The 137,488-nt window shown below is 52.6% G+C and overlaps 4 protein-coding genes across 4 annotated transcripts; 2 read left to right on the top strand and 2 right to left on the bottom strand.

Moving 5' to 3' along the window:
• The first annotated feature begins 16,374 nt into the window (after window positions 1-16,374).
• LOC119107402 (neuronal cell adhesion molecule-like) lies at window positions 16,375-19,854 on the top strand. Its single transcript, XM_037230835.1, has 7 exons — window positions 16,375-16,587; window positions 17,397-17,511; window positions 17,969-18,160; window positions 18,625-18,715; window positions 18,848-18,995; window positions 19,576-19,607; window positions 19,761-19,854. The coding sequence occupies exons 1-7, from the start codon at window positions 16,375-16,377 to the stop codon at window positions 19,852-19,854; spliced, it is 885 nt and encodes a 294-aa protein (XP_037086730.1).
• LOC119107401 (tyrosine-protein phosphatase 99A) lies at window positions 19,773-39,080 on the top strand. Its single transcript, XM_037230834.1, has 12 exons — window positions 19,773-19,850; window positions 20,135-20,304; window positions 20,982-21,077; window positions 22,578-22,789; window positions 23,713-23,838; window positions 24,107-24,273; window positions 34,706-34,995; window positions 35,217-35,408; window positions 35,650-35,777; window positions 36,645-36,772; window positions 37,202-37,337; window positions 38,877-39,080. The coding sequence occupies exons 3-12, from the start codon at window positions 21,020-21,022 to the stop codon at window positions 39,078-39,080; spliced, it is 1,641 nt and encodes a 546-aa protein (XP_037086729.1). The 5' UTR covers window positions 19,773-19,850; window positions 20,135-20,304; window positions 20,982-21,019.
• Window positions 39,081-45,811: 6,731 nt separating this feature from the next.
• On the bottom strand, window positions 45,812-55,395 carry LOC119107342 (tyrosine-protein phosphatase 99A-like). The gene is made up of 10 exons (XM_037230768.1): window positions 55,127-55,395; window positions 54,551-54,819; window positions 50,466-50,746; window positions 49,948-50,159; window positions 49,103-49,228; window positions 48,181-48,350; window positions 47,222-47,510; window positions 46,597-46,895; window positions 46,161-46,286; window positions 45,812-45,968 (listed from the first exon to the last, which is right to left on the bottom strand). Exons 1-10 carry the CDS (start codon window positions 55,199-55,201, stop codon window positions 45,884-45,886), a joined length of 1,932 nt encoding a protein of 643 aa, XP_037086663.1. The 5' UTR covers window positions 55,202-55,395; the 3' UTR covers window positions 45,812-45,883.
• Window positions 55,396-56,921: 1,526 nt separating this feature from the next.
• LOC119107400 (receptor-type tyrosine-protein phosphatase F) lies at window positions 56,922-93,355 on the bottom strand. Its single transcript, XM_037230833.1, has 7 exons — window positions 93,102-93,355; window positions 65,459-65,794; window positions 59,339-59,462; window positions 58,718-58,902; window positions 58,020-58,213; window positions 57,468-57,582; window positions 56,922-57,124 (listed from the first exon to the last, which is right to left on the bottom strand). The coding sequence occupies exons 1-7, from the start codon at window positions 93,160-93,162 to the stop codon at window positions 56,922-56,924; spliced, it is 1,218 nt and encodes a 405-aa protein (XP_037086728.1). The 5' UTR covers window positions 93,163-93,355.
• Window positions 93,356-137,488: the final 44,133 nt, after the last annotated feature.

Genomic DNA, 137,488 nt, shown 5'->3' with positions numbered 1-137,488 from the left:
TGGACATGTCAAGCTGTCGTTTTTTTCAAATGCCTGTTCAAAGATGATGCATTGCTGAAACGAGAATTTTGAAAACAAGATGTAAGAAAAAGTTTGAGTTTCAGAATATGTTCGTCCATATTACTGCTTACTCAAGGTAGGTTACTCATGTTACTCTTATATCTTTTGCGGAACCCTTTAACAAAACATTAACCGCTTACAACTACTTTTACAAGATGAGTCATCATGATTTGTCTCGAATGGTTATTGATTCCTCATGGTCAATTTGCTGACATGAGTATTAGCAAACAGATAAACTATGAAACTATATATTTACTATGATAAAAATACGCAGGTAAAAGCAAGGATCAAGAAGGTGACTAATGACAACCGGGGCACTAAACTAAACTTATGCGACTACAGGACTGGACTGAAAATTTAAGAAACTATCGTGACAAAAGCGACGAAATGGATTTGTCAATGCAAAAGCCATGCTATCAAAACTCACAATGAGAGTTGCCGTGGCTTCTGCCACACCTGTCACGCCCATCTCCCCACCAATGGCTGAGATACTGTGTGCCTGCATCCGTATCTGTGCTACCAAATCCCTTTAAGACTTTGGGGAGAAAGCTTGCTGGTTACGCAAATAAGGAGCCCCCGGTGAGAGCTGCTGTGATACCGGCTGTGTATATAAAGCCCGTGGTTTTAGTGTTATCTCACACGCTCTTCAGTGGTATGCGGTGGTACGCCTTCAAATTTGGCCAGTTTAGAGCTGTATGAAAAGCAAGCACGTTTTTGCTATTCTTTACTTAGATATTTTGTTAATTGTTTTCGTTGTTCTGCTTTACAGAATATGCTGTTATAAATTTTGTACACACAACCGATCATGGCTTTATTGCATCGTATTAAGCCGTCATTCGCTACCACCCAGATGAGTTTAGCAGGTACCTGCTATCCAGCAAGCACAGCCTGGCTCATCCCGGCGACAGGGACGGCGGTTTGTCAGCGGACCCTGACAACTCGCCCCCACTACAGACAGGACAAACCGACACGTCCCGGCGACGGTGACGGCGGTTTATCAGCGGACCCTGACAACTCGCCCCCACTAAAGACAGGACAAACAGACACGTCCCGGCGACGGTGACGGCGGTTTGTCAGCGGACCCTGACAACTCGCCCCCACTACAGACAGGGCAAACCGACACGTCCCGGGACGGTGACGGCGATTTGTCAGCGGACCCTGACAACTCGCCCCCACTACAGACAGGACAAACCGACACGTCCCGGCGACGGTGACGGCGGTTTGTCAGCGGACCCTGACAACTCGCCCCCACTACAGACAGGACAAACCGACACGTCCCGGCGACGGTGACGGCGGTTTGTCAGCGGACCCTGACAACTCGCCCTCACTACAGACAGGACAAACAGCGCCAGGCTCTAACCGGTCAATACCAGACGCATCAGGATCAAGGATTAGCCGAACGGTTGTCTGGCCGGGATGAATTCCTGTGAGTGGCCGAGGGGACGTGCCTCACTTACGACTGAGTCAATGCAATAACTTAGCAATTTCTCTTAAAAATATGGTAACTTCAGGCAACGCAACAGCACCATACTATATAGACTGGAAACGGTCTAGTCAGTAGAGCCAATAAAGCTCCGCTGATGCCTGGATCAATAACGGCTTCCATGCATTCAATGGAGGCCAATCGCGGCAAGCAACGACAATTACGACAAAGCTCTGGCGTTTCCATCTCAGGCACTGTACCAGTACCACCGATCCTGACGCAGTACCAGCTGCTAGTGCCGTGATACGGAAAACTTCATTTGTTTTCTTAACCTGGCGTTGGCTTACTGCATGTATCGAACTCCTCATGCTGTGTTTTAAGGACAAGTCTGAAGGCTTGGATCATAGTGTTTAATTCACATGTTGGTGAAAATATCAACTAACTAGGTATCTGAGAAGGTGGAGGCAATAAGGCAACAGATGAACGGCTTTCCAAAAGCGAAATTTTATCTGCGGCAATCTGGCTGACCACAGAAGGAAGACATGGATTTAGCAGCTGCTACCACCCGTGACACGCTCAGCAAAGGAAGGCGCAGGGCCTTGCTGGCTGCAGCTACCCGTGGCTGGTGTCGCAGCAGCGGCAGCGGACTGTCTCCCAGTTGGTGGGGACATATATATATATATATATATATATTATAAATGTATATATATATATGAATATAATATATAAATGTATATAATATATTATAAATGTATATATATATATATATATATTATATATATATAAAATGTCCGCCCCGCGCAGTGTCGGGTCAGAACTAACGGCTTGTCTCATCGCTTCATCCCGGGTGAGATTTGATCCTGCAGGAGTCGCTAGTGAGTCAGAGGCCTGACGAGCCAGGTGAAGGCATCGTTGATAGTCTCCTGGAATAAGCTTCAGCAAATACTACCCTGAATCTGCAACGGCAGGTACCAACCAATGGACCCGCCAGGCCCCTGCTTTCTGTCAAGTAATGGTGTCCAGCAGCGTCTCGTTAGAAAGCTCGAAAATATGCAGTTTCAGTACTTCAAGTGGTTCCTTGTTCAAGCAGAACACTTACTGATTTGGTAACACTGTAAACACACAGAACACTTACTGACACTGGACTTACACAGTGGGAGCTACCTATGTTGGGAGGAATTCGAGCTTGCCAGAAAACCTGATAGTCACTGAATGAGTCCACAACATTTCAAAAAGTGCAGGACCATCGATTTCACTAAGTCAAATTGGGTCTGACCACCGCAACCTTTATGGACTAGATACTTCTGCATGACGGCTCTCACATTGTACGAATTGCGAACTAGCAATTCATATAAATAGCCTTCAACCCTCTTACATCAAAGCAGTTTCTTGGAGGCTTTATGGGTTTTTGCTATCGTTGAGTAAATTGAAATGATCTCTTAAGAAAACAATTAGCCTGCATACTTCAGGCTTAAGTCAACGTAAAACGGAGCGCGCACCTACAGCAACAAGCGCAGCTCGCACACACACACCGCATACCACGCACACACACACACACACACACACACACACACACCACACACCACACACACACACACCAAGCGGACCAGAAGGTGCTCTGGGATATACAGTTTGTTCACGGCATGAGTGCCTATGCATCTTAAGTGCACATGTAATTACATGTTGATTACCCGCTACCACTCAGTCACAAAAACTGAAAGGATAATTTGTGGAGACCTGTTTTTTCACTGCAGCACACTTAAAATCACATTGTAACAGATCGCTTTGTCCTCTACCCTCAGGCTGCTGCAGCCAAAGCAACACAGTTCTCTCAAGGTCTCAAGCGAGTGTGACGCTACCCTGCGACGGCATGACCGACCTTGACCCGGCCCAGGTCACCGACGTGACCTGGCTCTGCTACGGCTGCACGGAGCGCACCATCGTGTCAGTAGATGCGGCGATCGAGACGAAGCTGCTGGAGTACGCAAACGGTGCGACCGTCGTCTTCCACAACCACGACCGCGTCCGCCTGCTGCCCGACACGCTCTCGCTCCGGTATGACGCGGTCGAGGTCACCGACAGCGGCGAGTACCTGTGCCGCGTCAACGGGCGCGGCACCGACGACCGACACATCAAGCTCGTCGTCCAGGGCAAGTTACTGGGCCGGCTGTGGATCGGTTCCGCTGGGCGTGCTCCGTGCGCTACAGAGATCATGATCGTTTCCGCGGCAACATCTAGCGTCCATCAATGTTCCACACCTATCAATATCATCGAAGTAACACCGCGGCGAAACAGGAGCTCGGATTGCTTGCACATTTGATGGGATTTGTACGCAATGCAGAGGCTGTGTTTGCATCCGCTGCGTTTACCACTGCCTTCATACAATCAATGATCAGTGGGCGTACATTTTGCGGTGTCTCAGGGTCACGAAGGCATCTGAAGCATATATATATATATATATATATATATATATATATATATATATATATATATATATATATATTTTAGATGGCTATGTCCATCAAATTTAAGATTTGCTGTATACATGGCCTGCAAACGTATGGTTTTGAAAGCTCACGGTTTCTATTAACACACTGGCCAAATATGGTACTGACCATCTGACTGCATGAGGTTCATTCAATCCAAACGTATGCCTGGATTTCAGTATGTAATCACATTACCTATATTTCGGATGGTGGTCCCAACTTTTGGATAAGGCTGAATGTAACATTTCGTCCTGTTATACGATCTCTTGTACCTCAGAATTGGCTTGCAACTGTTGATAAAATCTCATCTAAGACAGATATAAAAAAATTGTGTAATGATCACGTGCGTCCCTGGGCAGAGATGATCTCATGGTACTCTCTAGGGATCACTCTGGATCAAGGTACATGGATTTATTTGGAAGTTTTGACACGCAAAGCGTGCTGATTTTGTGGGATCAAAACGATAAAACACAATGTCATGTTTGCAACGGCTTTTCATATCGATCTTTACCACAATGAATGAGAAATATAATTTGAAGTGAGATGTAGCAGATCCAAATATTTTTCACTGGAATGGACCAAGCAGCCGATTAACTGCACCCATGAAACGCTTGCTCAATAAGAAAGCCCTTATTTAAGGTTGACAATACTTAAGCTCGCAATAGACTATTTCGCGCAACACGTGACGCCGCCAAACGCAACGTCGACGTCGTTTGACGACGTGACCTCGTCAAAGCTCTGGTGACGGCGTTGGTGCTCACGCAGGTCAGATACTTTCTCACGGCTTATGGCAATGACACACAGAAAACATCGTTAATGGAATCCAAAGGATCCTGAACTTTGAAGTCAGTGATTTTTGCCGACGTAGATTTGACCATGTGTCTGACCTGCGTGAGACACTTCGATGGATGTGGCCTCGACACGTGACATGGCTTCCAATGGTCGCCCTGGCTCACAAGGTGATCCTACATGGCGAGGCTGTGGCGTCGACACGTGACATGGCTTCCAATGGTCGCCCTGGCTCATAAGGTGATCCTACATGGCGAGGCTGTGGCCTCGACACGTGACATGGCTTCCAATGGTCGCCCTGGCTCATAAGGTGATCCTACATGGCGAGGCTGTGGCGTCGACACGTGACATGGCTTCCAATGGTCGCCCTGGCTCACAAGGTGATTCTGCATGGCGAGGCTGATGTGCTGAGGGCTATGTTTGTGTTAAATCGCGACACGCGTGTGCGACCCGACCGGTAGGACAGACTCCTACACCTCCTTAGGCCCAGAATCGAGGCCGGTAGGAGACGTTTTGGGCACCATACGCCAGCATTGTATAACGCGCTGCCAGCCGACATCACACAACTAACACTGTATAATGGGCTGCCAGCCGACATCACACAACCAACACAGCAGCGTTTCGCGCGCGCGGTTAGAGCGCACCCCTTTTAACGCGAATGTTACAGGTAGGTGGTGAATGGGTGCCTGTGTGTTATTCTTGTCTGTACCTGCATGTTCTCATCGCCTGTAATTTTGACACTGGGATGTTACAGCCACGTTCCATTGTGGATGGCCCTATGGAAGTAATACAATACAATAATGGCATTGTTAGTCGGTGACGAAGGCACGGGACCTTGCTTTATCGTTAAACAGGCAAAGTCACTAAAGACTTCACCTGTTAGTGGAGCCCTGCTCTGTTGGCGGCAAACTAAAATAAGCTTAACAGCAACAATATAATACCGCCGTCAGATGTCCCGTCGGCGCCCGGACGACCCCTGATCACCAACTTTACGTCCCGCTCGGTGTTCCTGTCCTGGACTCCCGGCATCAGGCAAAACAACAGCCCCATTCGATACTACATTATTTATACCAGGTAAGACACTTCCGCTGTAAGCAGCATGCACGTTTTATGCATGTAACGCACAACATATTGTAGTGAACAAAGCCATGATGTCGCCTGGGTAATCGTTAACAGTGGTTTCAGTTTTCAGGGTTTCGTCAAGCCAAAACGTACGCTGTTCTTTGCGCTTCAGGCCATCTACGTTTTGTAACATTTTTCCTCTCCTCCAGACACATTTTCAAATGCACGCAAACCTATACTCGCCTCATCATTGCATATCACTGTCTTCCGGAAGATAGCATGTCATAGCAAACATCGTTCCAAAATATAATGTGGAAACAACGTACGCATTGTAATCAGTCCAAACTTTAATAGATGAAATGGCTAATGTCTGAGATTCAGCTGGTTTTCGGACCGGTTCCAATGTAGAGGGCGTCTCCATGTCAAATCATCGGAAAACGCTTGCTATCAAATATCTCCTAAACGACAGTGGCAAGCATTGCTGAGGCGAATGCAGCTTTGCACGCATTTTAAAATGTGTTTGGAAGAAAGGAAAAAAGCTTACAACCCTTCGATGGCCTAAGGCCGAAAGCACATTGTGATTCTTGGCTTGTTCTTGATGTTTGAGAAATGTAACCAATGGCATTAAGTTGGCCATATAGGTATGATTCCAAGTGTTGCTCTTTAAAGGGAGTGTTCCACGTTTGCATGGGATTTTGGACTGGAATAGTCATCTTGAAGATCATTCGCCGCATTTCACACCCCTGCCTTCCTAAGACCTAAACCCCTCTAGTTTCTAAGCTATACGCTCACGACGATGTGCATAATTTTTGGGGAGGCTATTTTAAGGTCATCTAGGCATTCATGACGCCATAATATCGTCATTAAAATCACGCCATTCAATTAACATGCGCCGATAAGGTTAAAATGAACATAATTGTCGCGTCGTTGATATCTGACGTTCGTGAGCACGATTCCCTGATATAGCGGCCGTCAGTAAGCTCTCAGTCAATTTTATGCAAGCTACGATAACGTAATCATACAATGACGTATTGATAAGCATATTTACTAAGCAGAGAAAGTATGTTACGCAGAACGGTCTTTTCCATTTAACACGCGCCCGGGTGGCCTGCTGGATAACCTTCGCTCGGGTGTGGGGGGGGGGGGGGTCATTTTGGCCCCGCTGAGATCTCGGGAAATAACAAATCTAGAGATACGAAATTCACAGGGTGTGTTGACCTGTACGTGAATTCACTTAGGTCAGGGCTTGAGTTTCCTAGGTCATGACCTTCGGGTCAAATAAGTTCAAATGAGGTCAAATTTCAGGTTAGTCTCCATAGTGCCCCTAGAGCCTAGATCACTGTTTCTAAGCAAACGGTCACATGCTCATGCAAGGTCAGTGACCTTGTTCAGTTTTGTTGTATATATATATATATATATATATATATATATATATATATATATATATATATATATATATCTCTCTCTCTCTCTCTCTCTCTCTCTCTCTCTCTCTCTCTCTTATGATATACAGCTATGTTGATATACAATAATAATAACAATAGTGAGATTATCATTATATTATAATATTATAACATCATTATATTACACTATTGTATAATATGAAGTGATCAGTAAATTCGAAATGAGGTCTAGCAACTATCCCATACAGCGAGCCCTAGAGCAATAAAGCAGGTTGGTTTTGACCTTGGTCTTACCTTCATACCTGACCTTAGGTCAACGTAATTTGCTCATTCAATGTTTGTGTTGGCTAAGAAAGCATCTCAGAGATGTGTGGCTTCGTCTAACACCCCGTTATTGCATCAGAATGAACAATTCCCCAGAAATTGACTGCTGAAACCATGGATCGACTTTGACCTGCCATAGGTTAGTGACCTTACAAGGTACATCTACATTTTGGATGGCAAACGATCTGCTATTCAATTGTCTACAGGTATGGAAATTTGACGCCGCTACGCCGCGCCGTCCGGAAACCATTCTGGAAAAGTCTTCGGGGGTCAATTTGGCCCACCACCCGAGCGCGGGCTAAAAGTACACCAATAGTTAAAAGTGAGTTTATTTCACCATACCTGATGCTTGTTTCAATATCTTGAAATGTGGAGCATTCCATTTAAGCTAGCAATCTTGAAAATGCCGCACAGCTGTTCAGCCACATCAGTATAGTTTCAGACCAATGCCATCTGATGAAAAGCTATAACGCATCAAACCATCAAACACTGAAATAATTTCAGTCTTTTTAGCACGATAATCACGCACACGTGATGATCCTGTTTGTTGAGGAAACTTCCAGAGGATGGTCTCTACGTTGTTTGTTGAAATGAGCTATGCTACGTGTTTCACCTCAGGCGAGGTCATGCATTTCCGAATATTTGACCAACGCATGCGAACCCATCCGCCCAGCTCGCGCGTGGCTAACTGAGCGGATCCCTACCTGCCGCAGCGAGGGTCGGGAAGGGTTTTCGTAAATCCTACCCCACCCGTTCCGGTGAGGATAATCAGATGTTTTGAAATGCCGCGCAGCTAGATTCGGCGAGGGTCGGGTCTGAAGTATTCGCCAAATAAGACCGACATCGACTAGGCCGGTCACCAAACAGTTCAAATGAAACGGAAATAAATCTAAATGAGATGGGTGTGAAAAGAGGCAATCAACTTAACGGGTAAGATAGATACCAATGCCAGTGTAGGTACGCTTCCATTCGCCACGTCATAGGCAGTGTGTCATGGTTGACCGTATGCCAGTATTAGTGTGTGGTCTAAAGTAGTTGAAGGGTAAAGGAAAAAGGTAACATAAAAGTTTTCCGGCCGGCTCTGACGTCGAACGCCCCATCAGCACGCATGACGTCACGCATTTCAGCTGACAATTGTGCTGACAACAGATTGAACAAAGCCCCTATTTCGTCAGTCGACCAGGTTTTTTACGTTATTTAACGTATCTTAAGACTCTAAAACGTACATGAGATGCATTCGTAAATATTATAACTGTATATGTTCTAGTGTGACACTAAGGGTGTCATATCTACATCTCATATCATATGTGCCAAACTCGAGCAAAACAATGCAAGACAGCATTGATCTAGGGATGCCCGTTTTGTCCAGAGAAAGTGTTCTGCAGCTTCCACACATCCTGGTAATTCAGTGTTTTTAGGTTTTCCACCTCCCTAGATTGTTGGGTGGTGGGTGATCAAGGTAGATGGCGGATTCTACAGAGCGAATTATTTTTGAAGACCTTTCGTTGCCTGTGTCAAGGTATTCATCAACCATACCGAAAACCTAAATATCTGTCTTTCAATACCCACAAGTCACTGATGATATCTCGGGGGCTTGCTTGATCCAGGCAAGTGTCATACAGCAGAGTGTGAATTGCGCAACTCTGAAGTTGTGAAGTGCAACTTCCGGTGGCTTCTCTGTTTTTTTTCGGATCACGTGCGAGTCGCATGGACCGTTGGCAGGACTGGCGAGCACGGCGAGTGGGGTGACCAGCCCATCACCACGCCAGACGACCAGACGACGTTCGTGGTGACCGACCTGCAGCCGTTCACCGCCTACAGCTTCAGGGTGACGGCAGTCAACAGCATCGGCGCCTCGCCGAATGGCACCGCCTCCTACCCCATCATCACGCTGAGGGAAGGTAAGGCCGGCCACGACACCAAGACCTCGGGGGGGGGGGGGGGGAGGAGCCGCCTCCCGCCATGCCGGCATCGCGCCATGACAGACTGTTGTTAGCATGCTGAAACCCATATGAACAGAATCGTCTTCTCCTGCCCCAGAGCGTCATAGTGCAGGGTAGAGGGTAATGACGACGGAGTGCTTGAAGATGTCTGCAGTGCTAAGGAGGAGAAGCGATTGTCGCATCTTGGCCGGATCGAGAAAGCCAGGTATGTCAGTCGGGTCGAAAATGATCCATTTTTTGACACATGATTGCAAGTTGTGGGTCACTGCTTGGAACAGGCTTCACGGATCTGTATCTGAAAAATGGTCTCAAAATGGCTGGTGTGCGAGTGCCTACAGTTTCCTTCTTTAGGACCAAGCTGAAGTATTTGACAAGCCACGGATCGAAACCAGGTCAGAAAAAGTTTATCATGAAGTCGAGGTTAATGGACGGACGAGGAGATTAGCGCACAACACAGGACCGACAGGGTGATTGGCATAGAGCGTTGGGCGGACGGGGAGATTGGTGCAGAACACACGACCGACAGGGTGATTGGCGTAGAGCACTGAACGGACGAGGAGCTTGACACAAAATGGACAGAGACGCTGACACAAAGAGCGGTCCTAGATGGACGGAGAAGCCCGGACCTGTACCTCAGGCGGTTCCGCGTCTGGGGAAAGACCTGGTCACAGCAGCAACACCGGAGCCGTGGGAACCACCTGCGAACGAGTGACCACCCGCGCTGACTTCCCCGTCTACCACTGTACTGCCAACATCCCAATGGGGCGTCCGCTCTTAGCGCGCGCAGCATGGTCCGAGCCACGATCTCCCGACTAAAAGACTTGGGCACGGCTCCATGGGCCTTTGCTAGCAGTAGGGCACACTGTCGAAACATAGGATTGCCAAGCATGTGAATTATGTTTTCGGGAGCTGCGCCTGATCCTGCTCCTGCCGCAATAGCAGAAATTCAGCCTATTGGCCACCGACCGGAAGATGAGCTAAACCTTCTCGCATGAGGTACGCGCATTAGATGTGAGCAGGTCTTACGACACTCACCCGATCCGTTGTAGCTAGATTATGCATCTACTCGTGTCGGTTCTATTGGACACTGTGATGCAGTAGTTGTCAACTGTGTCGACTTCTATACACCATTCTGTCCTTTAGAAAATCCTTGCATGCACTTAATCTTCGTCCGCATCTTGAGCTGAGAGCCACGTCATGTGCAAACAAAGATTACGTAATCTACAGATACGCCGCACACTAGTTTTTTGCGATGTGCCCGTTGGCAAACAATGCCGGAGAAGCTTTGGACAACGGGTGACAACGTATATTCTTTTGTTTGGGCCCTGCCCCCCCCCCCTACGTTGAGTTGGGTCCAAAGGTTGGTTTAATACCTCAACCTCAGAGCTATGTCCCTTACTAATGGGTAACTTAAGACATTGGGTAAATTACGTTAGAATTAGATTTTAAGTGCGTCAGATATAAGCCAAGACGCCTCTGTCTTGGAACTAAGCATGATATTGACGCCACTGGTTCTTTGTTATAAGATCTCATAAAACAATAAAATTGGGTGGCAAATTTGGATTTTGGCATGGCATCGATAGTTCAGATTATGGCTCCAGTTCAGTTACAAACTGAAAAACCGTACAGAAAAACAAAACAAAAAATCCTGGGGCAATTTTTTCTGATTCCGTGGAAAACATAGCTGATAGCACTTTTCACCCACAATCCTACTATTGTAATGCATGTTCAACAGATCCATTTTGCCTCGGTCCGTAATCCAAACGCCTAAAAAACCTTTGCCTTGTCATGGGACCACATGACTATCGGCTGCTCTGTAACCAGGCTGACGTTATGAAGCCCACGGCTAAAGCTCACTGGCCCTCGTTTGGCAAGTCATATATGAACAACCGAATCTGGAAGGCGAACCTACCAATACGCGTTTCGCCACATTACAAATGTGGCCGCGACCTCCCACCATTTCAGGGAATGCATCAGTTCAGGATGGACTCAGACTTTCAGGTTGCCCGGATCGCAGGTTTGAGCTGCATCATTGCGTGCAGCAGATAATGAAGCCATGTAAGCCATGTAGATAATGAAGCCAAAAATGCACAGCAGATAATGAAGCCAATGTAATGAGTAATATAAAGCAATCAAATTAGACTTGTTTTGTGGGCTGTCCATCTATCACGTTGCTATGCTGATGAGGAAATAGCTCTCATGAAATTGAAATGGTTTACGTGCTATGGCATGCATCCATCCAACGGAGGTTTACGTGCACCTCTGGCAACTCAATGATTCAGTAATAAGCATGCGTTTGGTGGCTCCGTCAATAGCACATGCCTTTTCTGCCACACTGTTACAACAAAGTCATCCTCACCGTTGGGCTTACAACCATCCCACACAGCTGTTGGTCAATGTGAACTGTACGTCAAGAGTTGTTAAACCCAGTTGAGTATGTTTGAGCACTGTTGATCAGGATTATGTTGTTTATTACGGTTTTTAATCCATGACATAGCTGACATGAAAAATAAGGTGTGACGCTAAATTGAGACGCACTGTTTGCGTACCGCTCTCGATTCACACAAAAACCATAATGTAAACAGAGCGGTATTTTATGCTAGAGGCAGTGCGACCTAAATCAACGGACAAAAAATGAAATTGGGGTAAATTGTGTAATTTTGCCAAATGCCTTGGCTCCCAAAACCCGTGACTGGATTCGTCAATGTGGCCGGACGTTTACCGCCCTATAGAAACGTAACATATATGTTTGCATAAAGCAATGCACATGCTAACACTACAACACCCCGTATACTCGTAGGCATAAAGTCGTGTTTGCTTTCACCACCACATAACACGTAACAGCTGAGCGGATAAACGACGCTTAAAATTCTACACACCCACGGCCGGAGGACACGCAAAGGCCTGAGAAGTTAAACTGAAAAACTCCGGAGCACGGTTATGACCGAAATCCTTCATCACTGGCTCTGTCCCCGTTCCCCACAACCAAAAACACTTGCCGCCGCCCATGGCCGCCATAAAAGCGTGCCTGTGGCGCCGTTAAGCAGCCTGCCGGGGGCCGAAGTTACTTTCATATTTCGAGGGACACGTGTCTCCAGCGTTGTTGATGGATCCTCAATGATTGGTTTTGGTTAGGGGTCACCGTCCGTGTTGGAAAGTGATTGTCCAGGAGGGCGGCAAGGCGTCCTATCTGCTAGATCCAGGGCCTGCAACACAAGAAACCAATTCCAACCGGTCAGCGGACAAGCTGTTACTATCTGGAAAATCCAGCGACGCCTCTATGCCTGCCTGTAAATCCTTGGCTGCTGCCGCCGACAGTCTAAGTGCACCCGCGATGCAACCCGCCATTGCTGCGCTTACGTAGCATGCCTGAACAAAAACGCTACGCTTCGAGCCGTGTCGTTGCGTCTTGTTCTGTCCGTTCTTGTTTTGTGTAGACACCGGTCTGTTTCCATCTAGCGTCACGGGAGCTACTCGTGGTCATGGACTTTCAAGCGACCGCACTTCTTTAACTAGATAGGCTTTGTTGTTATAGTCACCCTCGCAGGCTCCCCGCCCCAGCGGCCGCCTGTCGTCCTCCCCTGTCACTCCCACAGACTCCCAGCCGTGGCCGCCGCCCGTCAACTCCTCCTATATCGCTCCTCCTGTGTCACTCCCGCAGACTCCCGGTCATTGCGGCCGCCTGTCATTCCCCGTGTCACTCCCGCACACTCCTGCCCGTGCGCATCGTCGGCTGCTGGTCCGGCCGATCGTCGGCTGCTGGTCCGGCCGACTGTCGGCTGCTGGTCCTGCCGACCGTCGGCTGCTGGTCCGGCCGATCGTCGGCTGCTGGTCCGGCCGACGTCGGCTGCTGGTCCGGCCAACGCCGGCTCTGATTGCCGGGCGCCGCCACTGCTGCATATGTAGTGTTACGGTCCGGCACCGACCATCTAGTCGCCATTCCGCTCCCGGTGCGCTGTCCAACTCATCCGCCCCCCCCCCCCTCTCTTCCCTACCAGTCGCGGCGCCGGGCTGGGTGAAGCTGGGGTCACGACCCGTTCTACCAGTCGGTCCGTCCAGAGCTTATCTAATGCGATGGCCATTGCATACGCTGTAAATGCAGCGTGCTATCAGGGCGCCACGTGTGGGAAGGAGAAGCTGGTGATATTCAATTGTGGTGGTAGTAGCATCTGTCCAATCGAAATGGTTTCGCGTTAGGCGGCTCTAGTTATCAATGACGTCGCTGCGTTCACGCTGCTTTTCTCTTAATGTTTTCTCGAGTTTGGCCAAGTTGTGTTAAGGCAATTCTCCTAACATGATTCATTGTCATATTCAAAGTTCTTTTAACTGCATACTTTCTTCAAAAAGCTTTGTGTCATTTATTTTACATGTGGCGCATAATGCATAAATTTGACAACTACAAATACATGTGTTACAAAATCCTCACAAATGGGCGCTTCAGTAATCGAGTTCAAAGGGAATAAGCTGCAATGACTTAACCCGCTCGCTTTACATCCTTTTGTTAACATGTTACAAAAAAAGCCTCAACAGCCACCTCAGACATCACATTCCCGTCTCAGATTTGCCCATTTCCTCTCATGCTGGATCTATTACGTGTTGCGATCAACCCTCCCACATGTCTTCTGTCCTTTACAAGCAGAGATAACACGATTGAGAGGCAAATCTAACCCCCTCTGATTAAGCTTTTGGAATATGCAGCCATGCGATTTCTCAATTGATTTTTAAATGTTCCCAGCATCACTGTTGACTCGTTGGATTCAATCATGCTCCTCATAATATTCTTTTCTGATAATAATATTCGTATTTCTTGCCCAAATCCTTGAACTATCGGGAAATTCGAAAATTTATGCTCCATGGTCTTCCTAGCAGTATTGCAGTGCACACAATCACTACTTTCTGCAATACCCATGTGACGCAGAACCCTGTTTGTGACATGGGTCCATGTTATTTTCTGGGGTCCTGCGACATGTCATTGTCTTATAATGTAGTGCTCTGTATCATGAACTTGATGTAGCTTCAAATATATCCCGGCAAGCATCATGCCGGCAAATATTATTGCCGTATCGTTTTCCCCACTTGTCTTTCTATATGTGTTCATGCTTCTGTAATTTGTAAGCAACAAGTATGATGCATGCGTATTTTGGCCCTTCAGACCATAGCAAAATGAACGAAATAGTTGGATGAATAGTAGGTGCTGCCAGCTTCTCCATCCCAGCACGAGCCCGGTAAACCATCATGAAGTCCCGAGAAATCCAACAATATACCGTTTATGCCATATGCGCATGTTAACTGCTTGAAACCCATCAGCGACCCACTACTACCAAACAAGTCGCTTGAAGCTCTGGTGGGCTCCCGGATCTCCCATGTCTAAAGTAATAATTTTCTTGTTTAAGTTCCATGTGTAAAGGCACCCTACCGTTTCCACACCAGTTCCATATATCTCGTGTTGCGAATTTCGTTACGGTTACCGTTACCGTTCGTTACCGTAAAAACACAGTACCCAGTCGTTGAATTGTTCTCGCTTCATTCGTGTGTGGATGTTGTTTCGGGACCGCAACATTATTCGAGTAAAAAGGTTGTCAAACTAAACTTATTGAAATAATTTAGCGTCCCCTGGTCTCAGGCTGAATTTGGCCAGCTTTGACGGTCACTAATGCACAGCACCTATGCCGGCTCCAGTATTGATGCAGTATTGCCACCAGTAGTGACCATAGGGGCCCCCGTATTGACCCTGACTACACTGACCCGGACTACCCTGGGCGCTGCTCATATGGGCGTCAATGGCATTCTTGTTGCCCATGCCCGTCACTATGTTCCGTTAATATGTCAGTGTGGCGCGCTCCCAAGCTGTAACCTGCATAGCTACAGCGGGTGAGACTCCGTTGGACCCGACAGAGAGGAAAGTGATTATCATCCGGCATTGCTCGCTGCTGATCTCTGACAGGTGTAGTACACCCCAGTAGTTTCATGTTTTCCGTGTTTTTTGGTTATGCGCTTTCCCGTCTCACGTTTGCACGCTTAACACCTTGTACCCATGCTTCAATTTCTGTCGGGTTAGCTTCGCAAGTTTTCTGTTGTCGAAAACGTTTGGTGGTATAAATCTCCTCTAATGATAACTACTTTACACCATAGACTCCTCAGTCTCTTTTATAATTATTAAAAGAATGTCTCATATGTTTTGGCCCCCATGTCACGTTCAAGACATACCGTGCCAGTCAAGCTATTTCGATGCACACCATTACCGCTTCTGCGAGCGCCTCAAACCCGTGACTGCTGTTCTCACGAACTTTAACTAACTGCTAAAGCAATAAGTTTTCATCCAACAAAAAGTTGCTGCATGCTACCAGCTATTTCTAATCAACACAAGGTTAATATCCCAACCCTTTTCTTTATCCGAAAAGACCTATTTTTTGGCATTGTTTCCGCTATATGTCACAACATTGGCGCTCTCTTCAGTCGGAGATCCCGAAGACACGAAAATGCCAGGCCAGCACGGCTCACAATTTGCATGCTCGGCGTAAACAACGCATTCAACATAATCACGTCCTCAGGCTGCGCACCACTTTGTTTTGTTTGCATAGCTGCTGTGCAGCTGATGAGATCCGAGCTCCCACCAGCTGCCGGCGGCGATCACGCTCTGCGGTCTGGCCAGAGGCGATGCACTCAAGGCTGTCATCGGGATTTGGAATAGCCTGACTGCACAACGGTAGATCGCGGCTTCTAAGCCAACGACGTCTGATGTCACTCAAAGTGTACAACGGGCCCTTTTATATCAATGTGCAGCATGTGACGATTAGGATTTCATCATTAATTAGCCTAACCTCCGCCTGTTCTAAAACATTTAGCCGTCGCGCACAAGCCGCGACAAACATCACTTGACGTATATGTGTCGGCTCCGCTCACTGGCAGCGCCATCCGGTAAGCCAGCGATCCTGGCTGCGCACAACACAAGCTCCACCTCGGTGCGCGTCCGCTGGAGGCCATTGTCGAGCCAGGAGCTGCGCGGCGAGTTCCAGTACTACCGCATCACCTACCGTGAGCGTGGCGCGGCCAAAGACAGCGCCAAAGAGCTTCGGATCAAGGACGAGAGAATCCAGGCGAGTGCAGGCCGAGGGGTGGGGTGAACAGAATAGACCTATCTTCAAGGAAGTCTCCCTGTCAGCTGCGAATAAGTGGGCGGGGCTCGGGGCGGCCTTGGACGAGCCAGCGTGGCTTATGCCGGGTCACAGACGATGCGTTCCCGCTAGCTGAAAAACCAAGTGCCTTACTTCTCGTGCGGGGAGTCAGTGAGAAAAAGAGTGACTGGCCGGGCTTTGAACAGGATACTGGAATCGGAGTCTAAGCGCGTTAACGCGAGGTTTGGGGGTTTTCAACTGCGGTGGAGGTATCTTGGTGCCACGGGAGGACAGAAGCACAGCTGAAATTTTTACATGGGTGCGGAGGTGTCACCGGAATCCGGCACCTAACTCTCCAACCGATGGTCTGGAGTGTGCAAACTTGTGTTTCGTGGTCCAAACCGAGGAAGGCCTAAACCGTTTGAATAAGATGACCATCCCTGCTACCAGGAGGGACGCGATGGGTGGAGCCATGGGCTCTGTCCCCTCTCTCGATGTGGGTGACACGCCCGTGTGAGCGACCTTCGACACGCACAAGTAGCTTTTGTCACTTGCGCCCTGAACTCACCACCAACATGCGGTCACAAAATTTATAAATAACTTCAAAAGCCACGCCTCATCAAACATAACCGTAACATCGTGTCATCATAACCATCAAACATCTACCCATGTCCAACTTGATCTTCGGCCAACGCCAGCTGACCGACAGACGTCCTCACGTTACTGCGGTATCAGCTGATTTACGCGTGCAGTGTCAAATGGTCAGATCATTTTTTTGCCGCCATTTCCAGAGTCACGCCATCTTTGGCCTGCGTCCATTCACCCAGTATCTCATCTCCGTACAAGTGGAGAACCCGGCTGGCCTGGGCCCCAGCTCTACCGTCGTTGTCACTACGGACGAAGGAGGTAATGTGAACACGCATGTAGCTCAACTCCTTTGGCACTGCTTAAATCCGATGTAGCGACCTTTCCAATAATTTAGCTTGCGATGTTGATTCACACATATTGCGCAAGGAGTAGCAGTTTGGATGCCATACATGTTACTATGATAATAAAGGTCATGCAATGCCACGACATTGCAATCAAAGTTGCCTGGATTTAACACACTGGTACAACCATCGCGACTTGGTAGCCGACAAGACAAGATCTACGAGACAGCTTGAAATAGTTGGATCTGTTTTGCTGCCAGCTCAAGCACAATCCAGGAAGACCTAGCAAGTTGAAGGTTGCTACGGTTTCGAAAAACGGTCCACATATTCTTGCTGTGAGACGTGGAATAACCTGTTCTGATTCAGTCGTTTTCAGCAATTTGGCGTCATTTGGCCTGCGGAGGACGTTGACCCGCCTCGGGACTTTGCTTCAGTTCCTGAAGCTCCGCGGCAGGTGTCCGTCCTGAACGTGACCGACACCACGGTCACCATCTCCTGGCTGCCGCCGAGCCGCCGCAACGGTCTCATCGAGGGCTACAGGATCTACATCAGCACTGGCAACTTCACTAACGCCACCTGGCTCCGGCTGCCCCTGGACAATACGCAGTACACGCTGAGGAACCTCGGTGAGAAGCTACCGGATGGCTGATGGCTTTTATTCTGACAAACGTTCTATGCTTGTCGGTTTTCACCTAAAGCAGGGAGTGGACGCAAATGGGTGACTGTCTTCACTTGTCATTTCGTTATGTGATGCTGTGCGTAAATTGTCCGCAACGGTGGTCTTTATGTCGTTGCATTTGCAAATCACACCAAACTGCATGAACATTTTACCACCGCATCCACATTACCAATCGGGATTTTTCAAAGCACTGTGTGAACAGCACGGCGACAAGCGCCGCAATGCAGTCCTGTGTGTCGCTTATTGACAGCTGAAACACTCAGCGATACTGCAAACAGCCTGCGGTATTCATATTTTGTGCGGCTTTTATGACACTCCTCTAGAAAAAACCAGGCCAGCAATCCACCAGCCGGTCTTCGTCCTGTCGCTGTAGCCAAAGTAAGAGTCCACTTCCCACCTCGCCTGTGGCAGTTCCGTTCACCAACTACTCGGTGACGGTGAAGGCGTTCACTCGGAGCATGGAGGGCCGCGAGTCGGCGGCGCTCGCGGTCACCACCGACGTGTCGGCGCCGGCGGCACCGCGGCTGACCTCGCTCGCGTGCCGACCGGACGCGGCACTGCTGCTGACCTGGCGGCCGCCGGAGCGCTCCAGCTCCAACTCTAGCTCGAGCTCTAGCTCCAACTCCGGCTCCAGCTCTAGCCCCAGCTTCAGCTCCAGCCCCAACTCCAGCTTCATCTTCAGCGGCCGCGTCCACCACTATCTGGTCAGCTACCGGGCCGAGCGGGCGGCAGCCATCACGGAGGTGCCGGTCGCCGCCGACCCGGTCGGCCGGGAGGGAAAGGTGGGTATGGAGAGAGGGAGAACACTGCAGACACTGCGCCGCGCTGTGGGTCTTGACAGAAATCAGCAGAGAATTACTTGTCTTGGTTTGGTATCCCCATGCTAGGCTAGAATAGGACGCCATGACATATTTCAATCTTGTATGTTTTCATTTATAAACTGCTTACACAGGTCATTTGCAATATACTTACACAGGTTATTTACAAAATGCTTACACAGGTCATTTACATAGTAATCACATTGTTTACATTTTGTTTCTGTCTTTTGACGGACATCATCTGTCGCATGCAGGTATGTGGCTCACTGCGATCTTTTGTCTGCCTCGGGAGAGACTCATCATCAAACAATCATCCGTCGATCGATAGCGAGCCATGCCAGGGAAAGGAGACGTCTGAGACCGCAGCGACGACCTCCAACCATCCTAAGCCGAGCTAGTTTAAAGAAAAAAGTGGCACGTTCTATAGCGTGTCTTCCAAGAAAGTCTCCTGAGTTCCATCCAGGATAATGTCCGTCTCCGGTTTCTCGTGACCGATGCCTGCGGTCTCCACTGGCCAGCCCATACTCTGACCATTCCTCCTCAGTTTCTGCTGTCGAATCTGACGGCCGGCACGCTGTACGAGGTCCGCGTGCGGGCGGCGGCCCGCTCCCTCCACCGCTCGGTGCCGCTGCTCCTGTCGCCGCCCTCGGCGCCGCTGGCCGGCCGCGCCCGGCGCCAGTGCGACCGCGCCGCTGGCGCCACCTGGAGCGTGTGGCGCCACCTGGGCAGCGCCGCGCCGCTCAACGCCGGCCTTATCGCCGGCATCGCGTGCGCCTGCTGTGCCTTCCTGCTGGCGCTGGCGGCGCTGGCCATCTGGAGGTGAGGCGGGCCTACCGGCACACAGGCGAGGGATGCTGTCCGGCACAGTTAGCCTCCGAACTGGGGCCTTCGTGGATGCAGATGTAAGGTTATACACTTTCGGACTATTTGGCAAGGGATGCGTGTGTTTTCCCGCATTTTGGAGCACATCAAACCTTGTGTGATCGTTGAATGCAGTTTAATCTGGACCTGAAAAACCCGCCCCATCAGCACGCTGACATTAACTAAGCCAGTGTGCCTACAGCGTGCCACTCCAGCCACACATGAGCCGCTATACCCGGCAGGTGTTACGTGGCGGGGTCGCGGGGCTCCACGGCCGGACCGGCGGCGGTCCGTGTGCCAGTGACGTCCCCCGCCGACTGGGAACGGCGCGGGCCGGGCGGAGGCACCGGACCAGTCCCGGCCGCCGCCTTCTCGGCACACGTGGCTAACCTGCACGCCAACTCAGATGAAGGTACAGCGGGGCAGGGGTGCAGTCAGCAGAATAGGGGTATTGCCAAACGAGACAAGGGTAGGGGTTAATGAAATAAGAGCAGTCAATTGTCGTCGCGAAAAGCAAAGCCACATTTGGATCTTTGCCAGATCAAAGAATCTGAGTCCCTCTTTTCTTCCAGAAAAACAGTGCCATTTATCGTGTCCATTCAAGACAGTATACGGATCATGAGGCGGGATTTCCAGCGATAATGCTCATATAATGCTTGTTTGGTCCGCGGTGACCCGTATTTAGGGACGGATCCTGAAGCGCAGGCTCCTTTTTCCCTAGAAGGGCATTTGCTGTGAAGAGCGCACGGGTGACACAACTGTGATCAGTTAACAGTGCAAGTATTAAGACACGTGAATGAAGCAGTAAACGGGTTGATGGCGTTAATAGACGGGACAATTTTGTAGTAAACCGGATAAGGCTAATAGCATGTGGATCAAGGATGAATGGATTCATTCAGCAGATTAACAGCATTGATCGAGATATTTGGGATGACAGTTCACTGAATGCGCTGTTGGAAACTGAACAGTTTTGTTGAAGAGGACAGTAGCGGTGAAAAAAGAAAGGTGTTAATTTTATTACAAGAGGGAAGCCTTCATTACATAGAAAATGACCACTAGTGCAATCACATTTTGCATTTGCCTCTACAGGTCTTTATAAGGAGCATGAAGAGATACTGGAACACAGCATGCAGCTGGGGTGGACTACAATTGCTGAGAAAAACAGGTGTCAAGACATCAACGCATGTAAGCATGCTTGTTCCTTTATCATGCTGTAGAGTACGCGTAATCATTCTGCAAGACTGGTGTTTAACTACACACGTACCGCCCCGTAGCAGGTTTTGTAACGGAGCTCAAGTGTTCGGTGCAGGCACCGGCTGGGGCGCGGGCGCCTGGCGGCGTAGGACGCACACCGGCGCCGACACCGGCGACACTGGCCGACACACCGGCGCCGACACCGGCGACACCGGCCGACACACCGGCGCCGACACTGGCGACACCGGCCGACACACCAGCGCCGACAGCGGTGACACCGGCCGACACACCGGCGCCGACACTGGCGACACCGGCCGACGTACCGGCGCCGACACTGGCGACACCGGCTGACACACCGGCACCGACAGCGGCGACACCGGCCGACACACCGGCGCCGACACTGGCGACACCGGCCGACACACCGGCGCCGACAGCGGCGACACCGGCCGACACACCGGCGCCGCTGCGGCGGGCGACTGTGACGGCGCACCCTCTGTCCTACCGCTCGGCAGCCGGCTCTCGCTGGTCGATCCGTACACCAGCTACGTGCATGTGTTGAGGCGGGCCGCTGGCTGCGACGACGCGTCTAGTCACGGGCTCATGCGAGCAGACGCTCCAAGGATCGGTCCCCGTGGGAGAAAAGAAGGAGTGATGACGAGGTCGTCCTCCTTCCCGCGGGCGGACCCGGCTGCAAGCCGGGGTCACCTAGCGTCAGACCCGTATCTTTCTCATCAGTCAAGGGAACCTGCCCGGACTGGACATAGCGGCTTTTACCCCCGGCAACGTCCGCATGAAAATCCATGCATGTGGGTCGCCGCGCGCCTTTAAGGAACGCTTCGCGCAAGACACCGGCTGCTTGATGGCTCCGAAAGATGACGAGGAGCAGTCTGTCGCGCCACCTCTAAGGTCATACTGAAGACCTCTGTCGACGTGGCGCCGCCCGACCGCCAGCTGACTGGTAGTCGGGTCCGGGCGAAGGGAAGAGGGGTGTCCTCTTCATCGCCAGCTCCTTCCCCCACGCCATTGGATCTCTGTGGCGTCTGCTTAAGCGGACCGGCGGCAAGGGGCGCAGTCACAGCCAGCGGTCGGCCTCAACACATGCGCATGGCCGGTGTGGATGCGCTTGCGATAGCCGGACGCCGGACAGAAGGACAGCAGGCAGACCGTCCCATCCGCTCGTCGCAGCAGCTCGCGGGGAGGGACCGCCGGGCTCTCGTGTTCTCCAACGCCAGATTTCCGCGCCTCAAACGGCGTTCACTTGGCACACCTGTGGCTCCGCACGCTATATATAAAGCTAGGATGTATTGCATACTGTGCGTTGAAGGGTTCATCGACATTTCATTTCCACTGATGCACGGAATAGAATATTCATCCATCATTCGTGTTCCATTGGTCAATCTGCGCAACAGGAACCACGCAAACTTCTTGGTTCGCCCACACCAGGGCACCTGTGCACTGCCCAGTCAACTACGCTGTTGTGCTTCTGACCAGATGCCCACAGTCTGGTGCCTCTGCGTCCGCTGCCCGGTCAGCGGCAGGGAGAGCACATCGACGCCAACTACATCGACGGCTTCCTCTTCCGCAACCAGTACATCGGCGTCCGGACACCGTTGACTGGCTCGCTGGCGGCTTTCTGGCGCCTGATCTGGGAGCAGCGGGTCCAGATCGTCATCATGATCACCAGCCAGGCGGAACGAAACAGGGTCAGTACGCGCCAAGCGAAGGTCATGGTCAGCATGTACTGACTTACGTACAGGACCAGTACGCATCAGTCCGGGAGTTGCTTCAGCATAACCTGTGACAGAGATAACCCTCGATAGATAAGACAACAGCATGACCTCCGTTGGAGCGCATGAAAGTAACGTAGCAGTTGTGAGTAGGCACATGAACAGCTGAGGTGGGTAGAACCGACTAGTTCGGTGTCTTCATGCTCTTGGCTCAATGCCAGTCCCAGTAATGTCACATGGGTATTGCAACCCTGATCGACCATGCTTGTTCGGTAGAGTCAACAGACTAGATCTACCTGACTCCGAAGTGACATGAATGAAGAGGCCGGTGGGTTAAACCCGAGCAAGCCGCAGATGCAAGCTATAGTTCTGCTCCTCAACCATGGTTTTATCACATATTGTATCCGAAGGGCGGAATTTAGAGGATCCGTAGATTTAGAGGAGTAGATTTAGAGGTGTGTCTGCGGCAGCATTAGCCGACCATGCCACAGCCTTCGTGACTCTCACTTTGATCGATATTACAGTGTGCTTGAAATGTCAAGGAGAGCTGGTTTATGTCTTAATATCACGCTATTTGGGGTGATGAGCTTTTGCGGGGGGGGGGGGGCAGAATGGACGACTTCGAGAAATTTAACTTAGAAATGAAAACAACGTAACACAAAGCCTTTTGAAATTATGTCGAAGCATGCTTGAAACGTTCTCAAGCAGTTTCAAGTGTTCTTAGGTGGTGAGCATTCTCGACTCAAAACCGGGTTCGTCTTAAGACCCCGTCACGTTGCTGGGAGAGAGAAATCGTGAAGCGCGAGGCCGTTATGTTTTTGTCAAGCCCAACTTCAATTCGCTTACCGTAGTGAGCTGATTCTTTGTAGTACGTACTTGATATGATACGCCTTTTACAGAATACGTACAATAAATATTGGCCCCTGGACGGAAAGGAAACGCACGGTCTCATAGAAGTGGAGCACCTGCAAACACGGCGGCTGGCGTCGTATACAGTACGGAAGTTTGTCATGAAGCACGCCAAGGTACGTTCCTTCAGGTGCATCGGAAACCATGACACCAACGAACTTGAACTTAACTTAACTTAACTTGACTTGAACTTATCTGAACTATGAACTATGAACTTAACACCAACGAGTAGTGTCGCCCTATGAAATTCTTGCATACAGTGTAAGTTACCTATTGACCTTCATGCTTAGCACATTGCATCGGGATGAAATGACGGAACGTTTACCGTACTCAAATAGAGCATTACATATCGCACACTTCCCAACGTGGCGGGCACTGCCGCAGCAAAAAAGCAGAGCCGTATGCGGCGGGCGGGTCATCTACGAGTACCACTACACCAGCTGGCCGGCCGAGGGTGTGCCCGACCAGCCCCTGTCCATCCTCCGCTTCGTGAGGAAGACGGCCGCCGCCAACAGCGGAGACGGGGCCGGGCCTATCCTGATTCACTGCAGGTACGCACGCGTCCGGGACCAGCAGCGGGCGGTGTCGTGCCCGGGGCTCTCAAACTTGGCTGCAGGCGCCTTGTTATCTTTCCATCCTGATCAGTACGAGCTGTGTTTAAATCTGTCTGTCTGTGAACTCATGTTTGTCGTATGCTTGTCATTGTTCATTGGTCGGCTTTTGTCCCATAAGACTATAAGGAATGAGTGCTCGTCGTGTGCTCCCAAAGGTAGTGCGTTGCATGACAGGCCTTTGCGGAGTAAAGTCAGATTGCTGGATCCATGCGGTTGCAAACACGTACGACTTTGCCCAAGGCTCCCTATCGCATGCCGCATGAATGTTTGGCTCTCTGCAACTACTCAGATTAATAAACCTCATTTCTGTAGGGAGCATGGACATGTCCTAGCGCCTGCAACGGCTTAAATAGATAATGCAATTTAGTAAACAATATATATTTAAATTAATTCAAAATAAATCCCGACACAAGTGGCGCTGCCAGGTAATGGCCAAAATAATTCCTGAGAGTTGTTAGGCACCACAACCAACTACTCATTAGTAATACCACTTACTGGATATGGGCTGAGCGTGCCTATGCATCATACATCACGGAAAATTCGTGAATACACTCCCCACTCTGATAGCTACAATGCTACCATAGTCACGTTCCGAGGCATCTATCTGACATAATACATGGGAAACCCTGTCGTCTGATCCCATGGCTCGAGAACCACCAGTGGTAGAACCCCCTAGTACCATCTGTTCTCAATCAGCATGGCGATATGAAGGTTTGTGTTACACTTTGGTCCAAATCGAACCATGACGCGTTATGCGGGGCAAGTAAACTTGCCCAATGGGGTCATCGGAGGTCGTCGAATGAAGTAAAACGGCTATCGCGTGCTAATCGAATGTGTATCGGCCAGTCGCGAGGAGACCGATTGAGTGTAAACCAGAATATAGCGGCCAGTTGAGCTTGTCAACCCAACCGGGGTGATGGTTCCAAAGAGAGCACTCATTGACGGCTTCTCGGTCATGGCCTCATCGACCTGGAACCAAGACTCGACCTTGCTCAGCGAATAAGTCATCCTGGCAACGACCGACTTCATTGCTGATAAGAACTGCAAGCTTCTGGAAAAGCAACGCGGAGAGACAAGGACCTGCAAGTCGTCGCTAGACAATAACCCAAACCCAGAGGACGCTGTGAACTACCTACTGGGGCTTCTCAGCAGCCTGGGGCTACTATGATTTCACCGCACAGCTTGGTGTTCAAACAAGACGCGCCCATCATGCTCTTACGAAAACCTGAATTCCCAACCCCTGAAATGGCGACATTTCTGACGAACAAGGCTGAGGAGGCAAACATCTTCACCCGAAGAGTCCCACTTATCCCATCTGAAATGCCCTTCGATTTCAAACGGATAGTTTCCTGCCAAGCAGAGCTACGGCATGACTTTGAATATGAGGCAAGATCAATCTCTGTAAGTGAGCGGTCTCGACTGAGCCAGGGGTTTTCGGGTGTTGGCGGTACACTTGCCAATCGCCGTCTCGCGTCGTGTACGGTCTCGGCTACTCAGCACCCGAGCCGCCCGCTCCAGGATTGCCCGAGCCGGTGGAGGAACCATACTGCTGTACATCGGAGGGACATGTGACTCCACTGATTGGTCAGCTGGTCGAGCCTCGATTCAGGAGAATGGGACGACCCCTCTCGTGGGAAGATTCTTCCCGAATATGCTGAGACTGGCGTGTAACATCTCATCGCAAATCTGTAAATTGCATCGTGCTGTTTGCATTTGGTATTTTTAAGTAAGTGCAATGTCTGGTGGGGCAGATTTTCGTACGTATTAACGGTATTGGTCCAGAAAATTATTGCGGCCTGCAATTTTTTTGGAGCTTGTCTCACTTCTAAATACCTTTTTATTACTTCGACATCGCCCGGTCACCCAGCTGGGGAATGATTAAACCAATAGAGTACCAATGAGTAAAGCACACGCCTGCTACCTGTTGGTGAGCCGCCGTCAAAAATGCGATGATTCGATAGATGAGTTTCTGCAATGCCTCAAAGGCTTGAGTGGAACTTGCGGCTAGAAACATGTAACCGCTGACCAGCATTGCACAGACTCTACTCAAGATACTTTTAAGAGTAATTCAAGTTCCCCATTGTTTGCCTTGTCAACACGAAAGCATGAACAGTCACCTCACATCCCTGGACTGCATTTGATCAGTCATAAGCCTCAAGCATAGACTAAGTCCAGAAGAGCTGTAATTCATTTGCAGCACAGCCGAGTCCCGGAATGCCGCTACCAGCAACAGCAATTCAGATCTGGGGCAAGAATGGAGGAACGTTTTCATCCTCAGGTGCCTGAACTGGCTGTATCTGTTGTTAAGTGTTTGTTGCAATGGAAACAATCGGCATCCGCTCCCAATCAATCCCGCACGTGGAGCAATGTGTGCAAAGCGAGCCAAAGCAAAGCACGTGTCACATTTTGCCACCGTGCGTCGGTTCTCGCAACATGTGACATCTGCAGCACTCATTGCACTTGCACTGGCTGTAACGTTCTCTGCTGCAGTGTGCGCTGCAGCTGCCTGTCAAGTGTACCTGTCCATATTGGTACTACCGGAAGAAAAGTGTGCTGTTGGATACAGGTGATTTTGATTTTTTTTTCTGTGAGACGCGATCTCGTGACGATGATATATGAGTTCTCAGACAAACGCAATGCCCATGATTACGGAAGATGTCAAGTGCAATTGCGGAACAATGCATATAGATCAGACAGTAGTAATAGCCTTGTTCCTCTTAAAAAAACAGGGAAATGAAGAGAAAGATGTGTTGATGTTTTGGCAACATACCTTTATCAAAAGGAATAGCAGTTGTTAATTTAAAGTTGCCTGCCAGCCCTACTCCATTTTTCAGTTGTTTTTGAACAGCGAGTCACAGTTTTTACTGGCCACCAGCACCCAGGGATTTAAAAAGCAACGGTTGCTAACCATTGCTACGATGCAGTGCACGTCAAACTAAGAATTAAAATACGCGAAAATACGTGTATGTGCATACGAATTAAGGTAAAAAGTCATCACGCATCACGCTTCATTCACAATACAAGCGATTTGCGCCACGAAAATTTTTGCTTGCTTGCGCCACGAAATTTTTAATGCGTGCAAACGATTTCATTTAAACAGACCTAAAGCATCACTGCCAGGCACCACTCATGCATGTAAACGATTTTAAGCTAGCACGCATCACACAGCAGGGTGCTTATCACATTCGCATAATCAGCCATGATGAGCCCTGGACGTTGAGCTCTGGTCGCCGACCTTTTGCATGAATATATTCACATATTTCCCTGTCTGGATGGTCCTGTATTCTGTAGTCGACTTTTAGCTCTCCAAAGGGTAAAATGTCCATACCTTCTTGGATTTCCGCCTGAGCGTGTTTTGCCCCCCCCCCCCCACCAAAAAAATCGTCACCGAAGGGGGTGCTCCTTGTTTTGGTTTTAGCTTCCTGCAGGTGTTCATTACACTTTAAACGGATAGGGCGCATAAACTCCCGACGTAGACCATGTCCCTCCTCTGTTTTCACAGTTTACGCTTAATTTCGTAAACCGTTTTTTTTTTTGCGCGCAAGCCCCTTTTTTCCGCACACTTGGGCTTCGAGATACGATATTTCATCACAGACTTCTTTAGTTGATTGTCATTATTTCAAACTATCCGAACGCGCAGCTTTGATTTTCTAATGGTATCTTTAATTTTCCAAAGGAAGTGCTCATTTATTTAGTGTTGAGGACCCGTCGTCCGACAGGACGTGTCACCTCCTCCCACTACCCATCCTCCACGCGCTCGACGTTTTGCCTCTTCCAACATTCTACCTGAAAGTTGTGGATGACATCCATTGTCCAACAATTAAGTCCATATTTGGCTTATGATCTTTCTCTCCTTTTCACTGCTTAACTCGCCCCCGTAAGAGAACTGTAAACACCAAATTCGCAGGGTGTGTCGGCCTGTACGGAAACTCACTTGGGTCAAAGTTTGGGACTCCTATGTTCCTGACTACTTTTGGGACAAATAAGGTCAAACAAGGTCAAACTCCAGGTTGGTGTCCAAAGTGTCCCGGAAGTTAGACACCTGTCCTAAGAAAAATTTCACATGCTCATTTAAGGTCAGTGACGTTGTTTGATCTTTCGAAGGTAATGGTGACCAAAATCATACAAGACTGCCTTGAGCTTTGCATTTGAGTAAGCGACAGAGAGTACGCTTTGCAGCATGTTCCTAGAAGCAACGTTTTGACCTTGATCATTTTAGGTCAGTAACCTATAATGAGCTTTACGAAGTCCATGGAAGATGAATGATGACATTCCTGTCATCAATAAGCTCTAAATGAGCACCAGACTCATACAGCAAGCCATAGAGTAATAAAACAGGCTGAAGTTGACCTTGGTATGACCATCATACCTAAACCTACGTACATGACATTTGTTTATTAAATTGTTTTGCTACTTAAGAAAACGTCTCAGAGATGTATGGCTTCGTGCAGCGCTCCGTTGTTGCATCAGGCTGAACAATTCCATAGAAAATGACTTTGTTAAATTCATGGCCTGACTGACCTGCTGCAGACCGGCGACCGTGAAAGGTAAATGTAATATTTGCATGTCAATCGATTGGCTACTTGATCGTCCACAACCATGCCAAATTTGGCGTGGCTACACCACGCCGTTCGGAAACCATTCCAAAAAACCTTTGGAGGGAGAGGGGGGTCAATTTGACTGCCCATCGAGCGCGTGTTAATGAGTTGTTTAAAACCCTATGGAACTTGTTAGACATTGTATTATCCTTAAAGGAAATTGGATGCACATATTTGCAGTGGGGCATTATACCAGGGTTGGTTGGCTTATATAGAGCTCCGTTTCTTACGTTTTGCGATTGTTCTTCCTTTCCACCGTCACTTTTACATCCAAATATGGCCGCCTTCCGTCCCATGTATGCTCCATCGCAAAGGCTAAGTTTGGATGCTGGTTGTTCATGAGCCCTAAAAAGTATTCAAAGGCACGCTGTCCGTGCGTTCATGCCCCAGCATAATCGTCGATGTGTAGCATAGCTAAGAGAGTTGGTTTTAACCAGCTGGAAGCCAAGGCTTTCGTTTCAAATTAGTCTAAAAATGCTATCGCAAGATGAGGAGAACATGGGTTCCCCATTGTTACCCAATTTCTGTCGATGGTAATCATCCCCGAAAGATAGAACATCATCCTGAATACACTGCTCTAAAAAGTGCAGATCTCTTTTTTATAGACCGACAGCATCAATTTCATGGAAATGTTCGTGCATTTTAACTTTCACGGCAGTGCTAGCCTCACTGACTGGTATACCACCATATAAATTGACGAAATATACATTAATGACAATACTGCCCTCTGGCAATCTCTGTTTCTGAATAATGGAAAGCCTTTTTTAAAAGTCTCTGGTGTCCCACAAATAAATGGGAACAAACCTCAAGAGTTAGTTGAGTATTTTCTCTAAAAGACACGAAGCTTTTCTGTAGGACTACCACACGCAGATATGTCGGGTCTAAGGGGCACTGCAGCTTTGTGATCCTTAGACAACCCATATGACACACAGACGTTCCACCGTGTCTAGGCCTTAGATCTTTGATGGTATTGAACGAAAGTTTTCCGCTAACTGTGCTCTGTGGTGTTCTTTTTCGGCCTCTACCTGAGGGACTGGGTTCCTACTCAGTTTTCACCGAAGAAAAAGCTGCTAAAGAACACGGTTAAAAATAACACTAAAAACACTCAATTTATATGGCAACGCACGAGTCAATGAGACTATCACTGGCATGAAAGCGAAGGTAGGCTGTTTCTCTCGATGATAATGCTTGAGTATGGACACACAGACAACATGCCGTTGAAGAATCTTTAGAGCCTATGAACAACCAGCATCCAAATTTGCCTTTGCTATGGAGCATGCAGGGGACGAAAAGGGGCCCATATTGGAGTACGCTAGTGACGGTACAAAGGAGGAAGAACCGCACAACATTAGTAACGAAGCTCTTAATTAAGTCCAAGAACTCTGATACAGTTCTGCGCTTTTAATTTGCGCATCTAACTGCCACTAAACGTAATATAATTCGTGGCTTCCATAGGGCTCTAAATAATTTATTGAGCAGTGAAAAGGAAAGATAGAGCATGAACCAAATACGGACTTTGCTGTGGGCAATGGATATTCTCCGTGACTTTTAAGTAAAATGTTGGAAGAGGAAATCAATATAAAACGCATGGTGGATGAGTGGTAGGAGACGAGAACATGTCCTGTTAAACGATGGGTTCTTGACAATACTTTGCACGGGTGAGCACTCGCTTTGAAAATCAAACAAATCGTTAGGCAAGCAGAACTGCGCGTACAGATGGCTTGGAAAAAGGACAATAAGCTAAAAAGTCCCTAATGAAATCTGTCTCGAAGCCCAAGTGCCCGCGGGACTACAAACTACAAACCCAGCGATCCTGTTCCGCTCTTCGCTTCCAAGTCGAACTGTCTGCGCCTCTGACAGGGAGGTCCTGTACAACAAAGCGAGACAACTGCTGGGTGGCGACATCCTCAAGCCCAGCATTTCTCCCCGGCCAACTCATTCGATGGGCACCACAAATGAACGACATGAAGGGCGTGTGGTGAGACGGATCTGAGGCCGTTAACCATTCCACTAAGACTACTCTCAGACCATCACCCACTCCACAAATACTACTCTCAGGCCATCACCCACTCCACAAAGACTACTCTCAGACCATCACCCACTCCACAAATACTACTCTCAGGCCATCACCCACTCCACAAAGACTACTCTCAGGCCATCACCCACTCCACAAAGACTACTTTCAGGCCATCAGCCACTCGACGAGGCCTGTTAGATATCACTGCTCAAAGCGCAGTATGTTAGTCGGTCATGCGGCACGACACCTGGTCGGTGTCGTTGACCTCTAATCTGCCTATTATTGGTTTCTGGTCCGGCATTAGGGCAATTCCTTCACGGCCTTCCAGGCATGCAAACAGCTACTGTATCACGTACGAAAAACGTGCAGTCGGTGTCACGAATGGACAACGCATAATGAGTCGGTTCGCCACAGGGCGCAGACAACAGGGTCTCTGATACACTTGGCTACCGGAACAAACCACCGTCTGTGGTCAGAGCACGGCAGAGCAGCACGCCAATCTCACCAAGTTCTCAGAGGCTGCCAAGAAGTCGGGCTTAACGCTCAACTCCAAGTGCTCTTTCTCGGTGGATTGGATGAGCATCCCGGGCCATGCTGTCTTCAGTGGTGACACCAAGTTTGTTGCCAGTGACACGGTTTTTTCCAGGCGTGCCGTCTTCCCGAAAACGTGGGCTGGCTACGTCTGACTCTGGGGATGTCCTCGTACTACTAGTACTTCTACTTGTAGATTCCCAACTACGTGTGAAAACTTCGTGTCACATCATTTTTCTTATCTGGAATTACTGAGCAGGCTTTCAGACCCCTTAATAGACCTGCAATGTGCTAGTGCTTCTCATCCAGGAAAGCATGTCATTTGCAGTTCGGACTGATACAACACACACAACAACGACTGCGACTCTAAATCAGGCTCGTCGTCCCGTGGCCTCCTCCAGAACGTTTAATGCGAGCGAAGAGAGGCACTCAGCAGTGGAGAAGGACGCGTATGTTATCACGGAAGCTTTACGGAAATTACACCACTGACTGTGCGTCGCTGTATTCTGATCACTAGCCAGAGATCAGCGTCATTCAGATTCAACTCAAAGAAATTGGGCGCGATCGAGAGCAGAAGCAGCTTGCGCAGGAAATTCGAACTCGCCCTTATACTTTTGAAATCAGCTGTCTACTGGGGAAGAAGAGTGTGTCAGCAGATGATACTCAGCATATTCTTTCTGTCTGTAGAACTGAGTGTGTGGTTGTCAGCTTAGAAAGCATAGGTGATCTGCACAATTATTATCCGTCACCTCGGGGAGGGGGGGGGGGGTAGAAATGGTGCATTTTGTTGGCTCTCGTAATTTTGCACTCTCAGTGATAGACTCTGCTTGCGTGCTACAGTCCATAGCTCGGTTCAGGCACTTTAAGTCAAAGCCACTCAGTCCTTTTGGCTCCTCGGACCGCTTACTTGGGTCAGCCGCAGCCGCTGGCTGTTTGCACACACCGATTAATTTTCACGCTTGCCTGCATCGCTTCCGTGTGCTGATACAGCAAACACAGTCGCCGTCGGCCTCCTTCAGTTGTTTGCTATTTGTACCGTGCTGTGCTATGCTGTGCCGTGCTGTGCTGTGCTTACACACATACATTCCAAAACGGGAGCGTTCCTGGTGCATTTGATGTGTGGCGCTCTTGAATAGTTGTAACCTCGCTTACTGTGAGGTCACGACTCACGACCACGACCCACTAGGTCATGCAACATAAACAGCAACAGTTATTGCGGGTGGCATAGCGTGTTATATAGAAGACCGTGGCCCTGGGCGTGGGCTCTGATATCCCGCAGTCTCCTACTTCAGCAGTGGGAGCGGTATTGCAGGAGGATGCACTGCACTCCATTCTTTCGTTATTATGTACAATAACGCGTGCAGTTCGTCATGGGAGTCTACTCAGTGTCACTCAGTGTCACTCAGTGTCACTCAGTGTCACTCAGGGTCAGTCACTGCTCAACTAGTGGCTGCTCAGTCCTCACATAGCTTCTCACACCAGGGTCCTTCTTTTGGGCCGTCATACCCAATGTTCAAAACATGAACCTCTTGTCGAAGAGATGGAACTCTGCGGCTAATCCCCAGTTCGCCCTTGCTCATTTTCCGGGTGGAAAAGAGACCACAGTCTCCGTCAGTGACCCTATTCCTGGCAACAAGACTCTCGGTTTTGAAATGAGCCAAGCTATCTGCGTTGCTCACGTAAACCTCGATCCCGAGCGACACCAGTCGCGGACCCAGGTGTCCCGGATGTGCAGCGGACGCGGACTCAGGCGTCCGGAACGTGCAGCGGACGCGGACCCAGGTGTCCCGGATGTGCAGCGGACGCGGACTCAGGTGTCCGGAACGTGCAGCGGACGCGGACCCAGGTGTCCGGAACGTGCGGCGGACGCGGACCCAAGTGTCCCTGACGTGCAGCGGACGCGGACCCAGGTGTCCCGGACGTGCGGCAGACGCGGACCCAGGTGTCCGGAACGTGCAGCGGACGCGGACCCAGGTGTCCCGGACGTGCGGCAGACGCGGACCCAGGTGTCCGGAACGTGCAGCGGACGCGGACCCAGGTGTCCCGGACGTGCGGCAGACGCGGACCCAGGTGTCCGGAACGTGCAGCGGACGCGGACCCAGGTGTCCCGGACGTGCGGCAGACGCGGACCCAGGTGTCCGGAACGTGCAGCGGACGCGGACCCAGGTGTCCGGAACGTGCAGCGGACGCGGACCCAGGTGTCCCGGACGTGCGGCAGACGCGGACCCAGGTGTCCGGAACGTGTAGCGGACGCGGACCCAGGTGTCCGGAACGTGCAGCGGACGCGGACCCAGGTGTCCGGAACGTGCAGCGGACGCGGACCCAGGTGTTCGGAGCGTGCAGCTTGGCGAGACACAACCCCTCATCCTGAGGCTAAGGCCTGACGGGATCAGATGTCATGAACATCCACCGATAGTCTCAGAATGATCGGCTAGACAGCCAATCCTCTGGCGTTGTCCTGCTGTCCCTCAGCGGCTTTCCAATCGGCTAAGCCTTAGCTGTAATATCTGCGAGCTGAACGTAGTTCTTTGCTAGATTTGTGCTCCAGACAAGATTCCCTGCACAACATTGTTTGTGGAATCAAGTCAGATCATGATGCTCTTGCATGTTGCAAAAATGTTTGGACTTACCCAAAGCCGTCTACTGTAAGCTGCATGAATGGCCGGCTTGCAACAGGTACGATTATGCGATGTCTAGTGGGCCTGTTCGAAGGTAATGGACGGCTTGCAAGAACACAAAAGGCGTGTAAATCGCTTCGCCCGAGGCCATGGCCAGCTGGAGCGCGGAATTAGAGATCGCACCAACACCAGAGCGTCTGGCATGCTTGCGTCCGGTAGCATAGGTGGGGCTCGGACCGACATCACAGCATCTGGTATGCTGGTGACTCGGTTGCATAGGTGGGGCGCGGACCGCCACCACAGCATCTGGTATGCTAGTATCCCGGTAGCACAGGTGGAACTTGGACCGCCACTACATCTGGTATGTTGGTATTCCGGTAGCACAGGTGGGGCCCGGACCGCCACCACAGCCTCAAGTATGCAAGTGTCCCGGTGGTAGTCCACATGGAAGTCGGACCGCACCACCGATCCTTTTTTTCGTTCGTGCTTCGACAGTCCCGGTGTGGGCTGGACCAGTGCCATAATCCCTTGTTTGTTCATGTCTCGCCAGTACAATTATGCCTCGGACCGGCAACGCAGCGCCGTGTTTGCTCATTTCTCGGCAGAGCCGGTGCGGATCGGACCGGCGTCTACGTGGTGCTGGACGCCATGATGAGCATGCTGAGGCTCCGGAGCGCAGTCAACGTGTTCGGCTTCCTGAAGCACATCGGCACGCAGCGCGGCTCCGTGGTGCCGACGGAGGAGCAGTACGTGTTCGTGCATGACGCGCTGCTGGAGGCGCTGGAAGCGGGAGAGACTGACGTGCCGGCCTCGCGGCTCGGCGAGTGCCTACACCGGCTACGCTCCTGCGACCCGGGCCACCACCCCCGGCCTCACGCTCGACCGCCAGTATCAGGTCAGTGGCCTCCGCCGCACGGGTGCTAGGTGCGTGCCGTCAGGCCGGCCGGTGCTGACCGACCCCCGTGAGTTAACAGCGTCACCCAGCCGGGGGTGCCGGCGGTGCTGCTGAGGCGCTCTGTCAGGCTTGGCTTGCTATCACCGCTGTGGTCAGCCCGATGGCCATCAGTTCTCTGTAAGTCTGAGTCTGCGCGGCCGCTCCGGTGGCACGCCGCACAGAAGTGCTTGTTCTCCGTGCCGAGCAGCTGGTGACGTCATACCGGCCGTCGGCGGACGAGATGACGTCAGCCAGGCAGAACCAGGCGAGGAATCGCAGCGGCCTGTTTCTGCCTCTGGACCGGTGGCGGGTGAACCTCTCGCTCCTGCCAGGGGTCGAGGGCAGCGACTATATCAACGCCACTCCCCTGACAGGTACGTCTGACATCGGACAGACACGGGCAGGGCAGGCGACTCGGCAACCTCAAGCGAGACCGCTTTGGAGCCCTGGATCGGTGCTGCATATTCAGAAATAAACTGTACGGTTTCATGCTGATTAGGTTCCTAATATTTCACAGCGATTGAATTATTTTTGCCTTTCCGACATGTCATATTATTTGCCGCATGTTCTGTTCCCTGCGTTTTAGACTAACGTTGTCTGACTGATGTTGCGCAGGTTACGACAGGCCTTGCGAGTTCATCATCACCCAGCATCCGCTGGCGCACACGGTAGATGACTTCTGGCGGATGGTGTGGGAGCACAGCGTGCAAACCGTGGTCGTCCTCTCTCCAATTGACGAGCAGGTACGATCGAATCTGAGAACCAACTCTTGGAGTAGGACTAATCACATGCTTCGGAGACCCTGCCTTTCGCAAAGTGGTGGACACTCATCAGAATGGGTCAAACTTTTCCCTTTGATCTTAGGGAACAGAAGTGTGACATCGCCCCTGCAGATCTGGACGCGATATTCGTCTCATTCATACTGAACAGTTGTATTTAACGGAAAACAAGAGTGGCATTGCTGTACAAATATAGCTGGTATCCTAAATATAGTGAGAAGATGTAAACCGGTAGAGGTGGAAAGGATGGTTGAATGGTGACGTCATATGAAAAGTGGGAGGAAGAGATGACGCCCGCCAGTTAGAATAGGCAGGCAGGATTGATGCTACGTGATTTCGATGGCAGCATCGTTAAGGAATCGTAGCATTTCACACGATGTCCTCCTGGTGACTTCTGTGATCTGCGAGAGCAATATCACTCACCTAACACTATCGGGCCACCTTAGGCGCCCCCCACCCCTCCACGACACCCACCCGCTCCGGATACCCTGTGGAGGGCCTCCTTCCCGCTGCAATTATCAGTATCGCTTGTAGGCACCATGGTTCTAACTCCGGTTCAAACCACACCACTCTTTTTGAACCTCAACGCTGTTCCCCTCCTCCGGCTTTGCACCAACACCTCTGGACCCCCTTCTCACCCTGTGACGCTGGTGGTGATCTCAGCTCCCCTACACCCGCCAGTACTACCCGCGGTTCTGGCCGGTGTCGGGTGACGACGCCGTCGGCGACCTCTTCCGGGTGCAGCTGGCGGAGCCCCTGTCACCGCCGCAGTCGGCGCCGGCGCTCGCGCCGCTGGAGCTGGCGCTGCGGTCGGACCGCGACGGCCGCCAGGCGGCGGTACGGCTGGTCGCGAGCCCCGAGTGGCCCGGGGGCGAGGTGGGCTCGCCCCTCCGCCTGGTGCGGGCCCTCCTGCGGCCCGCCGCCCGGCGCCAGGCCGAGCCGGTGGTGGTGGTTGACAGGTTAGTGGTGGAAGGATGTCGCAAATAAACACGTCGTCGGTTTGTGATGTCGTCGGTCTGTGAACGTCGTCGTTCTGTGAGGGTGGTTCGCGTGTGGCGGGGATTTATCCCTAGCGGTGGTGTAGGTGGTAAAGCACAGCTCATGGTTCAAAGGTATCCTGGAATTGCGAGACATATATGGTGCCTCGCGTGCATTTATGGATCTATCCACTTATCCTTGTTATCCGTTCTCTTCCCTCCATACTTGCGATGCAGTTTTCATGGTGTCGGTTTTGGAATCAACTTTTTCTGTGATTCATTCATGTACCCAATTCAGTGCCTAGTCTGGGACAGCAAGCGAGGCTCCAGGTCATGAGAGGTCAAGTTGAGATCCGCCACGCGTTCCGTGTCGATCGGCGCTGACGGAGGGTGTGCTGCGTGTGGCGTCAGGTTTGGCGGAACGGAGGCGGCCATGTTCTGCTGCCTTACCACACTGGCCAAACAGCTGGCCAGCGAGAACGCCGTGGATGTCTACATGTACGCCAAGATGTGTCACATGAGACGCCCAGGAGTCTGGCAGACACCGGTGCGTGCTCGCCACCGGCGCAGATGGTCATCGGTGCTAATCTGTGTACCCACTGTTGGCTGTATGCCTATGTATATATATATATATATATATATATATATATATATATATACATATATATATATATATATATACACATATATATATATATATACATATATATATATATATATATATATATATATATATATATATATGTGTGTGTGTGTGTGTGTGTGTGTGTGTGTGTGTGTGTGTGTGTGTGTGTGTGTGTGCGTGTGTGCGCGCGCGCGCGGGCAATGCGTGCGTGCGTGCGTGCGTGCGTGCGTGCGTGCGTGTGTGCGTGTACATATATATTCGGTGGAACGCGTTCTGTACTTCACCTTTTGTGTAAGCACATGCAGCTCAAGAATGATGGAAGCTGTCTGACCGTGTACTGAATGTTAATGCATGCTTCAGCATGAGACGTTAACGACGCATTGGTCACGAGCTCCCTGACAGACATAGCTGAACATGATTTATGACGTTAAGCGAGTGGGGCACATGGTCAGCCCTGCCAACAAGATGTGCTCCTCCGGGATTTTGCTTGCGTCACATTCAATGCTGATGTGTCTGGGTGCATATTTTGGGGAACTGGGCTTTCCAGCGTCCGCTCCCGCCTGTACAAGAACTGTGTCCCTGGGCTTCATGAATAGCCTGTGATAGGCGTGGGAGTTTTCGATAAGAAGACAAATGACCCGCATTTGGTGACAATATGGCGAGAAGGCCAGTAATGGCTGAGCAACAATGACCGCAATGTATGACAATAGCGTGTGAGTAAAAAAGTAATGATTGTGATAAATAAGGGCATAGTAATGGCCTGAATAATAAAGCATGGGATGCATGGGACATGGAACTAGCTTTGGCGTCCGGATTTGGTGAAAGAGGCCCCATTTGTCGAGATGCAGGCGAGTTACGGGTAACGCGAGACTAATTGCTTGCTTTGTTATCTTCGACTTGTCGCCAGTTTCCATTTATTTGTCATTTATTGGGCAAGATAATTCATATAGCTTGTGGTCTTTCGTGCACGCGAGCCAACACTTACCGCTATGAAATGATGATGTACCCGAGAATGATGCCACACAAATGCATTCACATGCAGGCATGCATGTGAGAAAGCATAGGTGAGAGTATTCCATGTATATACATATATATATATATATATATATATATATATATATATATATATATATATATATATATATATGTACATGCATTTACATATATAACAGTCTGCTATATATATATATATATATATATATATATATATATATATATATATATATATATATATGTATATATAAGGCCAAATACAGCATGATATTCCTTCGCAGAAAGCAGTTGCTTCCACTTAAACCTAAATCAACGCTGAAAACGTTTCCAATCCGAATTCAAACATTTTTTCCCGATCGCATGTCATCTCTCGCCGTCTGCAGTGGTCTTGTCCACCCCATCCTCTCACCGTCTCCGATGGCCTTGCCCATCCAATACCCATGACTCACGACGGACCTCGCCGTGCAGGACGATCTGGCGATGCTGTACCACGCAATGGAGTGCTTGAACAGGCCGGCACTACCGGGTCCCACCAGCGACCAGTCCGAGGCCGAGGCGCCGCCGCGTCCGTCCAGTCGCGGCACCAACACCGCTCCCCGTGGCCGGCGCTGGCCGCGAGAGCCGGCCGGCTGGGGCTGGCACGCCGGCAGAGGCTGTACTGCCACCGTCTGACCTCACGCCGCCCGCGTGGTGGATGCTATGTCAGCAGCCGGACTTGCATCAGTCCCTTGACTGTCCAACGCCACGACTAATTTCTCCAGAGGTGAGGAGATTTGACAGAAGAGCCCTCCAATGTCCAGCCTTATCTTTTTAATTGGTAAGTGTTATGGACTGCGCTCTTCTCTTCTTGAAAAACTGTGCCGTCGCTTGCGTCCGTTTTGAAGGATGCCCTCTTAGGAGCAGACGTGACTACTATAAATCATGACCGTTTCATTGCCAGTGGGCGCGAAGGATCTTGATTGTGTCCTACCATGTGGTAGCGTTTGATGGACGGTCAAACGCCAATGCCATCATTTTGTACCAGTGTAATGATCTCATTTTAGATAGAGGATGCTGAAACTCTGTCGCATATATCTTCTGTCACTGACTGGTGGACATGGCCTGACGATCAGCAGATGTTCATGACTATTCCGCATCAGTTCATGACTGATGCGGAATAGCCTGGCCAGGGTTAGATGAACGAACTCGCTTGCAATTTTGTCTGTCTTCATCCGCGCTTTCGTGTTCACTCTTCATCGATCGTGCATGCCACGCTTAATAAAGAGCATAAGGAGGCGACGTGTTTCGCTGGTGCATTTTGCTAACCACTCTTTATGAAGTTATCTATGATATTTTGCGTAAAATGGATGGGATTCGTGGTATAATCACGGTGGAGGAAAATTATAGGAGAACCGGGAAATTGAGGTCCAACTGAGGTTTTGCACGATCAGCGTATGCGCAGCGTATGTCGTCGATCAAAACGGCCAAGCGACCGAACAATTGGTGCTCAGCCAAGCGGTGTCATTAGATGGTATGTGGAGCGACGTGCAGCGAATCAACCACAAAGAATGCAAAGCTAAGTGCCACTTTTGTAATGACTACGAGCTTTTTGTTGGCACGGTAATGCTCAGCAATGGCACAAATGTCACGACATTGGCAATGCCTAGCATTGAGCTTTATTGAATTCATCATCTACTGGTTTCCCTAAAAGCCAATTTTTAAAAGACCAATACAGGAAAAGACTCTGCGTACATCTTTGTGAAATGCACGTCGTAACGTTGGCTTTACCTTAAGCTTGTAAGTAGCAACCATAAAACGAAAAAAACGTTCCGATTCTTACCTTACTTGTGGAAACTGGAAATGAGAGGACGTTCCCAGATCGACACTCGGCACCAGGACAGCCTCCCAGCTCGTGGCTTTACACCAGGACGAGTTCACTCAGTAAAGTATTCCAAAGATTAGCTCAATCCTAAAAGTGCTCACGTCATAGAGGTTAAAAGATCAGAGAATTGTGAGCCAACCTAATGCCTCCATATACCTATATACCTATATATATATATATATATATATATATATATATATATATAATGCTTCCAGACTCTCCGACTGAATGTTCACAAATGCCAGTGGTGCTTGTCCCAGCTAAGACTTGACAATGCACTTGACGTCATTTGTCCACCGTCGGGATGGCATCTAAGCAGCGTGAGTCAAAGTCATCAGCTCGCCCTCTCGTGTGTTCACGTTCACGTTGGTAGAGCAATGCGTCCGTTTCAAAATACTTCAAGCTGGCTACTTGCCCTGCGCACCACGCACGACAGAAAGGCACTAAACACCGTGTGGCCGCGTCATGTGCTGGTGACACGCATATCAAGCGCATTACTTATTATATCACGCTTATTATCAGAGGCAGAGAACACCACGCCTGAGGTGACGTAGTGTCCACGGCTCGTCGTTAAGTGACGCGTCTGCCGCTGGTCAGTGACGCCGAGGTCATCTCAAACCTGCTGGCTGCGCCAGCAGCGGGACGCTGGTCAGTGACGCCGAGGTCATCTCAAGCCTGCAAGCTCGCGCCAGCAGCGGGACGGTGGTCAGTGACGCCGAGGTCATCTCAAGCCTGCAAGCTGGCGCCAGCAGCGGGACGGTGGTCAGTGACGCCGAGGTCATCTCAAGCCTGCAAGCTGGCGCCAGCAGCGGGACGCTGGTCAGTGACGCCGAGGTCATCTCAAACCTGCTGGCTGCGCCAGCAGCGGGACGCTGGTCAGTGACGCCGAGATCAACTCAAGCCTGCAGGCTGGCGCCAGCAGCAAAACGCTGTCTCGAAGCGCCGGTCATGTCGGTTCAGACCGCGCTGCTGTTTTTGTAACTCGGTCCCAAGTTTTGTCCGCAGCACAGCCACGCTGACAGGTCCCGTCATTGATTTTCCGGCGATGTTTGTAGGTGAGCGACGAGGCCTGTTTTTCTGCGGTTGTCTTCTGAAGACGGCGGCGAAATAGCGTGGCGATCCGCCTGGGGCTGCCGCCAGGCGACCGTCTTGAGGCCAACTTGGCGAAAAATGCAGCACTCCGTTTGATCCGCATGAATTGAGCTCATCGATTGTCGATGAAACGACGAGCTTACTGGTCTTGCGAGGAGGCAGCGGCCTTGGTCCTGCTGCGTGCGGATGCGTCGCGACGGCGGGTCGGCCCTGCCTACAGCGCTGTCCCGGCGGGGTGAAATTGGATTCCTTTTTGCAGCGATGGATCTAATCCACCTTGAGTGCGGCAGTGGCAGACGCGTACCGAAAGGTTTCATTGTGTCAAGCCCGGCCTGCGCAGGGGATGGTTAAGTTGTGCATTTGGTGTGTTCTCGGACGCTCCTAACAGGATGGTCAATATTGAACGAACAAATTGAACGTTCCACACCACTGATCTCGTCGTCCTTTCGGAAACTTCCATTGTGTTTCGTTTCGCAGCGGTAAAATAACCCAACATTGCTTTGCCTTCGGTGGCCTGATGGCTAAATCGCGTTGTCTCATGGCAGTCATCTATAGACTGTTGGGTCAGACACCTAAATCACCAACGGTTGTTAACAATACACGACACCATTTTCGTCGGTAATTACACGCAACGGCGTTGTGTGTCCCGGAAAAGTGAGATAATTCCCGCACCTGGAAATCCGACTGCGCCGATTAACTCGTCATAGGCCTGCATGCGTCGTTGGATGAACACAGCGTAGGTGTCAGAATGCCAGCACTGGCCTTTTGTCCGTGCGCAGTAAATGAGCGCGTAGCAGATGCCATCGCCGGCAACGTATAGGAGATGCCATCGCCGGCAGCGTGTAGCAGATACCATTAACGGCAGCGTGTAGCAGAAACCATTAGCGGCAGCGTGTAGCAGATACCATTAGCGACAGCGTGTAGCAGATACAATTAGCGGCAGCGTGTAGCAGATACCATTAGCGGCAGCGTGGTAGCAGATACCATTAGCGGCAGCGTGTAGCAGATAGCCATCAGCGGCAGCGTGTAGCAGATATCATTAGCGGCAGCGTGTAGCAGATACCATTAGAGGCAGCGTGTAGCAGATACCATCAGCGGCAGCGGTGTAGCAGATACAATCAGCGGCAGCGTGTAACAGATACCATTAGCGGCAGCGTGTAGCAGATACCATCAGCGGCAGCGTGAGCAGATACCATTAGAGGCAGCGTGTAGCAGATACCATCAGCGGCAGCGTGTAGGCAGATGCCATCAACGGCAGCTTATAGCAATAACCATAAGCGGCAGCGTTTAGCAGAATACCATTAACGACAGCGTGTAGCAGAGACTAGCACGGCGGCACGAAATTCGACAGGAGGACCGGGCCGACACTGTGGGGACGGTGCGATACGGCCTTGTCTATGCTGGTCAGGGGCGGAGGCTGCCGACCGCACATCTGTGTAATGATTTACCTCTGTCGTTACTTGCCCCACGGCCGTCCTGAATGCAAAATAAATTTCCCTCGCGCCATTATCACACCATAGGCCGTCACCAAAGAATTGGCTTTTGGCAATTTATCGCCGCGCTCTGATAAAATTAGGAACCCTTACGACACACTCTCAACGAAGCAGAAGCCATCTGGTGCACGATAAAACTGGGCAATGGTGCTGACAAAAATTTGAGGTGAAACACATGCTGGGCGACCTCTGGACATAAAGATGTCCATGAAGTTGGCAACACCCCGCATTCGGATTCGAACACGTATTGGGGCGCCTTTTCATGAACCTGACATTTCACGGAATGTTTTATGGCATTTCAACACATACTCAGATCACTTTCAAGCACAAGCACATGTGCTGACCTATGCATTTCAAAGGACTAGTTTGAAATCCGTAGGTCGGCGCAGGTCATTACCGGCCAAACTTTTTATTGAGTTTCAGTTTCTCGAGAGGAATTGAGTTTCAATCAATTCAAGCACCAACAGATTCAATGTTTTTGTAATACCACATCTACATAGGTCATCGTGCTTGATAGTACATCAAATGACTTGACTCTCATAAATATCACCTGCTTTTTGCTGTTGAATACTAGTAGACTAACAGACAGAGCGACGATCAGTTCCGGCCCAACTTTTCTTTCTCTTCCGCTGAGCTTTTATTCTGAGCTTTGCTCTAGCTATTCACCTCAAAATCGTCACCACCTAACAGGTCAGCTCTGTTCGGGCTTAAGTTCATTTTCCTATCACCAACATGTTCACACAGAAAAAAAAAAATGCCAGATGACAAAAAATCAGCGCCCTAGCGCCCCTTGACTTGAGATCAGGAAGTGTTCTGGCCGCGTTAACATGCGCCCGGGCGGCCGATTGGATACCATTAGCTCATGTGGGGTTCAATTTGACCCCGCTGAGATCTCAGGAACTAAGAGAGGTAGAGACGCTAAATTTACAAGATATGTTGTTCTGTAAATGAGCCTATTTGGTTGAAAATTTGAGGTTCCCAAGTCATGACCTTCGGGCCAAAGAAAATGTTTAACTCCAAGTGTGTATACAAAGTGCCACAGAATGTGGAAACCTGTTCTAAGCAATAGTCACACGATCATTAAGTCAGTGACCGGTTTCGACTTTCCGGAAGCCATGGTGACCAAAATCATACACGACTGCTTTGAGTTCTGCATTCGAATAAGCGACTAAAATTACGCTACGCAATATGCTCCTAGAAACAAAAGTTTGACCTTGGCCGTTCTAGGTCAGTGACCTATTCTGACCTTAAAAAAAGTTCACGGAAGATCTATAATGTTGTTACTGATTTCAATAAATTTGAAATGAGCACCAGAAGCTGCCTCAGACAGCAAGCGCTAGAGTAATAAAACAGCATGAGATCACAGACACAGACAGATGTGGGATCATGTTGTTGATTTGCATCTTCCTTAGGCTAGTGTAGATTTATTGACGTTCGGATTCCCAGAAAGTCTTAGTTTCCCTTTATGTCATCGGATACATCATATACTGTCCTTGCGGTCCATTTTTGATCGCTAGGTCAAGTGGCTAAATGTGCTAAGAAATCTTAAAAGCTAATACTTTTACGTTTTTCTGAAAACGAATATATACCCATCAGTCTGAAACAGGTCTATCAAACTGCCCGGAAATGCAAGCTGAGGCGAAAAACGGGCTTGTTGCCCGGGAAGGAGACACCTTGCTTTCCGTGTGCTGTGTATTCATTTGTAAGTAACCTCCGTATTTCCATGGTTCATCTTTGCGCTGGCAAATACCCATGTTGCCATTCGGTTTCAAAATGAACATTCGTCAATTTCAGCTCACATATGGTTCATCGCACTAGATAATGTTGAATGGAAGAGCAACTCGGTTCGTTCCATCAACAATGGCCTATATTCCAGCAAACGGATAGTACGCATTCCTAATCAAACATCAGCTTTATTTTATCAAAAACAATAACCAAAATATCACAGGAACATACTTCCCCACTCAGTGTAAAATCTGCCACGGGCAGAGCAGAAAATAAAGCAAATTGGCTTCAGCCCGCGCGATCATACCAGTCAGTCAAGTATCAATCGACGCACATTCTTACAATGAACAACAACGGCTGAACCTACACGGACAACGAGTCCACAAAGATCCCTCATCATAAAGCAAAGCTTTCAGGTAGTCCTGTGGTCCGACGAAATCAAACTGATTCTTGAGCAGTGACAAATACATGGGCATGAGGCATTCATGTCGTAAACACGCACATAGCACTTAAAGTGTCACAAAAACCCACGAACACCCGTCGCAAATCAAGCTGGAGCGCAATCGATACACCAGAGCACGAGTTCACCAACGACATTCTGGCATCGACAGGTACGACGCTGGCCGCTCTGGACGCCAGCAAACGCTGCCTAACCGCCAAAACATGCACGGAACGCGCGCGGCTCGCGGGGTAAGCGCAGACGACAGGGGGCGGGCGTCGCGGCGACGCGCGGCGCGCCGGCGAGACACTGCGGCGAGCCGCCGCCGGCGCTCGGCCGCCGACTAGACGTGCGCCGCTCCCCGGCGTCGGCCGGGGCCCGCCAGCGGCGCGGCGGAGGGCGGCGTGGCGCGACGTCACCGGTCGCGCCGCCGGCCTCACGTGACGTACTCTCCCACGTCGACGACGACGCTCTCCATGCCGTCCGGCGGGATGCGGACGGTGGCGGTGGAGGGCGGGCCGCTGCCGCTGGCCGGCCTTCTTCAGGATGGGCTTCAGCGTCTGGCGCTGCACGTCCGTCACGTCCGGCGGCGGCGGCGGCGGGCGGCGCGTCCGCGTCGTCCGCCACCAGCGCCTCGACGGGCCCGGTACAGGAAGAGGAAGTCGTCCTGCGAGCGCCACACGCCCGGCCGCCGCGCCTGGTACAGACGCGCGTACATGTACACGTCGGCGTGCGACTCGTATTCGAGCTGCTTCATCAGCGTGGTCAGGCAGCAGAAGGTGGGCGGCCTCGGTGCCGCCGAAGCGGTCCACCACCAGGCACGGCCCGTTCTGGTACTCCAGGTGCCACTGCTGCACCACCTGGATCAAGTCGAATACGCGCACGATGGGGCTGCAATTCTCCGGCCAGCTGGAGCACTGGATGATGCGCACTGCCAGCTCGTACTCATCCTGCCGGCAGAAACACCAGCGTCATCATCCATGGAGCCGGAGTTTCAAAACGGGGCCGGCCCTCTGACGAAAATGTTTGAGACGGTGCCACCGCCCGAGCTGCCAGCCGATATGATCACACAACGCCAGAAAATCGAACCGTCAGCGACGCTAAGAGGCCATGCCATTCGGCAGCCAGCGCTTCGATCGTACCGTTTGCGACTGGAGCGTGAAGTCGCGCAGCACGTACGGCCCGCTCTGCGCTTCGGCGATAAAGCGCACCCGGAACTGGTCGGCTTCAATGTCGTCGTGCTCCATCGGCCAAAAGATGCAGTACTCCTGCAACGATGATCAGAGGCGTCACGAGGTCCCGGAGGGTTATAGTGGCGCAACACGTGGGCATCATAACAGCAAAACACTACCCTCACAACTCGCTGTCGAGACAACACAACATCATCCGGGGTCCAGTCACCTATGAATGAAAACTTTCCCTGACGCGAGAAAAACTAAGCACGGCGACAGCCAACACTCACTGCTGCCATTGTCCGTGACTACCGAGCATACCCACCAAGGTGCAACGAGCTGTCCGAACAATCTCGCACTGCGGGGACCCTCCACCATGCCACTGGCTCCATTCTGTATCACTGACCTGATCATCAACCGGACTGAGGAGGACATCGTTTGCGCGTTGTGGTCCCACACCATCTGCCAGAAGGCGGTGACGGTGGCGGCCAGCGGGTGCTGCGTCACCACAAACTCGTCCAGCTTGCTGAAGCCGGGCAGCCAGCTGGCGTTGATGTAGTCGGAGCACTCGACGCCGGAGCGTGGACTCAGCCGCACTCGACTCGCCTCGGTCGACACCAGGTCCGGACGCCGGTTCTTCGGCACGTTCAGCTGGTGGTGCGCCGACGCGATGCTCTTGTTGGTCGGCTGGTCGTAGTTGATCAGCTGAAGCCACGGTCGGGGTTTGTTGGCGGTGCGGATATTACCTTGGTCGTGATGTAAACATGAGCTGGCATTCAGAGGCGCGCCGTCGATCGGGCTGCCCATAGAAATAGTCTACACCATGTTTCGAGTTTCTCCCACGACACAGCTTCAATGCACCTACCCACAGCGTATGGCTTCAGATGCATCGCAAGGACATATTTAAGTGCACAACACGTACAATACATGAACTGCACTGCCGGTGATGCAGCGGCCAGGCGTGATTACCAATGATGACTCCTTTGAAGCTGCATCAACAAGCCGCGAACCTAGCTTCACCTCTTGCCCACCTTGAACTGCCTGTCGAGGTTGTACCAGGGGTAGATGTCCTGCTCAGTGGTCTGCAAGTTGTGCAGGTAGCGGCGCAGGAAGGTGCTGTGGATGTCCGTCTCGCCGCTCTCCACCAGCTCCAGCAGAGCGTCGTGCAGGAAGATGTACTGCTCTTCGGTCTGCACCAGGAAGTTGCGCTGCGTCCGGATGTGCTTCAGGAAGCCGAAGACGTTCAGCTCGCCCTTCGCCCGGATCATCCGCATCATAGAGTCCAGGACGATGTAGGTACCGGTCCGACCCACGCCAGCGCTGCCGCCACATGGGACCGACCGTCTTAGGGTGACTGTCCCTGGGTCATAGCTAACGTGGCGCAACGTACGCATCTGTGCGTTAAAGCAATGCATGAAATATGCGTGCGCAAAGCACAATTAAGACGTCGCCTTTACGGCAGATGAAATACTACCTTTATAAAACAGCGTACGGGACATTAACTGCCAATTAGGCCCGGGTGTTAGGGCGCGCAGGTGTACACAGTCATAACATATCTCTCTTTTATGATCCAACGCACCCAAGAGGGTGATGTAATGAACGTTTAGTCCTTTCATTAAACTCTGCTTGTAAGGAAAGAGGAAAGTAAGACAAGTAAGGCAAATAGGAAGAGGAAGAGTGGACGGGAGAGGCAGAGGAGAGAGAGAAGAGAGAGAGAGAGAGAGAGAAAGAGAGAGAGAGAGAGAGAGAGAAGAGATAGAGAGAGAGGAGAAGGAGAGAGAGTATAGAGAGTAGAGAGAGAGAGAGAGAGAGAGAGAGAGAGAGGAGGAGAGAAGAGAGAGAGAGAGAGAGAGAGAGAGAGAGAGAGAGCAGAGAGAGAGATGCACACACACACACACACACACACACACACACACACACACACACACACACACAGACATATACATAAGAAGTCCATAACAAGAGGCCGTACACCGGACCTCCCGCTGACCTGCAGTGCACCACGATCGGGCCGGCCCCCTCCGGATTGGCGGCGGCCGATTTCCTGACGAAGCTGAGGATCGGCAGCGGGCTCTGCGGGATGCCGTGGTCCGGCCAGCTCGTGTAGTGGTACTGGTAGATGACGCGCTCCGTGGCGCCGCGGCTACGCTTCTTGTCCAGCTGCACAGAACCAGACGGTCGGTGAGAGGCCGCTGCGCGAATTACACGCGGAAGGAGACCGACAACAAGAGACAACATACGAGTCATTGCTGTCAATATGATCCTGGGCCGGCAACGGTTTTTCGGCAGCGGGATATGTTTAGCTAAGCTGCAGCCTCTAAATCCGAGCAGTTTTAGCTCTATTTCTTCCGTCTTGTCGGTGGCATCGAACTGCCATACTTTATGCAAGGCAGCTGAATGTCAAATGTTTCCCAATTGCTGTAAATAACCCAGCTGGTTGACTTCCACAACGGAGACCAGCTCGATTCGGTCACGGATCCATGCATGTGCAAACGTATCAATGCGGCGAGAACATGTGTCTTCCCCTTGGCATGGCGAGAGGAGAAGCGGTCTGAATCCAAAACGACATACGACACGTACCCACGGCACACGGCGTACATTGAAACAACAGACGACCGCCGGATGATACGGGATCTCTGACCCTCTGCAAGCTGCACAGTAATTTACAGCTGTGTACCGGGAGGTATCCGACAAGCCGGATGACGGACCCCGGCTGATATGAGTGCCACTCGGGGTCAGGAGCCTGGGTCTCGAGAGCATTGGTACAGACAACCGGAATTCCATGTGCTTAACTAATACGGTCGTTTGAGACTGAATACGATGTCTGGCGTTATGCACGAGTACGCTCTGCAGTGCTGTCAGCGATTCATTTTAGTTTTCCACGACGAGCAGTTCATGTTCGGGGTACTAACCTGCAGATGCCGTATGCGGAATTTCCTGATGGTGTATGTGGCCATGACATTCTGACCCAGCGCGGTGACCTGAATGTCGCCGTAGGCTTCCTTGCCTTCTTGGGGCCAGTAGAGGTCACACTTTTTCTGCAAGGAAACAGAGATATCGTTTTTGGTAGCGGTAGACTTTTGGAGCATGCCGACTCCCGGTCCCACCCCAATATTTCACGATCAGTATTAGGGTAATGACGCACGAAAATAACAACATAAAGGTCTTTAAAACTTCTGAAACCCATTAATCGAATAAACAGTGCATCTTATCTGAAAAGAAGCACTCACGTCTTAGATAAAAATAGGACGCCCAGGTCGACGAGATGCCATTCACCACTGCTGGTTTGCGCGCACCCATGCGACACTAAAGCCCCTGCATGCGTGGTTTGACCGGCCATTCCACGGCACGCCGCGATTGGTTGATCGGCCACTGGTCTGACCTGCAAGTACAGAGGGTATACCCCCCTCCCCCCTTGATGACGACTTGCGTCACCTGACGGGTCGTGACCTGACGCCGCATGCGTGAAGGGGACCAGGCCTGGCGCGCCACCGCTGGCGACCACGTGCGGGGCGCACCTGTCTGACGAGGCGTGAGTGGTTGTCCGAATTCCAATGCGAGACGTTTTTGCATCCTGTGTACGGTGAAAGCGGTCGCCATTCGTCGTGACAATCAACAAGCACTTAAGTTTTTACCGCGCGAACTTCGAGCGGGCTATTCGGTGTCAATGAAGCTAGCCTGCCGATGTGATAGGAGCTCCGACAGCATGGGCTGGTGACGAGCTCATGCTTGGCCAGCAGCCGACAGGCAGGCTTACCCGTCCTCGCTCCATCAGGTTGGTAATCATGACGACGATGTGCACGTCTTGCTCCCAGACCATGCGCCAGAAGCAGTCGAACGTCTCCGGCAGTGGGCCCTGGGTGCCGATGTAGGCGCGCGGCTTATGGTAGCCGTCGATGAAGTTGGCGTTGACGTAGTCCGCCTTCTTCTGGGGACTCGTCGGTTGAAGAGGAACCATCGTGTGGTCGTCTGGGGCGAACGAAAGATATCGGTGATGTCATCGTAAAAAAATTATCCTTTGGTCTTGAACATTCAGTAAATTAATATGCACAGTCCGTAACTGCAAAAGGCGCCTGACTAACGTTCCCTAATAACATTTTAAGAACAGCACAATTGAATAACTAGCCTTTCGCATCCTTGCATCCTGGCAGTCATGTCCTGCGTGCACCGGGAGGACATGGCAGGACATGACATCTCCAGCGTCACAACAAAAAAAAGTGAGGCAGAAGCTCCCATCTACGGGCGTTTACCGAAAACCTCTGCGCGCTCACTCACAGGCTACAATGTTAAGGTATCTGTTCTTGTGCTTGTTTTCTGGCTGCTGGCTGAGCTCGGACGTGTGGCCGTCCAGCAGCGTCTGGGCCTGGATCGCCTCGTACTCCTTGCTGAAGCCGATGTCGCCGTCGGCGTGCAGACGCGTCACGTGCTTGGGGAAGAGGTGGACGGGGGTGGCGCCCGCTGGCCCGTCCGGAGAGTCGGACTCCCAGTCGGTGGAGAGCGTCGACATGGCCTTGTGCGGGTCATCCAGGTAGTTGTAAGACGCTTGGAAATACTTCCTGCGAGGTGGAGATGGACCCGAGCGGTAATGACGGATTCGACATAGGTCCGCTGTCTGTTGTTTGTGGTCTTTAGCTGGTGATTTGTCGTTATCAATGCGATCATCTTCAAAAGTATTCATCTGAACACCAGCGCGCTTGAGTGATGAAGTTGGCATGCGAGCGACAGTAATAGCTTTTTAAGAGTCGGATGATGATTGAATGCAGAATATGAATGCATGCCTGCAATTGATGGTCGGGATAGTTGGAGCCGACGGAGATCAAAGGTCACAGAGATGCCGTCACGTGATAAGAGCAACGATTTCACGGCCCGTCACACAAATCAGCGACGCTGCCTGGTTCGAGAATCGAGCACCAGCGATGCGCCGATACCGTTCACATCACGCGTCACGGCACCGGCGGAGCAGACACGGCCGAGACTCCGCCGACGTCACAGCACCGGCGGAGCAGACACGGCCGAGGCTCCACTGACGTCACAGCACCGGCGGAGCGGACACGGCCGAGACTCCGCCGACGTCACAGCACCGGCGGAGCAGACACGGCCGAGGCTCCACTGACGTCACAGCACCGGCGGAGCAGACTCGGCCGAGGCTCCGCCGACGTCACAGCACCGGCGGAGCAGACACGGCCGAGGCTCCACTGACGTCACAGCTCCGGCGGAGCAGACTCGGCCGAGGCTCCGCCGACGTCACAGCACCGGCGGAGCAACAGACAGGCCGGCAGACTCCGCCGACGTCACAGCACCGGCGGAGCAGACTCAGCCGAGGCTCCGCCGACGTCACAGCACCGGCGGAGCAGACTCGGCCGAGGCTCCGCCGACGTCACAGCACCGGCGGAGCAGACTCGGCCGAGGCTCCGCCGACGTCACAGCACACGGCGGAGCAGACTCGGCCGAGGCTCCACCAATGTCACAGCACCGGCGGAGCAGGCTCGGCCGAGGCTCCGCCGACGTCACAGCACCGGCGGAGCAGACACGGCCGGCGAGATTCCGCCGACGTCACAGCACCGGCGTAGCAGACACAGCCGAGGCTCCACTGACGTCATAGCACCGGCGGAGCAGACCCGGCCGATGCTCCGCCGACGTCACAGCACCGGCGGAGCAGACACGGCCGAGGCTCCACTGACGTCACAGCACCGGCGGAGCGGACACGGCCGAGGCTCCGCCGACGTCACAGCACCGGCGGAGCAGACTCGGCCGAGGCTCCGCCGACATCACAGCACCGGCGGAGCAGACTTGGCCGAGGCTCCGCCGACATCACAGCACCGGCGGAGCGGACTCGGCCCAAGCTCCGTCGACGTCACAGCACCGGCGGAGCAGACACGACCGAGGCTCCACCGACCTCACAGCACCGGCAGAGTAGACACGACCGAGGCTCCACTGACGTCACAGCACCGGCGGAGCAGACTCAGCCGAGGCTCCACAGACATCACAGCACCGGCGGAGCAGACTCGGCCGAGGCTCCACCAAAGCCACAACACTGGCGGAGCAGACTCGGCCGAGGCTCCGCTGACGTCACGGCATCCGGTGCGAGTGGCGCACTGGTCCGACAGACACCGCTCTTTCCGCACCAACAGCAAATGCAGGACCCATTACATTATTCAAATGCGGCTCATTCATGTGCAGATTTATCCGTCGAATGCCGCCACTCGGCCAGGTATTGGCGGATGCGCAGGGCCTGATTCGTTTGCCGCCAGATTTAGCATTCATGCTGGGTAAAGATTCGAACCGTCAGATAGGCGCAGGGTATCGTCCGAATGAAAATAACAGCCCCACGAAATCAGAATTTCCAGGGCGTATAGCAGAACCAATTGAGCTCAGAGCCAAAGTAGGTTGCAAGAATGCAAAGGTTTTCAAGCTCATCCTCAGTATTTACTTTCCCCGAGATTTTGCCCGAAATGGACGGAGAAGGATGTATGCTATTCATCCCACTACCAGACCACCTCATACCTTTGGAAGTTCGAAGCTAAGGGCAGATGCCTGCGGCTACGCCGTAAAGCACCAAATACTATCTCAAGATGATGTTTGGTTCCTAGTCAGTGGTTAGGCATCACACACGCACACACGCAAGCACACACACACACCACACACACCACACCACACACACACACACACCACACACACACACACACACACACCACACACACACACACACACACACACACACACACACACACACACACACACACACACACACACACACACACACACACACACACACACACACACACACACACACACACACATACACACACACACACACACACACACACACACACACACACACAACACACAACACACATATATATTATATATATATATATATATATATATATATATATATATATATATATAACCAATCAACTATTCGGACATATTCAGAACAAGACCGCTGGGTGCCCAAGACAGCGGATTTACAAGACTGGATATCATGCTTCCGCACATATAGTAAGTTCCGCATGTACATCGTGCATGGATGATGTCATGCCTGGTCAGGGCGCGAATAATCGCCGCAGTTGACGCGTCCTTAAAGCTAAATTATCTTTTGTCAGATGCCTTTTCTTTTATGAAAATAACACTACTAATATTACACATTTATATCACCAACAGCGGGGGCGCAACTTGGGCGAGGGGGGGGGGGGCAGAAAGGGAAGTTGGCCTCCCAGGGTATATTTCTCCACCCCCTCCCCCATTTTTCGGAGACCTCATTTTCTCAACCTAAAAGCATTGAAGCTACCCGTAGAGTGCGAAAGTTTAGATAAAGGAGACCCCCATAACTGAGCTAGAGAATGATAAATAGGTTCAGAAGAGCCTTTGCTACATCAAGATACCCGTTTCCTGTCAATGCTATAGATCAGAGCCCAATGTCACGTTAAGGGGCTCATTTGCTGCCTCGGGAGACCCCGTTACAAGCTACGCGGCCTCTGTTCTGGGTAAGGAGGCACCCTGTACATTCAGGAGGCCCACTCTGGAACATCAGACCCGTTTCATGCATCAAATGGTATTGGTTCCAGACTGGAATGCCTTGCTGTGAGATAGCGATGCTCGTTGGTCGGATTGGGAGACCCCTTCGTGATTCGGAAACATCCTGCTCCGTGTTAGGAGTCCCTCTAAATATTGGGAGGCCGTGCACTGGAACAGGAAATCCTGCTTTGGGCTAGCGGGGCCCTTTCCTGGATGCCAAGAAAGCCTCCATTCGTGACTTTGTAGCCGCCCACGCCTATTCACTCGGAGATGATACAAGAAACGGTTCAATAGCGGGGCAAATGTCCTTGGAAGTAAGTCTATAGAATAGCCTCCATCGAATACCACACTGCGCAGGAGGCACCCCTGTCAGGAGGCCCGATTTGATCCAGGAGGCCCCTGGAAAATCCTGCTCCAACTCAAAATCTGTAGCACCGCCCCTGAACACTAATACGTAAAATATGATTGCTGAAAATTCTCCAAAAGCACGTAAAAATCTGCCTATGCTGCTCTCTATTCTCGTTGCATCATAGCATCATAAAACAGTTATTCTCAGGCTTGCTCATCCTACACTGCCACTCCTAGCGCTGTGTTCCGCGTCCTCTGCTGTTTTTCACCTTGGTTCTTACATTGATTCACTATGCCTAGTCAAAAAATCCCGCAATGCCTTATGCCGCTCATACCAGCATAAGATAGAGGTTTGGGTGCTCATCTCCAGAATTGCCCATCCAAATTATATCGATCAGCTCCTAAACACCAGGGTGCCCGTTCCCAGATACAACAGCACCTGCTCTCCTGACCCACAGACCGCCCAGCGCAGCTGTCTCTGCAGCGCCACTGACCTCCAGACGAGTAGCGCCAGCACGGCCAGCAGCAGCGCCAGCACGGCGCACACCACGCCGGCCACCATGCCGGAGCCGAGCTCCCAGGCGGCGGGCCGCTCGCGCTGGCGGCGCAGATACTGCACGCGCTCGCAGTCCGGCTGCAGCAGCACCTTGCGCGGCTCAGAGCTGCGGCCGACGTACAGCGTACTGGCGTTGAAGCGCGACTTGGTAACACCACGTACGCGCACCTCGTACATGGTGTTGGCCGTCAGATTGGCGAGCAGGACCTGCGGGCAGCGGAAGTTTCTTTGGACTTCGGCACAAACGTGGCGAAATAAGGTGCGCAGCTGCAAAACAACTTGGCACCGCTTTGCGCCTCGAACACAGTCAACTTGGCGGCAGATATTGTCACGCCTCGCTTCATACATATCTAAACGGCAAATGTTAGTGAGATGAAGAGAATCAGGCTAAGCAGGAAAGCAATCAGGAAGTTTGTGTAGCTGAGGCATTGTTTGGTGAACGAGTTCGCTGCCGTCAGCTCCCGATAGGTGGCGCGCCTCTCTCGCGTGTCACGGCGCCGTGTCTGCCACCCACCTTCTCCTGTTCGATGCTAAACGAGGTGGGAATGGTGGCCTCCTGGAACTCGTTGTCGTACTCGCTGCGGTACATGACGTGGTAGAAGTCGATGGAGCCGTGCACCTGCTGCGGCCGGCGCCACTGCAGGAAGACTGAGGTGTCCGCCTGGCACGAGGCGTTGGTGATGACCGGCGCGCCCGGGCCGCCCACGTCCGTGCGGAACGTCAGCCGCTCCGAGCGCTCGCCCTCATGCTTCCCGGTCTTGGCGTGCAGCCACACCGTGTACCGGGTGTACGGAGCTGTGGAGGAAGATGTGGAGCCGGTGAGCGACACCGTGTGCTGGGTGTACGGAGCTGTGGAGGAAGATGTGGAGCCGGTGAGCGACACCGTGTGCTGGGTGTACGGAGCTGTGGAGGAAGATGTGGAGCCGGTGAGCGACACCGTGTGCTGGGTGTACGGAGCTGTGGAGGAAGATGTGGAGCCGGTGAGCGACACCGTGTGCTGGGTGTACGGAGCTGTGGAGGAAGATGTGGAGCCGGTGAGCGACACCGTGTGCTGGGTGTACGGAGCTGTGGAGGAAGATGTGGAGCCGGTGAGCGACACCGTGTGCTGGGTGTACGGAGCTGTGGAGGAAGATGTGGAGCCGGTGAGCGACACCGTGTGCTGGGTGTACGGAGCTGTGGAGGAAGATGTGGAGCCGGTGAGCGACACCGTGTGCTGGGTGTACGGAGCTGTGGAGGAAGATGTGGAGCCGGCGAGCCACACCGTGTGCTGGGTGTACGGAGCTGTGGAGGAAGATGTGGAGCCGGTGAGCGACACCGTGTGCTGGGTGTGCGGAGCTGTGCGGGAAGATGTGGAGCCGGCGAGCCACACCGCGTGCTCAGTGTGCAGAGCTGTGCGGGAAGATGTGGAGCCGGCGAGCCACACCGTGTGCTGGGTGTGCGGAGCTGTGGAGGAAGATGTGGAGCCGGTGAGCCACACCGTGTGCTGGGTGTGCGGAGCTGTGCGGGAAGATGTGGAGCCGGCGAGCCACATCGTGTGCTGGGTGTGCGGAGCTGTGGTATCCAATGGAGCCTTACTAATTTGAGCTTGCACGCTGCTGCAGGGTAATATGAGTGTCTATTCACTCCGCGTTTGACGTATAATAATACATTGCGACCGAAATGAATTTTCTAGTGGAACAGATCCCTCCAAGTGCATGATGACGAGGAAATGCTCCGTCTTAGCTGGTGCAACTGGGGTAAGATCTAGAGACCTATGCATTATACAAGAGGCCCATCTGGTTTTAAGGTTTCACACAATGATGGCTTTTAATTGGAGATGGAGGCAAACAATATCCAGGTTTACCATTTTGATGATTTTATCACGAAATCATGATTTAAAAAAGATAACACAAATATCGGATTTGCGCTGCTTCCCTCCTATCATACACTTACGAGTTTGAAATGCATTTGATAATCAACATCACATGCTAGCGCTAGGGTTCCAGTCTGACGAATACTCCTAGCGGCCTGAACAGAACAAGCTAACTGCAAATTCAGGCTCATGACTCATATACAGCCCATCAGCCGCGAGCGCGCCGAACTCTCCACCATAGCCGCTAAATTGGAGCAGCCACTGATCATGGGCCTGGCCTCAGAAACTGTCGCCGAGCACCAGCGGCGGATACGGCGAACCGTCACAGGCGAAACACAGGCGGACACGGCGAACCACTGACCTAGCCCCGTCACAAGCGACTGACCTAGCCCGCCACAGGCGGCTGACCTAAGCCCCGTCACAAGCGACTGACCTAGCCCCGCCACAGGCGACTTACCTAGTCCGTCAGATTGTACGTCATGTCGGGGAGCGCCTGACGGATGATCCTGTTGTCGGTGATGCTGCGGTTGGCGCGGTCGAACTCGAAGTAGAGGTAGTAGCCGACGATGACGCCGTTGGGACGGGCCGGCTGTCGCCAGGAGAGCAGCGCCCAGGTGTCGCCGACGAGGAGGTGACGCAGCTGCCCCGGCCGGCCCGGCACTGCCACGCCGCAAGGGAACGACGTCTCACACTGGGCACGCGGCGCGGGCGGCCGAACACGCGGGCTCTGCCGCCCGCTAGTCTAGGCTGCATCGGACACGGCCAGGACAACTTAGCTGGGATCCAGGCGGAGGTACGTCAGCGCCGTTATGGCGCAAATACAACGTGACTATAAATGGAATGACTACATCCGTAAACACACAAATGAACGTCACAAAAATGCCAGCGACCAATTCCAATTAGCACAACCATCCTGAACATTGACATGCACAGCTTACAAAACAAATGCCACGTTGCTGAAGCGCGATACGGTTTCAGCCTAAGTGCGCTCCTGCCTTCTTACCGCCTTCCTCCGTTGTCTCTCGGACGACCGTGTAAGGTCCGAGTCCGACCATGTTCTTCACCCGGATTCGGATCAGATACTCTGTGTACGGCGTCAGGCCTTCGATTACGTAACTCTGCGGGCGGTGGGGAGGTACGTTAGCGAGTGACAGGAAGCCAAAGGCCTCATGCTGGTGGCAAATGCCCGGCCGAGTCCGTGCCAGCGAAGTGACGTTTTGCGCAGGGTGCGTTCCAAACATGGATCCCAGAGACGTTGTGAGAACAGATGCCAACGTCGCCGGTTGAAGCAGGCGGGATCGATAAGTTATGCTTGTCATACAAATTTGAGCTCGCGTCGGCCTGAATTTCGGCGATAAACATGGACCCGGCAGCGACGAATTTCGAATCACACGTAACTTCACATCCCAGTGAACATCGGTCTCTGGGGCGTCTCGATGTCTGGTCGAGCTCGACTACGTGTTCGATGAATAGAAAGCAGCCACGTCGGCACTGGCAGCAGCGAGAGGCCGCCGCAGCACAGTGCGGACCGCCGCCAGCGGCAGCTCGCACTGACCGTCGTTTCGTTAGCGTTGCCCGACAGGTCGATCTTGCTCCATTCGGCAGTCGGCCGGTCACGTGGTCGGTACGAGATCACGTGACCGATGAACTCGCCGTTCATGGTGGAGGCATCGGGCGGCCTCCAGACCACCTCTATGGCGTCGGGCCCCGGGCTCAGGGTCTGGATGACCGTGGGCTTGCCACTGGGATCTGTCGGAATGGCGGTGGGAGCGGGTTTTGAAATAGAACACGAACCCCTGGAGGAAAGCGATGAGCTGCAGTGATCACTGGTTATCTGGGGCCTTTCATGCATCGGCTTACTTTGCTTCAAAGTAAATTGGACGGTCTGATGAGGTTAGGTTCTGGCATGTAAGGTATAGTTCATGTTATTAGAGATATGCAGAAAGCAGTGTCGAATCTCGAGCAGGTGCTGAGGCGATTTGTGCTGAGGCAATCGCGGTGTTAGCATTTTTGGGGCCTTACCTGTCGAAGAGTTGAATAGTTTGATTCTGATAAAAATCAGTTTTCTCATAAAAAGACAGGTTTATCTATTCATTGCCAAATAGCAACCGAGCGTTATGTTCCAAACGTTTCTGTGACATTTCAGTCCAGCGTTCGGATGTCTTGGACGTCGGCATTCTCAGAAGCTTCCGTCAGCATTCGCGACACTAGCTAATACGACAATCACCGGCTGCTGGTGGAGCGGTCACTCACGTTCTCGGTGCGTGACCATGGGGTATGAGGGCTCGCTGGGCTCGCTCCTGCCCACCCTGTTGACGGAGAACACTCGGAAGCTGTAGGCGGTGAACGGCAGCAGGTCGGTGACGTTGAACATGGTGGTGATGGCTGGAATCTCCAGCTCATGCGTCTGGTCCCAAGGACCCAGCGGATCAAATACCCTGAAAAAACGCACGTAACATCCGTAAAACCGGGGCTCGCGATCTAATCGTATGGTTCTGAAGCACAGACAATGGTTTGCCGAGCTGGCTTAGGCTCTAACCATCAAAGATTTCAGGTATGATGGATGTACGACGTCAACTTGCAGATTATTACGTCATCTTCAGACGTGCTTCGTAAGCAGCACGGCCATATACGCGAGATGGAATAGCCATATATTATTGTACTATGCAGAGGCCTATTGTGTATGGTAAACATGCATCACACATGCATTGTAAGCAGCACGGTAAAATAAATGCAATGAAACTGATAACAAGTTGCAACACTATGCGATCGTCTCAAGACGTGACGTACCGAATTGGGCAGCATCAGTGTCTTTGGTACACTTATCCGTCTATTTGGACACATCACCGTCTGACCTTCTCCGGCCTGACGTACCTCTTCTGCAGGACATAGCTGAGCGGCGGCGTGTCCGTCTCCGAGTAGCGGGGCGCCCAGGAGAGCTCCGCCGAGCGCGAGGTGAACCCCACCACGAGGGGCCGCTGCGGCGCCGGCGGCACGTCTGCGGCAGGGCGCCAGGATACGGTATCAGTCACCGGGGCGGGCGGCATGCAGGGAAGCGCGCGTCGACACGGCCTGGACCCGCACTGCGTGCACGGCTGGACTGGCCGCGAGAGGCGGCACGTCTGCCGGCCCGCTGCCGCGCGGAACGCACCGTCGCAGGGCCGAGGCGCCCGCCCGCCGAGCTGCTGGTAGGACATCGTGAATGGACATGTGACACAATGTCCAGCTCGGGCGGTATGATTCGGCCGCAGGTGTCCCCCGGCTCGGCCGCGAGGTCAGCCCCATCCGGCCAGCCAGCCGCCGATGCGCGACTCACGAGTCAAGGTTAACCCGACTCGGCCAGCCCGCGGCCGATGCGCGACTCAGAGTCAAGGTTAACCCGACTCGGCCAGCCCGCGACCGATGCACGACTCAGAGTCAAGGTTAACCCGACTCTGCCAGCCCACCGCCCACGCAAGGCTCAGTCAAGGTCTGCCGGCTCTGCCAGCCCGCGGCCGATGCGCGACTCAGAGTCAAGATCCTCCCGACTCAGCCTCGCAGACGCGCGGGCCCTAACCGGAGGCTTATCCGCGGACACCGCCGGCCGGTCCAGCGGCCATTAATACTGCGGACAGGCGGGCGCGTGCACCGAAGGTCCTCCGCCGCCGGTGCAATCCTCTTACCACTCGCACCGGGGGCCCCGCCGAGAGCGCGCCCTTTGGTTCGGCGCGCAGCCGTCTCCAGGCGGCCATTCGGCTTTGGTTATCAGCCGCCCCCCGCGGGCGCGAGGCATGTGAGTGTGCGTACCACCGCCAGTGATTGTGAGTTATGGTAGGCTGGTGCCACACAGGCAGCTCAGATACTGCTGTCACAGGACACGAGGCAGTGCATGTGCAAGGTGGGGGCTCATTTACATTGGTCCAACTGCACTAAAATATGGGACCATAATGCATCGAAAGTGCAAGTTTATAAATACACTGAAAGCCCGTTCAAGTCCTTTGCAAACATAATCACCATGATATTAATCACGAACGTATGACCATGAAAAAGAGAAGAGCAGTCATCACAAATGAATGCAAGGGACTAGTATCACTGTGCATGATAATGAACAGCGGACTTGGTTAGCTCGGAGCATGAATTGACATTTTAACATGTTTACCTTAGGCTCAAAAATGTTGGCGAGAGCTGCCACCAGCACAAGCATCACTTCAAGCTGGGTCGCATCTAGGCCGGGCCTACTTCAAGCTCAACTGCTGCCATAAGGACACGTTGTGTGGTGGTCAGCCAGAGAGCATATGTTTTCCAAATCCCAAACAAATACGCCCCATTGCGCTATTGCTGGGCTTTGGCGCTATTGCCACTATTGAAATTTAGCTCCTGCCCTGAAGTGTTGGTCTGTGGGAATTCACTAGTCCGTAATGAACTGAATAATGCCGTAACAACGAGAATAATGAATGCCAAAAAAAGTCTTAATAACACATCGAAAGCTCTAATTATCCATAAAGCCGCAAGTTGCCACAGGTGGACAGATCCAAATCCAATTTTGACGTGCAAATAGTATGTGTTGGTAGTGATGAGCAGGCAGTCCGATAGCAGGGCTCCGTGAAAATCCCTATTTGAGCTTGAAAATGTGAGCTAATAGGGATGATTTCGAGAGGATAGTTCTGCAATTAGAATGTGACGCCAATCTGGATGCACAAGTGTGTGGTCCAATCACGACATCAAGGATAATGCTCTCCGTTCACTTCTGAGTGGCACTCTGCACACATCTTGACGTTTCGTTTATTGTTTGTACCGAGGACGGACGTGATATCGATCCGCACTAACGAGCTTGACGATATCCCACGGTCACAAATGGGAGCATTCAACACATCCTAAGCCGCTAACCCGTGTACTCGATCGCATACCGCTGTTATGCCGCGACGATACGGGCCATGGGACGTCATGGTATGCAACTTCCGGCTGGTCGTGCAAAGGCCCCAGAAGAACTGTGGGCGAGGCTCAGTTAACATTTTACACGGTGTTTCTTTGTCGTTTCGTCAGGCTGCGCGGCTTCTTTAAGCGAGCCGCGCGTCGGTCAGCGCGGAGCCAACCTGCATGTGTGAGAGGCGACCATTATCAGGAGATACGCACTGCAGCAGTCTGAGCCTGCGGAGCGAGCCGTGATTGACAAGATCTGGCATCGCGCTGTCGTCCCTGAAGTGTTATGGACGAGGTATCTTTCGCACTCTAAGTGGCAAACTTGGCCGTCACCCTCTGGAAAGAGTGCTACCCGTCACGTGATGACAAAAGTTCCGGCGTCTGGACAGCTCCGATGACGCAAATCGAATTAATCAACGGACAACGGCGACGGAAGAAGAGTTATACTCTCCAAATATCCAGCAAAATAAGACTCGCCCAGTGTGAAACAGGGAAAATACGAGTGACACACAATGCACCAAGAAGCCGAGCTCAGTATTAGAAAAGTCACACAAATAAAAAGGTCACAAAATCAGGAGTGTGGCTTCTTATTGAGTTAAATGGCTTTATCCTCCCCCCGCCCTCTCCCCTTCAACATGGGCCTCGGGCCCTGAAAATAGACCGGGCCAAATTCACGACGAAACCATTTTGCTGGTGCATTTTGGGGCAGATTTCGCCATTTTGTCACTGTTTAGCCCCCGCGAACTCATTTTGGGAAACTACGCCCTTGATCGCATCAATCCAGCTTTAAATTGCTCGCAAACTTTCTTCGTGCCACAAGCATCATGCAACTGAATGCACTTCCCACAATTTGTAACGTTGGAAGTAAACGCACATAGCTTTTCTTACGGGGATAAAACACAGCCAGAGACATGTTTTTGATTTAGCTTAGGAAAAACGTACCACGACCTCTCGGCTGTCTAAAGGCGGGTAACTTAAGCGAAAATTACACCCATCCAACATGTGCAAAACAGTGCATTACACAGCTAGCACCGGAACCGTAAAACCACTAACTAAAGCTAAACAAAGCCAGCGGGAAGCATTTTACGTTCTTCAGCAGCGAACCAATGACAACAATTTCGTGTGCGACTTCTATCCTGTTTATGCGACGTTGTCAGTGGCCGAACGACTCGGATATATCCCAAAGGAGATTTGACGCAAGCCGAGAGCTGAACCAAATTTGGTGCGATGGCTTTACGATGTCGTAACGGAGGAGATGGCCCCGCCCGGACCTGGCCGTTTTTATGTCAGATACTCAGACTGTAGCGGGGGCTCTGGCAAAAAGTGACAGATGCGTTTGGCGCCATATGCAGCATAACAAAGCGGACCTGCAGGCGCTACATTAGGCCTATGTGCTTGGAAGAGAACACAGCTTCTGTGCACAAATCAACGCCATCATATTTTTATCCACAAAGACAAAAGTATAGATTTCGCTGGGTATGAGCAGAGACATGCTTTGTGGAGCCTGAGAACCCAACAATTTAATATTTTGGCGTTGGGCCTGTAGCCACGCGTGAAAAGGACATCGAAAAGTTCAAAGTTACTGTTGGAGCCGTCTCCAAACATTTTTGGGAAGTTGTGTCCTGAGATGATCATATTAGCGGCCCCTAACAGGAACGACAGAAGAATGCTCTTCGCTATTGCTGACGCAAAAATTCCCGAAATAGCACGATGCTGCCTTGTTATCCCACAGACGCCCGAGTCACACGTGTCGCCCCTATTAGGCGAGATTACAAGGGATTCGCAGTGATTGATCACATGCATAACCTTTCAGCGCACGCCTTTATCCCAGGGCTGGCAGCCGGGCGCTATTCCTGCTAAAAGGCTCGTATAGTCGGTGACGGAACGTCTCTCCGAAACCGACGCGAGCACACATCTTGCCGCGAAGGACCGAAAGAAGCGCGTGGCCGTGGTTCCCGCACACACACACACCTGTAAACTGGTCATGAAAGCTGTCATGAATGTGCGTCGAACATATGATCGCGGACATGCGACCAGTCTTCGTGATCTCCCAGCCATACACACGCGGGCTCACCCCTCACCCCCACCAACCAGCTCCGTGCCGGGGCGCGAGTGGAGGACGCGCCACGGCAGCCAACCCGCGCGCCTCCGCCGGCCGGCCGCCGCCAGCGACAGCCGCGCCCAGATGCCGCATTCGGCGCCGGCGTGTTTCCCGCATTCGGTGCGGTTGTACAGGTGTAGGCGCCACCTGCGCCGCCGCCGGGGCGCCCGGGCACGTGACGCCCCACGGCGCCGTGCGCCCCTGACACGGCTCGGGCGGGCGGCGCCGGAGACCGTGTATTACCGGCGCGGCGGCGGCGGCGGCGGCGGCGGCGGCGGCAGCGGCGGCGCAGGCGGGCGCCAGGAATGCACGCCACGCGGGCGGAGGAGGGGGGGGGGGGAGGGGGGTCGGCCGTCGGCTGTTCTCTTCCGGGTCCTCCGCGTCGGTGCATTCCGGCCTGTCGGGAGGCCTTTCCGCCCTGTCATCGCGCCAAGTCTCCATGCGTGTTTACATTGTCGCTGGCGGTACCTCTGTCGGTGAGCTGGATCCTGGGCAGGTCAGGCCGGGGACAGAGTAAGGTCATGTAGTTAAGTAAAGTCATGGCAGCAGCAGTAAAGTCATGTAGTTATTTGTATTTGTAGTATTGGGTGTATTTTCAGCGCTCGGCCTCCGAGGCTGGGACCTATCTGATTCGATTCGTTGCTGCAACTAGAACACAAACGCAATGCCCATAAGCTGCGGTGCACCACACCTAGGTGAGACGAGTCACCTTTTTTGGCCGCAAAATCGCCCACACTCAGTGCGGTAACGCCACAAGGGCGCACAAGTGCGCATACCACCAGATGTGAGCTCGTGGCGCAAGCGGAGGGCGCAGGCGTGCCACGACACCCGCCGCAGCGTTCCAGACGCAGGTTTTCACGGAATCGGGGCAAAACGTGACTCATCAATGCCCCCCTCCCCGCCCACCGCGCAGGCGAGCATAGAATCGACGCGATGCGAAGTGAAAATCGCCTATTTGACCTTCTCAGCTGTATAGTATAGGGGCTGTCAGGAACAAAGCCTTGGCGGCGAACATTCGGTGAGTGAAACGACAAACTCAAACTCCCTTCTGCTGAAATCAGCACCATGAGGAAGCCGTGCCATGCAGACACCACTCCGCGCGTTGCATCCGGCGATATAGGCGGTGCGCGGTTTCAGCCCATTACACTAGGGAAACTGTTTATCTGGACCCCCTCGAGCCTCAGAACTGACATCCCTGTGCAGGTCTTAAGCATCACTTTACATGCAGGCATGCCCTGCTCCGCACCGTCCGATGTAGCCGTCCGGGCTCGGCTACATGAATGTGATATTCAGGTTGCTGCCGCTCAGAGCCATCAGACTGATTTGCTGCTTAGCCTGCCTTGGAATCGCCGCCCGCGCGCCCCAGCTTCCTGCTGGGTATGCACATCAAGTTCACAAGCCGGGGTTCGCATGTATGTTAGCCAATGGCAATTCCTCTCGTGGAGATATGTCAATATTATACGTGACCGGTTACGCCACGAGATGCCTCAAGGGGCAGATAGCCGGCATTTTTATACCCGTGGAGGTGAATCACGTATTGCGCAAGATTAATACAACCTGCGCTTTTTACATATCACAATAGGTATTTATTCCCATGCACTTTAGATGTAACAATGTATACGCCAACAAACACAATTTATGGCTGGCGGCTGGTGTCAACACCCTTGGCACGTGGGACATAGTGTCATTCTGTCTAGTTGTTCCGCAATGGCAAACACCTTTTCAGCGATCATCTTAACACGTCCGCATCACCATAGAGACACTGTAACCAGTCTTCACATGATGTACATGATTCCGAAGGTGGACTACCTCTTATTACCCTTACCCTAGCTTCCTGCCACAAACAAGTGGCGATGGTAAGCCATCGCCTCAATGACTAAAACTGCTGAGGCTATTTTCCCTCATGATGTTCAGGCCGCCGACCGCTCGGACACATTTCATACCCCCCCCCCCATGCTGCCACACCTGGAGGTCACGCCGCCGCCGCCACTCACCTTCGACGACCACGGTGACGGCCTGCGTGGCAGGCGCATCGTTGACGGTGCACTCATAGACGCCGGCGTCGGCGGCGCGGACTGGGTAGATCTGCAGCTGGAACGTGGGCAGCACGAGCCGGGCGCGCTCCTCGGAGCGGCTGATGGTGCCGTCCGGGCCGTAGCGGGCCACCGTCAGCGGCTCCTGCGCGCCCCGGCCGCCGCCGCCGCCGCCGCCGCCGCCGCCACAGCCGCGACACCGCCAGGTCACCGTCGCTCGGCCGACCGCCTCCGAATGACGCGGACACGAGAGCGTCAGGTTCGAGCCCGCCAGCACTGTCTTCGTGTTGCCCCCGGCTGCAACGGAGCGAGGCACGCGTCAGCAGGGAGGGAATGGAGAGCAGGGCAGGTCAGACGGTGGAATCATGCCGGCAATACGCGGCAGTCGCGACCTCGGAGTGCAGCCGGGTCATGACGCATGCCTCGCGGCGGTCGGTAGGAGTGCCGTGCAGGAGGGCCAGATATTTTCGGGCTGACCACGCTGACAGACACTGATCGATGTGGTTCGCACGGTGGCACGACTTCCTTCCCAACTTTCCGCTTCTGGCCAGCCAGGTAAATTGCTTGATAATAAAAATATCGATATTTTCCAGTCTGGCTCGAGGATAAAATCACTGCCATTCTCCGTCCATTGTTTCGTGACTTGGAGGCTGTTGATAGTATCGTGCTATCGAAGGTCTGATAATGACCGCTGATCAAACTGGCATGCTGTGTAGCGTTTTAAGAGGCCGATGCCCAAGCAGGTGCGTACCTCATTTGCAGATAAACATTGTGATCGCAGTGAAAAACATTGTCAGGTCATTGCAACAGTGTTTTTTTTAGTAAACAGGAGGCAAAGAGATTTCGCTGTTTAAAGCGAGGCGCGGGCAAAGACGAAGCGAATCTTTGCTCCGAGCCGCTGGGTAAGTCTTGAGCTGCAGCTCCTTTAACGCATAAATGGTCAGAGCAAAACACAGTCTATGGTGCGGAACTGAAGCCGTCGCGACCGCCGAACGTCCGTGCGCTAGTCCAAAGAGGAAAACACGCATGCGAATGCGTGCTGCACACTAAATTGGAGCATGCACGACGCACTGTGCGTACTTACATATATACATATACACACTATCCAAAAATATGTTCGTAATTAACCAATCGATACAAACATTTTAAATGCATGTCTTCTAAGCCTTCCAGATCCTGACTGTTGATAGCTTCCTCCATGTTTCACAGCCTTTCCAACACATTCGAACAAAAAAGCTGGGAACAAATACCAACCGACTTGTCTCCAAAGATGAAGCTAGAAAACCGAAAAAAACTGTTCATTGCGATGTGTTTCACGGAAGAATGTCGGAACAGATTCCATTGTTGCGGCCATTTATTTTCGTTTTCCTCACAGCGTGGCATGCCCTGAAGGAAATTGCCCTTTTGGACATGCAATTTAGAGCAATGCAGCTGACCCACGGGACCATCGCATTTTAATCTTGGTTACTTTCAGGTCGGGCTGATACTGAATGAGCTCGACTGCGCGTTTCGCACGAAACGTTTGATCATATCGTGGGACTTGAGTGTTCGAAGTGGGATTGCACTCCGTTCATCGTTGTTATATCCAGCACCCGCTCTCTCTACACCCATCTATCCGTCCCTCTGTACCCAGCTGTATCGAACGTTGGTTTTCTCCGCAACATTATGGGGACATGTCAACGCCACAATTCGCCAGAACATCGCCCCGGGGTCTCCGGAGCACCACGAACGCCTCGTGGTCCGACAGTACACCAGTTTTAATAAAGTGCGGAAGTTGCACAGGCTTTCCAGGAAACAGCTTGTATCCAAGCCAGGGCGGTGTCTGCGATGAGCACTGGTTGCGTTTTCTGTTGCGGGGCACCTTCAGTCCCCGACAAAGCATTATATATTAAAATTGCTCTCTCGGCCACTTCTCACAAGCACCGCTAGCGCTAACACACAAGCGATAACGCTAGTTGTTCCTTCAGCATCGGCCAGCCATCTCGAACGCTCGTCGGCACCCGCACGCGGCCGGCTGCGTCGGTCACAGCCTGCACGCTCTGCACCCCACGGCGGTTAACTAGCTAATGGCCGCGGCCAGTTCCCTGCAGCGCCACGCCGCCCGTCGCCGCACGCTCAGGCCGCGGCCGAGGCGTGTCTCACGCACGCGTGACACCGCCGTCAGCACCGGCGGCCGCGTCAGGCCCGGCCCGGGCGGCGGCCAGCTGGCCGGCCGGACGCGTCGCGTGACGCTGCGCGCGTAAATACACGCTAGGGGTAAGTGAAATGGCTGGGGTGCTGATAGGGAGAAATTAGGCGTCCACACGACCGGCCGGGGAGGGTCCAGCGCTTAGGGCGTGCTTTGCCTAACAAGGCAGTCGTGACGGGCCTGGTTAGAGGGTGCGCTGCAGTGTGCACGCTGGGGTTTGGGTAATTGAACTCAAATTGCGAGTTATCACGAACTTAATATAGGCTCACCTTCGTTAGCAGTGAAGAAAGATGGATATCTATCACGGAAATGCATAGAATGCCTGGGCCATAGAGGGGACCAGGTGACGACACTACGGAAAAGTGCGGGGGGTGATGTACAGAAGCGTCAAACATCTTCAAACATCTTCATCTTCTCGCCTTCAGCACTATATTCGTGCGGTGATGTGAGGCCGGGGCCCAAATGACCGGAGCGGCGCACGGGAGCGGAGTTCCCCCGTTCCGCGGGTGACGCAGCATACAGCGGATGCCAACAGCGGCGCTTCGGAGCGGTGCCAGGGACGGCACGCCGACCCCTGACGCCCGCTTCACGCCGCCAGCATAGCCGGCATTCTGCGGCCGAGTGGCCAGCTCGGCTGTCAGTGGCGTGATGTCACTGGGACGCGACCCCACACCGAGGCGGAGGGGAGCGAGCGCACACCTCCTCTTTTGGACAGCGCGGGCGCGCGGGGTAACCGCGGTCACCGCCGCTCTTCCGTACCAACTAAAAGCACATTGAGCACTTATCTGTTTCAGCAGTGGGTTCTGGATGTTGCAACAGCAGCCATTGCAGAATTCGCATCGCGCCCTACGACAGCATAACCTTCAAACGGCATAAACGGACCTTCAAACGGCACAGAAAGGTTGCTGAAGTCAGGTCATAGAAGAGTTGCAGAAGGAGGCTGCGGTAATGATTTCGACCAGCTGACTCTCTGACCCGACCCCTAAATAGCCGCAGGGCGCGGCTGCCGGTAACGCCATGTGAGCCCGGCATTCTCCCGCCTCACATTCCCCTCAACCCCAGCACAATAGCCGCTCAACCTCGCTCAGACAAGAATGGCGCGGGAGAGTGATGTCCCGTCCCGCGGCATGTGAGAAGTGAAAAATGGGGCTTCGCTGATGCAGACCAGAAGCGGTTCGGTGTAGCAGGATGCCGGCTGGGGGCCGTACTTAATCCTGGGCCACTCTGCGAGAAATGCGGCGCCGCGGCCTGGCAGGCGGCCACGCCGGCCGGCCGCGTGTTGTGACAGAGCCGCCGCCTGACTCAAGCCTCAAAGACGGCCGGACGGGAGCAGAAGACTGGACGCGTCCCAAGATGTTCAGGCATTTGTAGTGCCAGCATAACGAGTGCCCGCCGGCCACGCTCCGGCGCTGCCCATCGCTGGCTTGGCCGGTGTCGGCAGCGGAGCTGAGCATCCCGATTCGGAGAAGCTGAATATTTTAACAAATATTCAGATTCCGCGCATATTGAAACACCGAAATTTGCGGGCAAATTTTCCGAACAGCAAAAAGCACAATGAAAACAAAACAGCGTAAGAACGCACAGCAATAGTTAAGGATCTAATGAACAGATCACCTTGAGACCTCTATGGTCGACGGGACTCGACCGGGACGGGACTCGACCGGGACGGGACTCGACCGGGACGGGACTCGACCGGGACGGGACTCGTCGGCCATCGACACCGGGTCCGTATGCCAGAGAATGAACTGAACCACAATGCTACAGCGAACTTTGATAAAAACCGCGATGGAAACCGTTCATACACATTTCTGTGTTAAGACCAAAGACGTGTTATGCGAACAATTTCCTGAGATTCATGAGGACGACTGCCTAGCATTGACCTGTTTATCTGCTTATATGTAATATGACAGTTCACGTTCAGGCATCTGAATTAATGAACACAATACTGAAATATACCTACCCGAGCATTCGACCACCAACACCAAACCGAATACCTAGCTGTAGTCACGAGGGGCACTGCACGGTACGTGAGCTGACACCACGCGACGCCGTGTCCTGACCCCCTCCCACAACGAAATCCTCCGCCCCCCCCCCCCCCCCCGCTGTCGTGTCCCTATCCATCGTGGGCCGCTCCCGCCCTCGCAGCTGCGCTGCGTACTACATGGGATGGCGCGGACTGCATCTCCAAAGTGCAGTGCATGACAAGAACAGCCGACTGCAAGTCCGCGCTAGAGGAAGTCCAGGCGGACGCAGACTGCACCGCCGCAGCCTGGCGGAGCCGGAGCCATGCGCCGATTGCAGCCCCGTAATGCAGCGGAAGTCCGGGCGGGCGCGGACTGCACCGCCGCGGCGTGGCGGAGCCGGGGCCGGGCGCCGACTGCATCTCCGGAATGTAGCGGAAGTCCAGGCGGGCGCAGACTGCACCGCCGCGGCCTGGCGGAGCCGGAGCCGGGCGCCGACTGCAGCCCCGGAATGTAGCGGAAGTCCAGGCGGGAGGGCCGTAAGCCCGGTCGTCAATCTGCACTGCCGTCACTACTCATTCAACCAAAACGGCATGCAAATCTGCAGCCAATCGGTCGAGTGCGGGCGTCCTAGCCGGACCGACTCCGCAACATTTACCGTTTATGAACAGCCAAGCCAAGGTTTGGCTACCAGTAGGTACGTTTGCCCCTTCCTATTTCAGTAAAACGTTCGCCAGCTCAGTCGCGTTTCCATCCCATTTCCATTGCGATTCCCTTTATCGTTATCTCACATCCACCCCTTTCCTTTCTCTTGGATGATGTAAGGCTGGCATCTGGCGTGCAAAAATAAATCACTATTGATTGGATATGGCGTGAGGACGACATATTCACCCGTTCGGCCCGTCTGGGTAATAACGAGGCGCTCGCGCAACGGCAGGCGGGGCCGTGCGGCATCCATGCAGAAAGGAGCGACCAGATGGAACAGAAGACGCAGACGAACAACAAGGGCAAGGGACGGCCGGCGCGCAGGAACACCGGTCTGCGCGGCAGTTGGTTGTCGTTCCGCTCCACAATGAAAATAGATTGGAAAAACTCCATCCTGTGGCTCGCCTCCCCATCGCGTCGGTAAGCCACAGGGCAGTTTTGTAGCGTGTACCGGCATCAATGAAATAATTCACAAATGGCTCCACAGGGAGCCGGGAGGCTCAGCAGCCAGTCATGTCCTTATCCGGGACGTCTTGCTGAGCGCTAATCCTGACGCTCTCAACCGAGGTCAGTGCCCGCTGTTACCAGCGGCCAGCGTGGCGTCGGGCCGAGACCGCGCTCCGACGCGGCACCGCCTCGTCGGAGCCGACGTACCTCGAGCGAAGCGCCGCGGCGGCGCGTCACCGTCGCCGCCGCGAGTCTTCAGCTCGTGAGTCACCCTCATCGGCGACTTGTCGGCGCAGGGGGGCGCAATTGAGCCCTGCGTACCGGCCTGAGTCACAGTGCCGTGCGCCGCCTTGCGTGCTGTGGCCTGCTGAGTCAGCAGCGGGTGCCATGTGTGAAGCACCGCCGCGCTGCCGCCTGAGTCAGACGTCGCTGGCTGCAGCCGCAGATGCTGGCCGCACGCCCGTCGACGCTGATCGGTTTATCCGGCGGCGGCAGATGTTTGCCCCGATCGGCAACAGTTCGCCGCCGGCGACGCGCCCCGCCCTTCCTGCCCGCGCGCCGCCCGGCGAGGCAGTTAGATAACGGGGCCCATCTCGTGCTGGCTTCAACTGACGCCACCGCCGAACTGACGTGTGTTTCATTCCGGGATGTTTGGAAACACAGTTTGCGAAGGTTGAGCGTGTTAGTGTCAGGCAGCCGGTTCAGTCGGCGCTGTTCTGTGCGGCTGCCAGCATTAGTCAGCCTCTCTGGAAGCACGGGTGCGGTGGGAGGACCGCCCACCCCACGCTGTAGGTACAGGCGGTCGACGCGATTCAGGCATCACAGCAGCATGATGAGGGAGGCCTTCCGGTCGCCGGGCCGGCCGGCCCCACCAGCGCCCCTCCCTGCTATCGGCCCCCGTCGGTCGCTATCGGCCCCTATCGGTCGCTATCGGCCCCCGTCGGTCGCTATCGGCCGCCGTCGGCCGGCCCGGTGACAGCTGCCGGGGTGAATGATGAACGACCGGCCGGAGTCGCTGCTGACCGCGCCGCCCGCGGCAATCAATCGGCTCGTCCGGCGCCGGGAGGCGTCCTGGTGGAGAGGCGGCCGGCACGCCGCGAGCTGCCCACAAAGGACGCGGGCCGCAAACACGGCACGGCCTGAAAGGCAGCCGCCGGGGGGCGCCGCGCAATAACTCACCGGCCAGCGGGCAGAAACACGCCGTAAACGACAATATATCAGGGGTCTTGAGATCGGCTATTTCATCAGATAAGTGGATACGGAAGTCACATTTGGGCAACTGGCATGTGTATTGGTGTCATGACCATCAGCGCGCGCAGAACCGATCAAAGTACGCGTCGCATGCTTGTTAACGTCTACGCACAGAGGGCAAACTCGACATATACAAGATTTACGGCTGTCTCGGCGGCTTTATCCCATAACTAGCACTATTTGAAGCGTGTTTTCAGCTTAAACCGCCGTAACGAGATCAGCTGCACTGGACTAGGAGCCCTACCCCGAGAGATGGCTGTGCACCGCCGCTGGAGAGCTTCGAGCTGCGAGATGAGACGTGCGTGACTGATGACCGACACAGCATCGCTCTCACTGGCACCCGCTGTCGTGCCGGAATCTCCGGCCAGATAGGCTGCAAATCCCCGCCGGCAGCGGACGGCCGGGCGGCGCCGAGCCTGGCGGCTAGCTCTGAACTATCACGTCTCGCCAGTTCACCTGGAACTGCAGGCGGCGCCGGTCTGGTGACGCCGACTTCGAAGTCACAGATGGACTGGTGACGCGATAAATACATGCTCGCGATGTGGGTAGAAGGTTACCGCTACCGCAAAATGCGGTATTGTCGTGGTCATAGCAATTACATGATAAAACAGATGGCTATCTCACCTGCTTAAATGCTACAAATGCATTGGTGTTACTGTTGATACATATCTTGCTATGCAAGCACCCGGATTCCCCAAATTACTTCTTGCCCCAACAAGGCGCGCGCCCTACCTGAAGACAACTCGGAAGGGGCTCGGTCGCGCAGCTCAACATCGTTAAAATACTCCAGCGCCCAGCGACAACCCCCACAGATCTGCAGCCACGGCACCGGGCCGCACCGCTCTAGTGCACACCACTCGGACCCGGCCCGTGTCCCCATCTTGGCGCGTGGCCGGCCACCGCGGCGACTGCATGTCGCACCAAGCGTAATGAGATTAACAAACGAGTTTCGCCAGCTTCATGAATCACCCGGCACCGGCTGCAGATCGGGGCCCGGCGCGGCGGCGCCGCCGCCGCCTGCTGTGTCGGCGGGCCGCGACCGCCGCTGCAGCAGCGGCGAGTCTCCCGCGCGCCGTTGTCACGCCAATAGTTTACGGTGTCGTGCATCACCTGGCGCGTGCTGCTCGGACGCGGGGTCGCGGCGGACGCCGTGTGCGCGCCCCCTGCGCGAGGTGCACGTGTCCTCACCGCACGGACTGCCGGGTCTCACGTGTGTGCTTGTTGCCGATGGTGCCGCCGGTGGTGCCTCTTGTGGCTGCGCCACTCGCTGAGGTGTAGACACGACAGCCGCGCTGGAATATTCGCCAATTGCGCATTTACACACAGTGGGACAATAATTGTGCGAAGGCGCTAAGTCTTCTGCCGGCTTCAATGAGTCTCCAAGCGCGGGGTTGGCACGGCCGTCAGGGTGACCACCTCACAAGCGTCGCTACCGCTGCGACCACTCAGCAACCCATACGCTGCGCCGTTCCGCCGGGTCCATCCCGCCTCGGCCGCGCGCCTGTCCCGGGGCTGCGGCCGAGCGGCGCCGTCCAGCCGCGGCTCGGGGCCGCCGCGGGCCCTTCTGGGAGGGCAGGTCGCCGGTGCCGTCTGGTCGGGCCGGCTGGCCGCGGCGCCAGCCGGCCTGCGAGCCGAACGAGAGCCGGCCAGCTCCCCCCCCCCCGGGCCCCCCCCCCCCCAATCAATACCGGTCGCGTAAAACATCGACATCGAACCATTCGTTACGGCGACGCCTTGTGACAGCGCGCTGCCACCTCCTTCATCTAGGTCTGGCCGACAGATATTGGGAGGAAATGTCCCCACCCGGCCGTAAATGTCCCACACTGATAACTATCGACACGTCGGAAAATTGGTGGACATCTAAAGGCACGCCGCGCTGTCGTCACTCGGAGATGTCTCCGCACATCATTCTGCGCCTGTGAAACACGCAGATTGTAGCCAGCGGTAAACAGCAAGGTCGCTTCTACGAAGGGAAATACGGCAGCTCCGCGGCTTGCGTGTCTGTAGAATTGGACCATTGTCGCTGCCGCGGCGCGAGAGGCCGGGAACGACGTGCAATGACAGCACGCACGAAGCTTTTCAGTTCAGTCATCGAGGGAAAGAACCGTCAATGCCGAGTCTGGAGTATCTGTATCTGACGCATCCCGCGACGCACGTCCGTCTCATCTCCGCTCGTCACATCTGTCGCTGGCTGTGACAGGATAGTTTCCGTGGGGACACACAAGAAAACTTAAGCACGCATGTCTGCTGCCAGTGTGCAGCGCCACATTCAGTAGGACGGCACGGCTCATCACACGGGACATACGGCGGTTGCATAGCACTGGTCTGTCTGAAGCCGCATATGAGCGCCCACGACTTTCGCTGATTCGTCGAGAAAACAGCAGTTAGCGCCCCTCAGCGGTAGCACAGAATTGGCCATAAATTACTACAGGCCCACTCCGCGTCCGTCGCCGGACCAGAGAAGGATCTCATTTTGTTTTTAGCACTGCCGGCGGCAGCTCCGACAGGCAATTTGTGGATGAAATGTGTTCGGATTTATCCGCACCGACTGCTTTCATAGCCGACAGCGGATGCCCCCGCCCATTGTCTTGATATGTCTCATCGACCACCGACCAACCGTACAGTCGCTTTAGCGGCCAGTCGGGGCAGACGCCGCCGCCGGCGAGAAAAACCAGCGGCCCAGACCCATCGCCTGGGGCGCATCGCCATCCACGCTCTGCCGGCCTCGGGTCTCAATCAAATCCCACACGTGCTTCACGAGATCCCCGTTTTCGGCACGTCCAACACCGCTGGGTGCTGAATGTGGGGCGCCCCGGGGTCGCTGGGCCTCACTAGCTGCGGTGCACCGCTCAACATCAACAAACAGTGCGTGCCCAGAGACAATCGGTAATTACGCCACCACTATCCGTCAGCGGTGCGCGTGCACTCGCGGTCGAGCGCCCATCACTAATGTGTTTTTTCCAGGTGCGGGGAGGCGCGAGGGTAAAAATGATGGGTCAAATGGTGCAGGCCAGACCAGGCGGCGCACGGCCACGTATCTCTCGCAGCACGTGAACGCAAGCGGCGTCTTCCGCAACATCACACGTGCACGTGATGAGTCAGCCTCTGCGGCTTACATATAACGCCCCTCTCCACCCGCAGCGGAAGAGCCTGTGTGACACGGCACGCTGGTCGCCGAACGCCCTTGGAAGACCCCCAGCGGAAGAGGCTGTGTGGTGCGGCATGTCGGTCACCGAGCGCCCGCGGAAACCCCATTCATCGACAAAGAGGCGGCCCGTCAGCGCGCAGCGCCGAGCCATGCCGGCCGGGTCGGGGCTGGCCGTGCACACACAAGGCCGGCGACGGCAAGCCGCGGCACAACACGTGCACGGCAGATGGGTCGCTCGAGGACAGGACCAGCGCCGACTTCAAAGGACGCCGCCCGGCGCATCACAAGACGGGCGGGCCGCTTCGGAGAGCTCGCCTCGGGGAGCTCGCGACATGCGCCAGCCGGAGACCGCGCGAACAGACCCTTCTTCTCTGTTCTGTCCTTGCACGTCTGCGCGACAAGCAGAGAGCTTCTCTGAAGAGTTTCTGAGGCCCTTACGCCGATCCAGCGTAAGGGGTTGTGTATCTCTTTAAAAAGAGTGAGGAGGTTTGAAGGGACGCTGACTCGGTAGTAAGATAATGCCAGGCGTGGCTGCAGTCCCGCGATGCCTTTGCAATCACTCACGATATTGTCCGGACAGGTGAACCACCGTTAAATCTGATTATTTCATTCTGTTTGGATAATGTTTGGAAAATAAGCGTGTAACTGAGTATTTTCCCTGTCATTTGTATGGTGGCAGATGGAGAAACGAAAACAAATAATAAAAATGCATCTCATGAATAACATTTGGCTGCATTCATGTTGTTTCTTTAAGCCGGGATTACAAGCCGCAGAGTAAATACGCCGCCATCTGCGTCCATTCATTGTTATTTGCTCAGCCCGCAATGGGCCTGACCGGCCGGCGTGGGCTCGATTAGTCACACACCGGTGCTGGCGACACGGGCACCAGCAGCACCGGCCTGCAACCAGCAGTACCCGGGCAGTCAGGCGGCGGCGGGGGGGCAGCACGGCCCGCAACCAGCAGTACCCGGACAGCCGGCGGCAGCGGGGCAGCATCGGCCCGTAACCAGCAGTACCCGGACAGCCGGCGGCAGCGGGGCAGCATCGGCCCGTAACCAGCAGTACCCGGCAGCCGGCGGCAGCGGGGGCAGCACCGTCCCACCACAGCCGTACCCGTCAGCCAGCGGAAGGGGGTAGCACCGGCCGGCCACCAGCAGTACCCGGGCAGCCGGCGGCAGTGGGGAAAGCGCGAATTCGCACACTGGGAGCCGGGCCTCGGCAATTTACTTCTGACAGCACCACAGAGTGGATGTGTTCCGGGAACACGGGTGCGGTGTTCCCAATTTGTAAACGTCCTGCCGAACCTCGGCCTTGTCTCGGGGTTGGTACTCAGGACGCTGACGACCACAGCCTTGACGCAGCTGCCTGTCGGTCGGTGCGACACTCCATCGGAGCACCACTTCCTAAGGCTGGTGACGAGGCGACAAGGAAGTGTACGGCGGGTGCAGGCGCACTAGCCGGACCTGCTATCGACGAGCTGCGCGGACATGCCGGGGGGACGAACATAGCGCACCTCTTCCCGGCCTCTCCACAAATGCGAGAGCTTCACGGTGCGCGTACGTAGCGGGATTGCTTATACGTAGTCCGGGATTGTGCCGCTTCAAACACAGTGCGCTCCAGGACACCGGCCGCTAACTCCTGATGACACGCTCCCTGCATGCGACCGCGGCTCCAAGCGTGCGCCGAGAGGTTTAATCCGACATCACAGAGCCGCAAGGTTCAAATGGGTTCTGAGAGGAGTTCGTCATGAATAAAACGCGACGTGCCACTAACGCTGCCTTCCACTGGTCGTGCCTTGGCAGATTACTTGACAGGCTAATCAGAAGTGGCAGCCGTGAGTCCAGGCTGGTGATCCGACGCAAGTAAAATGCATGCCTTGTGTGTCCGCAAAAACGTAAATATCTTAGCGATCTTTTCGTATAATCAGAGCACCGACGACATTGTACAATTGAAGAGTCGTCGCCGTGATGTGCCCTTTGGGTTTGGTTAAAGACATATGAAGCCGCACATCCCAATATGCAGGCACTTCATTAAGTTACCGCACTGCTCGGCAACTAGCAAACAATGCCAACGTCGTGACAGCAGGCAGTGTTATCGTCAGCGCTCGCCCAGCGGCCCACTGCGCCAACAATCTCGCAATATTGCCGCAACAGTCGCCAAAGAGCAAGCTTCACCCACCCCGCAGGGCGCTCCGTAGGTTACATCCAGTTATTTGGTCTCCAGTTTCCAATGCAAGGTCATTGCCGGCCGGACGCTACGTCGGCCGCTGATTCTGAGGGCTTATTCATGGGGAAGGTGGGATTTTACACGCTTTTTCACCGGACTGGTCCTCATGGGAGGCGGGGTCGGCGCCCAGCTGTCCACCGACGAGACTGGAGCGTTATGAACGGCACCCAGTGGACGGCACGGGGCATGTCCGAGGTTTTTGCGCGCAGAACGCCGAGGGAAAACGGCTGCACTCCAATCACCGGAAGTTCAGCGGAAAATGCGGGAGTGCCCTGAGCGAGCGGAGATGAGAGCAGAATCAGGATCCAACCATGCCAACAACAAATCCCATGCACGATGTGCTATGACATAAATGCGTTCAAAATGGGTTACTCTCATCTTAAGCTCACATGGGCTATTGCCAATGTCATATCCATTTAAAGCGTGATAAAAGCTGCGTCTCTTGACACATCCATTAAAGTGGAGTGCAACAACAATGAATTGGCAAGGAGCATCGCAATCCATCGATTTATTGGAGGGGGAGCTTCAGCTGCGCATTGAGCGTTGCGTGATCGCCAGAAAGTCGCTCGCAGATGACTCACTGATCGTTACACCTATCAAAGATGTCGGCAATACCGGACTGACCGGGGTGTGAACGTAGGCTGAATGCGCGGGGACGGTAAGAAAGGCAGGACAGGTTAGAGAGAGGGGGTCTTTCTGTTTCTTTCTGCACTACTTCCTAGTTCCTTTATTACCGTTGGACTATATGCAACCAGGACAGTCAGCGATCGCTTTGATCTTCGCCTCGCCTCAACAACCGCAGGCTAGATGCGGCTAGATCATTCCACTCACGCAACGTGCCAAATGCACAGTGGCATGCACATCTCATACATGTCATATCAGCGAGTCTGGGCCGCAGTACTGGGTAGAACAGACCACCCGCGGCGGCGGCGGCAGCGCCGATTTGACGCACTTGGGTCCTGGTCCAAGGCAGCCATCCGCCCCCGGGCCGGACGCCCCCGCCCCACCCCTGGCCCGGGCAGCGCTCCAGAGTCGTCATCAGGGCGCGCCGACCTGAAGAGACGACTCCGCGCGACCGACCTGGCCCGGTAACAGGCCCAGCGGCGGGCCTCTGGCACGAGCCACGCGCTGTCCCGGATCGGGCGGCCGTCGTCGAAAATGCGGCCTGCAGATAACGTCATCGGCAGGCGATGACGGCATGTCGCCGCCGGCTGCCGGGCGGCGCTTCCGCCAGGTGGCAGTGCGGTCGGGCCGGCCCGCCGCCGCCCGCGCGCGCTAACCCAACGCAGCGGCGGCTCTCCGCCGGACGCTATTGTGGCGAGGGCGGCTCCCCTCAGATTGGCTCGATCCCCCGAGATTGGAAGACTGTTTGCACAGCTCCCGGCGGTCAGCTGATCTCCCGGGGCAGCCGTGCGGTACTCTCGGCACGGCCAGGTCATCCCAGCGCGGCAGATACCGGCCTGCGTCCGGGCACATCTAGAGCCAAGGATTCACCGCAATTCGGGATTCAAATCCTTTCTTGGGTGAGTTCAGTTTCGGCTCCGGACTCGCGGTGCGAATGCATTTTAATGTTTGCATCGAAGTCTGAAAACGCAAGGGTTGTGTAGTTCCCACTTTTAAACCGATTGCATTGGTTTCTGGCTGATTGCTCTCAACGCTGATATGTATGCAGCTGTGATCGATGCCCTGAAATCAAAAATCGGGCAGAGTAATCGAGCTAATGTGCAATTTTACGCGGACAAGCTGCTTCGTTCGCGGAGGCCCTCCGAAGATTGAGGAGGCCCTCTTTGTCGGAAACAGGCAACTGTATTTTTGACCACCCCTCTCCACATCCTGCTAATAATCCACGGCGACAGCCCTGATGTTTGAGTCGCTGCAAAGGCTGTTTTACTTTCGTTTCCACGGTAATCCACCGAAACATGGTGGTGGATGAGTACCACCAGTAACATCAGCCATTTGGCCCGGCGAAGGCCAGTGCGGTGTAATAAAACAGGATAGGCAACTGACTCCGATGCAGCATTTAGACACATACGTGTTACATCTGGCTTAGATAAAGCAGGTTTTGAGCCTGGAACATATTTTAAGGCATTTACTTACACATCTAACTGACAGCATTCGACAATCGACTGGGGTTCTTAGGATTCGAACCCTGATTTTCATGGTTCATATCCTCGTTTTTCAAGATTCGCGGATTCATAAGCTGCGAATCTATTCGAATCTCTTCGAATGCTGTGAATTCGAACCCTCAGCCAAGTCCGAGACCTTCGGGCAGGGGCATGATTTCTTGACAGGCATTGTCCGGCGTGGTTTGGCCATGCACCAGGAAACATGAAGCTTCCTGCTACATATTTATTGGGAACCAATGAAACGGCGACATGTTTGCCGAGAGCAACTGGCTGCCATAACGTGACTGCTTACGGTATAACAACAAACAAGTAAACACATATCCTAATCAAGATTGAACACGTTTGCTGTGAAACGAAGAAAAAAGTGAATCGAAATCGATGTGATAACCTAAATGTACCGTCATCCATCAATATCGAGGATATTTAAAACCACAAATGGATACAACATTCTTAGAGCTGCATCATGGAAACACAAAGTATACGCGGTCTCCATACCGCTGTGGGGGTGAGTTAAGCAACACTGCGGTAACATTTTTAAGTTTTGACACTTCCAGGCCTTAGAGGCTGCTCAACGATGGGCTACTAGTTATATGCATGAATTTAACTCTCCGATCTACCCCGGATTTCTAATACAGGCCCCGTGCGCAGCATTTGGGCTCAGTTCGCTTCAAGCCCGGGATGATTAGCCGATTTTGCCACGTTTCTCACTACTCTTTTATCTTCTCCGCTATTGCTGAGGCACTATGGCGGGAAATTGATTATCCCTTCCAGAACAGTCGCGTAAGATGAAAGGGCCGATATTAGGGCGAGACTGCGGACCATTTATTTTCCGACACTGCACTGCTTAGTTAAATCTCGCACCCTGCAAACCCGCCAGTAAGAGCCTAAAATTACCCCGGGCGGAGCAGCTTACGACGACAACTTCCGCCAACTGCTGCCAGACGACGGAATTCCTTCACCACCATTGTTGCGCCATGATCCATGGACCTTGTTGACTACCAATTACGATAACATCTCCCATCAGCCATTGTTGGTCGCTGGCGCCTTTCTGATGTCAGCGCTGACAAAGTGGTGCCGTGTTGAGAGTCGGGTAAATGAGTCGGGGTGGCGCGCGGACTCGGCGTGGGGTCTGACCCGGACACGCCGATACGATCCGGACGGTCTGCCGGGTCGGAGTCGACTGGCGGGCACGGACGGCGCGCCCCTCCGTGGCCATCGTCCAGCGGTTACGGGCCGGGCTATCGCCGCCGTATCTCCGCGAGATGGAGCGGCGGGGAGGGGCGGGGTGCGGCGGAAGGGGTGCCGGGCAGAGCGGCGCGACCCGACCGAGCCGCGATCCGGCGCACTGACAAGGTACAGCCTCTCGGGTCGACCGACTGCTCCCCGATCGGTCCACCAGTGCGACACCAATGGACCTCCTGATATGACTTGCCCTTCCGATACGGACCATTCCCCGACAGACCCATCCGCCACACGGCTCATCTCCCCACAGGGACCATCCATCCAGTACGGACTATCCTCCCGACACGGATTACAGTGCCGACACAGACCACCCTCCCGATACGGAACATCCTCCTGGCGCGATTCACTCCCCCCCCCCCCCCCCCCCTCCTCCCCTGAGGCGAACCACCCTCTCAACACGATAACTGCCCTCCTCCTCCCCAAAACAACCCTGCCCACAAGTGACCTACTGCTCCAATGCGAACAGCCTTCTGTTGGATTCCGCTTTAGTGGAATCTGTTCGGAATGAAAATCAAGTTGAATGGGGCTGAATTCAGATATCAAAATGATGGCTGAAAATCGGAGCTGAATCCGAGTTTTACTCCGGCTCGAATTGCATGACTAAACCTGATGTGGATCTGAATCAAGTGGGTTTTGTTAATGCAACAGTCGGTAAATATACAGGTTTGCAACATGCAATAAATATACGGGTATGCAACATGCAATAAATATGCATGTTTTACCATGCACCTACCTGGAGGAATGTGAACACATTCAATTGGCAAATCGCTGTTAAGCAATGCATATCTTGGTTTATGAACGAATACGCTTTCAAAGATAACTTGAAGAGGAAGACAATCCCATGGTAATAGGACAGGCGTGCCCGTTTATTATGTCATAATATTATTGGCGTTTTGGTACCTCCAAACTTCCAAGCTACTCACTGCTGTATGGGACCATCCATGCATTACATTGGGCGTAAAAGAAGAGGGGTTTTAATGGCGCGTAACCAAATTGTGGCAGGAGGGACCGGCAGCGTAACGCTGCTCCCAGGTGGGGTTGCAACTCATACCAAAAGTATTGATTCATATCTTAAATTTTTAATGCCGGATGCCACTTGCTTCCTCTAACAACAAGCAACATGCACGTCATTGTCTCGCACCTCTACCTCAACCAGTTGCCAACTGGACATTACATTTTGGAGCGTGACGCTTAGCAAAGCGCAGCCAGAGTGGAGACGGTTTTCCCGAGGCATAAGAGTGAACCCTCTTATGCTCTTATAAGAGTGAACCCTCTTAAGCGGGCAAAATGCGTAACGTTTCTTATAAAGCGCCTCATTTCCAGCAACTGGGCACGCTTTACCAATTCCCATGTAGTGTTTGATATCATCCTGTATTAGGGTGGTAACTTAAGCTATGCAGTGCCAAGTCGGCCATGCAAAGGTCTCACAGATTGCGGATCTTTCCATGAATCAGATAATTCCCAAGCGACTGACGTCTGATTCTGTCACAAACTATATCAAACAATTCCGAGTTCGATTCAGTCGGACGACCAATGAAGCCCAATCCGAATCTGACTCCGGCCGGCACGGAATCGACTCGGCTGGAGTCAGGCACTCCGGACGTGACCTCGTGTTCTGGCGGGGCGAGACGGGGCCGGACAGACCGTCGAGCTCGTTCAGTCGCGTCCGCCGCCGGCGCCGGTCCGCTGACACTGCTCTTAGCCCGAGGCGCTTGACCCCTGGCCGCGCCGGTCGGCCGGTCCGTCTGATATGACGCCCCCAGCGTCAGTGTCCGGTCGGTGGACGCCAGCAGCGGTAATCTAGGGTTTGTCATTAGAGACGGAACGGCGCGACCGCTCAGGTAATTGTCTTGCAAAGCATGGCAATCAGGGCTCGACTTCAGCCCTGGGTTGCTTTAACGAGCTCTGGCGCAGCATATGTGCGTTTGTTAAGAGTGACGGGGCGAGGCGGCTAGACTCATTGCGACAGTGGTGCAGTGAGCGTCGTGAAAAGGTGGACAAATCTGCGGACAGAACTTATACCTGATCTGAGTTTAACTTACTGACGCTATATTTGCGTAAGCGGCGGATCGACAAGCACTAGCACACTGCCTCGAATCAGTTCGTGAAGCACGTAAAAGCACGTAAACTAGTTGTTTCGTTCACAAACTAGCTATCTCGGTTTATCGGCTAGCTCATTCTTTATACGATCTGCTGCACCGATCCCTATCTATAGCATCTGCTGTAAAACCCACATTAAATCTGGCTGAACGCCGATACGCCTGCTCTGACGTGCTGTAAAAACTACAACGAGCACAAAAACGTCCGGTTTGTTCTATAATTCCCGCGCCGGCAGACGTGTCCCTTTTCAGAGTCCGATTTATCGGTCATGAGCGTCACCCGCTGACCTCTGACCTGACCCGGGTCTTCGTGCGGCTGTGACCCCGTCTTCAGCGCTCGACTCGGAGGTACCGATCACCAGGGGTAACGAGACGAGCAGTGTGTTCGCGTCAGGTGCTGGCTTCATGCTACCAAACCTCCATCCCGTTCGCAGCAGCGTGGCAGAATGCGTCGCATCTCAGGGGCCTGCGCGCTGGTGATCGACTTCTCCGGGTTTCTGAAAGTTCGGCTAGCCAAATGCTAGACCTACAACGCCGGACGCTGTCGGCCTTCAAGGGATACCGTCCAATCTCCGACGCATGCCGCTCGGTCAACGAACACGTAGAAGTTAACGACCGAAAACGCATCTGACGCCGACCCGGCCCAGCCCGATTATGAAGGAAGCCGAGCATGGCGGCCTACTAAATCGTGTTTGGAGTTGAACGTCGGACACCTCTCCGCATACCTGGTAATCGATCCGCTCATATATCACCCGTGTCATTGGATACAACGGCACCGTTTATCATGCTAATGATGTTATGACTGATCCGAATCCGAGACGCGGTCAATGCGTCGGTTTGTTAATTCTCTGAAACAGTCATGTCTGGCGGACCCCAGTTCAGCGCGAGGCAGCTTGTGAACGTCGACAGATCGTACGTCTGATGCCTGCAAATATACCGATGCTCGCGCCGTGTTAATTAAGTGCAGAAAAAAATAGGCCGAAGGCATGCCGTGGGAACTCCCATTTCACGTTTCAGTGGAGTCTAAAAACTTTGGCCCTGCATCCGAGCTGGTATCTTTGCGTGCGGGGACGGTGCGTTCAGGTGTGGTTGTTGTCATGCAAAGGAAGTATCAACTCCCAGCGTGTATTTGCGGACAGCACGCATGGATCTCTTAACAATGCTCACATTGCTGGTCTGAAAGGTCGCAGTTCAACCAACAATCTTGATACTTAATCGGTTTTACGCTGATCAAGCGTGCAACTGCCCCAACGCAAAGAAAGCATCGCCCACCAATTGTTACCTGCATTAACGGTCCCAATGCTCACAACACGAACGTCTTCCAGACACGCAAGAGAACAACGCCACACAATATTCTCACGCAATTACCGTGCCTCTCGCAGCGCCGTCGTGGCCGGGCGCCTTGCGGATGCAGCAGCCGGGCCTGGCGGCGCCGGCCGCTCCTCTACGCGCGCACCCCGCTGGCAGTTGGCGGTCGGGCCGCTTAGCAGGCTAAACACCGGCCCTCAGCCGCGCTGTCCGTCTTCCCACGCGTGCCGTGGCCGCCGGGCCGTGCCGCGGCGGCCGGCCGGGGCCCATACTGCGCCGGCGCGCGCGTGACCGGCCGGGCCGGCGCCCCGCTTTCCCACGGCGGCCGGCGGCGGCGCCGGCCCGGCAAAAACGTACCGGGGTGACCCCGGGTCAGGGGGCGGGGCCCGCAGCGGCGCACCGTCTGCACACCCGCTAATGGCCGACTGATAGCGGCGCCCCCCGGCCGGCCGAACGGCGCGGCGCAGGCCGCCTCGGCGGACGCGGCTCCACCGCCTGCGCGGTGACGGCGAGCCAGAACCAACAGAACCGTGGCGGAACCACGTCGGCGTGTCCAGCTGGCGGCGAGTGCGCGGCGTCAACTCCGCGCCAAGCTCCGCAAGCCGCTGCCAGGATATGGCAGGCCGAGGCGGCCCCGTCGGGGCTGCTGTCCGGCCGTTACAGCCATGTCGAGTTTGTGCTCGCCATTTCCCATAGCGAGAGGCCGTCGGGACGGAGGCAGGCATCAGGTACCGCCGTAAAGGAACATCAGGCGGGCGAGGCTTGCGGGTGGCCGGCTGCAGCCTCGCAGTGTGCCTCTGGAATGCTCTCCTGGCGCAGAAGTACGATGGGGGGCGGGGGAGGCAAGGGTCGCTGTTGCCAGGGTCGTCCCCCTCGGCCGTGCAGTCGGCTGATCCCTGGGACCCGATGACCTCGCTCATACGCGCCGAAGTCGCGCTCAGGTGTCGACCAGTCGTGTCGCGCCCCCATCTGCCAGGTAGAGGTTCGGGGTCGGGGTTTTGGGCGACGATGATAGGGTCGGAGTCACGCCCGGGTACTGCAGCGGCGGGCTTTGGCCCCACCGCTCGCCGATAGGCGAAGTCAACCAGCCGCAAAACAGCCCTCCTCCCCATGAATATTGCATCTGCGACCACCTGCCGATTTACACGGGCTGATGGGCCACAGCCGTCCCGAGTTTGCCGTCGCACTTTGTCGGCGTGCGCTGTGTTGCCGTGCAGCCAGCCATCTGCCGCGACCAGCCAACGTTTTATCAGCTGGCCGTTTTTACTGGCGGCCGCGTTGCGTCCGCCGGCGCTATTAAAGCGCCGCGGGCTTTGTTTGCTCGTGGCTGTGTTAGATCTTCATTAGTGGGCGGGCCGGTCGCTCGGCGGTGCAGTCGGCTACCGGCGCGGCTGCGGCGGCGGCCGCTAGTGCGGCGCCCACAAAAACCGGCCGCACGCCGCACGCCAGCCGCAGCGGCTCGAGCCACATCGCCGCAGCGGCCCGAGTCGCCCCGCCGTAGCGGCTAAAGCCACACCGCCGCAGTGGACCGCGTCGCACCGCCGCAGCGGCCCGAGCCGCCCAGCCGCAACGGTTCGAGCCGCCCAGCCGCAACGGCCCGAGTCATCAGCCGCAGCAGCCCGAGCCGCCCGCCGCAGCGGCCCGAGTCGCCTAGCCGCCGAGTCACGGTTCCGCGCGAGCGAGCTACGCTCACGCCCCTTGGATTATTTGCAGGATGCCTGAATGTGTTCAGCACAAACAGCTTCAATTTGTTGCCCGTGTTGTTGGGTTTACATTCAGCTTCTTGAAGCACGAGCCACCGCAGGTTTTCAGGAAAAAATCGGAGGTGCCCCCCCCCCCCCCGACCAACGATGTCTTCGCGCTGAATGCTGAAAAAGGCCATCGTTACCACGGTGAAAGATCTGAGAGGCAGAGCTCATCCGCCATGGTTCTGTGACAACGGGAGCCGCGATCTCATCACCACGGCGGCACCGCCAGCCCGGGCGCATCCTAGCCGTCCCCCCCCCGGCGGTCACTCACGAGCCTCCCGCAGACAGGAGCTTTCCAGGCGACCTTCGAGCGTGACCACAAAACTCCGCCGTCGCACCCGGGCTGAAGGTCGCGGGAGCCCCTAGGGGGCCGCCTGTTTACACGGAGGTACACGGGCCAGCACGCGTCAGGTAAACGCGGCACGTGTGGGCCCGGTCGACGCGTCGAGGCAGCGGTGCGGGCCAGCTCGCACTAACCGCCTGCGGCGTGTTTGGTGTGGGGTCGCTGTTTGCGGCCGGAAAACAAACAACCAAAGCGCTACATACAAATAAACCGCCGAGCTCGGCATCTATTACACCAAGCAAACAAACAGAGCCGCGCCACCGCGCTCGGACAATATGGCAACATTGGCCACGTCGCCCCGTGTCGCGGCCAATGTTCGAACACCACCGACACGGGCCTGTCCGCCGGCGGCGCACGTGCTTGGCGGGCCGGGCTGGCCGGGTGACCCGTGGCGGCTCCGCTGGACGGCTAATCCGCTTAGGCTGGGACGGTGTCGTGCGCCGGCCGCAGCCAGGATCACGCGCGCGACAGGTGCTGAACCGCTCTCCAGCCGTTTTGTGGAAAGCTGCGCTCCGGCGTAATGGTGTCATGACCACTTTCATGCACTGTCGGGAGCTCGGGGCGTCAGGGCAAACAGTGCATTCTGGAAGCACAGTGAGCTTCCAAAATGCATTGAGCTTCATCAGATTGGTGTCATGGCATTTATAACCTCTGCACCACTGTATCACGATGCAGGGAGTATGAATGGACCTGCGCGTACCCAAAGGCACAGCATAATCATTGGGAGCGAGCGGCTGAGCAGGCCCCCTCCCCTCCAACCCGTACACCAGCACATAAATGTTCATATTTTTTTCTTGTCTCATCCTTTCTTTTCTCTTTACGCACGATGCTAAATTTCACGGTTTTTTAGTAAGAGGAGCCCACGTCCATCCCACCTCCACCCCAGACTACCGTCTGGTGCGGATGGATAGTGCTTCCATGGCTGACTAAATGCGATGCAAAGCCCTTTATTGCCAATCCAGACGCATTGTACATGTCATTGTTTCAACCACAGGAGAGGATGCAACTGCTTCGATGCCGCTGAAGCGCATTGCTTCCAAAGTCGCCGATGCGTGGTATGTCACCCAATCCAATACTTTGTTCATAATTTACTTCCTGTGTACCCAGTAACTCAGCCAGGACAGCTTCTGCCAGCCGACGACGGCGGAGACGCGCGGTGCTGGCGGCCGGCCCGTCGGCGCCGACAATACCTCGGAGACGGGAGGTTCCGCACGCTGGCGGCGCGCAGACGGCGCCGACGGAGGCGCGAGGGACGGCCAGCCACCAGCGGAGGAGGAGTCGGAGCGGGGAGATCCGTCGGTCATCAGCATTCATAAGCAGTTCTTCCTGCGGCCAGCACCAGCCCCAGCCAAATCGGGCGGCACACGACACGATGGCGAGACAGACCCAGACCCCCAGAGCCAGACCCAGCTGACCATTCGGCGGGGACGGGAGGTCAGCGTCAGATCGCAGTCCGGCTGCTCGCTTTGGGATATCACAACAAATGGGGTCCGTTGCACTGCGCACAGCACCAAGCCAAATGAACGCATTTTCAATTTTAAGAGTGTTATAGCACAAACACATATCGTCCAGCAGAACACGGGGCAACCGCAGCATTCAACATGAACAACATTGTAGCACAGTGTTCCTACGTACAGCCGATGTTACTGGACAAAGCAACGTGGAGTATATCATTTGCCAGTTGGAAGCATCCCAGCTAAAACGGTCAGAGAAGAATATCGGCGCCCTACGCTGGATGCGTCTGTTGGGCCATGCCTCGTCTGACCTATTCTTCAGTCCTGATCTATGGCTATATTCGTTACATTTTCACAACCTTGAGCGGAAAATGTGGCGGACATGGTCCTGCCTACCCCTAAATTCGCGAACATTTCCAATTCAAGCGGGCCGCATGCTGGTCTTATACGGAAATGACGCGGAGCTGCTCTACCTAGGATGCGCCACGAAGTAATCTCCCTTGTAGCAGAAATATTTTGATGACCACTTTCGCGTGATTTATGGATGGATCCCATTCATGACCTATGGCTGCAAGCTTCATGTCCAGTTTGATTATGCATGAAGCTAACAAGCTCATGCTTGACAAGGTTTCTTTTTCGTTTGAGAACCTTTTTACCCGAGCGGAGGACCTGAGCTTATGCTAAATAGGCTTGATTCCCAACTTGCGTCCGTCACATTACCGGACTTATGGACTCCGATTTTGCCTGGAAACTGCCGATGGCAACTATTCGGGTGAGGATGTTGTGACGTTAGGTTTGGTAGTAGGCGGACAGTAAGACATGCGAAAAGCGCCGTGCGTTTTCGTCCTCCCTCCATTTCGCCCCTTCTTCTCGGCGTGCGCTCGAAGTTAACTCCAGGTAGCAGGTAAACTGCAGCTGGTTTCGAAGTAAACAGGCGTCTGATCGTAGTAAATGTAATTGTTTTCATGCACACTGCTGTGCCAATCCTTCTCAGCGCGCCCAGATGACTAGGCAGAGTAACAAGTCACGATCGTCAAGTAATCTTGTCGCTCACTACACTTACCGTCATGGTATCATCCCCATCTCACAGCGTTGGGTTCCTGCCACACATCGCTGAATAGGAACCCGAGGACACTCAACCCGGAAGTACCGCCAAGAGCATCACTGTGTGCCTTGCTCATTTTTTCACTTTTTTCAGTCAAGTAATCTGTGAGTCGCTGACAAAAATGAGGTCAAACTTGTGGCGGAAACGCGCGTGTCTCAGAAAATGATTGCGTGTAAAGGTGCTAACAAACGCATCACGATTTGGACATTGTGGGAAAAAGCCTGACTTGCGCACACCCAGGCTGGTGTAAGCCCAAGCGCACAATAAGCCGCGCTCAGTTCTCCTGACCTTTTCAATGGAGGTATGCCCTCTTCAAAAACACAACGAAAACAAATCATACTGGACGAGGCAACTAAAGAATGCAAAAGACAGATAGGAATATCAACTGATGGAAAAACCTAGGCATATTATTCGACACCATAACTTGTTTTGGCATTTGAGTGAAGACAAAACCATCCAAAAATATTATTTGCTGTTTGATGAGCCGTTTCTGGGACGGCAGTATGCAAAGCCTGGCTCAGCAGCCGCCGTACGATCAGCTCGGGCCCACTGGAGAGCCCAACGTATTGACACGCCGCGCGAAGCCGTGTCGTCACAAGCTGTCAGATGGTGCCAGGCGGCAGGCACACGTCAGCCAGGCCCTTACTTTCGGGATTTAGCCCACCGGCGCGCAGCTGGCTGGGATTATGCCAGGTACAACCAGAACTCACTGCAACCAAACGAACTCCGCACGCAGTGATCCAGACAAGGCCTCAACTAAGTGCTGACCAGGTGCGCTCGTCACGCGCGCCACGCGCACGGCGCGACGCACAGTAGGAGGTTTGGCGATCACGGCGCGCTCAAACATGCCCGACAGCACGAAGTGGTGATGAGATTCCGACACGTCTCGGTAAGATGGTTCAGAATGAGGCCGTCCGCGTCGAACAGGCGCGAGGTCGCGGGACACCAATTTCAGCCTCTCCCTTTCGCTAGTGCGATGTCAAAGGCGGCTAAAGCCTTTAAGCAGCGCCATCGATTCGGCGCCTAGGAATGGCATCGTTGTATCCCAGGAATTAGCATCAGTTCTTTATTGGCTGCAAAGCTCAATCGATGACGCCGTTCGACAGTCGTTCATAGGGCCCAGCGACTGCAGGTGACAAAGCAGAAGAGAAATGTGGCCCATATGTATAGGAAGAGGCGCGGGAGCGTGGGAGGGGAAGGGGGAAAGAAATGTGGCCCATATATATGAGAAGGGGCGCGGGAACTTGGGAGGGGAAGGGGGGAGAAATGTGGCCCATATGTATGGGAAGGAATGCGGGAACTTGGGAGAGGAAGGGGGAGAAATGTGGCCCATATGTATGGGAAGGAATGCGGGAACTTGGGAGAGGAAGGGGGAAGAAATGTGGCCCATATGTATGGGAAGGAATGCGGGAACGTGGGAGGGGGAGGGGGAGAGAAATGTGGCCCATATGTATAGGAAGGGGCACCGGAACTTGAGAGAGGGAGGAGAAATTCGTGAAGCTGAGCTCCCTGCCGACTTACTGACAGCTTCACATTGGCTCTACGGACGTTGGCTACGAAGAAGTTACCAAAAGTGGCTCTCCGTCCCTCTCCAATTCTGGAAAACCTCTGGTGCCCTTCCAGATGGGTGCGTTCAAAGCATGTTGACAACATCCATAACACGTACTTGCACTGCGAGACTGCTGCCTGGAAGACAAAGTGATATCTTTTTCCAACTGGAAAGAAGTGTCGAAGTGTCGAATATCTGTCTTGCTCAAACTCCAGCTCAGCATTCGACCCTGACGTTTCCTGGTATCGACCGCCGCTTTGTGATCCAGACGGTATTACAGCGGCAGACGCGCGGCGCTGGTCAGATCTAATGCACGCTAGTCAGATGGGGCAGCCACCGATCTGGGGACCGGCCCACGGCCTCATGCGACTTCATCTGAGGCGTGCTCGTCATATAAGGCAGTCACCGATCTGGGGACCGGCCCACAGCCTCATGCGACTTCATCTGAGGCATGCTCGTCAGATGGGGCAGCCACCGATCTGGGGACCGGCCCACAGTCTCATGCGACTTCATCTGACGCATGCTCGTCAGATGGGGCAGCCACCGGTCTGGAGACCGGCGCACAGCCTCAGGCGACTTCATCCATTCCATCCATCGAAAACTTGCGGTCTTTACTTTTAAAGTTATGACTGGCATGTTTTTGGAGCATAAGCTTTGTCGTGTAATATTCATGTCGTGTATGTTTTTTTGTTGTTGTAAAAGGTGCAATGTCGCGCAGAACTGAAGACTGTTTAAGTCTTCGCTACACAAGTAATGACGAGTGTGAGTTTTGTCGTGCAGCACTCATCTCGTGCGTGAGTTTCAGCTGTAGAAGCAATGTCGCATATAAGTAAATATTGTACAAGCTTTCGCAGTGGGCGTCGTAACGTATGTAAGTTTCTGAAGCACAAGTTATGTCGCGTAGCATTCATGTTGTATATAAGCATTTGCAGTAGGCGTCATGTTGCATATGAGTAAAGTCTGCATAAATGTTTGCAGTATAAGTAATGTTGCGCATAAATGATGGCGTAGCACTCCTGTCAGAATAATTTTTGCAGCAGCACTAACGTCGTGAGACTATTGAAATCGACCGGGTGGGGGGGGGGGGGGGGCACAGTTTTACTGCAAAACGGCCGACAGAAATCTTCCGCGAACTGTTTTCCACGAGCGCAGCCATGGTCAGATCACCCCGAAGTGCGGCATGCGAAACATGACATTTCCTGCAAAATAAATTAGTTGATCTGCGTTGGAGATTTTACGTCGCGGGACGGTTATGGGCGGCATCGTAAATACACGCAGTGCCAAGCCAAACATACGTGTCCATCCGACTCAAGCCGCATGTTGCGTCGGACCTGAAGAGACAGCGTGCAACTCATATTCAATTTTGACTGAAATATGTGTGATACATATGGTGTTTAGCCGGTTTAAGCAGTGGGATCAAGCGGTGGAGCAGACGCGCACGCTGTGCACCCCTGCCAGCGTGTCGTCTCATGGCTATACGAGCTGATTTATAATGGGGTCCGTGGGTCTTTTTTGGCAACTCCATGGCGAACAGTAACGTTCGAAATGATGGTCGGGGGTTTTCTCAAACTGGGGATACCCGTGGATTCAAGTGCTCGTGAGTACATACTGTGCTTTAAGCACATAAGTAGCAATTTGTGGTAAGATGGTATCAACAGCCACGAGTTGAAACAGAGTCAACCGAGCTTTACTTTATTTTAGGGAACGTAGAGAACTTTTAGGGAAGACGACATTCACATCATGAATATCGAGACGAGTGAACCATTACTCACGACGCAAGAGCATGTGCGCGTTAAATTACGCATTAAATTTTGATGATAGCGTGGTTTATGTCAGTACAGTGAATAAATGCATATGAATCAAGACAAACTACATGCATAGCTGCCGAACCGCAATAAACTAACCGCGACAACTTGTAGCGCACAAAGCTTAATGCACACTAGCGGATGGCTGTCTCTTGATCACATCATTGACACCAGTGATCAATTATATGCCCTCAATGGACAAATCATTGAACTTTAATGTTGCAGACTTCTGACAATCCTTAATCGTGCTGCGGCACAGTGCTCAGCGTTTTGTGACGGCTCCACTACGTCAGCACACAGAAGCCCTCCAGCCTCCTGTATGTGGCGCGCCCGGTGCCTATCTTCAGTTGTTCTACGTGATAACTTAAATTCATGCATCATACATGATGTGGTCTACCACAAGTAAATCTGAGGCTCTGCTTCAAATGAATTGAGTAATTCCGATTCCGTTCCGAGTCCACCGCCTTTTCAATTTCTCTTTGCATGTTAACTGCACTAGATTTGTCCATTCCTTTGCAGATATTCGTTTTACGCCAAATTCTGGCACAAATTAGCGAACTGCTCACGGTCTTATTTCATGCACTGTGACTACCGCTATATATGTGATGCATGAAGCCAAGCGGGTAGCTGCTCCCGGTCCCGGTTTTTAAAGAAAGACCAGCCAGACGTACATGCCCGTGACTACGACATATCCTCCTCTCCTGCAATGCTAGTCCTTTCATTGCCGGAAAGCATTCACATGTAACCTAATTCACTGCTCTATCATTACCGATTTGCCATTCTACCGTTGGAACGCGTCGAGTGATAAAAAGCATCGATGTTTTTTTAGGCCAGCAAGTCAACACATGTGTCCGTAAACACGGTTCCGCACTGACAGATGACCTCTTCAGACCACTGACCTGAGCAGAGGACTCCGCAGAGGGCCGCCGCCGACAGCGCAACGGCGACGGTCTTCAGCATCGTGAATTGCGAGCGCAGAGTGCGTCGGATATAGACGCGAACAGCAAGTCTCAGCCCCGCCCGCTGCCACGCACGGCCACGCAGCTCACATCACCCGCAGCCGAGCGGCTGTTCTGGAGGTCCACGCCGGAGCCAGAGGTCCACGCGTGAGCCGCGCGCGCGAGCTGCCGCCGCGCCTCCTCCCGCACCCACCCCTGCGACCCACCGAGCCGGACTGCCGACCGCGCGCCGCCGCGCCGCCGCCCGCCACGCGCCGGGCCCCTGGCGGCCGCTCGCCGAACTACAGAGACTCTCACGCCGGCCCGCTGGCGGAGGAGGTGGTCTCTGGAGGCGGCGCGGCATCTCCGGACGCGAGCAGACCAGTCAGAGGTGCACAATGGACCCGATTAAAGCCCGCCATTACCTGCCCAGCTGATAAATGGTGGCGCGCACAATCGCATGGATTGGGCAGACCGCGCGGCGCGCATTCCTGTGATGATCAAATGTTTGCCTTTCTTCCGCCGCCCTCGACGGGCCGGAGATCAGGAAGGGGTGGGGCGCAGCAGGCTGTTTGTGTTGCGTGCCGGCTGCTGATTGTAACCGACTTTGGCCTTTGTGAGCGCATCAGCTGTGACTAATCGACACGCGTTTCGGACAAGACGTGACAATGGGGATGATTGTGCTGTTAAAAGGCTGCAATTCTGCATTTTCTTGCCGAGCATTTCACACGGCCATTTCAGTGCAAAGACCTTAGCCTAGATAAAACGAAAGAGTGCTTTGCGAAAATGACGTCACAGGATAAAGTGACACCCTGTGGAACATCCCACCGTGCATTAAGCTCAACACTGCATCGCATATACTTTACGAAGGGTTGTGCCAATTGGATCCAACTAGGTAGCAAATTGGATCCAAGTAAGTATCTGCCTAACCCAGTGCGTCCAGCTGCGCGTGTTATGCACCGAAGGTATTTCACAGGGTCTGTCGTGATGTTTCTTACACGCATCTGGCACGGTCGTTTCTCGCACATGCACTTTGCTACAACATCCCAACACAATGAGAGCGTTCCCGTATGAGACAGATATGAAAAAAGTTTCCAAGAAGTTTGGAGGCAGGATAAGCTGCAAGTCATCTTGGGAATGCAGCGGCACAGAGCTTGTCTTAAATATCTCCAAAAATGTGATCGCGGCGTTGTCTCTCTCCATTCCCGTTCCTGTTTTTGATCGTATTCGAACACAGGTGCGGAGGTCACCAAATGGTGGGTAATTTGATAGCTCGAACGCGGCGCAAAAACTATTGGATTTGGATCCGGGATATCGTCGTTTGCCTGACTCCGTCTCCCAGAAAACCCGCCGCATTGTACACAGATGTCGCGTCGTTTCGTCTCCCAATATGGCCTTGGCCATGGGCCACAGCTGGATCCAACGCACCTCCGTCTCCAGAAATGATCCGCCCACGTTTGGAGGGCTTACGGGGACTTACATGTGCTGGCCATGCGGTCGGTTAAGCCGTCCTGCAGATTACTCAACTGCACCCGCTCAAATCATTGCTTTGATCAAAACGGGGACGCGGTTTGTCTGCCGTGATGGGGATACAGATCCGGCGGAAAACAAGGTGGTCTTCACCGACGGAGACGATGTTGTTTGTCTTCAAGCCTTAAAATGTCAGCTCACACTCGATTACGAAACCACGATTGTCCATCACTGTTGTACAAAGACGTCATGCTGTCCAGCTGATCAATTGATGTACATCGAGGCTCTATCAGATTTGTGTATTTAAAGGAAAAAGACATGTGCGAAGGCCTCGTTAGGAGAGGGTATTGGATTAAAGCAAAATAATGAGCAAAAACTTGCATCAACGGTGCAGCAAATAATAGCTTAAGTCCCTAAAAACATATGCTAAACTATCGAAGGATTTAGTGGAAGTCGAATAAAACATGACCATGATAGAAACGTCCACCATTATCATACATTTTGTTAAAAAGGTAACAGCACTGCATCCCAATATGCTAAATCCTAGACGTTGCAAAATTCGTCCAAACGCTTTCTGTATTAACGCGAATACGTTGACTTTTTAGTGGGCCTTTCTGTCCAAAATCTAGTTTCAAAGCGAGGCCTGTATAACCACTTGTGACTGGATATCCTTTATATCGGTATTTAAGGTTCTACTAACTTCGCGTCAGGTAGCCTTGCTTTTTTCCTTGCCTTACGGGAGGTCAACAGATTAATTTTTCCTAATGCTTTGAGCGCAGGTTGAACACGTCGTAGGCCACAGCTCGGGTTTCTTCCACTGGCAGCAATATATGCCGTGTTATGTGCAGTCACAGAGAGCAGCCGGTGCACGCTCGATGGGTGAGAAGCATATATGAGTTCATGATCTCGTCGTGCCCGTCCACGGTCATATACGTGACCCATCCGTGTGAAGTGAGTTTATGAACTCGTGCTTGTCCACGGTCACACACATGATCCAGCCGTGTAAAGTGAGATCATGAACGCGTACTCGTCCATGGCCACACACGTGATCCGTTCGTCTGAAGAGAGTTTCTGAACTCTTGTTCGTCCACGGTCACACACGTCATTCAGCCGTGTGGAATGAACTCATGGACTCGCACTCGTCCACGCTCACACACGCGATCTAGCCGTGTGAACGACACCGTGCTACATCAAGTAAACGTTATGTGATGTTTAAGTCATGTTTGAAATCAGTAGTTGTAAGCTTAAAACGCTATGTTTTCTGGGGTTTTCAGGGTCTAATTGAGAGCAAAACACGTAGATATCTCCACCAGTTTTCGGACCATCTCGGATCAAGATTGGGACAGATAGCCGCTTCCCACTAGGATTGCCAAGCACCCCAATGCGATCCTAAAAGGCCATCTTGGAAAGTCAGCCATCGCAAAGCGCGGGTGGACTTGCCCTAAGGACATGCCACTCAATTAGGTCAACATAACCGACAGGAGCCAGAGCTTTTGGGAACAGAAACCAGTCGAGTCTCAAGCCGTTTTTCAACATAAACCTTCTCCGGACAGAGATAAAGACCTTGAGCGGGCACGGTTCAGGAGAGCAGCAAACAGCTGAACAATGAAAGCAAACTTAGGGTTGTCGCGATAAACCGGCCGTTTGCTGTTTGCGACAAAGAAGTTTATCGTGTCTCAGGTTTTTCTGAGACCCGTGTGTGTCTGTACCGAGCATAGGTAACAATCAGTGTTTCTGTTCAGTTCAGTTTATAAGTTGTGTAGAGGATGTAAGTGCGCATAATTTGGATGCAAGCGGGTTCTTTATCACTGGTGCCGGGTTGAGCAACGCAGCTACTATTTTGACTTGCATTTCAATTTTTTTGAGTCGCCATATAAATCACTGTTTATTCATCTATATAAATGCATATATATATATATATATATATATATATATATATATATATATCTCTCTCTCTCTCTCTCTCTCTCTCTCTCTCTCTTCTATATATATATATATATATATATATATATATATTCATATATTCTTTGTTTTCGCTTGTCTTACCAAGACGCCGACGCTAGAGCCTCTGTACATCCGGACAGTTTCTTACGCTCCGCACTCAGATCTGTTCGCTAGGCCATTTCTTATATCCAAATCACCCAATTTGGTACCAAGTTACATCGCTGTCGAACAATTCTAACGTGATACGGGCTTAAATGGCTACCTGATACGTACAGCTGAAACACCAGCCTCGTCTAGACACGTACATGGTACAAACATAAAGTTAAATCATTCATATGCGAGTAAGAGTGAGGCATGAATATTGCAGAGGCGGTAAAAATTTATAGCATTAATGACAAGGACACATAAGTGGTGATGCACATAAAAGGACATTTTGCCTGTAATGGGCACAATTGTGTAAATAGCATGTATGCACGAAACAGTAGAGTCATGTCACGACTGCGTGTCGACTTCTTACTCAAAAGGGGAGCACTGTTTAATGGAAAAACCTTCCCAGTCACGTGTGCGTTGGGAACAGCGTTAGGCGACATCTGACACCATACGCGGCCATAAGGCATTCGCCGTGCTTCAATTAACGGCACCGTTCCTCCACAATGATAGCGCTCGAATGAAAGGCGTCTGGGCCGATTAGTCGCGGGGCGGCCTCATCTGAAGGCGCCGGACCCCATTGTCTGGCCTCGGCGGTCCGGTCTGCCGGCGGTCTTCGGTCCGGTCCGGGACAGACCGGCACCGGCGGTGGGCCCAGCTACCCGCTTCGAGGGTTCTGTTGTGGTCTGAGCGAGGGCTCATGCTCATCTGTGTCAGCGCGCCGGTTATGAAGACAGCTCCCTGAGCATGGCTTATCCTGATCGGCTACAGTCTTCGTTCTTGGGTCTTGTAGCCGCTGAGTGCAGCTGCGTCGAGCGCCACGCCAGCCAGACGCGGGACGGTGAGTGGCCGGTGACTCTGTGAGCTGCGCGGCGGCGGTACGCAAGCCTCTCGCCCCTCCTGACAGCTCCGCTCCACGGTGCCGTCGGCTGCGGCCAGGCCTCGTCCTCGGCCGCCGGAGGCCCGGTCACATCATTGGTTCCGCATGTCAATCTGGCGCCTTCTCCTTTGTGCCGGACGCGCCGGCGGCCGGCTGCCGTCAGCCGGGCGGCAGCGCTCTGCTCTGTTCCTGATGGCATGTCCGGCCGGGGGGTCCGACCAGCCCCAGTTTTGGACGACCATTTGTCCTGACGCTGGTGGGCTCCCAGAAGTACCGTTACCCACTGTCGCATGTGATGAGTCATTGCGGTTTTTAGTATATGTTGTGGGGAGATCAAAGCTAATGATTTCGTTTCCTTCGTTTTTCCGTTATTTGTTTTACGTTCGTTTCACTTTATTATTTCCACTAGAGATGTGGGGACTGCAAATGGCAGCGCATACAATATCTCCCTGCGGTTATCCGGACTTCCTAAGGAAGGGAAATAGCTCTTTGCCTGCTACGTCTCCAGCATACAACCACAATGTACGAAAACAGCTTCATTTACTGATCGAAGAAGTATTGTCTCTTTGCGTTTCAGAAAGTGTTCCTTTATGCTGATGAAGAAGCCGCCTTAATCTACAAGAAGTCATCAGCACCACGTGAAGTAGCTCATGTTCCAATTAGGATCCGTCCCCAATCGCATCAATGCTTCTGCGAACAGGCAGGGGCGATCGGACTTATAAAGGCGTCATCGCCACCCAGACAAGTAACTCTCAATCTGCAAGTCGTGCATCAGAATGGCATAAAGCACAGGTCTGAGTCGGAGCCCACGACAATTGCAGGAGGCACGGGGGCTCCAGCGTCGGCCCCTTGGTAAGACAAATGAAGAGGGCTTCGAAGTGCTAAACAAACGCTAGGCCCAAACAACACACGAAAGCTATTACAAACGCAGCACTTTGTCTGAAACTAATACTAACACATAGTTTGAGCATGGACGCCAGGTCCTAAATTCTGATGTCTGCGAAACGACGGGTTTCATTATAAGAACAGCAATGCCAGTTGACGTAAAGCCTTCAGAGAGGCGTGGAACCAATCCCTATCGGAAAGGTTCTTTAGGCCGCCATGGATGCACGGAAAGGGCATTCCTGAAAAGGAAGCAGGTACATCAGTACAGGGTGAATACGCCGCAATAATAAAGTGTGATATACAACAAGTATAGGTCACGCTAGTGTCCTCCATAGCCTCATCGCTAGGCGCGTCGCTAGCAGACCTTCGCCTCGTTTCTCCGTGGCTGACTTGCGTTGGCGGCTACGGACACATCATTTGGCAGTAATTCCGTTTCGAGGACGACCCGACAAATGTCTCACCAAGTAAATTAATGATTCCTGCTCGGAAAGATTTCTCAGGCGACTCATTGGGTAAACATCAACATTGCTTCGAAATTCGATGATGTTGACATTTAAATGCCGAGCGTAGCATAGCAGTTGGTTGGAATAGGATCAGTGGGGTGTAGCCAAGAACCTTTCATTGTCCAGGATGGTATGTTAGACTCACTCCATGTTTCCATGATGATGCCTGGGCTGGTTTGTCCCTTAGCGCATTTCTTGGACCGTCTGAAGTCGGCCAGCGCCCAATGTTTAGTGGCCGGACGCATCGATGACGTGGGCCAGTGGGCAATATCAACATCCACCGACCCGCTGGCGTCGGCCGCCGCGGTGCTTCACAGGGGTCGCATTCATCTCGAGGTCACGAGGTCAAGGTCAATCGCGCCCGCGGCTGCCAAGAACGCGCGAGATTCGGGCGCGGTGGGCCACGGTGGTGACGCAGGAACGTCACGACGCTCGCCCCGGAGGACCTGGCACGGCGGGCCGGGGCGAGGCAGCTCGGGTGCGCCCGGCCCGGCTGACGGCTAATCCCACATCCGGCGCGCGCTCGCCGCATCAAGGCATGCGCCGTCGGCTGCCGTGTCTCACGGGCTATCGGCGCCGACCACACGCGTTTGGAGGCGCGGCCGTGGTCAGCCCTCCACTGCGTCTGCGCTGCAGTCGATGCGAATTGCGGTCTTCCGTCTGCCGGGCGGTTTCGCAGGTGCATGAGACAATGGAAGATGGGATTCAGTCTCGCAGTTGGTGACAAACTGGAGGACCGAGGTAGAGTGGACGGGAGCACACAAGCTGGTTGTTCGGGGATCGATAGTAGTCGCCCGGGGCTGCGGTCGTGGACAGTCTAGGTGCTTGTAGTTTCTGAACATTACGGCGATGGAGGTTTACTCATTCTGACTCTGATGATATGTTTTGGGCTGCTGTTTTTTCCAAAACCACAGCGAATCTTACTTTTGCTATGAAACAGTTCAGCAGTGCATGATAAGTCGGCCAGGTGAAAACACGGAAAACAGCATGCAATCTGTGAAGGAGACAGGGCAACCACATAATTATTGCGACATCAAAAGATCGTGTTTTTAACGCCCGTACATTCAGCTGAACGCGGCCAGTTTTGATTTATTTCAGACAAGACAGTAACGAGCAAGTGGTGAAAATTGAAGATAGACGACCACCGAAATGTAACAGTTGCAGCTGCTCATAACCAGAGAGTGCTCAAAGCTTGGAGGGCACCGAAACAGTGGCATTGGAGAAGTGCCAGCAATCGTGAATCTCTATTCGCTGAGCAACAACGAACCGCACACATGCGGCGTGCTCAGCATACCGAACTGCTCACATTGTTGGCACGCGTTTCATATTGAAAAACACTGAGATGCCAAATTACGGATGATAAACAAAAAGACATGCACAGATAGGGAAAGATACCCGATTGTACATTCCGTTTTCTGTCATGAAGTGAAGCCCAGTACGCAATGGTACATACCATTGTGTCTTCTGCAGCAGGTCAAGCGGTCTGATGGAAACAGACCTACCGCGGCTAACGCTGCTCTTCAAGGAATGACGGTATCCGCGGTCTGCAATAGCAAGGCACAAGGCGTTGGGCCGGCTTTGTACTGCATCCCTTATCATACGACGCGGTGGTTTCATGGATTTAAGTTAACGTGGGCCGCAGTCAAAGGCGGGCCTGACATCACCCTACCGACTAATAAGCTGAGACGGTTTTCAAATGAAGCACACTCCCACTATTTGCGGTGTCCTCTATTTAGCGATTTAATCCACACATACAACATCTAAACGACCCTCCCCAAACTGTCGTACGCGATACTGAATCCAGTGTTGGGCCTCCGCATGTCTGCGTGAACCCCATCCCGCACACAGCTACCCCCACGAAGTAGCCGCTAATGACGCTTGGGCGTTGAGCAAGCTTGTTCACTAACGTGAGCTAATGTGCTTACGAGCGTCTGTCACTATCGTAGTACAGCCCGGCAGGCGACTGCATCGAACAGCATAATTCACGCATCAACCGGCCACCACTGAGGTGCGAGAGCACCGTCGCCGCCAACGCGTCTTGTCACGTCATCTTGATGTTTACGATCCGCGGTGTTGCCAGGGTGACAACCAGGGACAAAAAGTCATGCAAATAATAAGGGAGCGAGCAAGGCACCGGCAGCCCAAAATCTCCCAAAATTTGCGTTTTTTCAATGCGCTTGGTCAAAGTAATATTAACGAACGGGAATTGTTGTGCTAAATCAGGAGTCGATCATCGATACAATTTTTTATTTGGGCGGCATGGTGCACATGCTCATCTAATTACACCTGGTAAAGGCATCCTTCGTGTACGTTTAACTTTTCCTCAACTTTTATTAAGTTTGAAATCGAGTATCAGTGGTCCAAGCCGACCTAGTGGTCACAAATCAGCAATGGCGGACAGGCGCTCACAAGGGTCTAAGCCCACAGATCTAAGCTCCTGTTAACAACAATGTTTTTGATTATTGCAGGTGCTCTCTTTGCTCAAGCTCGCAACAAGCGATCTTAAAGCTTCTCAGCCACCCAGCTCTCCCCTGGCCATTATACCAAAATTGGCATCGCCTGTAACAGCCAAGCTAAAACCTTCAAAGTCGCCCGCAGCTTGTTCTGCTGCAGACGGACTGCGGACAGTCAAGACCAGATGGACGTTCTCATTGGCGCTCAGGGTGACATGAAGTCACACAATTTGGCTTGACGTCATACTTCAAACATTAGCACGCGACAGGCGGCCGCCTGCAGAATCTGCTGCAGAAAACGGACTGAGGCGCAGTAATCTAAATGGGGCCTTGTGCTCAAACGCAAACACACACACAGACAAAATAGATAGATTGATAAAAACAAAGATGTAAGGGTGAAGAATTAGGCTTGTTAGAATATAACTCAGGTTTCTCCTAACCAAATTCATGCTCGTAATCAGCATTATAGATAACAGTATGTCCGTATTATGGGGTCATGGATCTGATATCAGCGTCGCATTGCTTGAGTTCCTGTCGATCTCCCCTTGGAATGCAAACACATATCTATTCCATGAATAATTTGCTATTAAGTAACTATTGGCTGCAAACGGTGTAGAGCTAAATCCCACGGCAACTCCTGGCATACGCCTTGCTTATCGCCCCCAAAGCATACTCTACAAACCATTGTCGATGTTAAGGCTGGCAATTTAACATTCATGCATATTTCCATTTGTCTTAAATGATCGAGGTCATGCATTTACCATACCACATAGCGTGAATCAGCATATAAGGTAGTGCCCAGCTCCGTGATATTAATTGGAGCAAACGTCATGACTGCGATATAAGCTGACCATGGCGGAGATAATTATTGAAGACGTCCGAAAGCAGCCATGGACTAGAAGAGCACTCGCTTGTCATGTGTGCAGCAGCCTGAGCTTCACAATGATTTATGGACTTGTACACCCGTGCGATTAGTCATTACATGTATCTACGCCTTCCAAACGGCTGCCGTTCAATGATAGTGGCCACCTGCATGTAGTCTCATTACCTGCTAACTATCGCCGCCAGCTGTTCGCGCCCCCAGGTCCGCCCTCCCAGAGCGTCCTCCCCGCGAGACCAAGTGTCCCGTTATCTGGCGCCGGCGCCGGAGCGTGCGATGGGAGGAGAGGAGGCCGGGCCCGCGCGCCACCCGCCGCTGTCAGCAGCGTCGGTGTCGGCGTGCTGCAGGGGCGCCAACTGTCACCGCTCGCGGCCGCCAGCGCCGCCACCAGCCGCCGAGCAGCGGCGGCGGCGCGACGCTACCGCCGCAGCCGCGCAGGGCTGCGGCGGTAGCGTTGCATCGACTACAGAGGAGCACTTGTGCAGTGTACCTGGCGTGCTTTGTCTGCGCGGGGCTCACGGCGGCGCGTCGCGTGGCGCGGCGGCTGTAGCAAGGGTGCCGGTAGTGTAGTGGTTAACGCGTCTGCGTTAACCGCTGCGCGTCTGGAAAACCAGAGGTACGGGGTTCGATTCCCCGCGTTGCCCGCCCTTTCTGCCAGGGTGAGAGGCAGGCGACGCCATATAGCCTCAGCAGCCGAGTGCGTCGTAAAGCCCCAATGACACGTACATGCGGCTGCAGCACGGCATGCTGCTCACACGGTCGCTCGGCGTCGCGACCTCCACGTGCGCAGGGGCTCCGCCGCGACTTGGGTGCGAGCGACATGTCAGTCGTCAGGCATCTGCACGGGCGACACCTGTTGACCGGACGACGGCGAGGCGCGTTCGTACCCGAACAGCGCGTCAACGGGTCGCCGAACCCGCATTCTGATTCTGGGTGCGTCAGTGAGAGGCGACATCGTGTATCGCTTTGTCGTGGTGTTGCAGCGACACAGCTGGTGTTGACGATTTTTTAGCGGAGTCAAGAACTGAGATCAGAAAATATGCGTAATTTACGCATGTCATTTCACAAGTAGTTTTGCTTTCGAAAACCATGACAACATCCGTTTACAAACGCTCCAAATTAGCAAACTTTCTTTTGGCTCGAAAACAGTCGAGGATGCCAAAATAGCTTCCAGTCATTGTCTATACCGCAACAAACGGTAAATAATGAAGACGAGAGTGAAGACATATGCAATGTGTAGAACCAGTTACCGCTAACGTTTCATCCTCTATGGACTTTTGGGCATCGGCCCGTGGCCACAACTCGCGCTGCCTTCACACCGTTGCATGAATACCGCGCAGCAGTACTGGTAGGCACCGGCCATTGGTGCACCGGAGCAGGATGATCCCCAACGCTTACAACAGGTTACAACGCCGTTACAAAACGAAATCTAGCGGGTGGCAAAGAGCAAAGTGCCGTGGTGATTAGCAGTAACTAACGCAGTTCTCTACGCCTGCGCTTAAAACACTCAGCCGAGCGCGATTACTTTAAGCAAACTTAGAACTGCAGCGCAGACATGCCGAATTTTCTGTCCTGACCTCCCAAATTTCCATCTCTTTCGTGATCTTGCAGGTCCCCAATCTGCAGGGCGGGTGACATAACCCGTCCGCTTCGCCAATAGGTGCTGCTGCACCAGTCCAGCGTTTAGCCACCATCAGCCGAGCGGATACTTTGATTGTGATATGGCCTGTTCGGAACATTAAAGTAGTGATGTCTCAAACGCTCATTACTTAGTTCCACCAAGATTTTGCAGTCACCTTATCGTGATGCAACCTAACACGCGTCGACCTACCCGTCCGTCACTGCCTTAGGTTCCGTGCATATTTGAAGAGACCATGATCACGACTTCACCTCCATTTCGTATTAATCACAAACATTTAAACTTACGTAAACGCTACTGCTATGAAAATTCAATATTTAAATTATTTCATCCCAATGTCCGCTTACTACACGAAACCGAATGAGTGCTCTTACAGCATACCTGGACAAGAGCCGCAGATCATAAAGCTCCGATAGTGTAAAATGAAGTGCTTGATATAAGAAAAAGACCTTCATTGAGGGTGAGCATAGCTCGAAATATTGAGTACCCTCAATACAATCGTCATTTAGCTCTACAATGCTGGGTTAACCAGAACCTATTGGTATGTTGGAGGCTGTTAACATAAGATCCTTGAACTCATAATGCTAGAAAGGAGTGTCACACCTTTGGGACGCGTTTTCAAAAACATGTGAAAAAACATATGCGGTCTCTGGTGAGACCGTAGGGTCTATTACGTCTAGTAATAGCACTGGGTAGTGCCACTGCGCCACTTTTGCGATATAATGAGGAGATTGATTTTGATTATTTTGACTCCAAATAACGCTTTCAGCGTTTTATCACAGCAGCCCAGTTCTTTCCGGCTTTATAGCCTAGAAGCGCAGCTCTGACACGCGACAGCAAACGACGGCAGAATCTGCTGAGTGCTACCGTCAGCTGTTACGGCAGTGGGGTGCAACATTTGAGCTTTGACCCGCCCGTTGGGTGCCCGCGGGCCTAAAACTGGCACCTCTACTGATATAAATAACGGCAGCACTAATTAAAGGTGGCGTTGTGATTGGCACAGTTGGCAGCGAAGAGCATTTACCGAGAAGTGCATTGGTTGACGTTTGAGCCAGTGCGCCACTTTAGACCATGTGATTGCGTCTGCTTCCCGAAGTCAAACTTCGCTTCCAAAAGAGCCACTGTGCTAAACGTTAATGGCGAGAAATCAAAGCTGAAATATAGCGTTTCGTTGAGCTTGCGCGAATATTGTCACATGTTTTTGAACCTTTCTCCTAAAATAAGATGTTAGAAGCTCTCGCAGCATTTACTGCCAAACACTTTGGCAAATTAGTGTATTGCAAAAATTGCAGAACACACACAATAGGAAAGGCAAGTAAATGAAAAGTATTACTCTCACAGCAATGAACAGAGAGTCCAGTGAGATTTCTGAACAGAGAGTCCAGTGAGATTTCTGAACAGAGAGTCCAGTGAGATTTCTCCCGCCGGGTCGGCTACTTCAAATGGATGGCGCAATGCTCGCGCGCTTGCTTCGCTAAGCGACAGGGCGTCTGTGGACGATTTGTGTTTGCATTAAAATCAGTTCAAATCGCGAGGGGGCTTGTGTATAGAAGTGGCAGTTTTGCGTTATTGATGGCGTGCGTGCGGTCTGCTCGGACCGCGGCCATCAGTTGATCGTGTAACCCGTGATCCTCCATTTCTGAACCACGAGCGCTAGACGTTCGGTAGCAAGTGCATGTCCTGTCCTATTACCCTGTCCTTTTCGAAATTTGGTTGACGACGCGAGAGATGAAAATGTGGGCGATCACCTTCCCAGACATATTCATCGACACCAAATCCTAGGGCGGCTCTTGGTTTGCTGCACACTTGACGTGCGGTGGCGGTCGGCGCTCTCCATGCTGTCTCTGGGCTTGCCGCTTTAGCCTGCCATCCATTTGAGCCGGACTCTTGTGTGTCTTTTAACGCGTCCCTCCCTTCTTTCTCAAGCTGGTGATACGTGTTAGAAGCTGTTGATAAACTAGGTCAGCAGCAAACGCATAGCCACCCTGGTATTAATCGCAAACGAAGGAGACTTGGCGCGTATTTATACATTGATGCTCATTACCGCACATGCCAGCAGCCATACTATCAGAATGAAGCGATGCATGTAAGACGACTTCTTTAAAGGACACGTCAACAATAACACAAAAAAAACAGCAACACAGTACTACCTTGTGATTGAAATGAAATATGTGCGATTCCATACCGTCGAAATTTTAAACGTTCGTGGGGACACTACCGACGCATCAAGTCCAGAGAGCAGAAAAGATGGCGCTCATCGATGGTTAGTTGTGAACGCGGCGCAATAAAACGTTCAAGTGTGACGCGTAAATTTGACGTAGAAACTTATATTTCTACGTGAATACGGTTGAAGAAAAGGGAGGAAATATATTTCTTGATTGAATTTACACCTACAAACTGAATTTACAAGGAATACCTCTTACGATATTTTATGATCCTTGTGCTTATCATTAAATTGTTTTCCCACGACATTGCGCATGATAAATTCACATGGTGTGTAGTGTCTAGGAATTTACTTTCCCCGCATGAGTTACTCTTAAGGAAACGAACAGAACAGTATCCCAAGTATGAACGCTGTGGGTGCGTGGGTATCATTGGCATGATTAAAAACAGCGATAGATTTAACTCCAATTTGTTTGCACCGACACGTATTTTTGAGTGCTTTAGTTCTCAGTTGGATATACACTATGTCATAGTAATTGTTGACAAATACCCCTTGTTTTCTCCCGTGAATGTTGGTGACCTGTTAGAACTGTGGTCGGCTGTTTGAAAATAAAGGAAAAATTCAAATGAAATATCGAATAGGATCGGCAGGCATTTCTGAATTTACTGTTCATATTCGTTTCAATGAAGGCATGCAGCCGAAATGTCACATTAATATCTCCATTTTCCTGGTTATTCTACGAGGAAAGGAGCTATTATTATTGTCTTATTTATATCATAATGTTCCTCGCAAATGCACCTGACAACTTACGAGAGATTTAGGACGTTGAACGGAACTGGCCAAAAACGGAGGCTGCAATCCAAGCAGAGCCAAGTCTGTAGTCATGTCATTAATCCAAAACAATTTTTGGTTCGTTTATTTTCAGATAGGAATCAACTGCCTATTGGTCGGCAAAAATCAGGAGCTGCCCCCTCGGCCTCTACAGATTATAACCATGTTCAACGCCATTATTTCCTCATTAACGCTTTATTGTGCTTGCCCTTCACCCCGTCGTTAGAAAAGAATTGTACAATGCGCTCCGTAAAGAGGCAAACTACTACAGACACTTTTCCAAATGCCGCCCCCAATTCAATAGGCTAATCCTGTGGTGGCCAATTTCAAACGCGATCTTAGTTGCAGTGCCTTCCAAACGACGCAGCGATTGTGTGGAATCTTCGAACGCTCCGTAAAACTTGACAACATGGGAATTGTTTTCTTCTGGCAAACAGGAACGTAATTCGAAGAGCGTGTGAGTATGGCCAGTTTGTGTTGACCCGCAAGCTGAGTAGCCTATGGCCACGACAGGCGACAGCAGACAGCCCAACAAATGTCAGGGGTAGTATTTGCAGACATGGTTTTATTGCAAGATGGCCTGCCATCTGTCCAGCTCAGATATCGAAAACACCTAGTCAAACTTTTTTTAGTGATACCATGGCCAGCAATGGTTCTTACCATCATGCTTGAATTGTTAGTCAGAAGATTAGCAGGACACCTTAATGGTAAAGTGATAACAGAAATTTCATTGAGGAGCCCCCCTCCTCTTCTCTCTTCTCTCTCTCTCTCTCTCTCTCTCCCCTGCTCCTTCCCCCCCCCACTCTCTCTCTCTCTCTCTCTCTCTCTCTCTCTCTCTCTCTCCTCTCTCTCTCTCTCTCTCTCTCTCTCTCTCTTCCTCTCTCTCTCTCTCTCTCTCTTCTCTCTCTCTCTCTCTCTCTCTCTCTCTCTCTCTCTCTCTCTCTCTCTTCTATCTCTCTCTCTCTCTATCTCTCTCTCTCTCTCCTCTCTTCCCTCTGAACTTAAGTGCAGCTCGAATTAGCGATTAGATCTTGCATTAAACACAACGTCCGTCGCCAGCAACACCATGACAAAGCTGCCTCGTCCAACGCGAGACTGGTTGCCAGGGTATGTATCACAGTGCCCATTTCTCTGTATATGTAAAGCCGGCATTTCTGCATAATGTATTGGCAGTGCAGCTCCAGACGGAACACTGTTATAACGACGGCCCCGTCCAATCCCTCTGCTCGCCGCGCGCCCCGCACCGTCCCGACCTCGCTGCCGCTCCCGTCACACATCGGCGCGGCTACGGGTGTAAAACGATCGCTGACCCAGGGTCGGCGGCGGCAGACCGCGGCAGGTCCGACCGCGCCAGACGCACCTCTAGCCTTATATATATATATATATATATATATATATATATATATATATATATATATTCAGATGGTTTTGGGGATGGCCAAGGCTTAAAGCTGGAAACAGGAATTGCGTGATGTCAGAACAGTGAACCCATGCAGCAGAACTACATGCAGAGCTCTATTAGTAAGGATGCATCACGACAGATTCGATTTGGGCATCACATTGCACCGATTGCATATAGTTTTGCATGCTATGCACACCGGTTTTACGAACCATGGTGCCATTAAACGGCGCCCCAGAAGCTGCATGAGTTTCCGCGGCTGCCTTGCTACTTCCACTGCCAGTGCAATGAGCGCTTCTGTCATGCTGCCTGTCTGAATAGAAAACATAACAACCTTTAAGGTACGAGACAGCTAACGCGCGTAACGAAAGGATTTTTTTCTTTGGTTTGTATCCGTTGCATACCAAGTCATGCCGTCAACATTTTAACACTGCAATGTAGACATATTTATGTCGACGACAAAACTTTGCCAGGATTACTCAGTTTTTGCAAGAATGAAACAAAAACTCAAGCAGTTAGTTACCTGCGATATTATTAACCTCCAAAAGAAAAACTGGTCTAGACCACAAAGTACATCTGTATGGATATCCTTTTTCATTTCTCCATAGGATTAGCAGCCACGGGTTTTTCGTCACGAATGCTGCTGTTCTGGGCTTTAGCATTCTTAAACGCATTGATAGCCATGCCTTTGAGCTACTATGGCGTGTGGAACACTAATAATAATTAAGGCTTGCCTCAGTGTCAGTCTCTACTGTGAACCTTCAGCTGAACCTCGCCCGCCACAAGCACAAAGCCTCTCGCGCCAGGCTACACAATGCCAAGAAGCCAATAAAGCTCCGTTATTGCCATGGCGACAGCGTCTTAAGGGAAGCGAACACTGCGCACGAGCTATCATAGCTATCTGGTTTGTGTGCCTACGGTTATGGCTTAAGCCCTTTACTTCGGTTCCTTCATATCGTGTCACAATGATAGCCATCCGGTATTGTATTGATTGCATTTCAATTTGTTACGCTAATTTTGTCCGATGTGTGTTCGGTGATGCGGCGCTTCGAACCAACACTTAAATGTCAAACAAGTGTAGCATTGAACCAACAGCACTCGACACACTTGGTTGCGATCCATAACCTGATATTACGACTTTCCTGCATCAACAGTCAGCAGCTGCAGAGATGGCTCAGATTACAAGTGATTACAGAAACGGTTCAGATTACAAGTCCTCCTCTTTGTGAAAGGTCACTCTGAAAACGAACTCTATCGAGTGCATTGCTGCATCGTTGCTGTTCGGACATTGTTTGATTCTAACATCATTTCCCAGATTGCCATCTGCTTTCGTCAATGCACTTGGCGTGAATGCATTACATGTCCAGATCGGAAAGTTTCCGGGTCTCAGTTTCTCGGTCTTTGACAGGCGAGACATGGCTGTGACTTATTTTTATGCGATTGGCTCACCCTGCCACACTCCCCCGCTCCAGCAATCACATGCCGCTGACGGCAAGATGCTGAAGGGTTTCGAGAGTCATAGTAATATTCAGAGTGAATGCTCAGTCGTTCTTGATGTTCGGATCATTGGCAAGATTGCTGCCGCAGTCCTCGCGAACAATTTACAATGTTTTAAACTTGTGTGTCCGGGTTCCAGCGATCTTAAGTGCGTCGAGGGCAGCAGAAAACGTCACTGCGGAAGCCTGACAACCGAATGGGGACGGAATTGCCGCCTCTTCCTACAAGTGCAACAAAGACGAGTCGCCTCTCGAGTAACGCCGGTCATACTCAACGGCAGCCGACGGCGGTTCTCGTCGACGGTCCTCACCTTGCGCTGCCCACCAGGCGTGCCATCACCAAATAAACGTCATCACATTTCAGACCATTCGTGAATGCGTTCACCTGCAGCAGACAGCAGTTCCGGCCAAATTTTCGCCTTGCTTCTCACCACGCCTCTAGAAAGGTCTCTCCTCTTCGAGGCGCACGCACGCGATTAGGCTATCACGGCCGCGCGCTGGGACCGCCCATCCCCGTCAGACCCTTCAGGGATGGGGGCACTCCAGACCCCTTCAGGTCACCACGTGGCCGCGCTTGTAGGGCACCTGCGGATCAGCTGCCCCACGACCGTTCGTAAGAATAGAGTGGTCATAGCTTTGCCTTCATGTCCGTCTTTCCTGATTGCAGTGCTCAGCAAATTCAGATATGTTTGCGACACAGAGACAACCGCGTGAAAATGCGTCGTATGTTATTAAAGATTGCTGTTCTACATCGATGGAGACACTTACTGGATAACGGGCGTAGAGTCGTTGGCAGTCGTGTTTGCGTTGGCGGCTTGTTCGACCTTCCGGCAAAAGCCGTAATTAAAGCTGTATCACTACCATGGACGCAGGTTCAAGAAACTGGCTGTGGAACAGAACCTTGGAGAGACGCCAGTTCCAAGCACGAGTAATCCCGATTGCGCAAAACGCCGGAAAAAAAAATGCTGCAAGCGAAACGCGTTGGCCTGTGGTCATGTGGCCGACGACAGGCTTAACCCGCACAGCCTACGTCACGTAGCGAGCGGCCTTTTGCCGAACCACAACAAAGCTGATCTTGTCGGCGGCAAACCTCTTCAAGAAGGCCACACACGCTTATAAGCACGCATGCTATAAAACTTTACACGAGACCCTCCGAGCTGCCGTTCAGCTGACAGTGACAAATGTCTGTAACCCGTCTAACTCTACGTAGCTTATGGAGGAACAGCATCAGATGTCTGTCATATTGTTTGCGCGACTTTATCAGCCTGATCATTGCCGACACCTCACCCATCATTTTCATCCTGCAATTTGAATGCGATTTTGCGTACCTACCACATACCGACTCAGCTGTAACGGACATCACGCTCCGAATCTTTCTTTAACCCGCCGCCAGCGCGTCCACACAGCATGCGCGGCACCAGCCCGCTGTCTCCCCAATGACGTCACGTAGCCGGCTAGCAGCGCATTGTGTAACCGGAAGTGGAGCTGAGTCGAACCGCGCCCTGATGGCAGCCGCCATTAGCCGGCAGCTGGACCCGGGGCCGCTGCCGGGGCCCGCTCTCGCCGATCGATCTGGGAGAGCCGGCCGTTGACCTGGGGCATGCGCGGGGTCGACCGCCAAGGGACGGCGACAAGCCTGACGTCTCATGACGTGCGCCGTCCCCTTCGGTGGCAGCCGGCACGCCCAGCACGCCAGCTGACGACGTCTGTCGCCGGGAAAATCCGAGCTGAATGCGTGACCGATGACGAACGGAGCTTTTCAGATTCGGACTCTAATAACGGGGAAGGAAACTTAGACGCGAACCGGCACTGAAGGGACACTGTTGAAATAAAATCGTCCGCAGGAAAGGCTGGAATCGTTTCAACGTGACATGCAAGGGTATCATTTGTTTCCTTTAGGTAACATGTAAAGGAAAATTTTAGTCTCGCTGTTCCCTGGAGTCAGACTGAAAAAACCAGGGTGAGGTGCATAAATGTTCGCCAAATGTGACCTTTCGCGAAATAGATTGACTAGGAATACAAGCAGAAGAACCAGCTTGTATTCGTAATAAGCTTGGGCATTTAAATCGCTTATAGTAACAAGACTGCCGCATGCAAATTTTATTTATGTGCACGTGATGAAAGCGTTAAGGTTTGCTTTTCATTTCATCTCAACATCATTCACTTGATGTTGTAGCGTTGTACGATACAACCGCATAACTACATCTCGAAATTCTAGGTTGCAATTAAATTCGTCAGTTGAGCCAGGCCATTTAAAACGCCAGATTAAACCAGCGATGACTCCAAAAAGAAACACGACATTGCAGATTACAGATAAGTTCAGTCGTAGGGAATCGCATCCCAACTTCGGAAAAATTCAGCCTAAATAAAACCGTGAGAGCCCCTGACGCTGTTAAGAGACCCACCAAGCTGACCTTGCGCGACCCCCGGAAGTCGCCCTGCCGGCTCTCACAAGAGTTGGATCGTAGCATCAGCGCTGTCAAAACGTGGGCCAAGCATGGCTTGTCACCTACGGACGTGGAAGGCTGGCAGCAGGTCTGCACGTGGCTAATTGTCAAAAATTAGATGATTTCCTTGAGAGAGATGCTTCCCGGGCGAGACCTGTTTTTACCTGGACGGTCTGGCCACCAAATAGAGCAACCAATTCTGGTCAACCGAAATTCACCTGATGAAGGAGGTCCGCTGCGCAGTGCAACAGTTTCAACATGGCGTTCCGCCAGCTTTGCTGCAATCACCGGACCAATGTGATTCAAAAATCCATCCAAAATTCCTCCGCCATCAGCCTCGTTGAGTTCCGAAACGTCACATAACAAATCCGGAACAGCCTCAGAGGCACTACTTCGATAACTTCTACAATCGTTCCAGTAGGATGTTATCGCCCTTGACAAGGCCCAGGCGATCCTGCTGTTGCTGGGACAGCCATTTTGAAGAAATATCATCTCTCGAGAGACCGTCCAGGAGGCCGGTCCACTTCCCTGACGACATTTGGTTGAATAAATATTTGTACGCATCATGATAGTAAAGCATATATTGAAATATATTAATTGAGAAGCCCTCGCCAGCTTCGTTCCATGCACTTCAACTCCCTAGAAACTGTCCAACATTTCTTTTTCAACGAGCCCGCCGGAGCATTCTTTCTAATTACGTGCCTAGAGAGTGAAGCTCTACCTAATTAGTCTGGTATTTTTGTTTGCTTGATCGTTCTTTAAGTAATTTGCCTTTCACGTTGCAGTATCGCTGCAACTTTCCGATTTATGATGGGCTATATGAGCAGTTGGCAGTCTGTAATGGTCCCCGCATTTCAGTCGCGCTTTTGTCATAGGATTACGGCTCTATGACTCTAAATAAACAGTGGGAGCATGGGAGAACTTTAGTTGTCTTGCATTTCTTCGGGTACAAAAGTCATTGGGATGAGAGGAATTTTCTCCGCAGGGAATTCCCTCAGCTGTTTTCTCGCTCCAAAAAAAGCAGGCTCAAAAACCCTGTTCGACAGGCCAAAGCCCCTTAACCTCCTCAACTCCGCGGGCTTTGGCCCAACATCGCAAGGGCCCATCCGGCCTACACTGTGCATTTGGCCCGCGCCACGATAGTGCCGATGGGCCACCATCGGCCGGTGGCCTCCTCCGCACTATACTCCAGCTCGAGCCCGCGCGCGCTGTTTGCCTTGGCGGCCGTTCAATGGCGCCACCAGCTGAGGATGGGCGCTGTTTGTTGACGGATGCCAATTGCATGATCGGGACGGGGCGCACGCGGCCTGTGCGTGCGGACGGTGTTGGCCCACTGCGCACGAGGCCCTCTGCCCCGGGTCACTGTCGGCGAGACCCACTGCATGGGGTCACTGTCGGCGAGACCCACTGCATGGGGTCACTGTCGGCGCGATCTACTACCTTGGCTCACTGTGGGCAGAGCCCTCTGCCTCAGGCCAATGTGGGTAGGGCCCCCTGCCTCGGGTCACTGTGGGCAGGGCCCACTACTCGGAGGGTGCGGGGTGTGCTTGCAGCTCCATTGCGCAAGCAAACATCTGTGGATGCCAGAAAGCACACTGGTCTTTTCGCGGGTCTGTGTGGGTATGTCCGTAAGCATATGAAGCGACAGGCTAGCAGGAGACGCAAACACACGACTTCTGCCTTATAGGAGAACGTCCCAAACTGGGCTTAGATGAGCCGACTTGTAGAGTCTTGGTAATGTTGTTAAGTGCTAAACAGAGTCGGGAAAATGTGCATATCCAATACCGGACATGAAAAGAGGAGGTGACAGAGAGCCGTCCACAAGAACCGCAACAAAGGGCGTGCCATATATATAACTTCCAATTATTCCGTCGCTTTGCTCGATGACAGTGAACAAGAACAGGTAATTGCGCTTGGAAGCCAGTTGCAGAGGGTTTATGCCATCTGTAGCCCCAACAAGGCATGCCAATGTCCAGATTCTTGTCCACCCGTTGTGTCATGCGGTTGTGAATTCATTGGGCATAACTTGCCATGCGACAGTTAGCGTTATTAATGGGCACCCGTTAACCTTGACTTATCGTCGCAAATCGATTTGATCGGTTCCATCAATCGCTTCGCGTAATTATGTCTGGTATTTATGCAGCCGGGTGCAAATCTGCATCATCATAACGAAGCCTTGGTTCTCATCCGTCATACACCCATGTAGCACCCAGGACATTTTATTGCCCCATCGTTATTCTCATCGCAAGTCGCGCTGTTCAAACAATTCAAACAGCCTGGCAGATGCCTGTGACGAACAGCAATGGCCAGCACTGTTCTGGATAGCACGTTTACGGAAGTCAGTTCAAGTACCGTACGCTAATCATTAACTGCTGTCCTCGGACAGATGCTATGAAACGCACCTCTCACGGGCCATTCGGCCGTTCCGTTCGACCAACAACGAATATTTTTACCGCTGCTTTTGTATTTGTTTTGCTGTTTTTGCCTCTTATGCTAAAGTGTTGGTTAGATCTATTTTTGTGACAATATTTATTTTGTGCGAACGTCGCTTATTTTGCTATTTTTAAGCTTGTTGTTATTGAACGCAAGTTTATCTAACGGCAACCTAGCGTTTCAGCCACCGAAACATGCTGCCTAAAGTTCAAAGATGTCATTGAGTGCCACGCCACGGGCATAGTTGTATATCTTTGCATGACAGCGGTCGTTCTTTTTGTTTGTATCTTGTGATAATTTCATAGGCAAACACAAACCTCTGGGGCACGTTCAGTGATGTAAACAAGCTCTGTAGGTGGTAGGGCTTTCGGTATTGGATGGTGAGCACTTTTTTCCTTGCCGAGTAATTTGTGGAAAGGCAGGCACGCAATGACTTTAAGACCGATGGCAAATCTGTCCCGGAGATTTCAATAGAATATGATGTCCAGGACGTCAACAAAAGTATGTCAATGCTACAAGCTTGCATTCGCTGGCTTATAGCTTGCATGCGTCAGTCTAGCAGTTCTTGCTGGGTGCAAGTAGGCGAAATTGTAACAGACAAAACCAATTGACGACGGCGGGTGCAGCTTAACGCCAGGACGCATGTCTATAACGCGGCAACTTGCACAGAATATCCTCGAGGCCCGAAATAAATGGCCGATGTCTCCAGTGAAAATGAAATGCTGTGTTTGGGATTTCATTAAATCAGATCCAGATGTCGAAATGTTAATACGGAGAGCATATAAGTGACGACAGACTAAGCTATGCATGAAACATGCCAACAGACGCAGATATTGGTGCAGCGGTCGCTCGGACAACGACGGGCCGGACAAAGACAAATACTTTTGGCCTTAGCCCAGAAAACATTAAACCAATGACATTTTACTGCCTAAGGAACTACCACGTAACCAGAACACACCATTTGGAGCACACTAGATATGGAGCCTGGTTATCCCTACCCCTAGTTGAACTACTTGTGGAGACAGGGGGAAATTAATTCATTCTGGGGTCCCGAGAACAATCCGACCTGTAATTAAGGTGAATATGAAGATGATAGGGGAGGTACCTGCACTCACATTGGCGAGACCTCTTCAGATATCTAGAGCACATCAACTCCGCCCATCCCGTGGCTCGATCTTCGAAGAAACGATCCGATGCCCCGGACGTCATCTCAACCCTCGACATTACAATTACAGCTGGAGCCAGTGGGGCATGCAGTCCGGACCTCTATTTCACACCGATTGCCCCACAAGTAATCTTTCGCTATGATTTCGCTCGCCCGGCTCAAGCGCAATCAGTGGTTCCCATTTATAAATCAACTGGGCGGCCCGGGCCTCCTTGAACTCGGCAGCCAACAGATACAATTACAAAATATTCGAGATCTCTTTCAACAACGTTGGAAACTTCAACACCTGATTCAAAGAAGGACAAGAAAATTGACACGCTGAAAAAATGAAACAAAATTAAATTGACCGGCCGAAATGCAACTATCGGCATTGATCTACCCTGCTTTGAGGATGACCTATCCCATAAAGTATCAGGGAGAGTCTGTTCATCGGGACTTACGCTGCGGGGCGCTTGAACCCACAGACAGCGCCTAAAAAAAACATCTCGGTCAAAACGCCACTCAGCCCTCCGCCGTGCCTGGCAGGCCGGTGAGAATGCACGACGCGTAGCGACGGCCTCAAAGGTGGATATGCTATTCGACGCATGTCGGGTATGAGTTAGAATGTAAGTTGCGCGAGGACGGGCATGCGAGAGAAGCGAAACGCCCGGTCAGATTACACCTGAACAAACATCTGCGAAGCACAGCCAACAAGACACAGTGCACACCTGTGGGAATCATTTCACAAAGAAGCATCCACACAAAGCCGCCATAACATGTGCGGGGATTTCCTGGTCTATTCTCACCCTCTTAACACCATGACCCCCGGCTCCCAGACGCTCGTTACAGTCGGGCTCGACTGCCTTCGGTATTTAGATATACAGATCGTTGATGTGAGAGTATATGCATATGTGTATGTGTTGCTTATGCATGAGATACATTGCATGACTCTTGTCGGGTGGAAGTGACTGGAGACTCGTAGACTTATGTATGAGTGCAGTTACTTGCCAAACCTCTGTCGTAGTAGTGATGTGTGATGATTAAGTTACACGGTGGCTGAAAACGCCGGGGTTTGATGCGTAAAGTTTGCGTTGTCCGTGATGGGATGCCACGATAGAGCATGTTATGCCATGCTTGCGATGGAGCATGATGTGGATATAGTTCGCAAGCGAGGCGATGCTGTGGACAGGAAGGTACTAAGGAAATCCGCGCCTCGTAATTTTTCCTGTGACGGTAACTGCGTGCTTGCGTGCATGTTTTAATCTGATGAACGCCGTTAGTTAAATGCATTTTGCATCTTTTGGTCATTTTGAGATTCTAACCGTCGGGCATAAGGCCAAAATCTAATCACAGATTAAAATGAGCATAGCTCGTTACTTGGTCACTCATAATTCGCTTGCCAACATCTATAGGCGATCTATGCATTAACTTACAAGAGGCCAAGGGGGCTTTTAAAAACTGTAGCAGGAAGCTGGGGTTCGCGGAACGACAAGGCTCTGGGAATATCTGGGAAATCTTTTGGTCATTTTGAGATTCTAACCGTCGGGCATAAGGCCAAAATCTAATCACAGATTAAAATGAGCATAGCTCGTTACTTGGTCACTCATAATTCGCTTGCCAACATCTATAGGCGATCTATGCATTAACTTACAAGAGGCCAAGGGGGCTTTTAAAAACTGTAGCAGGAAGCTGGGGTTCGCGGAACGACAAGGCTCTGGGAATAAAGCTCATTTCTCGTTAAAGGCTCCTCACAAAAACATCACAAAGTTACGACTGCTCCATAGTTTTCCTGGCCCAGGCCGGCATCCATCTTCGTTCCAAGTGTTTCGTTTCTCACGTCCAGAGTGGCGCCGGCGGTGGCGCGGCGCTGACGGGGCCCGCGAGGGGGCGCGGGCCGCAGACATGGGAGGTCGAGACCCGGCCGTACCGCGCAGAGGAAGCAGCACAGACTCCGCTGCTGCTGACGGGGCCCGCGAGGGGGCGCGGGTCGCAGACATGGGGAGGTCGAGACCCGGCCGTACTGCACGGCCGGTCAGGCCTGCAGCCGCAGCGCAGACTCTGCTACTGCTGAGACACATCGCAGGGGCCCGCGAGGGGGCGTGGGTCGCAGACATGGGGAGGTCGAGACCCAGCCGTACTGCACGGAGGAAGCAGCACAGACTCCGCTGCTGCTGACGGGGCCCGCGAGGGGGCGTGGGTCGCAGACATGGGGAGGTCGAGACCCAGCCGTACTGCACGGAGGAAGCAGCACAGACTCCGCTGCTGCTGAGACACATCGCAGGGGCCCGCGAGGGGGCGCGGGTCGCAGACATGGGGAGGTCGAGACCCGGCCGTGCCGCGCGGCCGGTCAGGCCAGCAGCCGCAGCGCAGACTCCGCTACTGCTGATACACATCGCAGGGGCTCGCGAGGGGCGCGGGCCACGAACATGGGGAGGTCGAGACCCGGCTGTACCGCGCGGCCGGTCAGGCCAGCAGCAGCACAGACTCCACTACTGCTGACGGGGTTTACACTCGGCTGGTGCTTGAAGCATTTCAAAGTGAGCAAGTGTGTGCGGGGGGCTTTTACAAGGAGCTTGCTACCATTTCAGCTTTCGAAGTGGGCAGCTTGCGAAATATTGCAGTTTGCAAAGCAAACGATATCCCCCTACCTCAGTGGCCTTTGTGCCGGACCCCAGCTGGTGAGGGCATTTGTAATATGAGCGCAACGAACAGATAGTAAAAGTCCAGGCGCTCGCTCTCATCGTCTCAGGTGCAGCTTAGTCACGATCCAAAAACAATAATCGGCCGCGATGTGAAGAAAAATTCTGACAGCAACTTAGGCGTAGCCGCGGGGGGAGGTGGCACAACACTAGACCCAGTTTACCCACATTTGTCTTCCAACACCATTCATGCCTCCTGACAGAAAGTTTTGAATAAGCGTGCTGGGCTTTTACCAACCCCCCCCCCCCTTGACACCCCTGAACAACAACATGCCCCCACCTTAAAGTAATGTAGAAATGCTGCTTGCGAACTTTTGTACCTTCAAGCCGAAAGGATGAAAGCTGAAGGCGACAGCTTAATACACCTACATCAGGCAAAATGCATAATGTAGGCGTATTATGTACATAAGTACATTATGTCTCTATGTAAAATATGCATATGTACAAAAATTGTGCTGCAGCCATTCACACCTTTTACGTACATTAAGCATATTTGCGTGCTCTTGTGCCGCGTTCTGCGCACATACAACACGCAAATTATGAAGCCTTTTGTGAAAACACCGGCCGAAACATGTGAGTTTAATGCAATGAATTCTAACATGAGAGATCTCCAAAAGCGAGTTGATCGTATGCCTGCTATTGTACAAAGGTTATCCGTGTTTTGTAGGCCCATTGTTGAAATAAAGAGCTTTGCATGTTCCAGTCCAGCTACCTTGATGTTTCTACACGATATCTTGAGCTGATGTGGTTGTACGTAAATGCTGGTGGACTCTCAAAAAACGAGATCGGATCCAGGAAATGTCAGGGCAACGCCGTTTTTTCCTTATGCTACATGCTATCGACAATACACAGCTAATGATAGCGTGCTCTGGTACTTCTTAAAACTCAGTGACTTGAACTTGTGTTTGTTATGTTTGTTAAGTAGTGATGGTATACTCGTTACACTTAAAATTTAGCCTTATGGTTTGGAGAAGAAATGCGTAAATATAATTTTCGTTAAAACTACATTGTTCGGACCATATCGTTCCACCCCTGGAGATGGCGGGAAAGGGTGCCTGGTGCAGGATATCTCACCACTTGTTGGTCGGTAAAAAACACCCGTAACAGGCCTTAAACATTCGAAATTGCCTCCAAGTGTCACAAAAGGATCTCCGATCTAAAAGTTCCCCGAATCTTAGGCGAGAGCCTATGCGACGATTTCACAACGCTGAACGATATCATAACGCTGCCCTTGATCCGGTTTGCCCCCCACCCCCCTGAGGGCCCAAGCCTCCGTTTCTAATCGAACTAAACCAAGGAAAAAGTGCACGTTTCGGTGTTCTCCACTCTTTTGAGAGAAGCTGTAGCACCGCTGCCCCTCCCCTTGGCTCTGCTCTGGCTCTTGAGCATGAGCATGCTTCGATTAAATGGGACTAAATGCGGCCTGGATATGTAAGACAGTTGTTGGTTCCGTCTACTGAGACCTACCTTTATATTTTGCTCCTTGCATCATCCCTGAGGCCATTTAAACTGTATGTTGGCAGATCAAAGTATACGCGTACTCTTTGAGATCAGTCCCCAGACCAATCATTGAGTTATAACAGATTTGCCAGGCAGAGGTCGAAGGTCAGAGGTCAGGCAGACGCCAGAAGAGGCCGCAGGTCCTAAACACAGGTTTAAGAGTGCTGTCTGGCTGGACGATGGACGTGGGCGTGGACGTCAAAAATGGACGTCATTTGACCACCCCTCCTCGTCTCCAAACAATTTCGGAAAATGGCCTGATGCGTTTTCCGACAAGGACCGACCAGGACACACGTCGCAGCTCGAGCGACACCCTCTGCACGAACAAGTGCGAGCAATCTCCCAACCGACGGTCGCAGTGAACCCCGGTGTTCCGTCGCCGCTGCCAGCCGACCGTCCCTATCTCCAGCCTTCTCCCGCAGCCGCCGTCGCCCGCACCCTCCGCCCCAGTCGGGCCCCTCTCCGCAGTCGGGCCGTTTTCATTCGGGCGGCGGACGGGCCTGCTTCCGGGCCGGCTAACGGACGGGCGGCCGCACGGGGCCCCGGGGACGCCGGCCGCCGTCAGCCGGGCTCCGCTCGCCGGCCGTTTGCATATCCGCGCGGTTTGCCGTGCCCGGGTCACGGCCAGGGCGCGCCGGTGCGGCACGGCTCGGCTCGCGTGGCCCCGCTCTGGGGCCGCCGTCGCTGCAGCCGCTGAGCGGGACCAACTTCAGGGGGTGATCAGCGCACCCGGAGGCTGGCTGTGCCGCCGGCGCGGATGTTCTCGGCCGGCCCCGCTCTGGCGCTGGGAGCGGGGCGACCGGCCCGGACCCGGAATTGATTGAGGCTAACTTGGAGAGCCGGAGGTCAGCCGTCTGGCGAAAGTTGATGGCGCTTCGGCGTAGCGTAAGACACTGGGTGGTTTGCACGCACCAGACGTCCTGGTCCTGGCGATTGTCATCCAGTGACATGGAGCGTTATATAATAATTATCAAATGCGTCACTTGCGATGTAAAGCAATTGCCGTCAGAATGCAGCAACAATATGCACATGGTGATCGGCCGGCCTGTTCATCACGTGTTGTTAAAGGTAGTAACACAAGTGACGCATCCTTTTCACAAATAACCGCTCAGATCGATGGGGTAAACAAGCACTACGGCTTTCTTTTTTCTGATGAATTTCCGTGCCTCGCAAAAGCGTACCACCTTTGGTACGTTTAAGCGGATTCAAAAGTTTGTTGTCTGTCTGGCACTGAGCAACATGGAAGGGCCAAACAATAAGGTACCGGTAAATGGCTGCAGCAAACACGGAGAGGTAATATTTGCCATTGGAAGGCTAATCAATCACCTGAAGAACTTCAATCAGGCTTGGCCGTCACGGTCACCACAGGAACACCAATCACAACTGGGGCTTCAATGCCGACCTCAGTCTCCGACTCTCTGGCCTCTATCGACCTCGGCGCAGCAGGCAGACAGCAGTGTCCGATCGAAGCCGGCGGCAGCGGCGGCTCCCCGCGGCCTCAGTGGGGCGTCCGCGCGCCGTCGCACCCCGGAGGCGGCAGACCTAGTCCACTCGAGGTCACCTCACCACCCCCGTCACTGGCCGGAGGCCGTACGGCTCCGAACTAAGGCGAGTGACTTCCCAACTCAGCGGTTTAGATGGGCGCTCATTTCTGTAAAGTGTCTAGACTTAACAGAGATCGCGCAAGAAGTCTAGTTTTAATAGAGGCCGCGCAAGAAGCGGTGTTGCCGACGGTAGCAATGCGACTTCCATTCAGTGCTGAAGCACCGCACAGATCCCAGGCACGCTGCAAAGGGGCACATCAGCAGGCACTCCGCATACGTGACCTTCTGAACGTTAACAATCTCTGTATGACAAGGTAACATCACAGCCCGGGGACGTTGGGTTGGTGTTATCCAAATGCGGACTATTGCATATCTGATCGCTTTCATGGTGCGGAAGTTTTAGTCTTGCTACTGATGCAAACGTGACATCCTACATTTGACCTTGTCGACCATTCCTGACCTCAACGCTTTCCAGACCTTGCTGACCTTTCGTCCACTGTCTTTCGCATGTCATGAGGACTGTCATTACTATTATTAATACGCGCTTGGATGGGCCCATTGTACACAAATACGATTTTTTCCAAATTAATTTCAAAGCTGATACGAACGAAACATCCTGTATTTGACCAAAGTTGACCCTCCCTGACCTCAACACCTCCCAGACCCTGCTGACCTTTCGTCCACTGTCCTTTGTATGTTATGAGGAGTGTTTATCACCATTATTAATGCGAGCTCGCGTAGGGTCCATCCTACATCAATATCATTTTATCCAACTTAATTTCAAAATGGTGCAACGTAGCTGAAACAAATTTTGCGCAATGGAGACAATTCAAAAGCCGATCTTTAAGTGTGGAAATGGAAAAGACATGCAGCGGGTCCGAAGTGGGGTCGTCATTACCAGCGAAGGGAGTTCTTAGAACAGATTTCAAGGTATTGCGATAACACAGTTTAAACAAAGCATTGCAGCTTTGGGTACTTTCTTTTACAAATGAGCATTTTAAATTAAAGTTACAACTAATTTTGTTGACTTTCTGTGAGCTTACAGATTATTCCCAGGTGAAAACCAACCCACTTTTTGACTTAACTTGTTTTATGGGACAGATTTAACACTCATGTCAAATCTTTGGTCGTACGCCTTGACTAAATACCTGAACAAACCTCGTGAAGGGCAGCTAGGTCTCAAACCTAACATGACCTTGTTCGATATCTTATTTTAAGGACCTGCCCCTAGGGCAGTTCTGATTTGTCACGGGATTCGAATCGACTCCCACCCGAGTGTGTCGCATCCAGCCAGTCACCCGGGCGCGCGTCCAACAAGCACACGGTAACGGTAAGCGCACGGTAACGTATTGAATTAGCAGGAAATTGGCAAGCCACTATATGCTTCAGTTACCTTAGAGTTTCGGTGGTTACAAACTTAGCAGTCAAGAATGGAACAAAATTTAAATTTCAGCGTAGCCCAGCTACGAAATGTAATCGTATGCCTGTGACATTCAGGCCTGCGACAATTGCATAATTTTGGTACCTTGACTTGCAGGGGCCATAATATTAGAAAGTTTGTGAGTGTGCTGCCTTTATAAAGCGTTGCCTTTAGTCCCCAAATTACTGTATGAATCTTTCTCAATAGGCCAAAGCCTTATCGTCCGTGTCGTGCTGTTAGCCGCGCTGCCGTGGCATGCTAATCCCCGTTACGGCGTCTCAGGTCAGTTCTCGAAGCCCTACGGCATGGTTGGTGTGAGACTTTCATGTAGCGCAACAGGAGAGATCTAGCGTTCGCACGGACTGCGCTTGCATTCATGGCCACAAAAAAGTCCACCATCATATGTTCTTCTATGTGATGGAGCGCTTCAGGCGGAATCAGTTAATCCATAACCGATTGGTTGTACGCATGGGATGGATCGGATATTTGCACAGCAACCACACGCCCAATTTCTGCAGGCGTCACCAGACAGTAGCCTAAAACTGCCAGCTGAACCAAATTGTTGGCGAGGACTGCCGCTGTGACGACGACTGCTCCTGAGGGGCCATTTTACGATGATACCCGCACTTTTATTATGTTTTTAGGAGTGGCGATGGCTTATCGTTTATGATTGACTACCCCCCCCCCCCACACCCCGTTGAAATGTTTTGCCTGTTAAAACTCGTTTAAGATAGATCCATGAAAATAAGCGGCATCTGCATGACAAGTGTACCTCCAAAATCATCAACCTTTCCTTCATGATCTGGGCCAATTTCGCTGCTGTCGTCAACAGAGTGCTAGTGATGAAATGTAGCTATACGTTTGGAAGCTAGTAGCCATGTTTTTGAGACAAGCGATATGCTAGCAAAAGTTATTGACAGTCTGCAGACGGCTTGGAAAAATGCCCCGATTAATATTTTTTACAAGAAAACGTCGAAACGTACGAGCATCTAAAAACCATACTTCGTTAATGCATCATCAATTAAAGAACCTTTATTTGCCTTTGTAGGCAACAGACTTCAACAGGTCAGCACATCGGACGGTTTGAGCTTCACGTTCAGGGGAATGAGCCAAACTAAGAAAGGCCGGAGCTACGAAGAGATGCAAAGCTACTAGGTTGCAGCTATATAGAACAGCGCAGGCAAGATTCCAGACTAGTGCTCAGCAATGCAGACAGCAAGGCATATACCCTATAATTTCCCTAATCCGCCGGGAATCTGAAAAGAAACGTTATGGAGACGCAATGCTTTTCCACGTAAGATATAAATTTCTCACCTGCTAATACTCCTCCAAGTGAATGATGATGATGATGATGATGATGAATCAGCTGATTAGTGCAGCGTTATATCTTTTACCGCGTCAGCCGTCACATGCAGGAAATGCAACTTTTGCATGCACTTTGTCAACAAACTTTAGCTTACTTTATTATTAGCTCTACCTGGAGACAAACTTCAAAATTCCAGTTGGCAGCTGGTGACTGTTTAAAGCGATGCTAAAACACCGCAGTCTACCTGGCCCTCCGGTGTAGGGGAGCTGAACTGAATGAGGACGATGTAAGTTGCGGTGTAAACGGCACTTAAAAACGTCACGGCTTAGAACGTCACTAAGCTTTTCTTGAGCGTAAGTATGACTGAGACATTTTCCTGCAGTGTTCCGGTTTTAAAATGGATTTCTCTGCTACTTTTGAATTACAGAAAGCTTCATAATTCGGACGCATGTGCGGGAGGTCTTCCTGGATCTGCGTTGGGCTCCCCGGTCCTGCCACACTGGTACCGTCTGAGCGAAGCGGTGTGGAAGTCCGCCACGTTGGATATATTTCCCGTCCATGTAATATCGGCGGCCCACTTGCATGAATGCATTTGTGTAGAACTGACTTTTCGTAGTGGTGAAAATCATCGCTATTGAAATGCAGTTGGCGACAATCAATGAATCAAAAACACTTAGCTGGACTCAAGGTCGACGAGATATGGATGGCTGCTTCATTCTGCCGCCCAACAGCCCACACAGATACGCATGATTCCTCCAGTTGTGTCTTGGACCAAATACACCAGCGTGCACCGTGGAACACCAACACACTGCACCAGCGCGCAACACAAGCAACGTGGGTCAAGGTACCCCTCCCCAACTGCGCCGGAATGTTCTCGTCGCGAATCCGCAATCCACCAATGACGGAACGGTCGTGCGTAGCGCGGGGTTCACACATGCCGCGCCTTTGGTGATCAAGGCATCTGGGCGAGAGGCGTGCATTACCAGTCATGTCATCCATCAGTGCCGAGCATTCCAGAGTCGAGCTCTGCGCCCAACAGCACGGAAGAGGTTCGTGGCGAGGAACACCGTGGCTGGTGGGAAGCTTCCATGCACCAGACAAATGACATCGAACATTGAAGCGCAACCAGCCATCGCGTGTGCACGTGTTGGAGGCGCCACGGCAGAGCCGGCCCGTCATCTGGCCGTGTCGACAGCGGACGGATCCGACGCCTCGGCGCCGCCGGACCGCGCCGACCGCCGCCGCTGCGCCGCCGCCGCCGCAGCTTTCCGCATACCTGCGTTGCACGATCGGCGCACGCCCTCGCGCGGCGGTCACCGGCCCGCCTGTTTACCCGACCGACAGCGCGGAATCTCGCAGGACAGCCTCATTGAGTGGGTGCCAAAGTCAGCAGGCCGGCCGGCCGCCGTATGAAAAGCGGGCCGCGTGCAGCGGGCCGGCCGCCGCTGCGGGCCGCAGCCGGCCGCGCCGCTCCGGAGCGGCAGACTGGGCTCGGCCGCCAGAAGGGCGGGACCGCTGGGCGGGACCCGTCGCTGGGCAGGGCAGGACCACCGGGCAGGGCACACCGCTAGGCAGGGCCCTCCGGGCAGGGCAGGGCAGGACCATTGGGCAGGGCACACCGCTAGGCAGGGCAGGACCGGACCCGTCGCTGGGCTGGGGCGAGCCGCTGCTTCGTAACTTGGTAGGCGTTAGTCAGTGGTTTGTGAAGAGCCACTGAGGCAGCTAGGTTGACCACCACCACGCTAGTGGAGGCCGATCGCGGGTTGTTCGACATCTCATGACAATGCGAGGAAGATGGCCGCTCTTGTCGCTTATGAAGCCAGCCTTCTGTTCTTGCCATGATGGCAACAGCCATGGTCCCCACGTATGTCAAATTTTTGTGGCAACCTTTGTCACCTGACGGTGGCAGAACACAGGACATATTCGTTACTTCAAGTGTCGGTTGAATTACTATGTATACACTGCTATCTACTGCATCGTGTTCCTTGCAGGTCATTTCCGATTCAGTTAGGACCAGTGAGGAAATCAGCTTGGCTTCGAAGGAAGTATTATCATCTTTAGCTACGATATCTTGAATCGAAGTTAAGAGCTCACCTGACGTCTTGCTCGGAGCGTATTTCACTTCTTTGCAGGAATGAAGAGATAATGTAAGTGTTTTCATTGGAAGAGTGAAATCATCCGGCTCTCACAAATTCTGAGTGAGACATGCCAGCAACTGCCCCCAGGCTCTCGTCTTGCTTCAACAAAGGCTTTGTTTTAAAGGTTTTATGATCCAAGCACCGCAGCAGCACATGGTTGGACATAAATCACGCATCTGACGCGAATGCCGTCTTCGACGCCGTTGTAGCTTGGTAGATTGTCGTAATGGTCAGGTGTAACCTTATATCACGCACTCCATTGAAAATTCCAGCTCTTGGAAAGCCGTTTTCAAGTTATGTTGGTACCATATTGCTTATTTTGGGAGGGTGGCAGTTCTGACCTTACTATTGCATGTACGTTTATACATATAGTTAGATATGTGGCTCTATTAATATGATCCGTTTAAAAAATCGTCTCTTAAAGGCCGTTCAGAGACTTCTCTTTACATGCTATCCCGATCGACCTACACTAAGCAAGACTGCACATGATCATGCTTAACACGGTGGCAGAACATGGACCAAGAATGCACACGCTTAAAATCAAATATGTTTGCCAAGGTGCGATGTGTCGCCAAAGGTAAAAAAATGTCGCCTTTGCTCACAATGTACCTGTCTATCGTAGCTGACTTCTTTGATAGCAATTCTGGAGAATCTCTTTCTGGACTGATGCATTCCACAGCTGGAATACGCAATCATGTGTAAATGCTAATAACACGTTTCTAAAATCATGTTGGGATGTCAGTGGCATCTTCTGCTTGAGTGCTCTCCTGTGTTTTTCCCAAATTAATCATTGTATTAATGAAGTCTGTTAACGATATGCTGAGCAGAAAGGTAAATAAACAGGAGCGCTTCACTCCCCTGGCAACCACGCGGAAGGGCCACGCGCCAGGCAGCGTCTCTCCTTCGCTAAGGTGACGGCATGTTCTCTGGCGCGCTCACGAGCTGATCCATACCAGGTGCGATACTCTGGCGACATTGGAGCCGGAGTCGGGCTCGGTCAGGTCAGCTGCTCTGTGTCACTCATGCGCCACTCCGGTGTCAAGAGGTCACCTTCTCACGTCACGAATGTCCATGCGTATACGATGCAACGGGTGTTCACGGGTACTTAAGAGTGTACGAGCCCTACGTCACGTCACGTCACGTTACGTCACGTCACGTCGCGGCGCGACACGTGCGGTCGACTGCCTTCTCAAACCACGAGCGCCTGGCTGCGGCCGGTCGCTTCCCCCTTGTCATGAGATCTGACGGTATTCGATCACTTCCTGACGCGTCGAACACAGGCGATGGTCGGTTGTTTTTTCATGTCACAAGTGTAAGGTGAAGTGGGCTGTTTCCTCACGCCGGGAGCCTTTGCTGTCAGCCGGTCACTTCCTCCCGCCACGCGCATGACTGGCGGCGGCCCATCCTCGTTGCATGCGGTTGCGCCATCGAGTGGTCACTGTTTCCGTGAAACTCGAGACAAAGATCACAAGCGTTTCTGACACCTGCAACAGGTGAGGGTCACGGCCTGACAGTGACGAGACGGCTAGGTGCATTTGCTTATGTAAGCTCAATGAAGCTAATGTGCCTATTAGAGGGGGGAGCCTTGGAGGTCAGCTTACTGTGTTCTGGTCCGGCGTCCGCTCTGGTAAATACCGCTTCATGAGCCAGAAACAACAACAAACCAATCCAAACACCCACAGATCTGGGGTTTGGTCGCGCAAAGCGTTTTAAACTTGGACACTACGAGATATGCGTAAACGCTGACCGTTTCCAGTCTCTGGCAATAGCCATCGAACCTTGGTCCAGTGCTGGAACCACAAGGCTTCTGCGAAGTCTCTTTGTACGAAGCAGACCAAAGCATGCTTTGTTGGGGAGGCGTGGTGCACTGTTCAACCTACAATTTGCAAAGCACATCAGCATAGTATGTTTTCTGCGGGCAGTTAACGTGAAGGGGATAACCGCCTCGGGCATGGATATTTCCGCACGAATATTCGAAGCACCCGAAAACATTTCGGACATGCAAGATTGATTAAGCACCAAAGCACCCCTCCTTACACAGGGAGCAGCCGTGATGAGTCGCACACTCACAGCACCTGTTTCATTCCAACGGCACGCGTTCAGCCGCGTGGTGTTGCCGGCTTGTTCGGTCGCCTCAAAGTGAGCTGCGCGGCGGCGGCCGGCAACTTGCGGGCACGTTGATCCCTGGCGCCGGGTAGCGGCCTCGGCTACGGCGCTGTCCAGAAAACAGCGCCCGCGCCGGGCCAACGGCAACACACAGAGCGATGACAGTGGCGCTGTTGGCCTGTGTTCAGGCTTCGCCCGGCCGCGGCGCGTGTATTGAGATAGCAGGGATCGGTCATTGCTCATACGCGCGGCCCGCGTGGCCGTGTTTGCCGTGGGCCCGGTGTACGGTGAGTCACGTGTGAACCCGACGGCTGCTGCTATCCTGGGATGGGTAAACAGCGATTGCGTTATTAATGGGATCTGCGGGTTCCTGTCGAGAGGGGCACACTGTGCCAACGATGTGCGCGCCGTGGTCATGGCAACCGGCCCCCGCAGGCAACTCGCCCAGATGTGCCCCTGGCAACAGGGGCCGAACGCGACAGCCCGAATAGCTCGGCCCGCGTGCACAACGCCCCCGCTCGCTAAACGACTGCGAGGAATGCACTTCCCACCCGATAGACGCCATCCCCATTCCGAGGCGGTCCGAGACCGCGATGCATCCTCCTCGCCGGTTCGCGTGCACGCGTGTTTTTCGTCCGAGGCCTCTCACAACCCATTGGTGTCTGATTTAGGCGATTAGCTGCTTGAGCGGGGATGGGCACGCGTCTAAAGCCCGGGTGCGTCCCTTGCGTGACATTCCGAGCCGGCGTGATCGTTGGCCGGCGTGTCAGGCCGCTGTGCCGTGGCCAGGCTCTCACAGGCCGCCGCGTCCATGGCGGCCGGAGGGTGAGCCGGACAGCCGCGCGGCGGCGCGGCACCTCCCCGTGTAGCCGATAATTAAGGCACCGCTTCGGAACGGCTGACGAACTCTGCAATTATCGAGGGATGCTGGAAATGGCAAAAAGCCGGCGGCGGCCGTGGGATATTGGCGTGGCTTGGGAAGAGCGCGGAGAGAATCCCGGCTCATCAGCGTCAGGGCCGGCCTTTGGGACGGCCTCGGACGTGTGATCAAGACGCCCCTCACTCGCGCGGTGGCTCACGCGGACGCTGAGCATGGCTTCCACCAGAGAAGCCTCTGCATCGCGGGTGAGTAGGCACTGCCGCGCGTCAGCATTCGCAGGCTTATAGGTTTTATCCCACAATGTTTGCCTGGGCCCTGATTTCAGACACAGATCACCGAAAAAGCCACCAATAGCAGCTTACAGCACTGTGCAGCTTTAAGATGCTCTTTGTCACCGTATGCATTTCGCGAGCTCCGTCCCTGAATTAACGTCCACCATATTTTGTTGACCGCGCTTGACCGCCTCCGGGTGTGACACCGCTTCCCGCCCGGCATCAGATAGTGGTGGAGTTCCTCAGCCGCGCAGCACCCGACCACCACTGCAATTTCCCGTTTTGACCCCACCCTGGTAACAGCGGCCCGCCGGCTGCCAGCTCCCGCCCTCTCCCCGCTCCCTGCAGAGGGGCATGAGATCACTGCGGCGGCTCGGTGGCTCCGGGCACAACGGCGCCGGCCCCGGTGTGGGGTCACCGGGTGGGGCTGTCGCTGCCCTCGCCGGCTCCACGGATGCGACATCCTCTGGGCTGAGCCCCTGTGTGGTCCCAGCAGCCCGGCTGGCAACATCTTCGGGTCATCAGTCATCGCCTCAGGCGCCACGGTGGTCACCCGGCCGCTGCTGCTCGGCGGGGACAGGGGTCAGCGTGAGGTCAGCGGTCGCCTGGACCGGACGTCCGGACGGCTAACCACCGCCGTCGCCTCCCCGGAATACCGAGGCTCGCGCCGTCGTAACCCTCGGCGGCTGGAGACGGGGGACCCGATGGCCAAGTTTGCACGGACGGACGCCAGGACATAGCTGATCATCTGAGAGGCATGAGTATGCATCTTCCTGTCAAGCACAGAGTCCACTGTGGCGATACGGAAGGAAAATGGAAAAATGAGACGAACCGCCTTGAACGGGGAGGAACACGCACCTCGCCAACGCCTTAGAGTGGTATCCGTCACCACCGCACTGGTCTCGATATTTTTCGTGTTCGTGAGGACATGTGCAGGAATGGCACCGGAGGGAGGACTGAAGTAGGTTAGCTTTAAGCTCCCAGCATATTTTACGGTGGCTGCAACAGATGTTTCGCTGTATGTGCATGTGGTTGTCATCAACGAATTGCGGGCCCGCTCGGGAGGCGTTGCCCTGTTTGTGTGTTGTGGGAGTGTGGAGTCAGTTCATGAGAGACCCACAGTCAGCACAACAACGGGGGCCTGTGTGCCGAATAGCTATTGTATTGCGAATTGGTCATCGATAAGATAATTGAATAAATGACCCAAGATAAGATCAAGGCCACAATAGTTAATGTGCAAGCACACTTTGTGTTGTACCACCTGCGTCTGTCGTCGCCAGTTTTAGCGGTATTCAGCAAATGCCTCCCTTGAGTAGATCCTCAACTTATCATCAACCATGGTGAAACAGCTGCAGCACAGAAGGGCTCGTCAAAAGGACTGCCGGCTGTACGTCCATCAGCTGTCAGTCCCCACGTCAGACTGTCCAACTACCACCGGACCATTTAGCTCAGCCTATCCCACTACGCATGCGAATAAAAATAGAGCAGGCTATTTCACGAAACGCTACGAGAGCTCAACAACTTTCTGAACGGCTGCTTTAAGAGCGTCTTCCACATTCGATGGGTTTTGAACTGAAATTGCCGTTTTGACGACCTTTGGTGCAGTTGACAGCCCTGTCCTTCTTGAAACCTAAATCCCTCTTGTTTCTAAGCTTCACGGTCGCGAAAATGGGGGGGGGGGGGGAGTATTTCGGGAGGAGTATTTCAGTCACATTGGCATTCATAACATCATAATAACGTCATTCAAATCATGTCATTCGACAACCCATACGGCGATCAAGGCCAGACAAAATATAGTGGTTGATTCGTTCATATCTGGCATTCGTAAGCACGATTTCCAGATATGACGATTTTCAGCTGGCGTTCAATCATGTTGCGTAAGGTACTATGACCTAATCAAACAATGACGGATCGAGGAGCATATTACCAAACATATGAATTGTGTTGTCTAGAAGTCTGTTCTACTTAAGATATATAGATAAACCAATAGTTAAACGTGAGCTTGTTTCATCATATATGATGCTTGCTTCAGTAGCTTCAAATGCGAAACATTCCCTGTCAGAGCGGGAAATGTTTTCTATGCCATACCTTCAGAAAATGATACTTCATGCAGCACAAGTCCATGCATCTATTCACACGGATTGCTTCTGCGTACGCTTGAGATGGCCGTTGGTGTCAATACTGATGCCGAAATGTCGAAATGCTCATAAAGGCGCTCTATAGAAACAGGAACAACCAGTAAACATTTTCAGCGAGGTTCCAAAGTCCGAAACTTTGCGGAGCCACCGAGACCCGTTGCACTATGTAAGCTTGCAGTTTTCTTCTTTGAAGCTTAACTGTCGTTGGTGTTCAATGGATCACTGTTCCATGGCTCAACTAAGTCCAGCTGCACAGACATGGTTTGTTGAGCGATAGATATGCGACTGCTAAAAGCTTCTCCTAGTGTAGCAGCCAGAAGCAACCGACTGCAAACAACAACACCTCCTGCAAGGGAGCAATGGCCTTATGTTCCGTCAGCTTATGGAGACGGAATGCCAAACAGCCGACAAACTTTTGCAACATTCAACATCACGCCAAAGGCGTCGCAGGAAACTAGCGCTCAAGAAAAGCATTGAGCTTCCTCTCAGCTTTTTACTCGCGGCAATGACAGCGCCTGTGTCCTAGTGTAGTGCGATAGGATTGTGCTGCGATGTAACGTTGGAATATTAACGGCGCACAGGCTTCCCATGCCGAGTCCATGCTGAAACCGTTGCAAGATTTTCAACAATATTGCAGGTAAACAGCGTTAATGCCCGGCAGATGTTAAGGCTATGCATTGTGAGACGAGCGTTCAAGTTATGCCTGTGTGTTATGTCCAGGTTAGTATTAGCAATGCCATTCATGTAAGCTTGCAGTTGATGTCAAACATACATACAGAGTGGAGTAGGAGGAGCATGGCCCTATGCCATCCACCTGGTCCTACGCCTATGCTTGACTGGCATTCACCAACGCAGCAGAACTGCTTGCGGTATGAACTTAGCATAAAGTCAATAATAAGAATCCATAAAATAAAAACGGTGGCGTGATGTGAGTCTCTCCAAAAGATGGCCCAGTAAGCCAGCATCGGTCAGGCAGCCCTGCCGCAGATTCTGAAAAATGAGCTCACACTACGCTCCGACAAAATGGCCGTCCACCAAAAACTGGCAAAAGCCGATAAGTAGAACCGAATGGCATTTAGCATCTGGCTGAAGACGACGGGTGAAGCCAGTCATCGGTTTTGAACCGCATCCGTGTCAGCGAAGAGGCTCATTTACACCTGAATTGGGCAGTAAACATGCCAACCGCCTGATGTGGGTCTCGATGCCGCCTGACTGAGCTGGAGAGCTTGGCAGTTCCCGCACAACCCAAGGATGACGCGTGACCCCGCGGAGCGGCCGTGTGAGTCCAACGTGCAGAGGGCCCCACAATCACAACCAACATGGAGCGGCACGGCGGCGTGCTTGAGCGCGTCTGGGGCCAATTACAGCAATAGCCCGGGGGTAAAAAGGAGAGCATCTGGCTCCAGCATGGCGGAGTGGCTCACACACACATACGTGATGGCAGTACTCTGGCCGAAGACCACTTCAGAGAACGCCCCCATAACAGGAGCCAAGGTGACGGCTCACACTTTGGATCTGCTCCCCCACCCCGCCCGTGATGCTTACCTATCGGCGTTCCTGAAATGGCAAGCCTGCATGAAGAGCCGTCAGAGCCTCGGTGACTTCAATGGGGCTGTCTGCCACGTGCGCGAAGATCGCACCTGACACGAACGCCAAAGTATCGGTGGGTGGCAAGGCGTATCGACTCCGCCTCCCTTCAGAACGGGGTCACCTGGAACACGTGCCGTAAAGAGTTCCCTGAGTGATGACAAAGTGTAAACAAAGCCTGATACAGTCGTTAATGTTTGGTAAATATCTAGCGCCAGAACATTTGACAATGTGATTTGTCCCTTTACGCTACGCGCAAAGGAAATGCGGACATGCTTTCCTTCCATGCTATATTCAAATATATTCATGCTATATTCAAACACACGTGTGACGTGACGGGTGTAATAACTTTCAGCAGGGGAGTCACTTTCCAGGAATGATTGGCGAGAACTCTAACAATACACCGAGACCTTTTACTCCTATTTTTTCCAATTCGCATGCATTGCCAGGGCCTAACGTTAAACCATCCGAAATTCTGCATCGCCCGTGCCTCCAAAGCGCACAAAGTGACACTGCCAGCGTCCAATCGGGAAACAACCTTTGCCGTTTTAACGAACGTCTCATGACATGCGACATAACACCCCAGCCTGCAGAACACCGTTGATCGGACAACTCTGCGCAAACGAACAGTCTGGTGATGCTGGCCAACGCAGTCATACGCATCAGAATCGACCATCGGATCGAATTGGCTCGAGGACTTGGCACTATTCCAGTGCAGCAGGCACCATGCCACCTAAGGCTGCACACAGGTTTCTGATCTTATTCGTAAAGTCAATATTTGTGCTCCATGAATCCATTTGGAATCGCCGCGACACAACAAGGCCACAACTCACTCAAAATACTCGCGTATAATGGATGCACGATTGAAACAAACGCACTGCTGATCCGTGCGATTTAGATCACTTTCAAAACCACACAACGAGTTGCCCTGAATTCCTCTCCAAGGCCCTGATGACGCTCTGCCCGCAGTGAGCATCCCCTCCGCTCCCTTCCCACATCATGTCAGGAGCTGGCCACCCTCCAACGTAACCACTCCGCCGCGCGTGAACGTACACCGCGCCGCTATCGTCACATCCGCGCTGGATCCGCGCGGCGCCGCCGGCGGCCTCGGGCGGGCCACGCCCGTCGGCGGTGAGCGGCGGCGCTGCCTGACGGTGCCTCCAGAGGTCACGCTGACTGGGGTCACCACAGGGCGTGCTGAGCGCCGCCCAGAGCCGGTACCGAGCCGTGGGAGCGGGCGCGGAGCCGCCGCCGCCGCCGCCGCCGCCGGACGCTCGGAGATGCACGAGAGGCGGACGCTAGGTTCATTCATGGCGAGCGCGGCCGCGCACGGGCCGCAACGTGGGAAGCAGCGTTCGGCGGAGGTCGAGATGCGAGGGCGTGAGAGGCCGATGGTGTGTGTAGTTTTCGGTTATTGGCCTCATGACGGCTGGGCTGCAGCGGCTGGGATAGTAGCCGCCTCAGAGGGCTTGAGATGCATGACACTTGGTGCGTAGAGATGTAGGCACTACATTGCACTTTCGTGCTGCCTAAGTATCGCCCTGTTCCATTGTAACCACTAGTGTGGAAAGGTTGCTACTATGGGACCTGCAGACCTGGGGTCCGCATCGGGGGTCGTGAAAAAGTATCAACGAGGTTATTATAAACACTCGTGATACGTGCAGGCGTGTTCTCCCACAGTGAAATGCTGTGAGGCAGACACCAAAAAGGCAGCTGCCATGGTTCGCGGCTTGTACGCCAAATCACCTGTCTATCTTGTCTGCAAAATATGATCGTGTCCAAGGGCCCGGTACAGATTTATAAATCCGGGCCGGCAGGTGCACCCAGGTTTGTCAACTGAATCAAGTGTCTAGAATTTTAATCATGCCAGCTATCGCTATGTACCCGGCACTTTTCCATAATGTGCAGCAGCTGAAGTTCATGGCATAGATATGCATGTAACCAATTTCTTTTGGTGTGTGTTAGATGGTGATGTACTAAACATAGCGCACACATCGATTACGTTGATGGCCGGTGCCCGCTGGTAAGCCTTGGAACTGGCAGTGAGCAATTATTTTGCCGCTGAGGCTTTAGGAGATTTGAATATCATTAGTGCTGGCGTGTAGTCTTACGGTGCAGAGGAGAATGCACTGTAGTAATTGTGGCGCCGTGCAGGCAGAGGTGCAGCCGAGTGGGAAAAACAGGCCGCGGAGTGGGGTCATTGCATGTCCGTACGCTTTGCGCCACTCCCTTTCACAAATACTGGCAAAGAATCAGTAGAGGGAGGCAAGCATTCTCGTTGGTGATTCCCGCAAAATTACTGGTGCGGTAGAAATTTGCCGCGTGCAGACCAAAGCAATGAAACCCCTTCAGAGTGTTATGTTCCGGGAAGCAAGGAGTTGGGAAGTATGGATCTGACTTAATACGAGAAATTCCAGGTTGAGTTTCGCGGCCCGGTCATGTATTTTAAACGAGAGTGTTAATTTAGTGCCATGGGAGACGGCAGCCAATCGGAGCATTGGAAAAACGCGAGGCTTGGCGGCAGCACACGTTACCTACTCCGGGACACCACCTACCATAACGTACTGTTGTTCGAGCTCGTCGGCGTCCGGCGTTGCGCGAAATTTGGAGGTAGGATGCATACGAGTTTTGTAAGAGCTGTACAGAACAATATGTATGGAGCCCCAAGAATGTCAAAGCGCTCGTAATGCCAACAGCCTCCCTCAAGCTTTACAGCAGGTCCAGCAAAGACGCACGAATAACAAAACAGCAAGAACATAAAAACGGTGAAAAAACGGTGAAATAAGCGTTAGCCGCCAAAGGCGACCAATAAATCGATCAAAGATGAATCAATCTGACCAGATGCTCAGTGAAAAATAAGACAAGCCTGATCAGAAGTCCCAGGTGCTCGACAGCAAGCTGAGGGCCTTTGGATTGCCCAACGGTGTATAGAAAGCCACCGTTGAATCAATGGCTATCACCAGATCCCGAGGTAATACTATCAACTGAATATTCTATGAGATGTTTCACAACTCATTTTTAATGAGTTGATACAATGTGAAAATTGCACTCCCAAAAACTCATTTACATAGATCACCGTATGCCGAACAACATAAACTTTCCCTCTTTTATGCTTTTGTATTCCGCTTATGACACTGGCCTCAGTTACTGCTTACGCCGTCGTAACGCTATGGTTTTTGTTGCTGCCTACGTCTCTGTGATGCATGTGGTGGCAATTACTGCCTGGTGCCTACGGGCCGTAAGACCGCGGTCTCAAAGACAGCCTTAAAGCGGCTCCGTAGTGCTATGACCTCAAGTACCGCAACACATGACTTGCTCTGACCCAAATCACTGCTTACGACGCCACAGCACTAAGGCCGCACGTACTGCCACGGTCATAATCTTTCATACGACGCATGCAACAGCTGAGACTATATGGTATGGCCAACTTCTCACCCGCAGGAGAGCGAGCACGGCGGGGAATCGCCAGCCCGCAGGAGAGTGGGCACCACAGGGAATCGCCAGCCTCTCGCCCACGGGAGAGTGGGCATCACAGGGAATCGCCGGTCTCTCGCCCGCAGGAGAATGGGCACCACAGGGAACCGCCAGCCTCTCGCCCGCAGGAGAGCGGGCACCAGGGAATCGCCAGCCTCTCGCCCGCAGGAGAGTGGGCACCACAGGGAACCGCCAGCCTCTCGCCCGCAGGAGAGCGGGCACCGCGGGGAATCGCATCCTCGACATCTGGCCTTCCAGACGCGCAAGTTAGTCGCCTCTATGCCGATTCCCACATGCATTACCTTGATTCGATCACCACATAACGCAGTCGTCTCTCGTGCGGTCTTAAAGCCAAAGTTTTCAGAGCTTCTACGACAAGCGAGCGCCCGACAAAAATGAACATACTGGATCGCTCAGGAGATAGTGCAGGCTCTGAACATTTAACTAAGGAAATATGTTAGCCAGCCTTTCTTGTATGCGCCAGTTCGGGACTGTTGGGGCTCCTAAGACAAGCGTGGACGTTCCTGTGACGTCCAAGGAATTACCAAACCAAAGCTTGGACGTTTTAA

This window comes from Pollicipes pollicipes, unplaced genomic scaffold, assembly GCF_011947565.3.
Source record: "Pollicipes pollicipes isolate AB1234 unplaced genomic scaffold, Ppol_2.1 Scaffold_6686;HRSCAF=7923_pilon_pilon_pilon, whole genome shotgun sequence".
In the NCBI taxonomy this organism is placed as follows: Eukaryota; Metazoa; Arthropoda; class Thecostraca; order Pollicipedomorpha; family Pollicipedidae; genus Pollicipes; species Pollicipes pollicipes.
Note: the sequence above shows the minus strand (reverse complement) of the source record. Positions and strands in the feature narration are given on the sequence as shown.

What these genes read in the sequence shown, in the direction of transcription:
- LOC119107400 (XM_037230833.1), bottom strand. Translation starts at nt 93,162, where the DNA reads ATGCTGAAGACCGTCGCCGTTGCGCTGTCGGCGGCGGCCCTCTGCGGA. An exon ending in CTGCGGAGTCCTCTGCTCAG is followed by an intron (nt 65,795 to 93,101) that starts GTCAGTGGTCTG and finishes GCTCCGTTGCAG; the next exon opens with CCGGGGGCAACACGAAGACA. An exon ending in AGCTATGTCCTGCAGAAGAG is followed by an intron (nt 58,903 to 59,338) that starts GTACGTCAGGCC and finishes GCGTTTTTTCAG; the next exon opens with GGTATTTGATCCGCTGGGTC.
- LOC119107401 (XM_037230834.1), top strand. Translation starts at nt 21,020, where the DNA reads ATGCAGCTGGGGTGGACTACAATTGCTGAGAAAAACAGGTGTCAAGAC. An exon ending in TCTCTCCAATTGACGAGCAG is followed by an intron (nt 35,778 to 36,644) that starts GTACGATCGAAT and finishes GACGGCCGCCAG; the next exon opens with GCGGCGGTACGGCTGGTCGC. An exon ending in CAGGAGTCTGGCAGACACCG is followed by an intron (nt 37,338 to 38,876) that starts GTGCGTGCTCGC and finishes CTCGCCGTGCAG; the next exon opens with GACGATCTGGCGATGCTGTA.
- LOC119107342 (XM_037230768.1), bottom strand. Translation starts at nt 55,201, where the DNA reads ATGTACCGCAGCGAGTACGACAACGAGTTCCAGGAGGCCACCATTCCC. An exon ending in ACCTCGACAGGCAGTTCAAG is followed by an intron (nt 46,896 to 47,221) that starts GTGGGCAAGAGG and finishes CCGTGGCTTCAG; the next exon opens with CTGATCAACTACGACCAGCC. An exon ending in TCAGTCCGGTTGATGATCAG is followed by an intron (nt 46,287 to 46,596) that starts GTCAGTGATACA and finishes TCATCGTTGCAG; the next exon opens with GAGTACTGCATCTTTTGGCC.
- LOC119107402 (XM_037230835.1), top strand. Translation starts at nt 16,375, where the DNA reads ATGTGTCGGCTCCGCTCACTGGCAGCGCCATCCGGTAAGCCAGCGATC. An exon ending in TGTCACTACGGACGAAGGAG is followed by an intron (nt 17,512 to 17,968) that starts GTAATGTGAACA and finishes ACTTTGCTTCAG; the next exon opens with TTCCTGAAGCTCCGCGGCAG. An exon ending in CGGTCGGCCGGGAGGGAAAG is followed by an intron (nt 18,996 to 19,575) that starts GTGGGTATGGAG and finishes ATTCCTCCTCAG; the next exon opens with TTTCTGCTGTCGAATCTGAC.